General features: G+C 35.7%; 2 protein-coding genes and 1 long non-coding RNA gene across 4 annotated transcripts; 1 reads left to right on the top strand and 2 right to left on the bottom strand.

Moving 5' to 3' along the window:
* The first annotated feature begins 22,396 nt into the window (after positions 1-22,396).
* LOC128241100 (globin, polymeric component P2-like) lies at positions 22,397-31,126 on the top strand. Its single transcript, XM_052958079.1, has 4 exons — positions 22,397-22,674; positions 28,852-29,048; positions 30,361-30,410; positions 30,947-31,126. The coding sequence occupies exons 1-4, from the start codon at positions 22,523-22,525 to the stop codon at positions 31,124-31,126; spliced, it is 579 nt and encodes a 192-aa protein (XP_052814039.1). The 5' UTR covers positions 22,397-22,522.
* A 6,045-nt stretch (positions 31,127-37,171) lies between these two features.
* LOC128241565 (uncharacterized) lies at positions 37,172-41,503 on the bottom strand. The gene is made up of 2 exons (XR_008262400.1): positions 41,240-41,503; positions 37,172-37,531 (listed from the first exon to the last, which is right to left on the bottom strand). It is a non-coding gene; the product is annotated as an uncharacterized LOC128241565 (long non-coding RNA).
* A 2,683-nt stretch (positions 41,504-44,186) lies between these two features.
* LOC128240691 (lysosomal-trafficking regulator-like) lies at positions 44,187-119,020 on the bottom strand. 2 transcript variants are annotated; one of them, XM_052957418.1, is made up of 54 exons: positions 118,953-119,020; positions 117,051-117,190; positions 116,155-116,282; positions 113,805-113,881; positions 110,223-110,385; positions 108,966-109,062; positions 99,385-101,987; positions 98,920-99,084; positions 96,716-96,857; positions 94,577-94,773; positions 93,521-93,593; positions 92,985-93,091; positions 92,282-92,495; positions 91,639-91,818; positions 90,549-90,687; positions 89,941-90,076; positions 88,307-88,490; positions 87,325-87,518; positions 85,784-86,026; positions 85,162-85,356; positions 84,581-84,862; positions 83,614-83,932; positions 82,750-83,409; positions 82,402-82,557; positions 81,609-81,754; positions 80,932-81,101; positions 77,367-77,600; positions 76,640-76,729; positions 76,011-76,096; positions 75,112-75,279; positions 73,014-73,442; positions 71,975-72,108; positions 70,824-70,895; positions 70,356-70,487; positions 69,250-69,423; positions 68,518-68,597; positions 67,592-67,780; positions 67,204-67,349; positions 65,312-65,417; positions 64,798-64,918; positions 63,993-64,145; positions 63,257-63,568; positions 62,602-62,758; positions 61,302-61,442; positions 60,899-61,116; positions 60,401-60,583; positions 59,757-59,946; positions 59,209-59,342; positions 52,323-52,421; positions 50,618-50,760; positions 48,397-48,494; positions 47,914-48,067; positions 47,317-47,388; positions 44,187-47,063 (listed from the first exon to the last, which is right to left on the bottom strand). In XM_052957418.1, the coding sequence occupies exons 2-54, from the start codon at positions 117,145-117,147 to the stop codon at positions 46,934-46,936; spliced, it is 11,412 nt and encodes a 3,803-aa protein (XP_052813378.1). In that variant the 5' UTR covers positions 117,148-117,190; positions 118,953-119,020; the 3' UTR covers positions 44,187-46,933. The 2 variants fall into 2 exon arrangements, with proteins under 2 accessions (XP_052813378.1, XP_052813377.1); XM_052957417.1 differs by having other exon boundaries at positions 44,188-47,063; positions 59,209-59,345.
* Between the last annotated feature and the right edge of the window lie 8,191 nt (positions 119,021-127,211).

The following is a 127,211-nucleotide window of genomic DNA, read 5'->3' as shown; positions in this document are numbered from 1 at the left end:
TGAAAGCCAGTGACTAGTAGAGCATCTGGATATAAGCACATTAGGAATCAGATGATATACGAGTCCAGCAGTACGGGGCGAAAAGGGCCCCAGGAGCCAAAATGCGCGGTGAGTATGGTCAACTTTGAACGTGTGTCACAGCCTTTAACGAGTTTTCCCATAGCAGTATGATATACTGGGTGAAAGCCAGTGACTAGTAGAGCATCTGGATATAAGCACATTAGGAATCAGATGATATACGAGTCCAGCAGTACGGGGCGAAAAGGGCCCCAGGAGCCAAAATGCGCGGTGAGTATGGTCAACTTTGAACGTGTGTCACAGCCTTTAACGAGTTTTCCCATAGCAGTATGATATACTGGGTGAAAGCCAGTGACTAGTAGAGCATCTGGATATAAGCACATTAGGAATCAGATGATATACGAGTCCAGCAGTACGGGGCGAAAAGGGCCCCAGGAGCCAAAATGCGCGGTGAGTATGGTCAACTTTGAACGTGTGTCACAGCCTTTAACGAGTTTTCCCATAGCAGTATGATATACTGGGTGAAAGCCAGTGACTAGTAGAGCATCTGGATATAAGCACATTAGGAATCAGATGATATACGAGTCCAGCAGTACGGGGCGAAAAGGGCCCCAGGAGCCAAAATGCGCGGTGAGTATGGTCAACTTTGAACGTGTGTCACAGCCTTTAACGAGTTTTCCCATAGCAGTATGATATACTGGGTGAAAGCCAGTGACTAGTAGAGCATCTGGATATAAGCACATTAGGAATCAGATGATATACGAGTCCAGCAGTACGGGGCGAAAAGGGCCCCAGGAGCCAAAATGCGCGGTGAGTATGGTCAACTTTGAACGTGTGTCCCGAAAATTCGACTAAGAGGACCATAACGAGAAGTTACGAGAGTTTAACTAGGCCACAATGCCTACAATATGAGCTATTTAGATCGCTGGAGATTTTGACCTGAGGAGCCAAAATTGCCTCATTCACCGCAAAATGATCATAGTAATTGCAACAGTGCCCGAATAAAAGCCATTTGGAAACACGTCACCTAACATTTGCCATTCTTCTTGGAAAACTCTGGTTTTGGTACATAAAGAACGTAAACATTGCCCTATGCATCACTTATTACGCTATTATGTCTCATGTTCGAGGCATTGACGCGTGTACGTGAAACAATCATATGTATTGCCACTATGCCAGGTTGGTAGGCATTTTGAATCACTTCAAAGCCCAGAACTGTTTTGAAATAAAACTGCCAAATTTGAAGAAACAGTAGCAGAATAGTACCTGTTCAACAGAAACAATAGCATTATATAATTTTAAGAGACGGATAATGCTAAATAATTTCTCCAGTGCCTAATAGATATAAATTTGGGATCCCCAATTCGCATCGGCGGATTCAACGATGGCTAATTTGCTTTTAACGATGGCAAAAACTATTGACTGCTGCCGAAAGTCCGTATCAACGGAGGGTACACAGGGGTTACATTTGGGATGATTCAAGAGGTATCGGAGAGTAAACGATGGTATATTTGTGGGGAACAGAGGGTTTAAGTGTTTAGTTTAAGCGAGGTAACATTACCTTCATGTTTAGGACCATAAACTAATGTAACAGATATGTACAGTTTTTAATGAATTATGTTTACAAAATAGAATAACAACTTTGTGAAGTGATGAATGTGTCAGTATCTTTTCCTAAATGTGGCCATTTAGAGCGGTAATTTATCAAAGCCTCTGTCATTAACCATTATCAGTCATGCATTTACAGCGTCTAAATTACAAATCAACAATGTAATACAGGATATGACATCATGGATCGTTAAACATCATCATCGTTTTCAAGGATAGTTCAAAGCCTCTGTCATTTTAATGCATGCATCACGTTTCTCGTTATACCTGTATCTATATAGATATGTATCACAAATCAGCATTTTAATCCGGGCTACTACATCATGGAACGCTTCACATCAGTTCCGTATTCTGGGATAGTTCATAGCTTCTGTCATAAATATTCAAACATCATGTTTCTTAATGTACATAAATAAATAAGAAACGATAGTCTCATCTCAAAATATTTCACGAACCAAAGCAATTCCAGATATGTTACAAATATTTAGTTCGCCAACCAGAATTTTATTTTAATTCAAACGGTAATATTAAAAAACTGTATGAAGGAAAGCCACCACTATTTGATATTTGATATTCATAATTCATGAAAATCAGAAAAAACCCCAAGCACAGCAAAAACTTCCTTTTTGGAGGCATAAGAAAGTGTTATGTTGTGGGTTTCTTCCGAATCTTTAATTTAAAATTTAAAAAAAATCATTATTTAGTTCCCATGTCTTCCTACTGAGCTTTCAATCTAGAACAGTGTTGTATACCACGTAATAAACAACGTCATATATGCTACGTTGGAAGGCAACATTTTTCTTAAAATGAAGACTTATATAAAAGACAACTTTTCTTTAACAACAACAACATTTAACTGCTTCTGTTTAATGACCGGAGTTTGACAAGGTGATAAGTTTCATCAAACACCTCGACAAACCTGTTTCCAAAATACGGTTTTGACAGTGCTCCGCCAGACAGCCGTATTTTGAAAAGGTTTGTCGAAGTGTTTTAAGAAACTAAACTCTCAATCAAACTCTGGTAAAAGACCAAACGCGGGGCTCCGTAAGCGGCGTAGACTGCGCTGTTTCATTCAAAATGGTGAACAGTTTAAGTCTTTATTCGCAGCAAAATGTTATATTGGAGCGTGATTTGAAGTGATATCTATGCTATACTTGGTAAACATTTGGTAGTTTATACGATAAAAACCGTGAGGATTATCGCATGAAGTGTTTAAAATATGTAAGTGCTCCGGGTTACTGTCAGTGCGTCGCCATGGAAACAGTTATTTCGTGTGTCAGAAATCAATATATACTTATACATACAATTTCAGAGAAATAGAAGAAAATAATTGCATCTAACATTATATTTCCGCGAACCTCCCGGATTGTGTTTTATCTAAATATCTAGGCGCTCAACCCCTCCAAAAATGTTCGAAATCGACTTATGATAGACATAATTATCAAATATTACAAAAAAGCACTGTTTAAGTATACAATCAACCGAGAATTTAATCGAGGAGTACATATTCATGGAAGACTTCACATGACCAAAGTGGCGCCATAAAAGTGGATTTTCAGGTCTTCATGAATATGCAAATATCACACCAAAGTGCACAGTTCAAGACTGACATTTGACGAAAACTTCATTTCCCCTTGTTCATAGTATTCTGGGCTTCCAGGGGAAGATTGCTGACTCCGCCCCTGACTGCAATAGCAAATCTTATTGGAGTACCCTCAACCCCCTTTAATATGTTTAGCTTAAAATATCCATAGTACTCTTAATATATATAATGGCCCTTGATATGCTGAAAAAGTTCGGTTGATGTTTTTGGTAATCTTTGGGTTTTAACTCAAACCTTAAATACTGTTCATTCAGTGGCGTTCATACTTGACACAGTAGCCATCACACAATTAGGTTAGGTATCTCCATATTTTCCCTATATACAAATAATGGCCCTTGGTTGACATTTTTACTTTGTTATTGCTTTAAACAGGCACTTTTTATATTTTAACCAGTTTTTCACAAAGTGAACCCTGGTTATTAAAATACGTCGTTGTTCGAGCGGGCGGCGTAAAACGCAGCTATGGTATCGAATAAGCTCAGTTAGGTTTGACATAAAGTGACTAAACTTGGTTTATATGAAGAGTTTATGGACACAATGTCAATGATATGGACACAATGTCAATAAACAGCTTAAGTTAGGGTTGACATATTGACACAAAACTTTCACTGTTTTATTTAATTTCAAAAATATGACAGTTTCATATTGAATAGCTTTTGTTAAGTTTGATATATTGTGACCAAACTTAGTCAAAGGCGGTAATCACGTGGTACATTATTTTGATACCAAGCACATTTAAAATGGCAGCGCTCAGTGAGATGGTATGTATTTTTGTTTATTTTCTCTTCATAATTAAACAATTAAATTTCCTAACATCGACCCTGTTCCAGCGCCAAATTTTCTCTGTAGTTTGGTACCTTCATTTTGTCAGACAGTTCTGTAGGTTACTAGTAATGCGGGTCACAACATTACATGTACACATATCGATATGCTCTAAGAAATGTTTCCATAGCAACGTACGCATGTTGCAGAAATAATGCTACAACCTTTTTTTTTTTAACCAAGCATTTACGAAATAGTATTCGACCCAAGCACTACATATTTGTATACGCTTAGTGTATTTCGTTTTTAGGCTGATAAACAAGCCGTGCAACAGCTACAAACGCACACTATTCCTGTAAAAATAGTACTATAGGGGTTGTATATGTATTCTTAAAATGTATTATACCAAAATACCAATTAATTTCAAAAATAATTTTATATAACAGTCCGAGCATCGTTATTTTGATGGTAAATAAAACTTGTTTAAAATCAATATAACCCGATTTCTCCACTCAAAGTTATTTGAAAATCATGAACTATTGAGACACTCATCGAAAATATGGATTTGAAGTTCTATAAAATTCTATCAGGAAATGTTTCTGCAATAACTATACCATGTTGGCGGTATATTAATTTCGTCTTTACCTTAACTCGCATAATAGATTGGCCATTTCTTTGTATACGTCACAACAATTCATTTTCTAAGTACTATTTTGTGTGATCGTTTATTTTAACTCATAACTTAACACAAGTATTTGCAATTAACAGGTATCATGCACTTGATTCATCAGCACGGAAAGATTGCCAGGCTGGACATAAAATGCGACTGTCTCAACTGACAGGAGGGCAATCTGGGTGTGCGTAGGGAGAAAGCCTGTTAAAATGACTTGAACATGCTTACTACAAAACGACAGAAATAAATAACGATTTACCGTAGTATTAATTCAATGTGTTTCGCATATTATAACATTCAAAATAACCAAGAGCATATATGTTGCTATGCATTTTTGCTCTTAACATTGTATGCGTCTGTCGAATTGTCTCTTGTTGTTCTGCCTACTTTAGAATATTGTATTTTATAGCATCAAAACTACATCACTTAACAGTTAGCTTATACATTATTTATACTTTAAAAGTATTAATTTCGGGAACTGGCTGAGGAAAAAATAATCATTTCGAATAAATATTTATTATTTTTATGAGAAAAGCATGCAGTGTGAATACAACACACATAACTACCGTAACAGTATGGGTGTTTAAAATGGATGTGTATACACTTTATATAAAACATTGTTAAACATGAACATGCAATATTCATGTAATTAATATTGTAGAATTATTCTTTGACTTCTGCAAATATGTACAACCATGGACATATTACAACAAAAATCGAGAACTGTATTATCAACATATTAATTCCAAATGGCATAAACTGAATATTATCACAGATTAATATAAAAATCACTTGGATTAAAAACCGATCATCGCAAGCCGATGATAACACTAGTCTGTTTAAAAAATGTAAAAAAAAATGCACGCTCCCACGACATATAATACTAAAGGTTTCTTGTGAATATTTTGAACGACGACGATAAGGACTCCAGTGCTATTACAATTTCTCCGCTAGTACTGAAAAACATAGGCGAGCTGATAATCACAGATGTACTTACAAGATTAGCAATTTATTGCACATTTGGTGTTTAATTGAACACCTTATATAGATGAAGAACATCTTCATTTATTTGTAAACTTTATCAATTTGGCCCCCTAACTGACCAAAATCATAAATACTTTTTAATGATGTTTATTGGCTTTAATGTAGATAGTTTACAAAAGTAATCATTACTTTTAATTTGAAATAAAACTAAAGCAAATAATGACTCTCATTTTGCAACAATAAACCCTCTATCAATGCACAGAACATATAATAAATTGGAAAAATGCAGTTTGAGCCCAATATATATAAAATATGATACAACTACTAATAATCGTTCTTCTAGGTTACACAATTACAAAGAAAACGATAATAGCTGCTCCCGGCCTTAGCAAAACAAATATAATATAATAAAAGAGATCATTTAAATAATGAGAGTGTTAATTACATAATTTCACTTTCGGTGCCCAACAAGGTAACAAATTAAATATATAACAGGAAATAAACAAAAAAATCAATACAAAGTTCCAAACTTTATTCAAAGAACCTAGTTCATGATAACATGACAGCATGAGATTATGAGACGAAGAAATACATAATTAGAAACGAGGCTATTTTAAAAGATAAGAAAATCCAATAAAACATGCAATGTACACAAATACAAAGCAACATTTAATGGGAGAGACATATGTTTATCAATGCATTCAACAAACGTTTGTGATATCAATATGATTAAAGTAACTTTCATGCTGTTTGCATGTAAGTATATATGTATTGACAGCCCTAAAACGTATTTAATATTTCTTTTACAAATTGACATAACTTTCTATATTTGCTTAATTGATTGTTACCTTAAAGATTTATATTTGATTACATTGGGATTGACATAGTATTTCTTACCGTTAAATCGTTTTCTGCTATCGTTCAGTGCATTGCATTCAAGTAGATAGTGGTACTCAAATACTACTGGTAGTTTGACACAACGGACACTTTCTTGAAAATAAATCAAGTCCTGTCCAGCTACCGATTTCGATTGGAAGTCGATGGTTTCTAGTTCGAAACTTAACCATAAACTTTAACAATTTGTAAGGAGCAGCTATTAAATAACTCTCAAGTCCAAAAACGTTTTTAAACAATCTATAGTTACTACATTTGCTGGAAGTTTCAAAAGTGCTATACCAATTACCAATTATTCAAAAATAAGTTTGTGAGTTTTTATTTTACATTACAGGTCAGCCATTTGTGATTGGGAAACATATGTAAATCCCATATATTGTTAAGACCACATTTTATAAAAAATATGTTTGATATATGAAATCCAAAGAAAGGTATTTCTACGTAAGTTTACATCTGATACATAGTTACTGAACATAATAGTGCACACAGCTGATGCTTACTTCGGGTACAATGGTGACACAAGTTTCGCCAAATATAAAATAGGTCGGGACTCTATGTCTTTTGATAACGGTTTCACGCCTGTTTCATCGTAAACTATAAAAGAAGCAGTGCTTGATTTAACACGTACAATGTGTTTCAAAAAAATAAGTTGTACTCTTTCCAAAATTTTATTATTTTCGAATCCCCAACATTCGCAACCATACAAAAGTATAGGTTAAATCATTTTTATGAATATATCTATTTCCATATCAATCGGAAGAGCTAAATGCTTACATTTTTATAGCCTTTAGTGCTTGTTTTGATATTTCAACCTTGGCGATATAGAACTATTACTAAAAACTAATCCTAGATACTTAAAACTACCAAATGTTTCCAATTGATTGCCTTTATAGGAACATTGATAATTACATCTTCTGCCTTTTTGTATCACAAAGATTTTTGTTTTAGTAGTATTGACAGTGAGTTTCCATTGGTCACGATATTGTTCGTAATGATTAATTATAGCCTTGTGTAGGTCATCGGCTGTTTCAGATAGAATGACAGTGTCATCAGCATACAAAAATTTAAATAATTTCAAAGAGGCGACCAAATTATTATCTAACGGATGACTATTAAAACTAACGCCACGCAAAAAGTGCTATTTTGGAAATTGAAGTTTGAACTTGTTTATATATATAAAACTCGTCCAGCATGCAGCTCTACAATGATCGTCTCAGTATCATTTCCCCACTCGTCCAGCATTCAGCTCCACATTGGTTTTCTCGAAATCATTTGCCCACACGTCAAATATTCAGCTATCGCTTATCGTTGCAAAATGTATTTGTTGACTTCAGGATTCCGGAAAAAAGAATTATATGACCAAGTTTGTTAAATTTAAAGTAACGTTTTAAATATTTGCCTAAGCAAATTTGTACCATGTCAAAAGCGAGTACTGTAAATTGCGATTGAACTACGTTTTTTGTGATAAAAGTGTTTCATTTCAAGCCTAGCCTTTCTCAAATGTTTTAAGTAATTAAACAACACATTAATATGAAAATAACAGTTCACGCAATCACTTATTTGCGAGCTTCTGGGCCCTTCTATGATAGCTCAGAATGGAACGTGAAACGTATCCTCTACCACAGCTACATTTATACACTTTCTCTTCTCGATGGGATGACACATGAATCGCCAGATCTCGTCGAATGTGGTATTAAGCACCACAAATGTCACAATTGATCTGGGCTTCTGTATGTACCATTCTCAAATGGTTTAACAAATCCCCGTTAGTGGCGAACGCTTTATCACAGTCGGTGCACTTGCACTGAATTCCCTCAATATGGGCACATCCCCTGAAAAATGATTTAATAACTACTTGAAGAGTATTCTTATCACGTATTTGCAAATTGAAACATTTAAAATATTTCTTTACATTGAATTTACTATTTCGTATGCTTACATTATCATAAAATCAACGAGTTCGAAATACGGCAGTCTGAAACGGATAGTTTACCTGTGGCTTTTCAAGTGGCTTTGGCTAAAGAATATAAACCCGTAGCATCAGTATGGTGCTGAGCGTCTATGTTTTCTTTAAAGTGACACTCTTGTTCAAAATCAATACATACACATGTAAAGCAAACATAAATTTTGAGTGATACACCTTCAATTACTAACTCAATAATGCATTTATGGAACGTATAAATAACTATTAAAAGTATTACAACTGTTGATTTAATAGTTGAAAACGCAAAACTATTAAATGATTGGTGAATGCAACATGATTTACTGCGATTTACTATGGTCTCATAAGGTAGCATACCATGTTGTTTGCACATTTCTTTTAAATTAAACTCTGTATCCTTCAGAAGAACCATTGTTTTCGACATTTGTTCATCCGTTTTTGGTATTATATTAAAACAATTGAATTAATTGTGTTAAATCTTTTTTGGGAGTAATAGTGCATCTTTAATGTAAACCTCATGCGCCTTTGGTATTGTATGATTTGCCACAATGTCGGCGTAGCATATTCTGCAACAAAATAAAAATTATGTAGTGCTTGGTTCGAATAATATTTCGTAAGTGCTTGGTCTGAAAAACGGTTGAAGCATTATTTACGCAACATGCGTACGTTGATATGAAAACATAACTCAGAGCATATCAATAGGTGTACATGCATGTTTATAAATAGCTCTATTAACGAATTGTGTATATTAAGCACGAAATTAAGAAAAAAAGGACAGTTCGTGCTTGGTTCAAAGATTTCCGCCGCACATTTCACCTCGATTGAATACTTGTAACACGTATTCCAAGTAAACTACAGAACTGTTTGCAAAATGAAGGTACCAAATTACAGCGAAAACGGGGGTCGATTACTGCGAGGGTCGATGTTAGGAAATTTAATTGTTTAATTATGACGAGAAAATAAACAAAAATACATACCATCTCACTGGGCGCTGCCATTTTTAGTGCTTGGTATCAAAACAATGTACCACGTGATTCCCGCCTCTGTTAGTATGTCGGAAGAGTTTATTTGAGGACTTCCATGGAATTGCATTTCGGACCGAGGTCACTGAACATTATTAAAAATAGAAAGAAAATACAGTTGAAATTTTTCAATGAATGCTGAATTTCTTTTGTCAATCATTATAAATCCTGGTTTTGCCGCAGTGTGGCGTCTCTTCAGTTAACTTTTCAATTTGACAGGTTTATTACTTTGACAAGCACATATACATTATTATTGTATCACATCTAAGACAAAGCGGCGAATAGTCCAGCGCGTTGGCCTACGACATTTCTTGTTTTACAGGGGGAGTCAATATTTTATAGAAATTGTGTCACTTTTTTTTCTAAACAATAATGACCTTGTATCGTGATTCTATAGAGCTCAATGATTACTCTTTCATAATAAATGCATATTTTAATAGCATAATCTATTGACCTTTATGGCACTTCGGGGGTATTCATCAAATAAAGATATACGAGGATAAAGGGATTTTAAACATTTATCATACATATTAATAATGGTAATCTGTCAGACAAAATTGGAGGCATCATCATTTCGATACCATGAATATAGATTACTTTAGTCTGTATGGTCCCGTTGCCCCTTTTTGTACGATGAAAAAATTGGTCTTTCACATAAAAAGGTTTTGATTTGTTGATTGGTGGGCCGCTTAAAAAAACCCTGTTGAAATCTAAATTTTACCGAATTGGCTAAAACATTGAAACATCATTTTTTCTCATACTGATATATTTCTATACAACTGGAAACAACTTACAATCATAAACTATAGAAGTATCAAGTAAGTATAGATTATAACATTCATAGTAACATAATAGTAAAATAATGTAGCGGCTAGCAGCCACCAGCATAGCTGCGAGCTGCTGATGCTGCTAGTAGCTAGCCGCTATAAGACTTTGCTGCTAACTTCACTCACATATTAATAACAAAGCACATATCTTGCTTTTTCCTATGTTAAACTTTCTTTGCACTTACAATTTATTGCAAATGTATCTTAATATGTTGATTTTAAAAGTATACAAATAAGGATATAGCTTAATAACTTATAGGTAGTTATATTCGCATGTAAGTTACGAGAACAAACACTTGTGAACGGTTGTCAGATTTCTGTTTGTTGTCAAAATAATCTCGTGATAGTAAGTTATTATTTGCAATTAATGGGTTTATATGGAATTTTACCTTTTTCAGCTTAAAAGCCTAAAAGCTAGGTTTGAAATCTCTGCATGGTCTGCATCTTGATCCCATGAGCAAAATATTGTATTGTTTTATGTTTGTCTGTTAACACAACGTTATATTATTTATAACTACTAGTAAACTTCCAATTTATCTGTTATTGATAAAGGCGTAACGTTAATTTAAAAAAAATTGAAATTAACGTTATTTTAAGGTGTTCAAGATTTCATTATTGTTCTTATCATGTTGATAAATGTACTACATGTAACATCAGACTCTGCTGAACAAAGGTCATAAAGCTTATGTCATCTTCATTTGCATAGGCGGATCCAGGGGGGGGGGACCCGGCGCCCCCCCCCCTAAAATTTTCCAAGTATATGTATAAATTATTAATATCGTTCCATCATTGTAGATAGCTTTTAAGGTTATGATTTGCTCCACACAAAAAATAGATCTCGATTTACCGTGGTTGTATCGAACATCTATTTGCTCGTATGTTTCACTTTTCGGATCGTTCGTCATAATGACTAAATACAATGTACAGAATAGCACCCAGCAGACTACGTTCTGTGCAAACAATTTTTTTTTATTTGTCTTCACATTTCTATGACTTTGGAAGTATTTTAAAGTTTATTACTATAAGCGACTGTCTTATGCTAAACAAATCTGTTCGAAAGATTGATATGGCGGGAGTGTCAAACAGCTTTGAATCATATCAGACGCCGAGTAGCTTGTCATCTTATATGGATCCAAGCTGTTTCCATATTAATTATATCATCAGCCGGAAAGGAGTTAATATTTCACCTTCTCTGAATATATTCGCAGAAGTCAGTATAAAGCGACTTAAAACAATAAACTAGAAATGAATGGCAGTAAATGCTTAATGTGTTTTGCAAAACGCTTAATGCTTTATGCGAAATGCTTTTTGCGAATTGCTTAATGCGAAATTCTTTTTGCGAAATGCGAAAAGCTTCGATTCAATATTTTTTACCGTTGTTAGCATAAATTGAGCAGAATCATTTTGTATGAAATGAAAAAAGGAACACATTAATTTGAAAACTACTTTTATCTGCATGTAATAGAGGTGAAAATAATACGTTTGTTGTGTCTATTCATTAGAATAACATATATAAACACACCAATACAATATAATATTCAGAAACGATAAAGTAAAGAGGTGTCCTAGAGAAAATATGCCAGAAAGTCAGTTAGATTGGGAATAGCAAGATGTGCAACTCTGTATATTGCTGTAAACGCGTTAGGTTAGAAAGAGTATCGTTTCTTCCACCGTATAATAATATTTCTGTAGCAGTATCAGTAGCCTATGTCTAACATCCCCTTCACTGCCGGGAGCAGTACGGAACGTGCACAATATTTCGTCCGATTCAATTTGATTCTGTTATGCAATATGCGAAATGCTTTTTGGGAAATGATTTTTGTGCAAAATGCGAGATGCTAAATGCTTTTAAAATGCTTCATGCGAGATGCGAAGGAAATCCGTTATTCAGGAGGTGTTACTATATTTAGATTTCACATAGCACGAGCTTCCGTAATTCCGTACCCGGCCATTCGATTGGTCGAAAGTGAAACTACTGTTCTATTTATAGCATTTGCATAACGCATTTCGCAAGAAGCATTGAGCTCCGGCGTTCCATAGTAAACACATGCAATATTTTAAGAGCTTGAGGTCGTCGCGAAGGCCTCCGACCCCCTGAATTACCATGAAAACACATGGGGGCCTTAGAGGCCAACAGAAGTCAGTTTCAGAAGTTACGCCCCCCCCCCTAACTGAGAAACCTGGAACCGCCACTGATTTGTCCGTCATATGCGCATGCATGCCCCCGTCCGTCCGTCCGTCCGTCCGTCCGTTTACTTTTCATTAAAACGAACTCAAGGGCAGAAACATTGGCTAGTGATCCAAGATACAAGATACAAGAATATTTATTTAAAGTCGGGTATGTGTTAACAGGAAACATTAGCTCAATGAGATATTTTCCGACATGAATAACAACCATACATAACATATCAAATAACAGTAACAATTAATGAGCTTGTGACCTGGAAGTACATATGTTAAAATGAACACACATTGAAGCATGCATACAAATACAAATAGGAAAAAAAGGATTAGAGCTTACTGAACAGTGATTATACCAACAAGTTTACCCGGCTGCACGGCAAGTCCTCTATTAAATTTATTCAATGAGTGACCATGTAGCCAAAACAGACCCCACCCTAGTTGTTCAGTGACAACGGAATACATAGAAGCATTTTGTGATGAAGTTGAATATCGCTCAGCCATTTGCTATGATTCTGAACTTTACCAATTATGTATCGACGGAATGGTATTTAACAGTTAACATATCAGAGAACATGTACTGGGCAGTTGCCTAATTCCGGATTGGCCTAAATAATCGGAAATCGTTTAAAAAGCGTTTCGGCGACCGTGATCAATATAGAATGATCACAGTCTACGCAACTGACCTCCATAGCAACAGAAACAACACAAAAGTGCAGCTATTCGAGTATAACCCCAAAATAAATAACTCTAAACTTTCGCTTTCCTAAATGTCAATATTAAGTCACGTGGGGGATGACGTCACACAGCGCGAGCTTTTATATTGAGGTTCGACAGGGTTATCTTTAAACACTAGACCTACTATACGATGTTTATGACTTATCGTCAATCACGAAATACAATGCCAATTACGTAAAAAGTAAATAAATTGACGATGTCATTGTTTTGTGTTGTGCAGCATTTGATATGAAAATGAAGCAAAAATGAAGCAGATTCGTACTTTCAAAATTATGCAAATTCGGACAAATTAGTAGTTCGGATACGCCGAAAATACGCATACAAATACTTCAGAGAAGTATAAAATTTATATACAGGTTAAACATTTAATACATGATGTTCATTTAAGTAGCATTTAAATATTTGTATTGACTTAAATAATGTTTACTTTGTTCTTTGAAAAAATCCGAATATTTAGGCACTGAATGCAGGTTTTTGGACGTCGTTTATGCCCTTATTTCGTACTGAATATTATATTATAAATAATTGTTTTATTTTTATTCTTTTTCCATTTTGGTTGATATAGTACCCAACATTTCTCTATTAAAATTTTATGCACTTATGTTCAGTAATTATGACAATATTTTAAGAAAACTTCAAAATTGATCCGGAATTAGGCAACTGCCCAGTATATGTGAATGTGAATTGTTACATGAAAAGACAATACTAAACATTGTAAATTATTTTCACGATGCTTTAAGACGAACATGATATTGTTATAGCTCATGTGGCAAGTAGACTTATCATTTACTGTTATGAGCGAATTACCTGTTCTGTTTTTGAAAACTTTTCTTCAAACCTTGACAACATCAGCAAACAGGAATCAAGAAAAGATATGATGTTTCGCCTATTTTCTGATTGGTTGATAAAGTCGTGGCCACGATATAATTAAGTCGTGACAACGAGATATTAAGTCGCGGGAAAGAGTAAGTAACTCGTCGGAACGAGTCATTGCACACATGTCACCTCTATTTCACCGTAGTTTTCTTTGCATTTATTTTAGGCAAACAACAACGGAAATGTTTTATTTGACCAAAATAAAAGTTGAATGAAAACATTTTCCTCTAAATTTCCTTATACTAAGTCAAAAGAGTATTGCTTGTATGTAAAAAAAAAGATTTTATCTACTACTGACAAGGTTGATGTAGTCGGTAATTTATATTGAATATGAAATGCAGTATTTACATAAATCCTTTTCAAATGATACCAAAAAATAATGGGTCGGTAACCTCAATTTAAATATCAATAAAACGTTATATGTAGTTTAGTCAAAGGTCAAGCTATAGTAAGCTTTGGTAATGCGATTGAAAATCACCAAATTTAAAGAACGATAGTGGTCGTAAAACATAAAAACTTAACAAAGCAGCTTTAAAGTTGAACCTGATGCATCGCACTGTCGTCGTGCTGTACAAAAAGATCGTCTTAAGGTGGAACGCGATCCTGTGCGAATTTTTAACTTAATGTCTGAAAATTGGTATACAAATAAAACAGTTTATGCCCATTAAGGGTCTTTTTTACATTTTCAATATTTGAAATAATTTTCAAACTACGAGTCTTTTTGCGTTCAAGCAGCCTAATAGCTGATATTTTCACAATTCTTCGTTTACCGTTATGAAATTTCTCCATCAAGTGCGTCTTGTGACAACATTCAAGGCCATATATTTTCCTTTCTCTTGTTCACGTATTTTATTTTTAAAGCGCCTAAAACGTCAATTTTCGCGGGGAAAACGGCGTCGTATTGGCTGAAAAAGTGCGCCTTTCTCTATTTTTTTGATAAAAACTATTCATTTAATTTTGGATTTTTGTCTAATATATTTATTCGAATTTCCATTACAAATCGCCTGATATCAAGAAAATTGGACCATTCCGACTGCGTTTTTGGCGCAATATCAATTAATCTACCCCTTATATGTTTTTTCTTATTCAATACTTATTGTATTAAAACGTTTGTTTATGTTAATAAGATGGCCGGACTAGAAACTTAAGGAGTTTAGTTTCGTATAATTCGTAATTATTTATATTTTATAGCAAAAAATAATATTGTTTATTAAATATGTTCAAATAATAATTCAACATTCTTTTTTTGTTAAAGTCCGAATAGTATACATTATTCAATCAGATTTGGACTGATTATAAATTAACACATTCAGTAGTTTCTATGATTTCATTTGGTTAAGGGCTGTTATAGCTCACACACGCAAACGTACACACGTGTATGCAAACATAAAAACAGAATTATCATACACAATACGCAATGCTTAATGTTATCGCCGGTGTAACATTCATTTTTGACCCCGTTGAATATTATCTGTTAAACGGATGATGGTTCAATTTTAACGTTCAAAACCAACCCATTCCACCAGCTCAAACGTTAACTAATTACCCTTCATTGTGTGACAAATGACCCTCGTTGAAAGTTGATTAAGGGGTTATGTTCCATATCAAATTTAATCAATCGCATGGTCATACTTGCTTGAAATATTAATTGGATATGTTTTTCATTCAACCATTACCGATTGGCTACATCAAACTTAGATCCCAAAACTGACCCCTATAGTAGCATGCAAGGTACGTATCAGATGCGACTCAAATTCTTGATAAACATACCTATTTTTTATATATATAGTATGTATGCACTGTGCTGTTTGTGGAGTTTTGTACTGTTCTTCTATGTTTCTTGTTTGTGATTTTGAGTTCTATGTCTTTGGCGTTTACCCACTGCCACTAAACCGGGTCTATGTTTAAATTCTTTGCTACTGAGCTTGTTTCTGTAGCTTTTTGCATAAATATCAAAGAATTGACGTTAAAGGGCGTGTTACTTAATGGTATAACCTTTTGACATAAGCCCCTCCCTTAAACCCGAAACTGAAAAAATATATTTAAAAATGCTCTACATATGTTCTGCCTATACGCGAGTACACGGCTGAGACCACATGATTCTGAAAAAAAAAACTATTTGACTACTTGAAACTAAAACGGTCGATTTCAACTCCTGCAAACTCCTTTAGAGATACGGTCGCAGCTACCGAAGCCAGAACTTCAAATCGACGCTTATCAGCAGCTTATGTAGACCAGTTTTTGTAATAGTCAATAAAAACATTAATAAACAGTATAACTAATTCGTGTTGGGATTCTTTTTATGGTATGTATAACTGCCATTACCGGCATTTCTTGTAGTAAAACAATTCGTTTATTACAGACGAATTTTAAGTAGAATTAACGGATTTAAGGTTTGGATCTGCTGCACATGCCATGACGCCTTTTTTATGGCTCGGAGAATTTCCGGGAATTTTATTCCTAGGCAACCCTTTCCAACACGGAGTTACAAGATCCAACCCAGACGTGTTCTGTTGGCATTGGCAAACCAGTTCATATCCACGGTGAAATATCGCAGATTACGCTATAATACATAGCGTTCTCAAATGTATTTAATGCGAATGCATTTACTTGGAAAACGACATCACCCGAACCAGCCACTAAAACCATTTTCCATAACTAAATAAAAAAGCACCTCAGAATGCACCAGATTGCACCAGGGTTTTCAAAGTTTTCAGAGAGGGCATACCCCACACCCCCCTCCCCCGGGCCTACGATTTTGTTAGTGAAATGTATGCCACAAGCTTTATTCAATGCTTTTCTAAGCCTAGATCCTTATCTCTGCAGATCTCTGCTGATACTCTATGGACATAATTGTACAGTTTCATTTGTATACGAATTTTCAGAAATTAACGCGAATCATCGCTTACGGTCGCGTAGAATTTTGAAATGAAACTACACGTTCATACACGACATAACAGATAATTTATTAAAAGGGGGCAATAAAAAACAATGCTAGTTGGAAAACTTGATCAGGTTTTCACATCAAATCCAAAAATATTCGCAGTCAGGCATAAACTTATAATAACTGTTATATATCGACGCTGTATAGAAAAAACAACGTCTTAAGGACATTATTATCCAGTTAACTGAAAGTCTTTATCCAGTATCCGAGGATTGCTCCTTAATCAACTTGTAAGGTTAATAAAGTGTATTGTCATTACGTTCACGAACACACGGCGAAAGATATTTTTAAAAATGAAAATGAATATTTTGGCAATTGCAATTTGTACAGTGCAATTAAGACAGTGTAAAAATGACACTTTTTGTAAGGCCTAAAAAATCAATTGTGTGGTTCGGGTAACATGGCCCCTAAGAAAAGGTAGGGTAGGTAGGGATTTTTTTTTTTTTTTTTTTTTAGTTTGGTACAGGTTTGTTTGCTTTGTTTTTGTCCTTTTTCAACAGAATTTCAGTTATATAAGGACATTGCTGAGCATCGCTGCAGTTAAGTGGTGTGTCATTGCCAGTTTTGTTGTCATTCGTCACACACCTTCCGAAAGCAAAACATATTGATAATTAAATGTGACAATACTGACCTGCTTCAGCATCTCAAAAACATTTCTCTGCCATTCTCCAAGAAGTAAAGTTAGGATTAGTTTATATACTGTACAAATGGCAACAGTCCCAGGTTTCAGTCCCAGTTTCAAAGAAAGTCGCATGTTGTCAGGCACCAGCCTATGTCAAAACTCCCAGTATTTAATATTTCCTTTCTATACTAGTAGTATGTTTGCCCTGCTGCTATTTTATTTAAACTATTTTTTATGATTGCATCTGACAACATGACAAGTGAAAAGGGTTATGCCTTGTCCAGAAGTGGTGGGTGGGGTATATTGAATTTAGACGGCATTCAATCTTATGTTTGGGAAAACTTATACTATTATCCAGAGACATTTTGTTCCATTGTATATACCTTACCCGAAAAGAGCGGAAAGTCGGAGAATTTCCCCATAAATTGTACGACAGGAATATCGTACAGCTGTTCTCCATACAAACGGGTCCATGGCCCCTTGTCGGATGTTGACATGTCAATCTCGGATACAGATCCCGGCTCGAACAAAAACATTATCTCTACATCTTCGAAACTCATCTTGGGTTAATGAGCTTAAAATCCCGACGTTCTGGAGTGTATTTTTTCGCAAGTCGCACCCAAAAAACAGTAGGGTCGGCGATATTTTCCAGGTAGGGTCGGGTGACCCGAACCACACAATTTATTTTTTAGGCCTAAACAAAATAATTGTATTGGTTGAAATTCATCCGGTATACTGCGTGGCAAGGACTGATGTCCGTTTTGTATCATTATGTAGAGTGTTCTTATATAAGGCAGTTAAACACTATAATCAAGGGAAGTAATAAAACAAGGTTTAACCGTCTTTTTAATCTGTTTATGGGACAGAAAAATAATTTCATGTACAAGATAGATACATGAACTGCTTACGTTAATATATGTTTGGGACTAAAGAATTAGTTTTCATTTTGAGTTTTATATCAGAGTACACATTTCCACAGCGTAATATTTTCCCACTGCTGTACTGCCATACTGCTAGACTGCTAGCTTCACATCCATGTGCTAAAGATGCATTGTGTCGTAAGCGATGAGATACATGAGTAAGTAAGATCCAATGCGATGTCCAGAACAATACCAATTTTATGTAAGTTTTCGACCATTTTCTTTTTTTTTTTCTTGCAATGGTCACCTGGTGTCTAGCCCCTTTAAATCAAATAGTGTTAAGTATACTGAAGACAAAAATTACGTCAAGATAATAATTTAAAAAAAAATCCTGTACGACATATCAAAAACGTTTTATTAATAAAAGTTAACTTTAAACACATTAAAATGAATATTTTGTAAAACAATATGGTAATTCTTTATCATTTGTTGTAGATATTTTTTTAAAAAATAAAACGGTGTTTCTGACGAAGATACACCAGTTAACATGCATAAACATACATTTGGGGTGTGATTTTTTAACATGTGTACCTTCCAATAATAATAATGATAAAAAATGAATCCCAAACTACCGCAAATAACCAACTGGAAATGGTCAAGTAGCTAAATATAAACATAAACATCTAACTGCATTTTTAAATAGCACGACAAAGCGACATGGGGAAAAGAGAAATATCATTTCGTTTTTCAAGAGTTGATACTTAAACAAATAAAAATCGAATTCTACTGAGAAACAATATTACAATTTATGCACGAATCACATCTCTGTCACATAAATTGATGATAACAACAACAACAACAACTCAGTTGCAGTATCAGCAGCAACGCCAACACCTTCAACAGCAACATGGTGATGATGATGATGATGATGATGATGATGATGATGATGATGATGATGATGTATGATGATGATGGTGATTTTTTTCGATTGATATAAAAAACGATATTGAACGAAAAATGTTTGTTTCTCGTTTTTTTTTATATATGAATAATAATACCACGAGAATACGGGATATATACGAGGACCTGTTACATGTTAAGTGTAATTAGTAACTAACTCCGCTGATCACAACATGTTTGGGTTCATTAGAAATCAAATCATAAGTCTCTTACAACTCCGCGATTACCCGGTATGATGACTTGATTAAAATGTACTACACTGTCATGGGCGTACCTAACGTACAATCTGTTTTGGTTACCCAAAATAAGCAAGTGTGTAAATTCGAAGTCCTTAATAGAAATTTAAAGCTGCACTCTCACAGATTGAACGTTTTGACAACATTTTTTTATTTTTTTTTTGGAACGAGCCAATTTGCGAAAATCCATGGAAACCAGTTAATTAAGACTGCTGACAAAAAATTAGATCGTAGATTTTTATATTAAAATTCAAAAAATATGTTTTATACATTTTACTTAAACCGTTAGTAACGGTTAAGGCCATAAAACATAATTTTTGAACGGAAATATACAAAATCTACGATCTGATTTTTGTCAGCAATGTTTTATCATTGGTTTACAGATATTTACGCAAAAAAATTGCTCTTTCCAAGATTAAAACAATAAAAAAGTTGTATAAATGGTAAAAATGTGAGAGTGCAGGTTTAAAGCTACGGGAATATATATCTGAACAATTCAGCAAAACATCTTAAAAACGAGGCCGAAAACTATTCTTCTACTGATACACCCAAGTGACACTCTTATTCAAAATCAATGCATACACATGTATAACAAACATCAATTTTGACTGATAAACCTTTAACTACTTCCTCAATAATGTATTAATGGAAAATATTAATTACTGCTAACAAGATTGTAACCGTGTATTTAATAGCAGAAAGCGCAAAAAATATTAAATGATTGGGGAATGCTAAAAGATTTACTGTGATCTATTATAGTCTCATAAGGGAGAGATACCGTGTCTGATGCTCATTTTTGTCAAATTAAACTCGGTATCCTTCATAAGAACCATTGTTTTCGACATTTATTCATCTTTTTTGGAATATTAAAACAATATTATTATTTGTGGAAAATCTTATTTGGGAGTAAGCTTACATTCTAACAGATAATGAAATTCGTTTCCCTGTGCTATTATCATTACAGAATGGACACTTTCGACATTATCCCCACTTCCAGTTTCGCGTCTACCCCTCTGATTCATACAACATGTTGAGAATAAACCAATGAATACTTTCACGTGTCGACAGTTCATCTGGCTCAAGGTTTTCGAAAATTCTCGAGTTCTTTCTAACTGAGTACATTTATTAAATAAATCTGTTTTATATGTCCGTGATATTTTGAAAAGAAAGGACATCAATCTTGTCTTATCATATTAGGTTTCTTTTTTATTTCTTAAATACTGAATATTCTTGAACAAATTGTGTGCATCAACTTTATTTTTAAAGTCATTCAATATGCAAATACAAAAATTGAATTCACCCATCAATTTTGGGTACGTTATCAAGTAATGTTATATAGTCCTAACAAAATATAAACATTTAAATGTTTAACCACACTTGACTGGAAAAAGTGGAAAAAATGAAATGAGGAAGTAATTGTGAAATTACTTAAGTACTTTCGAGATAAATGTGCCAGATACGCCCCTGACTGCCTGTTAACGTAGATTGCGATTTTGCTTGCGGTGTTAATTGTCCATTAGCAGCCAAATCTGCTTCGCACTTACTGTTGTGGTATGCCATGATAATATAGATCATTATATCACGATGTTGTACTATTGTATTAGCATATTGACCGTCGGTTGACGGCTGTTCGTTTTGTTAGCTCATTAGATAATGTGTCACGTGTTTCTCTTAATGGTGTGAAATGGAATCCAACTATTGAACATCGGACAACGACTTCGGGAAATAATACTTAGCTTAGATAATGCATTCAATTATTCAGATTACAGCCAGTGTTGTCCATAGAATGTCGCAAAGGACGTGGATTGACGTCTATTGTTTCTCGAAACTAAGGTAGCCTTTGTTCATTCGGGAAATGTTTGTCAATGCAGAAACAAGCCACAAACCCACACGGATACTTAATTGATGTTCAGGGATTTATTTCCTATATTCATTAACGGTAAATTACACAAATAAAAATAATTTCTTATCGATATATTGTATTATTTAAACCATGTTGCAAGTAAGGTAAAAACTTTTCAAGTTTTTTTTTCAATTGAGATCATAACTGTATATTCACTTTTAAGAAACGAGGAAAATCTACAAAAATAAAGTTAATGCTCAAGAAATCAAAATTTATTTTTTGTCTTGGAAAGGGCAATTTTTTGCGTAAATTTCTGCAAACCAATGATTAAAGATTGCTGACAAAAAATCAGATCGTAGATTTTCATATATTTCCGTTCGAAAATTAATGTTTTATGGCTTAAACCGTTACTTACGGTTTAAGAGAAATGTATAAAACATAATTTTTGAACTTAAATATAAAAATCTGCGATCTACTTTTTGTCAGCAGTCTTATATAACTGGTTTCCATGGATTTTCGCAAAAATTGGCTCGTTTCAAGACAAAAAATAAAACTGTTGTCAAAACGTTCAATCTGTGAGAGTGCAGCTTTAAAGGGACTAGACACAGAAAAATAAGAATATAATGCCAAGTCTGCTAGAACATAAAATTTCAGATATTAGATGTAAAAGAACAAATAGAATTATTGGAACTCGTACATACGTATACATGGTACATATTATTCTGAGGAGCATGTGATGTAGGAAAATATCGATTGTTCTTCTATTACCACTTGCAGTGCAACATGAGAAGCGATAATGTGCCTCAAATAAGAAACGACTCTACTTAAGTACACTTGAAGAGCAAAACATTGGCACATCGCAAAAAGGATATATACAGTACACACATATAGTGAAAGAAACACATTTCCCGCGGCTTTCAGCGGTGGACATGGGTTGTACGTTGGCGACTCCTCCCCCTGGGCTCGTTGACAACAGGGAACTGGCCCAGATTTTGTCCCCTGAGGACATAAAAGTTGTTCAAGAAACCTGGCTTTACCTGCAAGACGACATGTCAAGGATGGGACTGGAGATATTTAAACGGTACGTGTTTAGTAACATTTAAACATGGTGTATATATATATATTCGTTTTGTATGCACGAAATTGTGATTACGCGTATGTACAACTTTGCGTCTATGTTACAAACGTTAAATTGTCATTTTCATTTATATCGGTATTTTCTGTAAATAAACTGTTTCTTTTATATATTTTTACTGGTCTATTTTAAGGTTATCATTAGATATATGTTAACAATATCGCACGAAGATGTGCAATGTAATATTAATGTATTTCTTAAATTGGTAAACTCTTGACATTTTGGTAAATTGAAAATGTAAGTAGACTGTTACTATAACGAAATAACTTAAATATACGTCTGGACGCCAGATACCCGTTTTGTTTCTTTGTAAGATTTTGAATATTTCTTTAGCAACATCAACATCGAACATTCTGTTTATCCATGTCAGACAAGGCCCCGATTTTGTTAACGCTAATAGTCGCTCATATTTAATAGCAAAATTTTCTTATCCCTGTTTTATCTTTACGCGTACAGCGAAGGCAGGGAACCAAATCGCTAACGTCAGCTATCGTGAGCGACTGTAAGCCTTTACTGAAATCGGTTATGTTTACTATATTCAGGGCAAATCTGTTTAATGAAAATCGGTTGTGGATCAAATGAATCCATGAGTGAAGTTGTTCACGGGACAAAATGTATTGCGAGCTAACACTAAAACAAACCTTTTTGTATTTTTATTGTATGCCTTTGAATGATACAAAATGACCGTTACTTGTAGTTTTCAGAAAAGCGCACCAACTTGTATCCTAATGTAACCAGTGTGTGTATACCACGTCATATATGCTACGCCAGAAGGCAACATTTTGCTTAAAATGAAGAATTAAATCAAAAGATAACTTTTATTTTACTTCACCATTTTAAATGAAACAAAGGGCAGTCTATGCCGCTTCAAAAGCTACGCCTTCGTTTTATTACCGGAGATTGATAAGGTGTTTAATTTCATCAAACACTTCGACTAAATTGTTTCCAAAGTATTGTTTTGACAGTGCTCCGTCAGACGGCCGTATTGTAAAGGTTTGTCGAAGTGTTTTAAGAAACTAAACTCTCAATCAAACTCTGGCAAAAGACCGAAAGAGGGGCTCCGTAAGCGGCGTAGACTGCGCTATGTTTCATTTAAAATAGTGAAGAAATAGGAAAGTTATCTTTGTTTAAAGTCTTCATTCGATGCAACATATTGCGTTCCGACGTAGCATTTATGACGTAATTTATCACTTAGTATACACACACTGGTAACGTCATTTCGGAAATGTCGTTATTGGACACGTGTCAAACACGCGATTAGGCTTGGTTTGGACGTAACAACGGGCTAAAATTTCAAAACAGTGAAAACAGGTGATATGTTGGAAACTGTGAAATAGCATTTTCAATTCACCGAATAATCTCAATAAAAAACATTAAATGTTCAAGTTTATATATAGATTCATATCTGACGACCTCTTTGTAAAATATATTTTAGCTATATTTCAAATCTATGTAGAATTAACTTGTTTTTAATTTGAAAAGCCTCGTTGTGCTGCTGCGTTAGCTGATCAATCTTGAATCTTTATTACATATAGTCAAGTCAAGTCAAATTTTATTTGTTAAGAAAGGCATCCGGCCCATTATATGTTTTCTTAATGACAGTCATTTTTTCCCTTTTCTTTTTGTTTCATTATTACAGTTACAAAGAATGCTATATTTTTTATTCGGTCATCGTTTAGACTTTGCATAGGATTTATGAAGTTTTGGAAGTCTTGCCTACCTGTGCACCATTGAAAGATATAAAAGTGCCTGTCTTGCCTGTATTTGTTACATACAAAGAATACATGAAATTCATCTTCTACACATCTGATATCAAAATTAATTAAGCAATATCTACACACTCGATTTTCCCTTTCGATACCCAAATGTCGACCAGTCTCAATAAACAATTTATGCCTTGAACATCGAATTATCGCTAACGATTTCCTCAAATAAAATGGTAGATTAATACATAAATATTTTCTTTGGTTTAACAAAGTTTTGAAATGCTTATATGCGTCACATCGTGTTGAGTCTCTCATATTTTCGAAACAGTTTTGTCTTTTACAATCAACTAATCTTTGCTTAAATTATATTAAAACATCACAAACATTTCCAAGTTCCTGATTTAGCCAGACAAAACCAAAACCATATTTGTATAATAAATTCTTTACAGAATTTGTGACAGAACTATCAACTGTCAAAGGTGCAAATACCTGCAAGTCAACATATATTGGTATTCTTAACGTCAGAACTATAGAGTGACTCGAAACAAAACACTTCGCTTCTGTAGTTTGTCCAATCTGCAAATGTGCTGTCAACAAACAAGGATTGTCGATGGTAAACACATCAGATCAGTAGGCAAACATGATATATACAACGACCACGCTTCATATAGATGAGAGGAAGTGAGTTAAAAGAGGTAAAAACAGCGCCTTCACTAGGCAACAGATCCGATTCGTTGAAGTCCAGTTGATTTAAAATACAATAAACATTATACAGAACATGTTCACCAACACATTTAACGACACTATGTTCTGTCTGATGCGGTTTTTAAGCTGTGTGCCGCTTGGCCTACAAACTTTTATACACACAACCGTAAATCGGAATCTACCATCGGCAGATCGACATAAACATTTTACACGGCCTGTAAACGCCAGCTCCACCACTTTAAGGTGGTGCAAAGAAAAAGAGCTGTCGACACTTCCGTGGTGGAGCTGTGCCCTATGTTTACATGAACAAACGTGAGTATGATTTATATTTTATTTGATAATTTCATTTAACGGACAAATTTCGAAAATTGGAGAATGTGGTACCGTGTAAGAACACTTCTATTGTAGGCTGGTTACTATGTCGTTTCAATGTTGTGCCAACTGTGGTGCCAGGAGCTTTTCTCCCGAATCAGACTTGTGCATATTTTGAGATCTGATTGCATAGCAAGTACATTTCGGTGCTTACACACCCCGTAAGAACATTCTCACGCATGAAACATAACTGTTATGTATAGTACCTATGCCGGAACACAACAAAACTAATAAGCACTTCTTAAAAAGGAAAAATGCACATATTTATAAAAGTGGTGGCGCTATCGAGTATGTTTTGCTCTTGAAGTATTATAAAAAGTTAACGCTTTTGGAATGAATACAAAAGTTGCTATGTTTATCATTCATTGAACATTATGCTGGTATGCATACTTCTTGCGGAAACAAAACTCTTCGCGAGCCACCTTAACCTTACTTAAAACTATTTCGAAACAAACGGCTAGGTGCTGTTAATTTTTACCATAGAACTATAAGTATCTATCATGTGTGTCCGGTTATGAGAGAGGTATTCTTGCATACCGGACGTGTGTTTCCGGTCATTTGTCCAGTGCTGGAAAAACGCATCTTACACTCCCCCCATGTAAGATGAGTTACGCGCAACAATGCGCTTCTTCTTATTTCTTTTATTGTATGGTTTATGAAAAGTACATTATTTCATTTCAATAAAGCGCAATCAAATAAATAAGTATGCAATTAATTAAAACAGATATTGAATAATCGTAAAATGCGATTTAAATAGTTACTATTTGACATCAATAGTGATTTAAAATTACTGCGCTTTATGACGTCAGTAAACAGGGTTTCACGCGCTTTTTGGTAAAATGTACAAAAGTGCGTTTTCTACGTCAATTCTTACACAAACTGATAATTTTAGAATTGCAAGAAAACATATCAATCATGTTTTTCCGGTCCGGACCGAAAAATCCGTCATTCGGTCACGCTGCGTGGCCTGTAACTCGGCAAGCCTCGTTACCGGCTTACGAGCGTGCACTCGGGTCGGATTTTTCCATCCGTACCGGATACACATGGTAGATACTTATAGTTCTATGGTAAAATTAACAGCACCTAGCCGTTTGTTTTCGAAATAGTTTTAAGTAAGGTTAAGATAAGTCGCGAATTGTTTTGTTTCCGCATGTAGTATGCATAACCAGCATAATGTTCATTGAATGATAAACATAGCAACTAAAGTATTTATTCTAAAAGCGTTAACTTTTTATATTACTTCATACGCAAAACATACTCGATAGCGCCACCACTACTCGACAGCGCCACCACTAGGTCAACAGCGCCACCACTTTTATAAATATGTGCATTTTTTTCCTTTTTAAGAAGTGCTTATTAGTTTTGTTGTGTTCCGGCTTAGGTACAATACATAACAGTTATGTTTGCATGCGTGAGAATGTTTTTACGGGGTGTGTAAGCACCGAAATGTACTTGCTATGCAATCAGATCGCAAAATATGCACATGTTCGATTCGGGAGAAAAGCTCCTGGCACCACAGTTTGCACAACATTGAAACGAAATAGCAACCAGCACACAGTAGAAGTGTTCTTACACGGTACAACATTCTCCGATTTCCGAAATATGTCCGTTAAATGAAATTATCAAATAAAATATAAATCATACTCACGTTTGTTCATGTTAACATAGGGCACAGCTCCACCACGGAAGTGTCGACAGCTCTTTTTCTTTGCACAACCGTAAAGTGGTGGAGCTGGCGTTTACAGGCCGTGTTTTAACATTTGACGAATTAATGCGCGCACGGGCGTTTCAACCCCAGCGTTATAAGAACTGCGGTGGTGAGCAACTTAATTTACATAACCAATGTGCTCTTATAGCTGCGGAGCTGCGTTATGCAAAAGTAGCTTGCTTTAGTAGCGCTGTTAAGAGTATTCATAACATGTTGTGCTGTTAAAATAGTGCGTAATAACACAATTAAAAATATAGAAAACGCAATTTTTTAAAAAACCTACGAGTTACAATATACATAATAAGAAGCAGAATACGTTACATGTTTCAAATGAACGCGTACTGAATCAAAACATATATCTGTGTTTATATTTTGGAATATTCGCGGCAGGGGATCTAACATAAAATCTGGGTCATCGGTTTCGAATAGGTTTCCGGGAAATTAGCATAGAAAACTCGGAAAAAACGGTAAAAAGATGGATTGTATTGAAAATGCAATTAAATGCTCATATTGCGTAAGATATAAAACCAAAACGTTTTAAATGAAATGATAATATTTCATTCATTAGTATAGTTTTTATGTTAAAATAACCTTAAATAGGCTAACGTTTGAATAAGATTGTAAATACGTACTTTCACAAAATAAATGGTTATGCGACAATCTTAATCCAGTATAAGATGCAAATAAAACTCTTTTACAATTAAAATCACATCGCTTGAAGAGTTGATAGGGTTTCATTTTGTCAATGAGTGGCAAAGTTTGAGGGCAACATTAAGATACGTCAATACATAAAGGGAATACATAGTTTGTGGATGATTCGGTCCAGAGGAATTGTTCGCGAGGATCCTGTCATTATGGACAGACCTTACACATAACATTATCAACATGTCCAATGCATTTTGTTGGATGCGTTTGGTTTAGCGGGCATACTCTGTTTGATGTGCATGGTAAATTTTACTAAAAATGCCCCAAATAAAATGCTTTATCCGTGGCAGTGCATTGTTCATTAAATCAAAGTTCCAGATAAGGTTTCATATGCAATTAACTATTGCTCCATACTTTTGTATTTATTTGAGTATTCCAAATATAAATTGAGTATTTCAAGTGACTGATACTTCACTGTTTTGATTTAATTGATTATCAGCGCAAAAACATCTAGTGATAATATTAAGATGTTTATGCTAATATGTATACAAATGAGATGAATTTGTAGAAGTCGTAGCAGGCCGAAAGCCTTTCAATGCTTAAGCGCTTAGATTGATATAAGTGCCCATTGGACAAGAACATTGACCAATAACTCTTCACAAGAGTGTATGCTTCTTTCATGTGACTCTCTGTTCTTCTATATTCAAAAGGCGTAGTTAATGCTTTTCTTATACATTAACATGCCATTTCTTGTTCAGTTTCTTGGCTGTGTCTCTATTTGGAAATAGTTTGTACGCACATTCGTAAATACAAATTTTCCTTGGGCTACCGGACCCAGATTTGAATATATCTGCCCCCCCCCCCCCCCCCCCCCCCTGCAATCCGATACACTGAGGTAGGGTGATGTTATGGCATGCCACTCCAATAACGTGCCTGGACCTGATACGACTCAATTCGCTCCTTACGTAAGAATATTATTTCTTTCAGGTTCTTTGCGCAAAATGGTGATCTCAAAAGGCTGTTCTACAAGAAACTCCATTGTTCAGGCGTGACGTTGGAAAACGTCGCTCACATTCCATTCGATGAACGAAAGCTTATGTCACATGGGCTTGTAGTCATGGAAGCGCTTGGTGCCGCAGTCGAATGTCTTCATGACAGTGATCAACTATCATTGCTTTTAATTGGTAAGACAAAGATACGTTGGATAGATAATTGCTGCTGATGAAATGTCGACCTTAATTTTGATAGACCCAACACCTGACAATTTTGACTATTTGGCTTCGATTGGAATACAAGCTCATGCCGTGTCCTTTTTTGGTCAAACTGGAGTGTTTGACTATAACTCATAAGTGATAAGAACGAGTTGTTAACTAGTTTTTATTTTGCAAGGATCCGGAAATTGACGTTAGTGAGGGTTCAACTTAGGGGCTTAACCTTTTGACATGCGCCCCTCCCTCAGAACCGAAATTTATGTTTAAGAATGTAGGCTGGGGGATAGAATTATTCAAGTCAAAAGAGATGGTGCATTTTAAACGTGTTTTATTACTTTTTTCTCTGAAGCTGACACAAAAAGTGAACTTAGACGATTTTAGGATGGGAGGTGAGGGCGCCGCCTACTCATTCCCTGAATCCTATATTGTTGTATACGGCATGACTGCTTAGACTCGTCTTTGTATGTTCTTTGCTTCGCTCTCACCCGATATGGTTTCCTTTGCCCCGTATATCCCATATCGGGTCAGCTACCAACCCCGTAACTTATAATACGTACAGCGTTTTTCAATTATACAGTTACTCATAACCCGCTTTATTCCATTAGATTAATTAATGTTACCGTCAGATCAATGTAATTATTATGTACGATTTTATGGCCATAACTGATGCAGATTACTGCATGACATTTATATATATATTATATATAGAGAGATTTATTTTGTAAAACCGTCTTAATAAACACTGTAACAGCATCCCGCCCCACCCCTCCCCGCGCAAAACATATATACTAAGGTGTATATGGACCGACGCGTTAGCCGAGGTTCGTTGATCTTCGGAGGCTGACTGTCATCTTATATTTCTTATATTATACATTTTTTTATCATTTAGTAATTTTAAAGCGTCTTTGATGTGTTTTATTGAACACATCTATTAATATTTACTTGGGAAAAAGGTCGTTGTGAAAATTGCAACAGCACTCACCAGTTTTACGACCTAGCGGACCGGCCAAAACATGATATGGACCGCTGACGTTTTAAAACTTGGAGTTTTATTCAAATACATTGATATACGGACCGATCGGTATAATACACTCAAAGAAGGGACACATTGATGTTTACGTTTTGCATGTTACGTTTAGACCATTATGACCGTCAAATTAGACGTAGGTAGAATCTTGATAGAGGTTTCATCTGGTTTCAATTAATAATGACATATGACTTTAAGGAAAAATAGTTTACACACAAGATGGATTATTTAAAATGTTTTTTTTTTGTATATTTGCAGGTGTTGGTGAGAGACATGTTCTGTATGGTGTACAACGAGAAATGATCCCGGTATGTTAGTTTGATTTAAGCTATGTAGTACAGTCCCTAGATGTACATGTATATGTGAATTTATTTGGTACATAGTATTTGTGTAAGGGTAGGGGGAGTTAGGGTCTTAAGTTCATTTTTTTAATTAGAGTGGACGTTTAGTATCAACTTGACACAAGTACCTCTAGGGACTAAAAGTATGCCCTATATGCGTATATGTTCTTTTAGATAATGTGTTTAGACTTCGAGCCTACTACTCTATCTGTATTCACCCTTACATGACAACCACTCAAACGATCATATAATCATGAATATTTTGATATTAAAATCTTTTAAAATTTTCAAGTTATTTGCATGGTCAACCCGCACGCCTTTTCATTTCATTTTATAGAAATAGCAATGCCCTCCATTATGACGAAGCCCATGTCTAGAACCATCCGTTCAATTTGAAACAAATATGAATACAAACTTTTACAAACGATATAACCACATGCACTTGGTTTCCAATATTTTCTTAATACCGATATTTTTTTAACATATCTACGTTTATTTTAAAGCGTCTGTGGCCAGCGATTGTGTCAGTGATCGAAGAATACTTGGGGGAGCATTTCAGCTCAAAGGCGGGGCGGTCCTGGGAGCGGGTGTTTCAGTATATCGGATCAAGAGTAATTGAAGGCATTGAAAGATGGCATAAGAACATGGACGTTGAAAAACAACTGGAACCCGATCAACACTGATAAAGTTTCTGGTCTTTCATTACAAAACATAAGCATTATAAATTGTGCAAGTACAATAGTTTGTTTCTGACATTTGAAGTGTAACTGTTGGCATTGTGAGATTGATTAAGAGTGTTTGAAAATACACAATATTGTGTCTCAACTCGAACGCTTTATTTACATATTTAACCGTGTGTTATGAAACTATAAACGAACGAGGATTTTATTATAACATACATTTAAGCGTTAGAGTGATTAAAACTTTACATAAATTGAAGCGATGGAGAAATTAAAACACTACAGGGATTAAAGCGTCGGAGTGGTAAAAAACCTTACATATCATGAAGTGCCTGCGTTATTTAAACACTACAGGGTTTGAAGCGTTCGATTGATCAAAACACTAAAGGGATTGAAGCGTTAGAGTTATTAAAACAATACAGGGATCGATGCGTTGGAGATATTAAAATACTAAAGGGATCGATGCGTTGGAGTTATTAAAACACTAAAGGGATCGATGCGTTGGAGTTATTAAAACACTACATGGATCGATGCGTTGGAGTTATTAAAACAATACAGGGATCGATGCGTTGGAGTTATTAAAACAATACAGGGATCGATGCGTTGGAGTTATTAAAACACTAAAGGGATCGATGCGTTGGAGTTATTAAAACACTAAAGGGATCGATGCGTTGGAGTTATTAAAACACTACATGGATCGATGCGTTGGAGTTATTAAAACACTACAGGGATCGATGCGTTGGAGTTATTAAAACAATACAGGGATTGATGCGTTGGAGTTATTAGAACACTATATGGATTGAAGCGTTGGAGTTATTAAAATACTACATGGATTGAAGCGTTGGAGTTATTATAACACTGCAAGTATTAGAGCTTTGGAATTATTTAAAACACTACAGGGATTGGAGAAAATGACATTCTAAAAGCAATGATTGAGAAGGAGAAGTTCGCAATGAAAGTGTGTTTGTGCAAGAGGTGAAATTTCTTGCAATCTTACACTCATATAAAATTGTTTTCTTTTCATCATATGCTTTAATTGATATACATGTAAGCTATATTGAGTTATAGTTTTTCAAAAGCGCGTCAAACTCTTTGCGAACTTTACGACACTTCGGTTATTGTATTTGTGTCCCAACCCTGTTCGCGCTTGTGTCCTATCCGAATGTGCAGAGCGAACTTAAATTTCATAAAGGTGATATTAAAAGTGATATTTTTTACTGTTGGAAACTGTGAAATATCATTTTTATTTCTCGGATAAATCTCTGTAAACCACTAGAAAGAATTTTTTTTTTAATTATGAAAAAGTAGTTAGAAATCAAGATTATTTATTTAAATGGTAAAGCTCAACTAAATCTAAAACATTCCTGTTAAAGTCGCATAAAATAATTCAAACTCGTTAATGTCAAATATTATCATGGTTTAAACATGCGTATAATTTACTTATACGTTTTTTAACAATTCTCACATTATATATGATTAATGTCTGATAATTTCATTGTTATTTACTTATGCCTTTTTTAACAACTCTTAGATTTTTTTAATAGTTTGCTTTAATTGTATGTCTTGTACAATAGAAGAAGAAACATTTAAGGTATTTTATGTACAAAAAAGCTTAAAAAAGCACTATTTATCAAAGGCAGGTACTTAGTAGCACTGTTTATCAAAGGCAGATACTTAGTAGCACGGTTTATCAAAGGCAGATACTTAGTAGCACTGTTTATCAAAAACAAATACTTAGTAGCACTGTTTGACAAAGGCAGGTACTTAGTAGCAGTGTTTATCAAAGACAGATACTTAGTAGCACTGTTTATCAAAAACAAATACTTAGTAGCACTGTTTGACAAAGGCAGGTACTTAGTAGCACTGTTTATCAAAGGCAGGTACTTAGTAGCACTGTTTATCAAAGACAGGTACTTAGTAGCACTGTTTATCAAAGGCAGATACTTAGTAGCACTGTTTATCAAAGGCAGATACTTAGTAGCACTGTTTATCAAAGGCAGATACTTAGTAGCACTGTTTATCAAAGGCAGATACTTAGTAGCACTGTTTATCAAAGGCAGATACTTAGTAGCACTGTTTATCAAAAACAAATACTTATTAGCACTGTTGGACAAAGGCAGGTACTTAGTAGCAATGTTTATCAAAAACAAATACTTATTAGCACTGTTGGACAAAGGCAGGTACTTATTAGCACTGTTGGACAAAGGCAGGTACTTAGTAGCACTGTTTATCAAAGACAGATACTTAGTAGCACTGTTTATCAAAGGCAGGTACTTAGTAGCACTGTTTATCAAAGGCAGATACTTAGTAGCACTGTTTATCAAAGACAGATACTTAGTAGCACTGTTTATCAAAGGCAGGTACTTTGTAGCACTGTTTATCAAAGGCAGGTACTTAGTAGCACTGTTTATCAAAGGCAGGTACTTAGTAGCACTGTTTATCAAAGGCAGATACTTAGTAGCACTGTTTCTCAAAGGCAGGTACTTAGTAGCACTGTTTATCAAAGACAGATTCTTAGTAGCACTGTTTATCAAAGACAGATACTTAGTAGCACTGTTTATCAAAGGCAGGTACTTAGTAGCACTGTTTATCAAAGGCAGGTACTTAGTAGCACTGTTTATCAAAGGCAGATACTTAGTAGCACTGTTTATCAAAGGCAGATACTTAGTAGCACTGTTTATCAAAAACAAATACTTATTAGCACTGTTGGACAAAGGCAGGTACTTAGTAGCACTGTTTATCAAAGGCAGGTACTTAGTAGCACTGTTTATCAAAGGCAGGTACTTAGTAGCACTGTTTATCAAAGGCAGGTACTTAGTAGCACTGTTTATCAAAGGCAGGTACTTAGTAGCACTGTTTATCAAAGGCAGATACTTAGTAGCACTTTTTATCAAAGGCAGATACTTAGTAGCACTGTTTATCAAAGGCAGATACTTAGTAGCACTGTTTATCAAAGGCAGGTACTTAGTAGCACTGTTTATCAAAGGCAGGTACTTAGTAGCACTGTTTATCAAAGGCAGTCACTTACTTTGTATAAACGCAATAATTCTCATCACGTGCTTGGTCGAGAACGATTATTTCGTATACCATGTATTCTCAGGTTTGTTTTCAAATGTACCAATATTTGGTCTTATTGAAATAAAACACTTACTTTTTCAGATATTCAGTGTGAATATAATCGAATGATTAACAGTGACAATTATACGTGGACATTGGTGGTAAATGCACAAACGAAAACTTATACTTTGTCTCGCTTCTGGCTTGTATATTTGGTATTTTTTGCAATATGTATGTAAAGAATTGTACTATTATTCTATATAATTTGTGAATGTTATACAAAGTATATGCGAAATTTTGTATTTACCATGTACATACAATTATCATACTCAAATGAATTATATGTGTTTCGACCATGTACTTTTGTATAAGTCTTAATAAATGTATTTTTGTTTTGTACATACTGAAATTAGTTGTCCGAAAAAGATAAAGCCATCAAAGACAGACAGAGAAACGGACCCGTATCAAAAATATGAAATTAACGATCGTACTTGAATGAAAGCCATGCAGGCTACACCTATTTTAAAAAAATCATCCCTCAAAATTCATTTTCAAAAAACGCCATCTTCTTTCGCTTTCTGTTTTCAGAAAAGTAGGTCTGCTATAAAATAGAAGCAAACCTTTAAGGTATATACAAACACGTTTACATAACTGATATAACGGACAATTTACTTTTTGCACAGTTCTAGTAATCCTCTCAAAAATTTGATGCCTTCGGAATCTTTTGCGATAGTTTATATACCAATAAAATGTAGAAAATGATTTTTCAATTCTTGTCATAACTACATTTAAGAAGGATCGTTTCAAGAGTCTTAAATCCGCATGTGATCCCTTCATTTTGACCCAATTTTGCGTATTAGGTATGTTTGGCAAGCGGGATTCCATGTATAGAGCAAACTTGGTTTGGATTCCCTAAGAAACCAATCAAACATGAATGAGTGCAAATATATTCTTGCATGTTAAAACATTCTGGCAACATTTTAAAAGAATACAACATACGGAAATTTTCTCGGGAAAGAACCCTCGCCCCCGGACAACAAATAAACCTTGAATGATTTGGCTCTTGGGAAGTTGCCGGTTTAGAGTTCTCAAACCTTCAAATCTAGTTATCGCCACTGGCCATGTCGATTTAATATTAAAAAGAAATATGATCACATTAATAAGCGAAAAAAATTAATTTAAAAGTTAATGGGTTCTTCAAGTTGGCACATCAATCAGCAATCGAAATTCATCTCGACATTAAAGTATCATTGTTATAACGGTCATCATTCATCTCGACATTCAAGTATCATTGTTATAACGGTCATCATTCATCTCGACATTCAAGTATCATTGTTATAACGGTCATCATTAATCTCGACATTCAAATATCATTGTTATAACGGTCATCATTCTTCTCGACATTCAAGTATCATTGTTATAACGGTCATCATTCAGATTGACGTTCAAGTATTATTGTTATAACGGTCATCATTCATCTCGACGTTCAAGTATTATTGTTATAACGGTCATCATTTAGATTGACGTTCAAGTATGATTGTTATAACGGTCATCAGTCATCTCGACATTCAAGTATCATTGTTATAACGGTCATCATTCAGATTGACGTTCAAGTATTATTGTTATAACGGTCATCATTCAGATTGACGTTCAAATATTATTGTTATAACGGTCATAATTCATTTCGACGTTCAAGTATCATTGTTATAACGGTCATCAGTCCTCTCGACATTCAAGTATTATTGTTATAACGGTCATCAGTCATCTCGACATTCAAGTATCATTGTTATAACGGTCATCAGTCATCTCGACATTCAAGTATCATTGTTATAAAGGTCATAATTCTTCTCGACATTCAAGTATCATTGTTATAACGGTCATCAGTCATCTCGACATTCAAGTATCATTGTTATAACGGTCATCATTCTTCTCGACATTTAAGCATCATTGTTATAACGGTCATCAGTCATCTCAACATTCAAGTATCATTGTAATAACGGTCATCAGTCATCTCGACATTCAAGTATCATTGTTATAACGATCATCACTCATTTCGACATTCAAGTATCATTGTTATAACGGTCATCAGTCCTCTCGACATTCAAGTATCATTGTTATACCGGTCATCAGTCCTCTCGACATTCAAGTATCATTGTTATACCGGTCATCAGTCCTCTCGACATTCACGTATCATTGTTATACCGGTCATCAGTCCTCTCGACATTCAAGTATCATTGTTATACCGGTCATCAGTTCTCTCGACATTCAAGTATCATTGTTATAACGGTCATCAGTCCTCTCGACATTCAAGTATTATTGTTATAACGGTCATCAGTCATCTCGACATTCAAGTATCATTGTACTAACGGTCATCATTATTCTCGACATTCAAGTATCATTGTTATAACGGTCAGCATTCATCTCGACATTCAAGTATTATTGTTATAACGATCATAATCCTTCTCGACATACAAGTATCATTGTTCTAACGGTCATCATTCATCTCGACATTCAAGTATTATTGTTATAACGGTCATCATTCAGACTGACGTTCAGCTCGACACTCGAAGCGACGAAATCCGAATGTCCAGCTGGCAAGTCAGTCAGCTCGACAAAAACAGAATGTCGAGCTAGCCCGACAGCAAGCTCAACCGTCGGTCTTTGGATTATTTGAAATCTTGTTAAAAAAATACCTTATAAAATGGAATGAAAATATGGATTTCACCAACATCGTTTGATATTTTTCAACACGGTTAACGTTTAAGTGTTAGTACCTTCAAGCTCTTCAAGGTGTCCATTTATGTTGTTTTGTTACTTGAAGGTTCATGCATCTAAGGCATGGGGTAAAAACAGACTGAAACAGCTACATACAGGTGCACATGATTTTTAACACTGTAAACGGGTTAAGATACCACCTATGATGTAATGGTTTAATGTCATGGACATAACGATGGTGAAATAATTAAAGAAGATTAAAATAACATATATCTGCTTGTTTGAACCTTTAATTATAAAATATAATAGCAAAACACGTCCACAAAAAACATGTTTCAGGTTCATCCAACATCGTCCATTTTGTTCACTTCCTACTCCTCAATCATGTAGGAGTTTGAACTGGGGCAACAGTGTGTGGTTGACGACACTTTAAATTTCCTCTATCGTCTGCTTTCTCCAAGCAAATAAAACAGAAGTGACGGTTACAGTTGACGCACCCCATGTTGTGGCAAGCATCAACGTGTTCGATAGCCTCTTTGCAATTCGGACAGGACCGGACTGAAGGCACATTTGAAACATTGCTGATCGTTTTCTTCTGACAGTTTTGCAGAATGGTGCTAAATTCACTCACGTCAGCTGAACAAATAAACCATACACAGTATAAACATAAAATGTTCTGATTTTAAACAAGATCCTATTTTCAAGATCCAATATTTTATATTTGTTATGTTTCTTTGCGAATATACTGGGTTTAACCGTAACATTTCTGCAGGAATTCCCAATCCGAAAATATCTGGCATGCAACCATTTCTGATTACGCAAATGATCCTTAATCCGATGCTAGATAACATTCTATTCATAACCTTAAATGTTTCTTTTCACCTCAACCTGTAGTTTGTGTTTTTTTACAAGGGACATAACTCTATCAGTTATAACGACAGAGCTATGGACCAAAAGTATTAAAAAATGTGCTTACCGACCCTATCTGGTTTTCACCTTAACCTAACCATGAATGCAGATACATACTTCCACATATTAAATTAAAAGTTGTACTGGGAAAATCATCATAATAACCGTTTCCTAGCTGACTTATAAAATCCCCTCTTAGTTTCGAAATAAAATTTGTAACTTCTCAACATTATCAATTCGAAAAACACTGTATGCGTATTGCTAAGATGGCTCCCATGCACGAATTGACATACGTAACACGAGCTCTAACTTTCAAGCGAATATCTTGAATATTTTCCTTAGACCAAGGTTAAAATTTCTGACAACATAACTTCGTCAGTTCCTCAATTTAAAAATGAAATAGTGATATAACTGAGTCGAAACAAATGCTCCAAAAAGCAATAAAACATTGAAAACAGAAATGATATTTACTGTACAAATACTCACTATTCATCGTTATGTCACAAGTAGTACGGTATTATATATTATTTAAATAACGGTGATGAACTTTTGCTTTAAATTTACGTTCGTTTAAAATAGTTTATAATCACTCTCCGAGCTGGTTTCCCAATATGTATTTGTATGACCAGCCACCAACGTAATAGAAATTCACTTTTTCATTTTCGTTTTACTTTACTATGCAGTTAAAATGTATTTTTTGAAAAAGGTCACCAGGAGATCTAATAAAAGTGCGATCCAATCAGCAACGAGTTAGACTGTCATTCTATATTTGATGAGTCAGTGTGTATTTTTGAGTGTATTTTGTAAAAATGGTGTTCTAATTGATTATGAGCGATAACGATTGTAATAATGATTCTGCAAAACGATAGTACGCATGTGTTTATTTAGATAGCTAAACCATTAAAGTTCCGTATTATTAAAAATACGAAACAAAAAGCCAACTAGATTATCTTAAACGGTTTTGTATTACTTCTTAATAAATATTTGACTTATTATATTTTCGTGAACACGAAAAGTAAAGATTTACTCACTCGTTGAATTTTGTTGCAAATTAAACACTTTAACAAACGATTATTCTCTATATGGTTTATTGGTGGACACGTGTTGACTGACTCCGAGTGTTTTGGCTGTGACTTAAATTTCTTCAAATATTTTACGTTTTCAAATCATTTGGAAGGAGAGAATAGCATATACTAGTCGCTTTTATTTTTAATAATGTTTTTTCTTTATTTGTTCCCAGTTTTAGTACAATGATGCTTTTTATTATGAAACTCTATGATCACACAGTTTTAAACCTTTTAAGGCAGACTGTGTGTGAAGCTTTTGGTTTCTAACGATGACTGCATCGTATCTTTGAAAAGTATTTGCACTAGGTGCTCTGAATTGTTTCCCTCCGTCTGCAGATAGAGTTGGGATCTCCAATCATTGAATCACTAGAGAGAGAGAGAGAGAGAGAGAGAGGGGGAGGGAGGGAGGGAGGGAGGGAGAGAGAGAGAGAGAGAGAGAGTATTTATGCACTGTGCTGTTTGTAGAGTTGTGTGCTGTTCTATGTTTCTTGTTTGTGAATTTGTGTTCTATGTCTTTGGCGTTGCCCATTGCCACTGAACCGGGTTTATGTTTAAACTTTTTGCTACTGAGCATGTTTCTGTAGCTTTTTGCATATATATTTATGTTAGTTGAATAACGTTAAGTGATATCGAGGATGTATCATCAACGTGTTTGGCCAATATATAAATTGTTGTAGGATTCGTTTTACATTCTGTTTCGACTCTTTATTGAGAAAATATTCAAACTATTTTGAGGTGTAATAATTTGATATGATGAAGAAGAAAGTATATTCAAAAGAAATATACCACACAATACATATTTCTAATAGGCCAACTTGACCCGTGATCAAATTAATGTAATACAATGGCTTATGTACATGTAAGGAGGAACACAGTTTTTTTTAAATATAATAGTATTATCATTTTTATCTATATAAGATAAGATATTATCATAATTAACATGGCCTATGTTCAAATTTATATCATAAATATGATCATCAGTAAAATTATCTTTGGCGAACAAATAAATGATTAAACATATATACACACCATACTACAATAACTTTATCTTCATTCAGTATACCAATCTGATAATAATAGTACATTTAAAACCATATTCACACACACACGCGCGCGCGCGCACGCACGCACGCACGCACACACACGTTAGAGTCCTGTAATAACTTAAAGGTGAACACACATGTTTATGTGGTCGACCAACATGAAAGCAATTTAACTCTCCCTTTAATTGGTCTCGATTTGGGAATGTGTCTTTCTTTTTTCTAAAGCATTAACGATGTATACAGCTATTTTCTTTCAGAAATTTGCATTATTAAATGCACAGTTTTGAACATACTTGGTATTTCGCTGTAATATTTCTTGATATATGTATATCTTAAATCATTGTACAATATGCACTCAAATAAATGGTAATCGCCTTCTTACTTATTACATGTTGTGCATAACCGTTCTTCTCTTTGTTCGTTTCTCCATCGAACAGTCTCAATATCGAGCCGATGTGAAGACAGACGAAACTTTGTTAGTGCGTTACTATATCTCTGAATGTTTACATGGTTAAGATTTGAATGCATTTCAAAACATGCTTTATAAAATGTTGAGTTTTCTAACCTGCTGTGAATTAAAGTATCCTAAACCCGACACTGAAATACGCTAATAAATAATTATTATATTTTAGTAACCAACACCCTGTGCTTTCCAAACGTCTTGAAAACCGAAATTGCATTAATTATTTCTCACAACAATCACCTAGGTGTTTCACAACAACAAAAAACAAGAAAGAAAAAAACCCAACACCAACTTCATATCAAAAACCATATTTATCAATTCAGACATTTTATAAAGGATTCTCCAGATGTAAATACAATTCCAAAATAAGAATATATATTTTAAAAGGGACATAACTCTATAAGTTATATCGACAGTGCTATGGACCAAAAGGCGTATTAAGAAATGCCTTCCGACCCTATCTGGTTTTAACCTTAACATAACCATGAATTGCAGATACATACTTCCACATATTAAATTAAAAGTTGTACTTGCAAAATCATATAACCGTTTCCTAGCTGACTAATAAAATCCCCTCTAAGTTTCGAAATAAAAAGTGTAACTACTCAACAATATCAATTCGAAAAAAACTGTATGCACATTGCTAAGATGGCTCCCATGCACGAATCGACATACGTTACACGAGCTTTAACTTTCAAGGGTAAAGTCTTGAATATTTTCCTCATACCAAGGTTAAAGTTTCTGACAAGATAACTTCGTCATTACCTCACTTAAAAATGAATAACCAATATAACAGGCAACAAAAGGCAATAAAACATTAAAAGCAGACACTATAATTATTAATTACTGTAAAAATACTCACCATTCATGGTTATGTCACAAGAGGTACAATATAATTTATAATTTATATAACTGTGATGTACTTTTGCTTTAAATTTAAGTTTGTTTAAAATGGTGAATAATCACTCTCCGAGCTGGTTTCCCAATATGTATTTGTATGATCCAGTCACCAACGTAATAGAAATTCCATTTTTTCATTTTGGTTTTACTTTACTATGCAGTTAAAATGTATTGTTTGAAAAAGGTCACCAGGAGATCTAATAAAAGTGCGATCCAATCAGCAACGAGTTAGAATGTAATTCTATATTTAGTGATGTGTCGTTTTGAGTGTATTTTCTAAAAATGGTGTTCTAATTGATTATGAGCGATAACGATTATAATAAGGATTATGCAAAACGAAAGTACATATTTGTTTATTTAGAGAGATAAACCTTTTAAATTCTTTATTTTTATAAATACGAAACAAAAAGCCAACTAGATTATCTTCACTTTTTTGAATTACTTCTTAATAAATATTTTACTTATCATATTTTCGTGAACGCTGAAAGTAAAGATTTGCTTTTGGTGCTTACTCGGTGAAATATGTTGCACTTAAACAAACAATTAAACTTCTATATGGTTTATGCATGTTGAAGAATGTTAAGTGATATCGAGAATGTAGCATCAATGTTTGACCAATATATAAATTGTTGTAGTATTCCAATCGGCTGGTAGTATTCGTTTTACATTTTGTTTCGACACTTTATTGAGAAAATATTTAAACTATTTTAAGGTGTAATAACTTCTTAGTTTCGAAATAAATAGTGTAAACTACTCAGTAGTATAAATTCGAAAATGCGATCATATGATACGTGCACTGCCCTATGATGGCTCCCATGTATGTATTGTCATTCGTAACATGATCTCTAACTCTTATTGGAATATCTTGAATATTTTCTTAGGACCGAGGAGAAAGTTTCTGACAACAAAACCATGTCAGTACCTCAACTTAAACATGAATTACGAATACAACAGGCGAAATAGTGATATAACTAAATTCAAACATATGTTTCAAAAAAAGCAATAAACATTAAACAGCAGAAACAATATTAACTGTAAAACTGCTCACTACTCATTGTTGTGTCACAAGTGATACGCTATAGTTTTTTATTCAAACAACTGTGATGGACTTTTGCTTTAAATTTACGTTCGTTTAAAGTGGTGAATAATCACTATCCGAGCTGGTTTCCCAATATGTAAAAATGATACGAATTCGTATGATCCCTTCACAAACGTATCAGAAATTCTTTTCTTTCCATTTCGCTTAACTTTACTGTGCAGTTAACTGTATGTGTATTTTCTAAAAAAGGGTGGTCTATTTCATCATCAGCGAATAAAATGCTTAATACTTATGATTCGATCCGGTTTCCCATTAGCAATGGAAATATATTTTACTCACTAAAAAGGAAGCATTTTTTCTACACTTGATGAGACACTGGAGTGTATTTTTTAAAAATGGTGTTCTAATTCATTATCACCGATAACGATTGTTATTAGGATTCTGAAAACCGAATGTATATACATGTAAACGTGTTTATTTAGATACGTAACATACACATTTTGTACTATTATAAATACGAAACAAAATGCCAACTACATTTCCTAAAACGGTCAAACAAATTGATGCTACATCCTCGTTATCGCTTGATGTTATTCAATATAAATCAGCCATATAGAGAGAGTTTTAGAGTGAGATCGCATCATATTTCACCGATTGTTCACGGGGTGAAATTTATGGACACCTTACACTGAAAATTATGTGTTCCTGTTATTGTATTCCTAAAAGGGATATACAATGACAGTTAAATGTAAAAAACAACAACAAAAAAACACCTATTAAATCTGTCGTTTACATCAGCTCCCAGTCATGTTAGCGCTGACGTCTGATTTAAAAAACACCAAAATGATATTCTCAGTCATTGAAACAGAAAATATCACTCGTATTTCTTGCTCCCTCATATTCAGTATGCGTATACCACGTGATAAATTACGTCATAAATGTAACATCGGTAGGAAACGTTTTGCTTCGAATGATGACTTTAAACAAAGTTGACATTTCTTTTTCTTCACCAAAGCTATGTTTGATATACGCATCCTAACTTTACTTAAATTATGAAATAAAAACAACAAAAAAACAAAAGTTAAGAACAGTAAAAAAATTGAAAAAAAAATCTTGAACGCACATAAATGTACATTTGGAGTTAGATGCGACAATTATTTCGCGATGTGACGTGATGGGACATGGCGAAGGCAACTCTTATTCAACTAGTTCGATCTGTCTTGCTATGGATTACAAGTTATTTGTCTTGATAACAACGTACGCCAGCATATCTCACACTGGTAGTTGAATGAAAATTGTGATGATATAAATGGTGCCCATACGTGTTTGAGAAAATGGCTTGAATATATGCACTTTAAGTCAAAAATGCGTTCTAAAATACAGCTTAAATGTATAAGCCCGCACTTGTTTTACGGTACAGCTTGAATCTTTGAACTTTAATTTTGGTGGCCACACGTTAAAACAGTTTGAACGAATGCACTAAAGTCTTCATAAATGGCACCCACACAAGTTTGTTTCAGAGGTAAGTTTCTTTTGAACTTAAATATTAGTGGCCACACTCGAGTACATTTTGAATGAATGCACTTCAACTTTGGCGCTCACACATGTTTTAGAGTACAACAAGTACTTTGGAACTTGAATATACGTGGTCACACATGAGTACAGTTTGAACGAACGCGCATCAACATTTGCGCCCAAATGTGTTTCAATGTACGGCTTGGACGTATGCACTTAACAGTAGGCACCCAAAGATGTTTCAGAGTACACATTGAAATGTACTTCAACGTACATTAGTGGCCACACGTAAGAACAGTTTGAACGTACGCTTTTTTCAACATATCACCGTTTTTATTAAAACATTTCAAAGTGATAACTTATGAATAATTTATATCTGCAAACATTTAAAAAAAAAATCATAACAAGACTTGAATATTGTTAATTTTAAATCCTTAAACAGTTCACATATAAATAGAACATAAAAACAACAATAAATCCACACTCATTTAGCCAGGTTTAGCCAGTAGTACATGTTTTTCCATGTTGATAAGGTATAAGTTTTCAGTAGGCTTTTGTACCGGCGATTGCGCCATTTTAAAGAGCACTAGAGCTTGCGATCTAGTCAACATTGGCAAAGACAAAATAGTGATTGTTTCGAATATGAAAAAGACATGCAGACACTTGATTTACAACAGCCCCCAACACACCCTCAGAAAAGAAGTACCTGATCTACCAACCTTATCATTATTGCAGTTGTTATGCCTAATGACCACCATAAAACTGATAAAAGTGAGAAAGGACAAAATTATTAGTCAAACAATGTTGTTTTCATGTTGAAAATTGTGACTACATAAATGTTATTTACAACAGTTACAAAAATGAAAACAGAAACGTTATTGACAACAGAAACATGATAAAATGGCACAGTTGAGGAACATTGCATAACATAGTGTACAGGTATATCACAAGTGAATGTAGGCTAGGGTTAGTGCATAACAGAAATAATTCTCAACATAGGAGTCATCAAACATAATTCTTATATATGATAAGTATAAGTAAAAGTATCAAAATTACAACATGACTTTGACATGTTTTTTTTTTTTACATTTTGTCAATGCCAGGATTTTGGATTTTTCGGATTCTGAATATTATCAATTACATACAGACTGAGAAAAAAAATAAAGAAGACCAAAAAACATAATTTTACATATAAAAACACAGGCAGTTATGTTATAATAATCAACAAATTTCCAGTGCAATCAAAATGACAGTATATTCAGATACAATATGGTTTTTAATATATCCCAATGAAGCATTTAGGATTAGGTGATACACAGTGAAGAGTATTGCAAACAGACAAAACAAACAACACTGAAGGTTTTAATAACAATTTGACACTTAAAATATTAGGGTATAAATACATATAAATATAAACAACACATAAAAAAATAAATAAAACTATACCATGGTATTTTATATTAACAATTAACAAAAAATAACTGGCAAGAGGTTTTTATGCATTCTTTTTTGCAAACACATTTTCAGAGGGATATAACTATGTAAATGATAATCAATTGCACTCTGATATCTGTGTGTTCACTTTAAATTGTAGGTTTGCAAATATCGGAACTAATGCAAAATGAATATAAAAATAAATTACACTTTGAAAATGACATTTCCTCCCTAAAGACAATGAAAAATCCTTTGTTTCCGGTAAAACAGCATTTGGAAACACTTTGAAAATGACATTTCCTCCCTAAAGACAATGAAAAATCCTTTGTTTCCGGTAAAACAGCATTTGGAAATCTGGATTCAGTCTTCATCAGCTCCAGGAATAGGTTAGGTATTACCCGGTTATAGACCTGGTAGTCAGAAAGGGATTACGGATATGGTCTAAATCCTTTCTAGACCTTGTTGTCCAGGAAGATGTATGGTCTACAGCAAGTCCAATATATAATTGCCCAGGAGGAAATATGGCCTTAATCGGCTCCTAGACATAGTTGTCAAGAAAGAAATATGTTCTAACTCTGCTCCTAGACCAAGTTGTCCAAGTAGAAATATGTTCTAACTCTGCTCCTAGACCAAGTTGTCCAAGTAGAAATATGTTCTAACTCTGCTCCTAGACCAAGTTGTCCATGTAGAGATATGGTCTAAATCAGGTTCTAGAACAAGTTATCTGAGAAGACGTATGGCCTTAATCTGCTTTTTGATGTAGGTGTTCAGGAAGAGATGAAAACTGTTTCCTAAATCTAGTTGTCATGGAAAAGGGAAGGTTTAATCGGTGCCCAGATAAAAATGTCAGGTAAGAGGTTCTGACTTAATCAGTTCCTAAACCTAGTTGTCAGGACAGATACATGTACATACTAGAACTGTAAGCCATAGGCTAACGAATACCCCCCACCCCTCCATGTCTAGGTTGTTTGCCCTGGAGTTAGGCCGGACAAAGCTAATTTTGCCTACAAGGGGAGATAACTCCAGTCAGGGTCATGTTACCTGTACCAAATTCACAGAGGCGAAAGTTTACAACATGGCCATTAATTTCTGAAAGTTTGATAAAGATTTGTTGAATAATAACAAAGATGAATCCCGGACAGGGCTTATTTTGCCTACTTTAACACATCAAGGGGAGATAACTCCAGTCAGGGTCATGTGACCTGTACCAAATTCACAGAGGCGAAAGTTTACAACATGGCCATTAATTTCTGAAAGTTTGATAAAGATTTGTTGAATAATAACAAAGATGAATCCCGGACAGGGCTTATTTTGCCTACTTTAACACATCAAGGGGAGATAACTCTGGTCAGGGTCATGTGACCCGTACCAATTTCACAGAGGCCCAAGTTTACATCATGGCCATTAATATCTGAAAGTTTGAAAAAGATTTGTTCAATAACGACAAAGATGAATCCCGGACAAAAAAAAAAACGGACGGACAGACAGACGGACAACCCGATTCCAGTATACCCCCCCAAACTTTGTTTTGGGGGGTATAAAAAACTATTATCAAGGAAGAGCAAGGGTTTGCATTGTTTCTAGATATAGCTGACAAGAAGAAAAAACTTAATTGGTTCCTAGATCTGGTTTTCAGGAGTGTGATATATCTGAAATTGATTTCTATATCTAGGTGTCAGGGAAGAGGTATGGTCTAAACCGATTTCTAGGTCTTGACTGGCCAGTATTTTCCCATAGCATGACACGGCCATCGGTACTGGAGGCATACAGCTTCTGCGAGTCTGTTGTGAATGTCAGACTGAAAACATTTAAAATGATAAATTTAACCATCAATAAATTACTTCAATTTCAGTACTTCTTGTTGATAAATAATAATGCGTTGAAACTTGAAAGAACTTAAAAAACATTCAACTCGATGCTAGGCCAAAAAAATACCAAAACATGTAAGATATAAATGACTTTTCATTTATCTTAACCATGAATTAGTGAACAGACAAGTGACAATGTAAGATTTCAAGTACATTTCTTAGTCACACATGAAACTGCCCTACCTTATAATTTCCCCACTGAGCTGCTTGTGACAAAGGTCACGTACAGGGGTTAGATCCCAGCTGCTCCACAACCTTCAAACACCAAAAATCATTTATAATCAGAATTAGACATTGCAGACAATAATTAAGTTTAATAGTGTTTTACTCAATCTTAATTTAGTCTTAATCTTAAGACTATTTATACACTAGTCCAACACAAATATGAAAGATAACTTACATGCCAAGAGATAAGTCCAAAACCTGCCATCCAAGGATTTGTCTCATTTAATGTCTGTCTCTTGGTCAATACACAGCACACCATATATTATAAAACTTACCTGATAAGACCCGAGCTCAGTCCCCAAGCCAGTACATCCCTTCAGGGGCCAAGATTTAAACCCATCCTGTACCCATTACCACAAGAGTTTAATAAAAATAATGTCTGCTTTAAATAACACTTACCTGATAAGCCCAGTACTAACAACTTACTTAACAATGACAGAGGTCTATTCAGTGGCACCAGGTAGGCTGAACCGTTGGTGGTACCCTAATAATACTCATCCCTTGACCATGCATGCAAATGGAAAATACACATCACAACCATGTTATGACAATTACCTGATAAGCCCAGAGCTCAGCCCCCCAGCTACAACATTGATAGAAGTCCCTTCAGGAGCACCAGAGTAAGCCAAACAATTGATGGTGTCTTCACAGGTAACCATGGCAACCTCTTCTGCATTGATGGTGTGAAGAAACAGCTGGCTGCCCATACCTGTATAATTTATTTTCTAACATAATTTTTAAACTTTCGACGATTTCTAAGACTTACTTAGGCTTAGTGTCCCTAGTGTTTCTTTGACAAAAGAACGATTAATAATAATATATTATTAATATTTTCAACTTGAATAACAGAAATAACTAATATATAATTTAAACGTGACCAAAGTCTATAAATTATAAACTACACAACTGGTTGTATTATTGCTTCACCTAAGCAATGATATAGTCAGAAATGTGTGTGTGTGTGTGTGTGCTTGTGTGTGGAAAAAATGGGATCATTGCGTTCTTTCAGAAAGCATTTCAACTGTGGATCAGTGTTACCTTGGGAACTGACACTGGCAATATCTCCTAATGTATTACTGATAGCAAGAGCCTTCACAGCTGACTTATGGCTTCTGATGGATCGGACATATGACAACCTGCAAGCAGAAGACAGATGATAAAAATGAAGAGCAAAGGGAACTCACTCTGGTTAACCAACATAGAGCTAACACGATTTATCTTTCAAAGAATATAATGTAAAGAATGAGAGTCCTGTTTTTTTAGTTGTTACAGAACAAAGTAAACAAAATGAGGAAATAATTTCAATTGTCATTCATTGGCTTCATAAAATGAGGGAACATGACAAACCAGCATAGGGTAAATAAACCAGTAACAGTCAATTTTAACAACATTGAAATGTTTTTGTTCTCATTTTATCAACGGGCATTGATCTTAAACACTTGTATGCAAAAGTCACAGCATGTAAGCCAGTGTTTGGCAAACACTTATCAATGGCTTCATCATATTAGGGAACATGACATAAACTGACATTCACATATCATTGGCTACATGCTTCGAGGGAACATCACATAAACTGGCATTCACATATCATTGGCTACATGCTTCGAGGGAACATCACATAAACTGGCATTCACATATCATTGGCTACATACTTTGAGGGAACATCACATAAACTTGCATTCACATATCATTGGCTACATACTTTGAGGGAACATCACATAAACTGGCATTCACATATCATTGGCTACATGCTTCGAGGGAACATCACATAAACTTGCATTCATATATCATTGGCTACATACTTTGAGGGAACATCACATAAACTGACATTCACATATCATTGGCTACATACTTTGAGGGAACATCACATAAACTTGCATTCACATATCATTGGCTACATGCTTCGAGGGAACATCACATAAACTTGCATTCACATATCATTGGCTACATACTTTGAGGGAACATCACATAAACTGGCATTCACATATCATTGGCTACATACTTTGAGGGAACATCACATAAACTTGCATTCACATATCATTGGCTACATGCTTCGAGGGAACATCACATTAACTGGCATTCACATATCATTGGCTACATACTTTGAGGGAACATCACATAAACTTGCATTCACGTATCATTGGCTACATACTTGAGGGAACATCACATAAACTGGCATTCACGTATCATTGGCTATATGCTTCGAGGGAACATCACATAAACTGGCATTCACATATCATTGGCTACATACTTTGAGGGAACATCACATAAACTGGCATTCACATATCATTGGCTACATACTTTGAGGGAACATCACATAAACTGGCATTCACATATCATTGGCTACATGCTTCGAGGGAACATCACATAAACTTGCATTCACATATCACTGGCTACATGATATGAGGAAACATCAAATAAACTGCAATTCACATATCATTGCATACATGATATAAGAGAACATCACATAAACTGGCATTCACATATCGTTGCTATCATGATATGAGGTAACATGACATAAACTGGCATTCACATATTGTTGGATACATGATATGAAGGAACACGACATAAACTGGCATTCACATATTGTTGGATACATGAGATGAAGGAACATGACATAAACTGGCATTTACATATCGTTGGATACCTGATATGAAGGAACATGACATAAACTGGCATTCACATATCATTGGTTATGTAATATGAAGGAACTGGAGATAAACTGGCATACACATATCGTTGGCTACATAATATGAAGGAACTGGAGATAAACTGGCATATACATATCATTGGCTACATAATATGAAGGAACTGGAGATAAACTGGCATATATACATATTGTTGGCTACATAATATGAAGGAACTGGAGATAAACTGTCATACACATATCGTTGGCTACATGCTATGAGAAACATGACACCAACTGAAAATAGCAACTCTAAGTTAATACATTGTGGGAATTATGAGTCAAGTACTCCAGTCTAGATGTATATTTCTCTGAATAATGTCTGACAATTATACTGATGAAGGACCGTACATAATTATATAAACTACGTCTTCTAACAGACTCAAACAGCTACAGCCTGATAGGTGTAAAGCCATACATATTGAGGTGCCAGGTTATATAGCAAAGCTGATAGATCCAGCATGACCTAAAGACTTTAGCCAGGTTTACTTGTTGAAGTAGAAGATGTAATGTTGTGGACTATGGATACACTATGGTCCTAATTGCTTCAGCCAAGTAAATACAAGGTTATACCTGTTGAGGTCCCAGATGATACAGGTCCCATCCTGGCTACAGCTGACCAGTACACTGTAAGGTCTACACACAACCAAACTGGTCACCCTGTCCGTGTGTCCATACAAGCATCGTGGGTGGCCAAACACCTGAAGTTCACTCTCCTAAAAATATAAAATACATAGAATAATATTCTTATATATATATATTGAGTTATTCCAATAAACTTAAAGACAAGCAAGAGTGGTGAAAAAACCCATGAAACACTGCAATGCGACAAAACAAGTTTTTTTTTATATGGGCAATTAGTAATTATAGCCAATTAATTTCTTGTTATGCACCAGTCAATTGTAACCACGGCCCCCAGGTCCGGGGAATAGCGGGGACTTTGACTTTCGGTCCAGCCAACCCCTGATAAAATCCCTGCCCTGCGGAGACGAACTGATGGTCAAATCTCCGCCAAATGCCCCCGCACCCAAGGGACCCTAGATAAGGCCCATTCCCCACTATATTTAACGTGAAGACAAAACCACCACATTCACCCGACACTGCGGGGCCACCTGAAAGGTTAAAACACAGCCCTTTTCCCCCTGCTATCCCCGGTATACCCCCGGACATGGGGGGGCCGTGGTTACAATTGACTGGTGCATTATGAGTTAGTAGCATTTCTCTTAACTTTTATGTCAAAGAGACATAACTGTTTCTTGTGAATATATATTTTGACTGTCTTTGCATATTACAATGGCTTAGCGGTTTGTAAGTTGACAGCACCGAATACCAATTAAACAGTTTTCATTACAAGGTAGAAATTTAATCTAATTATTAACACTTTTATATAATGCATTCATTGCTAAAGTTATCTACACTATCAAAATATATCAGGGCCCATGTTAAGGCACCAACATCTTCAGTCAGAGTTTGAGAATCATCACTCAAATTTGCAAATTTAAAGCAACCCCTGGCCACATTTGCACATATTAAGCTACCTATACACTTACTTTCCCCATTATCCATCCTTTCTCATCCAGTTTCATCACAATCAATCAATCCTAAATTATTGGGATGAAACCATTTTTCTATTTTAAGAAACCTTGACTTTGACCCAATCCATCAACAATTATCCCAAGCTATCTTTTCAAATAGGCTACCAACACATTAAGTTTATTCACTGTCCATCAATCCTAACTAACATTATTGGTCGGAAAGCATTTTTCTATTTTAAGTAACCTTGACCTTGACCCCTAATCCTCAAAAGCAATCCCAAGTTAGCTCTTCACATAGGCTGCCTACACAACAATTTAACTTACTGTCCATCAATCCTTAAACTTAAGTTATTGGTCAGAAACCATTATTCTATTTTATGTAACCCTGACCCCACCCCCATCAAAAGCAATCCCAAGGTAGCTTCTCACAAAAGCTTCCTACACACCAAGTTTCATCACTATCCATCACTGCTTACTTAAGTTATTAGGCGGAAAACAATGTTTGACAAAAACGACATCGTCATTCTTATAACCTGATTTTAGTTGAAAATCCTGGTCAATAGTGTTTTAAACATTTTTTAAACATTTTGTCAAAAACAAATAGTTATATTAGTTCATCAGTTTAGTTTCTAAGAAGAAAACATTTGCTGTCTTTACAAAGAGCACGACTACTTATCATCGTGTAAATGTGATATTTGCGATCATGAATAACCAACAAATCAATGCTAAATTATGCTCCTTACCCTGGCCTTGTTATGTCTGGTCCTGTATGCTGAGATTACACCAGACGACCCTCCGATAAACAAGTGCCGACAGTCAGCCACCGACACGCAGCAACTTATCTGGAAAAGATTAATCAAATTTTGTGTTGTGTTTTAAACTATAAACCAAACTCACATGCCCCCAAACCGGGAATCGAACCTGGGTTGCCTAGGTAAAAAGCGAGTGCGCTAACCACTGCACTAACCGGACAACCACTTAACATGTCATATAGATTATGATTAATTATCCTATCATATTTGTATCAACATAATGTTTGCATTCTTTTATGACCATTACATTGAAACTTAATGGACTGGTCCCAATTTCTCAAAACTACTTAAGTCTCTTATAACAGGATTAAGCTAATCTCACTTTTTTTGTTTCCCTATATTCTGTGTAAAATTATCTTTTTTAAAGATTTTAGACTTTAAAAGAAATTATGTTATAGACAATTTTTCATTAACTGAAATGAAATTTAAGTATGTATTTTGGCTAAGTAAAACAAGCTACTTAAGCCTGTCAAGCTTAAATGTTTCGAGAAATTGGGGCCTTTACCATTACTGTTTATGAGTTTTCCTTACAATGAAGTTTAATATAAGAGTAGGGACTGACATCATACCCAGACTTGGTAAAACCTCTACAATCAAACTTTTCATTGAAAACTCAAAATTTGTAAACAATCTTGCCAGTCTCGTAAACATTTTATTTTAATGCTATTTGCATTTTAAAGCAAAGAAAGCCACACATCACAAGATTATCCAAGCAAGAAATAAGCTTTAAATCTGATCTAGACATTTAACTTGTGCTTTGAGGTTTCATATTTCAATATTATCTAATGGAATCAAATCCAAATGTTTACAAATGTACATGCCAACAAGTCAACAATGATGTTAACTTAATTACTAGAACTCCGCGAGTCGGATGTGTCACCTGACGAATTATTTACTGTCGACATTATTTGGAGTGGTAGTTTCAGAGGAGATGTGTTTTTTTAAGCAAAACAGGAAGTCAGCCATTTTGTGGTTGTTGCTGTTGTTGTTGATCAATCATGACCCCTTGTTGTATTTTTGTAGAGGGTCACCCAAGGAAGCTTCCTGTAAAGTTTCATTGAATTTGGACTGATAGTTTCAGAGAAGATGTTTTTTAAAGCAAAACAGGAAGTCGGCCATTTTGTTGTTGTTGTTGTTAATCAATTGTAACCCCTTGTTGTATTTTTTTAGAGGGACACCCAAGGAAGCTTCCTGTCAAGTTTCATTGAATTTGGCCAGGTAGTTTCAGAGGAGATGTTCTTTAAGCAATTGTTGACGGACGGACGACGGACAAAGACCGATCACAATAGCTCACCTTGAGCACTTCGTGCTCTGCACTGCGATCCCCTTCAATAAGATCTATCTATCTATAAAGTTTCAAGTTGATAACTCTTATAGTTTTCGAGAAATGCCCCGGACAAAATTTAAGCTTGAAAATTAACAAAGGGCAATAACTCTAAACATATAGATGCAAGAGTTACGGTTTTGTGCACTGCACTTTCTCTCAATCAGATATACCTACAGAATAAGTTTCAGGTTGATACCTCCTATAGTTTACGAGATATGCCACGGACAAAACCTAAGCAAGAAAATTAACAAAGGGCAATAACTCTAAAAATATGGCAGCAAGAGTTACGGTTCTTGTGCACTGCACTTTCCCTCAATGAGATCTATCTAGCTATGAAGTTTCAAGTTGATACCTCTTATATTCTTCAAGATATGCCCCGGACAAAACTTTAAGCATGAAAATTAACAAAGGGCAATAACTTTAAAACTAAGAAAGCAAGAGTTACTGTTATTGTGCACTGCACTTGCCCTCAATGAGATCTATCTAGCTATGAAGTTTCAAGTTGATACCTCTTATATTCTACAAGATATGCCACGGACAAAACTTTAAGCATGAAAAATAACAAAGGGCAATAACTTTAAAACTAAGAAAGCAAGAGTTACTGTTATTGTGCACTGCACTTGCCCTCAATGAGATCTATCTACATATGAAGTTTCAAGTTGATAACTCTTATATTCTACAAGAGATTTCAATATTGATATAAAAAATTTTTGTATCTGATTTGAATAAGTAGTTTATCATTTCAAAATCTGATATCCAATCCATTTGAATAAGTGAGTATTTATATCTGTATTGACTTTCCCAGGTGGTATTATAATTCTGGATCTTAAAGCTTACTAAAATTTAATTGAAAATGATGACGATGATGATCAAATGTGGGGATGAAACGAGGTGCACAATTTAGACAAAGATGAAATTGATAATTTTACATTTACATCATAGCATATAAAGTATCAACCTGATTGTAAAGCTATAAATTACCAAACTTTAAACCCTTAGACAAATTTGAATCCATGAACATTAAGTTAAAGATATACGGATTGAGTGTTAGGTATTCACACATACCTGAAGATTATCTAAAACCTCATTTAAGCTATTGATATCTGATTTCGAAAGTAGAATTAAGTAGGAAAACCCCCTACACCTTTGAGATTATCTGTTACATGTTCTTATTGACAGACTGTTATTTACGAAAAAGCAAGCCATGGATAGTGATAGCGAGAGTGAGAGCCTGTTTTCCCTGCGACTGTCCCGGGTGATGGAGGATATCGGGGTCAACAGCTGGATGATTGCCAGGAGGAGGAGAACATACCTGAGGATAGAAACTATTGGCAATATTAATAGCTTGTTGAGAGATGGGAATTTTCCTTCTTACATAGTTGGCAGTCAGAGTGAGGCCACAACAACACCCGGGATGGATTCTGATACTGACTGCTTGTGATGTGATGAAAAAGTTCATGTGGCTCTTAATTGGGAAAACTGGCATTATGGAAAGCCAAATCTTCTGGTGTTAAAGAATGATCTCACTCCTCCTCAGCATTGCTACTTACAGAGACTGAGAGGTGACTGCCCACTACCAGCAGCAGAAACAAAGGGTCCTGATGATGTGCTGTGTGTGAATGGGAGAGTTTTATTGGCTAATACAAGAATTAAATTTCAAGATATTGTACAAACATACAATGAATATGGAGAAATAATTCGACATGGGCCATCTATGACTCATGATAATTGTTTGGACAATGTCCGGGGATACCATTGCGACCAGCTGCCAGAGGAATGCAAGTTCATGTTTAATAGACCACGCCCTGGACATTGGCCTAGACCTGACACAATGGCCAGGGCCAGGGAGTCTGGAATCTTTCTAGTACCACAGGGCTACGCTGAGAGCCCAGCTAGACAAACAGGATGCAAATCAACAGCATTTATGGTTTCTTCAAAGTTACCTAGTTACCCTTATTCAAAATTGCAGTGGAGGTTTTCAACTTCGTTAATGGAGCGATTTTTAATGTTTAATTTTAACACTGTTCAAGTGAAAGTATATACCCTTGCCAAAATAATGAGAAAAACACTTCTTAAAACTTTGTTTGGAGACAGATTTTGCACATTTCACATCAAAACTGCAATGATGTTTACAATAGAAAATTATCCTCTTGACATATGGAGGGAAGACAACATTGTGCAATGTGTGAGTCTACTTCTGACAACACTAAAGAGATGGTTAATACAAAGGTACTGTCCCCATTTTACAATATCTGGCATTAATCTTTTTGTGGGAAAGTTGCACAATTGGGAACTTCCAAAACTGTGTAGCATCATATCCTATCTCATCAACACAAAACTGCAGTGTTTGTTTTACATTCACATGGACAATTTTGACTTGAGACTGCTACAATGCTCTGGACACAACCTTACACCACGTCAAAATATATGTGCACTAGCCCAAACATCTGGAAATATTCTCCAGAACTTAATACATGAAGAATCTCAATCTCTGATGTTTCGTTTGGATCATTTGACTTCAGATAATGATATTGAACGCCACTTACTTTTTTCACACATTATTTCTGATTCCCAAAGTGACCTAGAACAGGAAATAGTTTCTCGGCTGACCCCATTCCTGTGCAGCACCCTTGCCTCCATCCTGGCTTCAAGATGCATCTACATGGGACAACCAATCACATGGGGTATCTTAAACTGGTACCAGCTGTCACTTGACTCTGACTGTATGTCAAGTAGGTTGAAGTTTGCCTCTATGTTGTACTGCAGAGGGCAGTATGAAGAAGCTGCAGAAGTACTGACTTACTGTGAAGGACTGCTGGGACCAGAAGTGTGGCAGTGTTGTACACATTATGGAAGGAAATGTCTGATATCAAGTTCTGAGTTTAGAAAGAAGTTGATAATCTGCCCAATCACAGAGGTCCTATAAAAATACACTATGTTTTGTATTACATTTACAAAAGATGAAATAAACTGCATCCCACGACATCTTATACATGAAATGCTCAGGGGAATAAATGATGAAAACAGACGACTTGATCTGAAGTGGAAGAACAATGTTGTCACTGACTGTATCCCATTCCTGTACTATCTACAACACCTTACCTACAGGGAACTAAACCAGCCAAGAAGAGCACAAACAGCACTAGATAGCCTATTTGAGTACACAGCGGGACCACCACATGGCCACATTGACACAGCCTTCAACATGCTGGGACACTGCTTTGAACTACAGAACAGGCTTGACTTGGCTTGGATGTGCTACAAAAGATCAATTGGAATCTACAAAGGAGACAATGTTTCTATCTGGCATGCAGCCAGGATGCTACATCAGTCACTACGTAGCTGATATCCACATTGACACAGTCTTCAACATGCTGGACCACTGCTACACATCAGAACTGGCTGGACCTCAGGCCTATATGAGCTACAGCAAATCGTTCTAAATCTTTGACAGACAATATTTACATCTGGCATGCAGCAAGGGTATTCCTTCAGATTTTATGTCACACATATCCATTATCTCATCAGTTGTCATGAAAAAGACATCTTAAATAGTATGAAGTTGCTTCATATATATTGCTGTCAAAAATGGAATGCACTGTCCCTTGATGCATATTTTGACTAATTTGGTACCGTATGTCAAACGGTTAGAAAATTACTGACTTTTAAGTGTTTTGTAAAAACCAATACCAAAGAGTGTACCGGTATATGAGTATGTACTAATGAGGTAACTAATAAGAAATATCCACATTGAGCAATTAAATAACTTTGGATTATAATCACATATTTTAATTTTAATGCAGTATCAGTCCTTGCAACATAATGGATTTCAACTAATTTATCCCTGTTAATACTGACATACATTTAAAAAAAAAAACATTTTAGGTTTATTTGATGCCTTAAAAACCCTAAACTAAAATTATTGTTTCATGACCATGTTTAATGGCCATTCAACACAAGTGTCCTCGTTGTTCTTTTTAATTACTATCAAAAAAGTTCATTTAATTAATTTTATGTTTTTCTTTTCCTCATTTATTAAAATAAAACATAAAACATTTTGAATTTATTTGATGCCTTGATTAGCAAAACTAAACTCAAGTGTCATTTTATGACCATTCGTACAGATCATCTTAGGCTTTTCTTGTGGGCAAAATTTAAACATGCTATGGAAAATGAAGTGATTGAAATTCATTCAAAACCTTGCAGAAATACAAGAGTTGACAGCATGACCTGATTTTTCAGTCTACATGACCCATACTTGTACTTGATACAAGGCTTCAATACAGCAACCTGGTTCAGATTAAGTTTGAAAAAGATTGGGCAGCAAAATTACTCTTTAGAAAATATTTTCTTAAATAAAACATTGGCCTGATTGTTCAGAACTTTGTTAATGTTACAAATGTTGTTAATGTCAGCATTGTGAACGTTTAAAGGTGAAATATATTCTCTTTTGTGCTGTTATACTTAATTAAAATAAGAAAAGCTGAATTTGCTCATTATTTGTGACAAGTACTGCAGATCACATGTGTGTCCGTGATTTTTTGTTAGTATTAAAGATTTGAAAATTAACATTCCATTTAACAACGTTGTTAACTATAATTATGTTGTAATTAACCGGCCCATTGTGACCTTTATTAACTAAAGATGACCTAAAACTGAACTTGACCTAAATTCCAGAAACACATTCTGTCTTTGTGTCATGAATATTGGGTTGAAATTGTGGCTACTAGAGTGTTAACAAGCAATTTTTGATGACAACCAATGAAGCAGTGGGTGACAATGACCTATGAACAACTTTTGCTCACATGAGCTTTAAATTGAATTATATTTAAGGGCACATAACTCAAAAAATAAGAGCTGTAATGAATTCCCCATGACAAAGTTAAGGCTGAAAAGAACCAACTGTACTGTATATAAGCGCTAGCCACATTCCATAATGATAAACCTGTAAGTGTGACCTTGACCTTTGAAGTAAGGACATGGGTCTTGCACTGAACATGTTGCTGTCATGTACTGAATATATGTGCCAAGTAATTTTAAAATCACCATCATGACAAAGTTACAGCCTGGACACAACCAACTTATATTCTATGTGCATATATATGAAGCATTCTATAATGATTAAACATCATATGTGACCTTTATCTTTGAGGTAGGATCGTGGGTCTTGCACGTAACACATCCTCTTTGTATACCAAACACATGTTGTTGTTTTTTTTTAAATACTTCTGAGCATGACAAAGTAACAGACGGTAAACTATACTGGATGTTTTATAAGCAGCATTTCATAATGATAAACCTGTTAGTGCAACCTTGACCTTTTAGGTAGGGATGTGGGTCATTCACTCGACAAATCACCTCCTTTGGAGGCATAAAAAGCTAGGAAGAATATCTAATATTGATCACCTGTAAATCGCTCTTTCAAAGGCCCATGTCTTCTAGTAAGTTTTAGTCAAGCGTTCATTTGTATTTAAATCAACATTTTCTTACCTCATCAGACTGGTTGTACATAATACAGTTGATGGCTGCCCTGCTGGAGTCTTTGATGATTCGAACCAGTCCATCTTGCCGACTCCAAGTTAATATGGCTGCCCAAGTCACATCAGTTTTGGTTTCTGATACCACTACTGTCAATATACATGTAAACTATGTAAACTGTATACTGGTGCTGACCAAGTGATCTTTAAAAATAATTACTGGAAAGAACTAATGTGTTTGTATCACAAGACGGGTGATTGTTGCATATACATGTACTTATGAAAATGTACAATGACAAAAGAGCCAGGCAAATACTGAAGATACCTTTGTTAATAGCAAAATTACAATCCCAAATTAAACAATTATTCATTAATGATAATTATAAAACAATTTCCAATCTCATTTAAATCAATCGTGACATTCGCTTCATTTCACAACGCTGTGCACCTCGCTTTACATCGTGAAGAAATCTGGGAATCTGTTTAAATGAGATTGAAAAGTTTCTAATTCATGGTAATTATAACATTAAATGAAGATAACCATTTGAAATTTATAATTACCTCCATTCTTATCCTGGCTCTGCTGAACGAGGAGACAACTCTGAGGGCTGATCCCAAATACAACATCCCCGGGGGTCCCAGGCAGGGCAATTAGACTCCCAACGGGGGAATCATATATTTGATCCCAGGTCGATACAGGTTCAGGACAGTCCGGAGAGCCCAGGTAGGTGCCCCACTTTAGCCCTGCCACCTGGAATGAGCCACACAATGTCTAAGGGGGTCAAAGGTATTAGTATTGACAGAGGAAATATTTCTGTTTGTTTTTCAGATATTGACAGGAAACTGTGGGAATGATTGGATGGACAGAGTATTGGATATAACTAAATGCCACCCTTTGGGCATGAAACTCACAGGTGCTGTAATACTAATGGTTTAATGAGTTTAGTTATGAGTAAAGTGTGACACAAGCTTTGATTGAATAAGGGAAATTCTATACTCTTCTAGCTTATAAGTGGTTTGAGGGAGGTTTACCAGTCCATTGGATAATGCAACCATGTGCTTATATTTATTTTCAAAATAAAATCCTATTATTGGTCAACTTAATGTTTGATTGACAACTGGCGACTGGTTAGTAATCTGCTAGAATAATATTAAGTCTACAAAACTAATTCATTAACAAGCCCAATTAAAACTGTACCACATACCTGGACAGTTTTCATCTTGAAGCCCTCCTTTTGCCTCTCAAGTCTGTTCAAGTCGACCTTTGGTCTGGGGTGTGGCAGTTTAAACAGCTGTTTGGGCGTCTGTCCGTATGTTCGAACCATAGTCTGTATGGCCTTACGGTCCAGTGTGTTTTTAACACTGCTCACGTCCAGGCCAAAGTAGGTCTAAAATATCGACAAGTAATGATCTGACATTTACCTGCTCAAAATTTGTAGGCCAAATAATCATAATTTTTTTAAGTTAATTTTCTAAAATATTATATAACATCAAGCTAAAGTGAGTGGTGAGTGTTCTATAAGGGTGTCAACCTTTCAGCTGTGAGTTCGATATCAGCCTATATGTAGTTTTAATCACATTTGAGCAAAATATTAAAAAGTAAACACTATGCTCAACCAATTATCGATCCTAACATAGTATTCATTACACATCTATCTTATTGTGCACTTATCATCCAACCAAATTTCGTAACTCCAACTTACTGCCGGATGGAAGACGTTCACAGCCCTGACAGCTGCATCTCCAGTCTGCTTGTACCCAAGCACAAGGTCGATCCAGCCACAGATGTGCTCCATGACGTGCTCCGACTCCAGGGCTTGTCGGTGTATAAGGGTGAATAGTCGGGCGTTGTTTCCGCACCACGGGGGCAGTACCACATTGTTCACTGCTTCCCCATTCTGACGACTCCCAAAGTCAAACTCTGTATTGAAAACCAAACACTTTAGTGTTTCAGTATTATGTAAACCACAACATTCAGAAACCTGTCTGAATATGGAACTATGGCGATAACTATCTTCACATTAAGGCAAACACATTATTACAATACCTCAACTTTCCTTTCTTCAGTAAAAAACAACAAATTAATAATTATTTAAGCATGATTACCTTCCGAGTTTATAAGGAATTCATGAAAGAAGAAGAATTCAGGTATCAACTCCTTGACGTCGGTGTTGGATTCAGCGCTGGATAGACGCCATGATGTGTGCATGTTATGAAATGTGCGATCCGGAATGTCAAAACTCTGGTCTGAAAGGGCAGGAGCAAAATTTACACATATATCAAGTATTGCAGCAAGAAAAATCTCTGTCAGGGAAGTTTGTCTTCTCACTGTTTTAGCAGACATGAACATCTCTGTCAGGGAAGTTTGTCTTCTCACTGTTTTAGCAGACATGAACATCTCTGTCAGGGAAGTTTGTCTTCTAACTATTTTAGCAGACATGAACATCTCTGTCAGGGAAGTTTGTCTTCTCACTGTTTTAGCAGACATGAACATCTCTGTCAGGGGAAGTTTGTCTTCTCACTGTTTTAGCAGACATGAACATCTCTGTCAGGGAAGTTTGTCTTCTCACTGTTTTAGCAGACATGAACATCTCTGTCAGGGGAAGTTTGTCTTCTCACTGTTTTAGCAGCAAGAAAAATCTCTGTCAGGGAAGTTTGTCTTCTCACTGTTTAAGCAGACATGAACATCTCTGTCAGGGGAAGTTTGTCTTCTCACTGTTTTAGCAGACATGAACATCTCTGTCAGGGAAGTTTGTCTTCTCACTGTTTTAGCAGACATGAACATCTCTGTCAGGGGAAGTTTGTCTTCTCACTGTTTTAGCAGCAAGAAAAATCTCTGTCAGGGAAGTTTGTCTTCTCACTGTTTTAGCAGACATGAACATCTCTGTCAGGGGAAGTTTGTCTTCTCACTGTTTTAGCAGCAAGAAATCTCTGTCAGGGAAGTTTGTCTTCTCACTGTTTTAGCAGACATGAACATCTCTGTCAGGGGAAGTTTGTCTTCTCACTGTTTTAGCAGACATGAACATCTCTGTCAGGGAAGTTTGTCTTCTCACTGTTTTAGCAGACATGAACATCTCTGTCAGGGGAAGTTTGTCTTCTCACTGTTGTAGCAGACATGGACATCTCTGTCAGGGGAAGTTTGTCTTCTCACTGTTTTAGCAGACATGAACATCTCTGTTTGTTTTAATTATGCAGACAAAAAGGAGGACAAGATTTATTTAGTGAAAGAAGCACAGCTGAAACAAATTAATTTTAAGTTAAGAGAAGAACATTGATGAATTGAAAAGTAATAAGTAGAACTGTCAAGAATTTATATCTAATGATCCTCAGAATTATAAGGTTAAGCACATTAATAAACCTACTATTGGCACCTTAGAATTATTAGTTAAATCATGTTTATAAATACCCTGGAATCCGAGAAACATTTTGGTGAATGGTGGCAGCCTGACAAGGAAATGAAGCACGCTGCCGCTGTTGGAGTAATGGCTGCCGTAGTGGTATGGGGCCACACGCAGACCTGTCATTCCCTCCTGACCAAAACGATCAAACTCTCCTTTCAAGATCTGGAAAAATAGGTTTATCATTAATATTTAAAACCATCTTAAACACATTATTTTCTATGACTGAATATTAGTTGTGGTATCATTTTCCAATGATTTGTTTTTCAGTAAATTTCAATTTGGGATTTAAAGTGTTTTTTCAGTGTAAGGAATAATGTAAGATTATTTATATCATACTTACGCTGGATTACTTAATTCCATTAGTATTGATACATAGTCTTGAGTTTTTAGCTTAGCTTTGTTATATTAATTTCTAAGAGCTCCACTTTAAAGAAAGATGATAACTAATATAACCACTCTCTAGTCAGCTTCCTGGGCCAAATCCAGGACTGGTGTACATTTTAAGAGGCCATAATAAGGAGGGCTCAAACCCACTATATCATTGGTGAGAGGCATACACCTACACCACTAGACCACTGTCACCACTTTGTGAGTTTCGACCACATTTCATACTACTCTTGATAAACACTCTGCAATAAACATGTTTTTATTTTACCCTACCTCATAATTCATCTTGAACTTCTGTTCGTTCTTGGGATCTTGTACAGAGACAGGCTTGGAAAGGTCCCTGTACACGGAAATGTCCCTCAGATCTATACTTGGACTCGTGTAATCCTTCAAAATAAACGGCATTATGGGATACTGCATGAGATCATTGAAGGATCGTCCAGCAAGCTTGTTCAACTCAGTAAGATACTCAAAGTTTGTGCTGGATCGATTTTCCCAGCTGTCCAAGGCATCCATAATGTTCATGGGGCTGCGTCTGTTTGGTAGCTCCAGCATAAGAAGACGCTGGAACAATTCATCCCTCTCCTGAAAAATATTAACATAGAATTGTTACATAGGTCAAACTTCTCCAATGCATTTTAAAGTCTGTATTTGTAAGCACAAATTGATGCCTGTATTTAAGAGCACAATTAAAAGCCAGTTTCTGTAAGAATACTTAATTTTATGCTTATGTAAGAACATTTTAATACCTGTATCTATTTGCTTAAATAATAAGAAATAATGCTTGAATTTGTAAGCAAACTTTATGGTATGTATCTGTATGCTTTTAAGTTCACTTTGTAGAACATTAACTGTGCTAGAGATATAACAACCGTAACCTACTTGACTGATAAGTCAGAAGGTAGGGTTTCCCATTGTGAAGATGGTTTCAATGCCAATAAGGCAATCTCTTTAAGCATGTACCATTACTTGTATTACTGAGTCTGACAGAATATTGCATTATACATACTCTGCTTGACCGAAGAGCGAGCAGGCATGTCTTCCCATTGGTGAGGAAAATCTCAATGCCAGTGTCTGTGAGCTCGTACCAGCGCTTCTGGACTTCCAGGATGTCCTCAAATGGCCAAGTCATGGACAACTGGTCCTTGTTACCTAGCAACACCTGAGGAAAATAGTAAAAAAGAAGGATGACTAAAGATTCCATTTGAATGAATTAACATGGAATTGAAGCTGTTATCTCAACAGTGTTAGTCAATCGATGGTAGTTGTGATAACCTAAGTCCACTGAAAGCATTGTATGTATCTCCAAATGCCAAGTCAATTTTTTGTTGCTCAAGGCTTAATACTCTAGTTATATTTTAGCTAGAATAATGACCCTCAATATCCAAACTGACAATATAAACTTGCATGCCAAGTTTCTTATTAATATTTTCAACAGTTTTTGAAAGATTTTGAGGACAACAACCAGGGGTTGTATTCATAAAGCATCATAGTGAAAATGTTCAACTTTCCATTTTTTCTAAGTTGAATTTAATGAAAACTAACAATATTTATTAACCCAAAATATGAAAATAGCAAGAAATAATTATCCAAATTATGAAGTCATATGAATAAATATGTTGAAAGATAGAGGCTAATCAAAATATTTGTTACTAAATTTTATAAAAATTGAAATTGTTCATTAAGAAGTTTTTTTAATAAAGCCCTAGGGTTATGATAATACCTCATCTTTAGCAACTTCAGACAATTTGGAAACTGATGCATATTTTGCAACTTACTAAAACCATTTTTTATCAATGAACAAAACTACTAACCTGTGTGTAGTTAGCGTCTGAGATGGCCTCATCTGCCACAAAGAACACGCTGTCCTCCCCAATAAGGAGTTCCCCCTTGCTCTCCCCTACCGGAGACACTGCTCTACAGGTGGACGTGAACCTGGAAAACATCTCATTGTTGTTAAGAATTTGTTTTAATTATTATTATGCTTAGCCTGGGGAAGGTCCTTTATAGCACCTGTTGGGAGTGCCCATCATTTTCTAGTACAGGTCACCATGATCTTGACCTTTGACCCCAAAATCAACTACTGACCATGACCAATGCAAATACCAAGTTTGCAGCATGGAAAGAGTGATCAAATTATTGATTGAAAAAAGAATTGAGACCTGGGCGCTGAGGCAGGCCAATGACATACCCATGTGTCTTCAAGGCTCCGTAAGATGGCCTAAAGCCATTCATTAAACCTTCTACTGACAGACATCGTGAAAGACTTCTAGCTTTTAATTTAACCATAATGGGACTTGTCAAACCCCTGTATTGCCACACCCATACCTGATTTTCTTGTTCCTGTGTATTTGGTAGATGAGTGCTGCTGAGTCGGACACCTGGTGGTCATCTTCAAACAGGTATATCAGGGGAGGGTCCACAGTCTCAGAGGCTAAAGAGAAATGACGGCTTTATAGCAAAATGTCTGTGAATGAACGATGTTTTGAAAGTTTATCCTTTATGATAGGTACATACTTCATTTTCCTCTAAATGAAACCAAAATAGAACTGATATTTATAACAGGTATTACTTTTTATGTTAAAGGGACTTAACATCAGATGGTCCCTAAATCGGCAAATACAGTCAAACCTGGTTGAACGGTCACCTGCTTTAAATGGCCACCTGCCTTAACGGGCCACTCCAAATTCCCCCCGTACGTTTTTACTATATAATGTACGTGTATTAAGCGGCCAATTGTCTAACGCGGCCACGGCCACTAATTTTTGTCCCCATGAAGCCATATAAACACTAATTAGCGGCCACTAATCCCTTGTCACTGACACTTCTGCTATAAATTTTTCCAATACACAGCTTTATTTGCCCATAGAATTTTACGGAAAAGAACGACGGCCTCGGGTATCTCCGTCATCCAATGAAAATGAATATTGTATCACACGATTGCCATGCGTGTTTACTCATCGAGAAATCATATTTATTTCACGTTGGCGAATGTTTTGATCAGAATTGACACAATTAATGACACAATTAATAAGATAATTAAATAATTACGAAGTTAATTATTAAATACCTACAAAAACACCCGTTATTATGAATTCACAGCTTGCATTGTCATTCGAAGGCGTGAAACTAGTTACGATTTTTATTCACTTCAATATTATTTTTCGAAGGGCACGGATTTAAATTACTATGAACGGATATTTACACAATGCAATTGATATTTTTTTAACTTTGATTATGGCTGAAAATAAGACTAATCGAATGTGTTTGACTCTAAAAAAACGTGTCAAGTGTATAAAGTTATAAGAAAACGGCCGTAGTGCAAGAAGTGTTGCCAAGGATTTTAACTGTGGAAGGACTCAAATAAATTTCTTACTTTTCTTAATTGTGGAGGAATATGAAAGCAATAGAAATCCAAACGCAAAAAGACAGAGGAAAATGAGGAACTGAATTAACTAAAATGTGTATGTACATGTAGTTGTGTAAATATGTAGACTGATATGTGGTGTGTTTTGTTTATGCTATGCATCAACATTTATCTAATGTACGGACTTCTTTAAAAAGTGAACTCAAAAATGTGAATGTACATGTAGTTGTGTAAATGTGTAGACTGATATGTGGTGTGTTTTGTTTATGCCTTGTATCAACATTTATCTAATGTATTTCATTTATAAATTTAAAATAAAGTTATTTTATCTATACAAATGTATTTGTTTTCAACCTTCTTCAATAATATTGATACAGAGGTTACTGATTGTGGTGTGAGGTGGTGGTTAAGAAACATACTCCATCTCTGAATAAAGCTAAAGAGGCGGAAATGTCAAACCCGGATTAAGTGGCCACCTGTCTTAAGCAGCCACTTTGATCATTTCCCAAGGGTGGCCACTTAATACAGGTTTGACTGTATAGTTTTTTCTCAAAAAATGCCTAAAATTGTCAATAAGACCTTAGTAGTATGAGGCCCATTATATATCACTTAACATGATTAAAAGAATATTTTGTCATTGTCTTAGCTGTAATTATATGTATAAAAAAGTGAATAATGGTTTCCCAGTTTATAGTGTGATGTGTACAAATACACATACCAATGCTTTTTTTTAAATATTAGTAAGTAAGATTCAATGCAATGTACACAACGATATCAATTTTATGTATGCTTCGAAATTTTTATTTTTTTCTTGCAATTGTATGATCTGATGTCAAGTTCCCTTTAAGCCTACCTAATTTATATTGGAACTGTTTCTTGATGAATTTCGGAAGAATGCCAAGATGTCCCCTCTGGAGCCTCTTTCTGACCCTGCAGGGGCCCTCAGTTGGGTCAAGCTGCCAGGACTTGGGGTAAGACTTCGCATCATACCACAGAGCCCTAGAAGAAATATTCATTGTTATCATTATTATGCCCAAGTTTATCATCTCTAAAGTAGTTATCACATTGTCAGATCACCATGATGGTTATCATTTTTATAAGTAGCATTGCAATAATCAGCACAATTATGAAGTAGCAACAACAGCTGCATCATTATCAGCAGCACCACCATATCAATAATCATAATAATTCCCATCATTACATCATCCCCCACCCACCCGCAATACATCTCTCTAAATTACCTTTCATGTGTGAGGTTCTGTACAATCTCCTGCCACTGTTTCTTCACCTGGATGCTGGCTGTCTTGTTCTGTTTGATGTGGGTTATGAACCCGTTCCGCAGGCTTGTCTGTAACTGAGTCACTGTCTGGGTCATCTCCATGGCACCGTCTCTTAGGTGACTCGCAAGGTCATCAAACTTTTTGTATATCCTAGATAATTGGTATTAAATATCAAGTTTATGAAAAATACATGTATAAATTTCCAGGTCCTTGTTTTAATTAGACATCATAGACATAAACTTTACGGCGTTTAAGAGTGCTCAGGTACACCAGTAAAGTTAGGGTCAGATTCTATGCAATAAATGTCCTTTTGATATTTTAATTGAAATGCAGCTCTGTCAATAACAATCTTAAGCCTCATGATCTTTCTTAAAACAGGGCCCGTACTTATAGATGTTCTTCTGTTATTCCATTTCTTCAGTCTCTTATTTTTCACATTAAACCATTGTATTATTGAATGTATACAGGTTTTACTCAATGTTATAATTTCAATGGTGATTTGATTTGGCTAGATATTCTTCATACTAATTTGTGTTGTCAAGAACCAACTCCATGTTAGTGTGGATTTATTTTTCTATAATAAAGGGCTCTGTGGCATCAAAGATTGCTTGATATAACAGTTTTAGGAATTAGCACAATTCAGCAAGCCACGGCTTGGGTGAATATGGTCTTGTGGTGTAGGTGTCCACCTCTCACCCAAGAGGTTATGGTTCAATCCCACCAGGGTTATCTTCTCATGACCTCTCCAAAATGACACCAGTACTGATCACTGCCCAGGAAAAGGGCTCGATGTGTGATTCTATAAGATGTAGGCTTTTGTCACAATCAAGCAAAAGAAATAATTATAAACCAAAGTGTCATATTCAGCTGTATGATCTTCAACTCACCTTTTCTCGAGTGCCATTTTCTTTCTCTCAGTCCAGGTTTTTCTCTGGTTTTCCAGTCTCTCCTCTATTTGCCTCTTCCTCTGCAATGGCAATGTCATAGTTTATCTAATACACCTCTACAACAGCAGTGGTGGTTAAATGTAGAGATGGAAGTGGTGGTGATGATGATGACAATAACGATGATGCTGTGAAAGTGGTGGTGGATATATTAAAAAAAGGTATGGTTGTGGGGATAGTGGCAAAGGTGATGGTGACAAAGAGATGATGTTGCTGCTGCTGCTGCTGCTGCTGCTGCTGATGATGATGACGTTGAGAAGTATTGTATAGTGTTAAATCTGTATAGTGAAAAAATATTTGAATCCATTGTACAGTTACAAATTATCATTCAGACGCTGCTTTAAGACAAGTCCAAGGGGACATTAAAAATGGGTAGTTTGTTGATTGGACACTGTATTTTCAGCAAGTTCTACCTTAAAAAGGAAACATAACTCTATTATAGACTTGCAGTTTGTTATAAAATCTGAACAAGACCTGGATTTTAAGGTGTTTTCAATGTGTACCAAAAATATTTAAAATAAAATCAAATCTGTCTCTCCTTTCATGAGTTGTCATCCGGACAAATCCAACAAACTGACAAACCAAATGACTGACAAGCTCCCTCCTACATGTATATACTCCCCTCCCACACACACACACCTTTGTTTTGTGAGATATAACAAACATATTTTTCACCTCCTGTATTCTTTCTCTTTCCACAGATGTGAGTTCAGCCCTTGGAGAGATGACCTCACACCTGGCACTGGTCAGATGGTTGATAAGGCGTGAGCCATCCTCGATCTGCTGGCTGGACAGGTTGGCTCGGCAGTTACGGATCAGGTCATGGATGTGGTACCCTAGGTCATTACCCTAAGAAAATGTAGAATACACATTGAGGATTTATTTGAAAAATAAAGAAGAGTGATTTTTTAATTTTTTGAAATGAATAAATCTTACATATAATAATCACATTTCGAGTCCTTGTAATTTTGAAGTAATTCATATCAAAAGGCACTTTAAACCTGCCATAGTATGTTTGTAAGCATCTAAGCATTTAACATTTCTTCAAGTTAAATGACTGAATCAAAACCATGAAAAATAAACCTCAAAAGCTCAACGCATATTTCTAAAACGAAAGTTTTTTTGTTTTATTTAGACATAATTTATATTCATATATTACTAAGCATTTGCAACAACTGTGTTGTATAATGATGTTTGATTTTCTCAAAAAATAACGGTAAACACACTGTCTGGCCTCTCTCAAAAGTTAACAAACATGTTTGGCCTTTCAAAAGTAGACAAACATGCCTCACCCTATCAAAAGTAAACAAACATGTCTGACCCCTCACAAAAATTCACAAACATGTCTTGCCCCTCGCAAAAGATAACAAACATGTTTGGCCTCTTAAAAGTTAAGAAACATGTTTTGCCCCTCTCCAAAGTTAACAAACATGTCTGGCCCTCACAAAAAGTAACACACATGTCTGGCCCATCTTAAAAGTTAACAAACTTGCATGCTCATCTCAAAAGTTAACAATCTTGCCTGCCCCTCTCAAAAATTAACAAACATGTCTGACTATTCTCGAAAGATAACAAACATCTCAAAAGTTAACAAGCAAGTCTGGCCAACATTGAACAAGCATGTCAGACTCCTTTCATAAGTTAACAAACATAGCAGGCACCACTTAAAAGTTAACAACCATGTCTGGTCCCTCTAAAAAATTAACAAACATGTCAGGCCCCTTTAAGTTAATAAACTTATCAGGCCACTCCCAAAGTAATCAATCATATCTGGCCCCTACCAGATCCTGGTACTGGATGATGAGGTTGAGTATTTCCATGCCTCGTTGCTCCCCGGTCAGGAAGGACAGGGTAAACACACGCTGGTCTAGCCCCACACGGTTGGACAGCATCAGACTTACCAGTCTTCCCAGCTGGATAGTGACAATAGTTACATAATAATTAAAAAAATAAGTAAAAATATTTTTGGTAAGTGTTCAGATGTTATCTTTAACAAAATGGCTGATAAAAGCCACAAATATGCAAGAAAATGAACTATTTTTTATACAACAACACTTAATAACTTAAATCATAGACATAACGTATATGCATATAATGATTAAAAGTTTAGTACTGTGCATGAATAAAACTACAATTCAGGTTTTATTAGTGTTTTAAAACAACGATTGTACTATTGATAATCAGTTACTTGAGTGGAACCGATTATCAATAGTAAAATTGGAACCGATTCCCAACACTAGCCCCATTACCTGAACTCTGAGTACATCCTTGGCTCCCCACATGATTAAGTTCTTGGCTTTCTTCCCACCAAAACTCTTCTCCTGTAAAATATTAAGGTACGCTGCAATCTTCATATTTTTTTCAACTCTGAGGTAATAACTCTTGGTACAAATATAAAATATGCTTGTTAACCTGTGTACCAAGTTTCATGACTTCAGAATAATTTAACAGTAAGTCTATGGCAAAGCTAAATAGGCAAAGTTAATTTTAAATCACAACCACTCTGCTGCCACAACAAGCAACCACTTTAAGGCTTTGATAATTTCTAAACTATCTTAATTGAAGGACAGATCAGCTGAAAATGACAACTAATATTTTCCCAGAAACTGATAGTAGCTGTGTTACACCTTGAATGAATTAAGCAGCTACCAAACCTGTGTATGAGTGGTCTTTAGAGCCCTGTATGTAAATGATGTAAATGACTGCTTGCCTATTGTTTGAAAAACAGGCATAACTCAACAACTGTTTAAGTCTTATCTGTTTAACATGTTTGTTTTGTCCCTGGAAACATTGGTACCAAGGTTCACTTAAATATCTTGATCCATTTTCGAGTTATGGCAAAGGTCACAGTGTTTGAACTACGATGACACCTACAAAACCGAAGCTATAGCAGTTATATAATATGCGACTATTTTCTTGGAAAAACAGATGAGACTAAACATCCGGACTCAAACGACCAAAAATCAAGGGTGCTAGTGTTCTTGTGGTATAGGTCATTGCATCACAATCAACAACTTGTGAGTTTGAACCCCACCAGGCGGCCTCATGGTTATCAGTACTGTATTCGACTAAGAAAACAGACTCAAGCACTATTGTATAAGCTATAATCTTTCTTCACAATCAAGCTTAAAGTAATTAAAATAATCAAAGGGCAATAACTCTAAAATACCATTCACAAAAGTTACAATAGTAATGTTTTTTTTGCACAGCACTTATCAACACAGTCAATAGGTTTATAAACTTTGAAGTCAATATCTAAAAAAACATGTGGAGTAATAGAGAAAAATATACTTGTCCCTATGTCAACCAATGGATGATTAGAAGAGACAAGATGATTCCTATATAGTACATACCACTAAGTGATGTGGGAATAATCAGTATAAACTCAGCATTGACAAACCTGTGTCAGTGTTGCCTCCAGTGCCCTGTAGGTGAAGGTTATCAGTCTCCTCATGAAGTTCCACTCGGCACTCTCCGCGGGTGACATAGGCTCCAGTAGATGGATAATGTGGCGCATCTCTTTCACCTTCCGTTCTGTGGAGGAAATTTTGCGAGCTATAAACACAAGAGGGCCTATAGGGCCTTGGATGGCAAACCTGATATATTGAACTCTGTCCATGGCATTTGGTAAAGATTTTATGGTCATTATTTTTATTTCAGATATTGGTGAAGAACTGAAGGTACTCGAGTGGGAACAAGATTAAGTATGTCATTTTTTATAAATGAAGAAATGTTGGAGCTTTAAGAGTACTGGAAACAAAGTTAAAAATGACTTTGTGGTTGGATGAGCTAAACAATTGTACTCTTTTGTAATCCTGCAAGTTTTAATCAAGTGTGTAACTGACAATACATAGTCTGAATGTTCAAGATACAGATATGGGTAAGCATGAAATTCATTTTAGCTAAATATCACTGTATTTTCAAATAAATAATTTAGTCAGGCGCTTTTAAAAGATGTAAATACATACACAATTTTTAATAACTTTTGATGTTGTGTCGTAAAATTAGTTGAGTCTGAAATTGAGATTGTATTTTTGTGATATTGGACCAGACCTATATCTTTAGAAAAAGTTAAAATAGATAAACCAAATGTGGTCATATCAGACATAACCCTGACTTTTTAAGTATATATATATATATATTTTATTTTTTCAAAATTACTGTTCAACTTAGTCATGCCAGCACAATCATTGATCAATAATACATGTAATATCATAAAATAAGTCACTAGCATGAACAAATATTTTATACATTTGACAATTGTGCAACCTGAGTGTTATCACTTTAGACGTGATGTCTTAAATGAATGATAGTGTTGAATATGTACACTAAGCCACTTGTGAAATAATATAGCTTTTGGTGCTCACTTGGTGAAATATATTACGATCTTACACTGAAACAATAGTAATCCTCTGTATAGCATCATTAACAACACTCACCAGTATACACTGCCGTTTCCACAGTGAGAGCTATTATCCTCTTCAGTCTCTCTATCAGCTCATTCTGATTCAGCGGTTTCAGCTCATGCTTCTTCCTCTTTATATGACTAAACATGGTTTGTAGAAGGGAACTACTTTTTGGCGACTTTCCGAGGCTCATCTCCAGGGACAATGTTCTTCCATATCCATGTTTCCGTACAGGTACGTTCACTTTGTGTACACTCCCAGAGTGTAGAGAGTCCTGGGAACTATCGCTTTCCGCCCCAGATCCACTAGTGCCCAAGTTCTCCATCCCAAATGGGGCATCTGTTTTAACATAGTAACCACTGGAACGCTTTCTAAACGGGAATTTCCCAAAACTGCCGCTAACGGAGAAGTTGTGTGGAGATGAGGTAAGTGTGCGATGGGGTGGAACAATGGGTCGTGAACCTGGCGAGTGCGAAATGTTGGGATATGTGTTAGATATAGAAAAACAGTGATACGTGGCTTAAGCGGCAAATGCACGTCATTTTTAAGGCAACTGAATAGGTTGAAATTTGATTTCCATGATCTAACTTCTGTTAATCATTATCAAATTATGAGGTTTGCAGGTGGTCTAAAAAGCAGACTAAAGAGCAGAAAGTTTTACAAAATCTTAATGTTTAGTGCATTTTATATTTGTTTAAGATACAAGTTATAGATGAGCATATCAAAATTATAATTCTTGACAAAGACATAATAATACAAAAAATTAAAACTTGTTTTTACATAACATACAGTCAAAAACCATTGGCTCGATATAGCTTGGCTTGATTTCCTTGTTGGCTAAAACTGGATATAAAGGATCAATTTTGTTTTACTCTGTGTAAACATTCCCACTAGGCTCGATATTCGTAGGGCTCGAAGTGATAAGACAGGTCCCTAGGATATCAAGCCTACAGGTTCGACTGTACTCACTTTAAACTATTGCAGGTATAACAAGAGCTGTCACAGAGACAGCGCACTCGACTATTCCGCCGCTTTTCAATGTAAGGATTGAAAAGTTTTGGCAAAACATGCATGGATCACAGTTAGATTAGATTTCAATGCAATACATGGTGTGCTGAGATATTAACATAAATGTGGTTCCATGCAAAATTTTAACGAAAATTTCTAAGTCTAATAATAAAGGGCCATTATTTGCAAAATACAGTTATCTAACTTGGTTATTCAATTAAGTTGGGTGGTTGAATACCATTGTATAAAGTCTCAACGCAATACATCAAATAGTTGCTGAGATATTATCCTATGTGTGCTAACATGCAAGACCTTAACCAAAATTTCTTAGTCGCGTAATAAAGGGGCAAAAATTATATATTATAAAAGATAGTTATCTTACTTGATTAAATAAGAAGGTTAAATAGATGGGAGCCTGTGTGTAAAGTTTCAATGCAATTATACATGATGTATTCGCTGAGGTATTGACTAAAAAGTGGTTACATGCAAAACCTTAACCAGAATTTCTATGTCAAATAAAAAAGGGGCCATTATTTTAATTTAATGCAAACTGGAGTTATCTTACTTGGTTATCTAAGTAGATTGGATGGTTGAGTACCATTGTATAAAGTCTCAATGCAATCCATCAAGTAATTGCTGAGATATTAACGCCCACACCAGGGTGAGTAGTATAGCTCTCCTTATTCTTTGAAAAGTCGAGCTAAAAACCTATATGAGATCATTCATACAAGGGAAACTACAGGGACAAGGGCAGTAGTCAAATCTTCAAAGATAACACCTTGTTTAGAGGCACACTGGGCTTGAGCCCAAGAGACACTGAATGAGAGAAACACAACATACAAACAACACAGACACCACACTCCAAGTTCTCGGAACTTCTGACTGGTAAATTCCGTCTTGGAACCAACATTTAAACAAAAGCTCACTGGGGGTTGAACTTATTGTGTACAGAATCTCACACTTGTCCCAACGTCCCCCAGCCCCTGATATACTGCTATTATGTACTAAGAGTAACCCCCCCCCCATATACTGCTATTATGAACTATGAGTACCCCCCCCCCCCCATATACTGCTATTATGAACTATGAGTACCACAAAAAACACTGATATACTACATTTATACCATAGTTTGTGCTTATACTGGAGGTAAGCCTAGGGGCGCTGGTCGACTTGGTGAAGATACTGAACGTCTGTGAGGCCTCCTCACTGGCACGCTCCACTAGCTCCAGAATGGCGACCAGTATCACATACTGGACATGCCGGACCATGCGAGTGCCTCTTGATTCTACACCTGGGGGCAGGGTGAAGAATGTAAATCATCATATTGACTTCATAGTAGTAATACAGTTTCAACATATTAAATAAGCACACCTAGCGAGCCGAGATTTACTATAATATTAATAGCAAAGTGGAACACACTTATTTCAATCATATGTCTATCTATACATATTTTGTTTAAGCACCTTGTACTTTATGTTTTTCTGTGGTTTATTAAAAAGGAACATAGGATTATATCCTGATAAACTCATAACTTGAAAAAATGAGTTTATCAAACTTTAATTTTACTGTTTCACTTATTTTAGCCTGTTTCACTATAAAGTAACAATGTAATTGCCCTCAGTGCTGGGATAAAAATAAATGATAACATCATTTCCTGTATTTGGCTTATATTTCCAACATCAAATTGCTGATTTTGATTAATATAAGCATGAAATAAAAAAAAGTTTTTTCAGTATAAGATTGCATTTTTTTCCACCTAATGAACAGTGAAAATATATAATTATATAATTTTTGGTGCTGACACATCATGGAATATATAGCTATCATACACTGGAACAAACAATTATCCTCCATATGACAAATGAAGTCAGAGTAAATCATGTTTTCCAGTGCTAAACCTCACTCTTGTCTCAACATTTATAAACAAATGCAAATCTAAACTATTTATATACCTCAAGCTATAGCCAAGACAAAATCTTGACAAGAACAAATGAGCTAATAAACCATCCAAGTAAATCTTACCATTTAACAAAGCTTCAGTGTTTTCAATGTCTTGGAGGAGATATATGATGTCTTCAAACTGGCGATAGTGCTCATCCCCACTTGCACTAAAAACAACAGTATCAAAGCAATATTAATGTAGAGAATACATACAGAATGGGATCAAAATATGCGTTCAATGATTCAAAATGGGGCTTAAATAAATATGCAAGGGTATGTCTATTAAGCTATGGGTGTTGGCCAATGTGAAAGTATCAGTCTGGTAAGGATGTTGGGCATTGGCTTAATGTTACCCTGGTAAGAGCTAGCTACCTTCATGTTTAATGTGTAACAGTGTACAGCAGACAGTTTGTCTTTACAGTGGTGAGGCGGGTAATCGAACCCTGGACCCTTTGGTAAACAGTATTTTACCACTAAACCATGGATCCTCCTTCCATAGCCTGTTCCAGACTGTACAGCACTGTCTCACAGGACCCACAATTAGTCCCTCCGTGAAGACAGTTCATCTTTTTTCAGTGTTGAGGTGGAGAATTTAACCTGGGGCCCCTTGGTTGACAGTGTCTTATCACAATACCATAGATCCACAACAGGAAAATTTACTCTTTCTTATTGTCTTAAATAACTATGGGCAAATTGAGATGTTTTCATACCTGAACTCCCTTAATGCTAGAATCCTAAAGAATATCTGCAGGTCTTCAAAGAGAATGTCACTCTCATCTGCACCCTCTACATCTGTACACCTGCAAACAACAGTGGGGTTTAAAAATAGGGAAACAAACATTTTGTGTGTTAACAAATGAACAGTATAAAATTGTACCTGTGACATTATATTACCTTATCATTGAAATACCAATTAAAAGATAATAATATCTTAATCATATAAAAAAATTCCTAATAATTTCATTCATTACATTGACAGTTTAAGCAAATACAATATTTTGAAGTTTTATAGAGCAGGGCCAGTATTCAAGTAGTCAAAGATCTATCCTTATCCTTAGACATGCCTTATTTATTCCATTTAGCCTATTGGTCAGCTAAATATACAGGCCAATCAAAACACTCAAATTCTAAGCTTAAATTTAAGTTCAATTTAAGTTGATTATTTACTACGGCCCCAGAACCTGTTTTACTTTAACACTTGAACAAGAGACATAATTTTACAATAATTGAACCCAGAGTTGTGGGTCATGCTGTGCATGTGCATAAATATTTTCTCTGGCAAAATATGTACCAAGTTTCATTTTAATATTTTAGAACTATGGTTATAGAGTTATGGCCAGGGTTTTCATGATGACAATGACCCCAAGGGTTTAATGATACCAGTTTTTTTTCATTGAAGTGCAGACCAGTTAAGAATCAATGATTTTTTCTCCATACCTGGATCCAGATTTTAGTAACTTGACAAGCATTGAACACAGCACTTCTATGAGGCCTTGTTCCATCATCACCAAGGCAACAACCTCTGACCTCTCGAACAGAGCACAGCAGCACTGTAGGGAGTTGTGGCAGAGGGCAAGGTCACCTGTGCTGTTGCCTAGCAATGCAAGGACCAGTGGGATGGCAGCTTGCTGAACTCTGCTAAGGTCATCAAGGGTTTCTTCTGGATGAAGTCTGGATATAAAATGTTTGTTTTTTCAGGATTACAAAATTCACTGCCAAACAAGAGTGCCTTGGAGTAAACACAAATATTTGTCTGTCGTTTTCCAGTCGCAAAAAGGGCATAATGTAATAATTATAAAGATTTGAGTTATGAGCCTAGCTTTACAAGCAATATGTGTAAAAAAGTTTCATTTAAATATCTTGAATGTTTAATGACCATGGTTAAAGTATTTCTTAAACAAGAGGCCCAAAAGCGCCTATGCTCTACTGGCATGGCTTTTGTGGTCATATCAATCCAGAGCATGTATGTATGGGTAAAAGGCAACAGACATATAGTTTATGTTTTGTGTTTGGGTTACCTGAAAACGTAGCACGTTCAACATCTGAGCCCAGAAAGTATTGTAAGCAGATTAGTTGCATGAACTACTTTAATATGTGCCAAGTAAAAGTCATCTGACAAAAAAAAAATGCTTTCAAAACTGTACTCATAGTAAAATTTTCTGTAGTTTTAAAAGTTAAAAAAAGTTGGTCAAAAGGTCAAAGTCAAGGGCATCCTAGGACAACATTGATCAATTTGAACAAACATTCACAATCAATTGTGCTGAGATGGATGCACAAACACACAATTTTTTTTTCAAACCTTTCCAGATTTATGTTTACCAAACCTGTGAATCCTGGGTGTGGCCAGTAATGACACCAGGTGCATAACTTAAACATTCACAACCAATTTTGTTAAGATGAATGTGCAAACTACAGAACTTAAAGCTAAAAAATGGCGTTTGGGCTTTCAACAAGAACAAGGCAGAGTAATTCACAAAATCAACTGCAGAAGCAAAAAGCAAATTGTCTCTCAAAATCCTAGACTTGCAAATTGTCTCCCTTAACTCTAGACTTGAATTAACATATACATGTAAACTTCGCTAAAAATAGAGTTCGCTCATGCAGACCTGGCTAAAAATAGAAAGCATTTCTTTAAAACTTTCATGGCCCATAATCTAGGCATTCATGGGCGGATCTTGCTGGTTTTCGAAAGGAACCAAGCTCTAATGGATATCTAGATACTGTACAAGTTTCATCGAGATATAACCAAAACTGAAGACTGTATCGTGTTCACAACCAATTGTTTACACAATAGCATTTTTTTATACTATCAAGGGCCATAATCTAGGCATGCATGGGCGGATCTGGCTGGTTTTCGAAAGGAACTTAGCTCTAATAGATATCTAGATACTGTACAAATCTCATCGAGATACAATCAAAACTGAAGACTGTATCGTGTTCACAAGCAATTGTTTACAGACGCACGACCGCACGGACGCACGGATGCACATACTATGTACACATTACCATCGCATAAGCTCTTCTGGCCTTTGGCCAGTAGAGCTAATAAAAACAATAAAAGATAAGCGTAAAATAGTTCATTTAGAAGCTACCGTATATTTAATAATAACTTTTGCCACGAGATTTCATGTATTTGCATAGCTTGGAAATTCCCATTTCCCAATGAACATTTCAAGATACCTCAAAAAGTTCCATTAAGATCTTACTTATTATGACATCTATTGACAAATTCAAGGAGAACTCCCAAGAAAGGCATAGGACAATAATTAAATACAATGCCTATCAAAATGATGAAACTTAAAAAAGATGAAGGCCTCTTCATTTTTTTCTTCTTTCGTACACATTTTGGGATATTCAAATACTTCTGCTATATGAAATAGCTTTATCAAAATACTTCAAATTAAATGTCCTTAATTGCCTTGTGTTGTTAATTATTTGTATTATCTAAAACAATACACATAAAAAATACTTAACAAAACAAGATGAAACTTTGCAAGTGTGAACAAGGCAAGCCTCTGTATTGATCTAGATCATCGAATAATCGATCACGGTAAACGAATGCGTGTTTTAGATGGTGTTCGGGATTTGTGTCCTGTTCGGAATTGTACCATCAACCAGTATGATGATTTAAACCCTTCCTAATTAGTTTGAGGTATAATCATTCCAACAATAGTTAATGAAATTAAAACTTATTCTTAAATAAGATTACAATAATTATCTTAACTGATGCAAGGGAAATGATTTAAAATAAATTCATGCTTCTAATCAGTTATCAATTAATATAAAATACTGCCTGAGTTAAAGTAGAACAAAGGGGATGCTTTTAATGGCACACATTGTGACTTTAGAAGTTAGATATTGCAATAGCAATTAAATGTAAAATAACTTTCTGACAAATTAAAAGATATCAACTTGGACACAAAAAGTCATTTAAGTGGCTGCCAAGTTGTTTCTCCGTGCTTTTTTTCTCTCACTAGAACAACCTGTGCTTGGGACAGTGGGCTACTATGAACATGGACACTGGAGACGTTAAAATGTTACTGCCCGATTCCTTGTATATATATTGAATGCTTGTTTTATTCCTAACTAGCACTAGCCTGTGCTTGGGACAAGGAGCCACTATCAACATGGACAATAGAAGACACTGTAAAGTGGCCGCCTGGTTCCTGGTACATAATATCAGTGCTAGTTTATCTCTCAACTAGCACTAGCCTGTGCTTGGGACAAGGAGCTACTATCAACATTGATATTGGAAGACATTAAAAAGTGGCTGTCTAATTCATGGTACATACGAAGTGCAAGTTTATCTCCAACTAGCACTAACCTGCTTGCACTAGCTTGGGACAAGAAGCTACCGGTAGTATCAACATGGACACTGGAAGACATTAAAAAGTGGCTGCCTAATTCCTGGTACATACTAAGTGCTTCTTTTATCTCTCAACTAGCACTAGCCTGTAACTGGGACAAGGATTTCTATCAACATGGACATGGAAATACTTAATAGTAATTTTGTGCTGGTATTTTATCGTCAGTTCAAACATTTATTAAACTTTGGTTTTCTAAGGCTTTCAAAAAATGTGTGCCCTGAGGAGCAAACTTTAAATCTCATATTTCTGTAAGTATAAAAAGGGGAGTTATGGGCCTTGCTCGTCATGTGCTGATTGTCACTGGCCTTATATGTACAAAGCTTAATTCAATTCTTTTGAATGTTTTTTTGAGTAATGACTAAGGGTAAAGTGTCTGCATACCACCGCCCACAGTGACACCAAGGCACCGCCCACAGTGACACCAAGGCACCGCCCACAGTGACACCAAGGCACCGCCCACAGTGACACCAAGGCACCGCCCACAGTGACACCAAGGCAATGAAGATTTTATGTCTTCGAAAAACAGACAAGCTCATAAAATTAGAAATTCTAAACATTGTGGGTATTTTAGTTATTGTTAGTATTGTAGTGCTTTTTAAAAGCAGCTAAGCAGACAACAAACTGCCTCTACATACCCATCATCAATGTTGAATATCCTGTGAAGAACAACAGACATGGCCGCCTCCAGCTGTGCAGTGTGTGTGGGGTACTGGTACATCTGGGCGGACAGAAGATGGAAACCCTCATGCTTCATAAAAGACTCCTGCTCTGCAGGGGAACAGCGGTGCAAATAGGCTGCTATCACCTGTAGGTTATTGAATAATGAATATTGATATGAAAAACTACAGAAACAAGCAGAGTAGTCGAAAGTTTAAACATAAACCCTGTTTAATGGCACAGGGTCAATGCCAAAGACATAGAACTACCGAAACAATCACAAACCAGAAACATGGAACAACAGCACAAAACTCCACAAACAACACAGCACATATCTAATTTAAAGAACTAGGGGTGTTCACCAAGTCATATAGATTTTCATAGTGCTATATTTCCCTTGTTTTACTTTAAAACAAAAGTCTATATTATCAAAAGTGTAAACCATACATGTTTTTTGGTGCTATTTCCCTTGTTTTACTTAAAACAAATGTCTACATTTTAACTTGTTTAACATCAAAACAAAATTCTACATTTTTACAAGTGTTTCAACTGACTTACAAATTCAGAACTAATTGTGAATGTAAATGAATGATGCACTGTAGAAGAAACTTTCCTTCAAACATTTTCTTGCATAAAACACAGGTTATATGCTGACCTGTATGACAGATTGCCTGATTTCCGCCGAGCTGTTCTGGGCAAGGACAATGAAGACTGGGCCATTGATGAGAGACCTGTGGAAGGTTTTCTCTACCAGAACATCAGGCATAATCTGAATGAGGCTGCCCAAGTGACGTAACAACTCTAGGAAAAATTATTCACATTGAAAATTCAGTAAATCATAAAACAAATATATATTTTTTAAATGAACATCAATAGGGGATAAATGCTTTACTGTTTTATGTATATCCACTGTAACCACATTTGGAAGTAGTAACATTTGTTTTTATAAAATGTCCATACAGACAAAAAATATGGCATGGCTTTTATGCCATTAGTAACACTTTTATGAAGTGATGTTAGTATTTTCAATATCAGTGATTATCCCACCTGCATGGGTCCACGGCCTTTCTGATTCTATTTTTTTTCATTAGGAAATCTAATTCTGGCTTGATAAGTACAATTAAAGAAAGCTTAAAAAAATAGGCAAAAAATATAAAATAATGTGATGAAATTTGTTTCTTCAAGAGTTATTCCATACCAAAATGGTATGGGGTCCAAGTTTTTGATAAAACAAATTTGAAAAAACAAATATATTATTTAGAATTATTAAGTATTAAGAATTTTATTTTCACTCATGAGATTTTTTTTGATGTTTTAGCATGGAAATGGTGCAAACCTTTGGCCCAAAATTGGTAAAAAAGAAACAACAACAATAAATATTTATGCATGGTGCATAACAAGCAATTTGTATAAATATGCTCCATGCTCATATATTCTAAACTACTTACCAACACAGAGAGCTATGAGGCCCTCCTCCTGTCTGACAATCTCTGTATTCTCTTCATCAAAGTTTAGGGACAGGTTGTCCCTAGAGGCTGTATCTTCAGAGTATCCTGATTCTTCTGGGCTGTCATCACCCTGGTCTGCCAGGGCCTCATTCACATCTGGTTTGCATAAAAACCATACCCTAACATTTACCCAACACACATTTGGCAACAAATTTCATAATAATAGTGTTATATGCTATGGTAGAACTAAAAAGTAAGTACACATCTAAAAAGCAAAGTTCTTAATAATATTCGAATACCAACCAAAAATGTTTTATAAAACATTGTTTCATTGACTAAAGAGCTTACCCTCCTCTCCATCGTCATCGCCCTCCTCCAGAACTATGGAGACATTATTTTCATCCTCACCAGACTCATTCCTTTTATAGAGGCTTTCAAAATTCTCCGGAATCAACGGAGACAGTTTGAGGCTCTCTGCCGATGCAACATTATGTATTTCCAGTTTATCAGTTTCGAGCTTTAGCTTTTTACTGTCTAATCTAAGTTTTTCACTATCTAGCTTAGTATTTTCACTGTCTTCTTCTTCAGTATCATCTTTCTCTATATCAGGATCAACTGTTAATGCAGCATTGTTTGTTTTGTCTTGGTCAAATGTCTGCTGGATATTTTCAGCTTTAATAATACTGGTTTTATTTTCGGTAGCACCTAATTTGTCCATTTCCAAAACAGCTACACTGCTGTTGTCATTTTGAGTTTCCTTTTCATCACCTTGATCAGCCTTATCAGATCCTTCAGTAGTTTCTTTGCCTGGTTTGCTATCTTTCATTTGTATTCCTGAAGTCAGTGGGTCCATTATAGATGTAGAATCAGACTTCTTTGGGTTTTTAATTTTGGGAGATGCAGCTCTGTAAGATATTTCAAGATCTGGATACCTCAGGCCACTGCCCTGAACCTCTTGTATAAAGTTGTCCGACAAGTTTTTCTTGATTACTTGTTCTTTCTGCATCTCTGTAAAGGGATTTTGCGATGAAAAGCACACAGATGCCATGGGTGTCTAAGAAACTAATGCCCAATTCTTTATTTAAATAGTAAGAACTAATAAAGTGAAATGCTTTGTTTGAAAGATGTTGTATTAAAAAAAAAGCATTTTTTTTTTTTTTTTTGACAATGAAAATTATTAGCATGATATAATTAGTGTCAGATATAGCCTACCATTATCACCAGAAGCCAAAGAAATTTTCACAGGAGAACTAAAAGCCCCAGGGCTACCCTGAAATGGCCCAAAACTACCAGGGCCCATCCTCAACTTTGTCAGCGGTGATACGGCCTGTGCCCAGGGCAAGCACATGTAAAAGGCGGATCTTGAATGGCTGATATAGGTGTTAGCTGCTGGATGAACAAGCAACAGAAAGTGGCAGATCTCCTGAATGAGATGGAAATCGGGAGGGGAGCCAGAGAGGTTTTGCACGATGGTGATCACACTCTGGCTCACTGCGATTGGCAGGGCTGGGAAACCCTCCTGGATCCTCTCCTGTTGATAGCAAGATGATATATGTGTTAGATAAATGCATTAAATATACAAGTTGAGATTCAGATTTGATATACACAGAAAATAAACTCAATAAGATCAATAAACATCCCTTTAGTATATATTTCAAAGTAATTTCTTATTAAAACAATAGAAACTACCACTTTAGCCCAGTTGCCTATTTTTACCCAAGATAAGCTTTAAAGCACATTAGGATCAAAGCCAATCAAATAAATAAAACAATGATAATTTCAGGGTCAAGCCCATTTTCACCCAAGATCGGTTAAAGCACATTAGGATCAAAGCCAATCAAATAAAAGATACAGTGAAAACTACAGGTCAAGCCCAGTAGCACATTTTTACCCAAGATACGCATTAAAGCACAAGGATCAAGGCCAATCAAATTAATGGTAGAATAAAAACTAGAGGGACAAGCCCAGAATTTGAATATTCAAAAATAAATCTTGTTGAGGCAGAAGGCAAGGGCTTAAATTAAGCCATAAATCATGTAAACATCAAATGTTGATAATTTTTTTTGAAAATAACATGTTTGATGCCCCAATTTCTACAAGATAGCAAACATTTTGCTGTTAAATGCTTTTCTATTCATTATTTTTAAAACATACATCACACAATCAATAGCAAACAAACCTGGTAAATCTTAAATATCTTTCCCACAATATTGATAGCATGGTACTGTTTGATGTTATAGGCATGGTAGGGGTGTTCCTCTACCACCAGCATTGCTATGCCAGCAAACAGCAGCTCAATCACGCCTGGTAGACACCTCTCCCAGATGTGCCAGTCCAGCACAAGGTGCTCAATGATTGAGATGTCACGTATTACAGTGTCTGTTTTGTGCTTCAGGGCAAGTTGCGTGGAGTTTGGTTGACACTTGAAGATAGACTCAGTGGTCGCTGCATCCATCAGGACCTGAATGGTCAAAATCTTTCATGTCTCAAAAGTATTAATTTAATTTTTGCTGTGAGTTTTCTCATGGTTCATGTGGTAAAATGACAAAAAAGTCGGGACATTTTACCTAACCCAAAACAGATCAGTCAATATATCTACCTTGAAATTTCTTCATACGGATAAACTACATTTATTTCTCAAATATTCCTAACTGCAGTGAGATATGGTTAAAGATAATAACCCCCCATTTGCAATGTGCCAAATACCCCTTCTTTTTCATCAGGCATAACTGAACGCAGTATCAAAGACCATTAACAAACCTTCAGTGTTTGGACGCCAGGCACACTGCGAGAGCTGGTGAGAATCTTCACCAACAGTTCATGCCCCCCGATACTGGTATACCGGCCCTGGAGCCTGGATGAGTGGTGGACAGTGGTCAGTAAGACCTTCAGGGCCAATGACTGCACCTGTTGTGCTTCATCAAATGGCATGGACTCTGGGCATCTCTCAAACACCTGAATTCAAGACAAAACAAAGTTGTGAACATGAACATCTGCATTTCAAGCTTGTTGTTACATTGGAAAACATTACAGTGTAAAAGACAAATATCATTTGAATTTGGCAATGCTCAAATTTCCAATAGCCAAACTATTCGATGAACTGTAATTTTTTACATGTACTTTCACACAAATGGAAACTTTAATGTATGCAAGAAAAGAAATCAATCATATGTTTCCAGTTAGGATAACAAATGTCCAACCCTCAGGCATGCTGGGCATGACTGATACATGGCAAAGTCTCAAAATTGCTTCATCACAACCTGGGGTAGGACTTATTTCCGAATCCAGAAACGCATAATATATATTATTAATCAGATATCATACGTCTCATGAAAAGTCAACCCTTCTTTTCAAAATTTGACCACTGTAGCACAATAATTACCTTTGCTACAAGGAATAAGATGGCTGCCATGCCACCAGATCCCTCTATTGCCTTTTCAAGGTCAGTGCAGCTGTTGTTACTGAGATGACCTTGACACACTGGGGTTATGACCTTGGCCTGCTGGGTCAAGAGGTCATCTGGTGCATAGAGACTGTTGCTAGGCAACTGTGTGGGTTTCTGCATCACCTGGTATTCCGCCATTCCTGTACTTTTTCTTGGGTCATATGAGTACAGAAGCGCTTGCTGGAAACATTAACAATATGGACATGCATATAGTACTGCCTACCATTAATGAAGCAAGACACAAGATGGTCCCAAAGTCTGCCAATACATATTACCACAAAACAAGCATAGAATTGTCATTCAAACTAGTATGAGGCGGCTAAATATACATCATTTTATAGATTAAAAGAATATTTTGTCGCTGTTTCAGCTGAGTTAACCCATTTAAAACAAGCATTTTCAGTGAAAAGATATCCCCCGCCAACGATGGCTTGTTTGTGCTTGATGGCTTGTTTGTGCTTACAGGCATCATCGCAGTATGTTGGTTCATATTTATTTCAAGTTTCAAGAATTTCTACCAACTAGTTACTGAGAAATGGCTGTAAATGAGAGTTTTTAAAAAATCAAGGGCAATAACTCCAAGTGCAATTGACCAATCCAAAAAAAAAATGAACAGGCATCATCCCAGTATAGTAATTCATATTTATTTTAAGTTTCATGAAATTCTGCCAGCTAGTGACTGAGAAATGGCTGTGAATGTGCATTTTTCAAAAAATCAAGGACAATAACTCAAAGGACAATTGACCAATCAAATTTTTTTTTGGACGGGCATCATTCCAGTATAGTGGTTCATATTTATTTTAAGTTTCATGAAATTCTACCGGCTACCGGCTAGTTACTGAGAAAACGCAGGTGACGGACGGACGGACGGAAGGAAGGAAGGACGGATGGATGGAAGGACGGACGGACAACGCCATTTCAATATCCCCCTCCCTATTTCATAGGCGGGGGATAATTAGCACTGGTTTTCTAGTTTATAATGGGTATATTTAGCATGTGAATGTCAACTAATTGATTAGTACAGATACATGAACGGACGCTATTTTTAAATTGACTCTGATTTACGTGGTAGACAACCCCAGTAAATTTCAAATGGAAAAATATGTAAAAACTTCAAAAGATACATGTATGGTAAGGGAAGTGATACATCAGTTAGTAATATTAAAGGCATTGAACACAACGATATCAATATTATGTAAGTTTTTGACAATTTTCTTTAATTCTTGCAATGATATCTGGTGTCTAGTCCCCTAATAACAAACACAGAAAAACCATTTAAAGCCTTTACATATCTATGATAACTATAAGTTTACGAAAAACAATCACTGTTACATGTACATGGAAACCAATTAAATATTATATTTCAAAGCCAGGAAAACATTGGGAATAAATGTAAACTAAATAGATCTCTTCCTTACCCACAATTCCATTTAAGAGAAAATGAGAGATAAACACCAAGAATATCACTGAGGCCTTACCCTGAGTTTATTAAGACTGTGTGACCTGTGTCCCACCAAGGTGTCCACCTGTATACCGGAGTGGACAACCACGTTCTTGGTGAGGTATGGGGAGAACAAGGCATCGTCCTGGTTCATATCACACTTTAGAATAGACTGGATATTGGGGCCCAGTGTGTACAGGTGGAAACATAGCTCCTTGCTCACATCAGATCCTGTAACACAGAAGTGTTCTTGTAATTGGTTGGTAAGAATTGTGTGGCCTAAAACAGAGGTGTTTGGGTAGCACACTGCGTCTCACAAAGGCATCCAGGTTTAACTTCCTCGCCTGGGCCTATACGAGTATGGTTTGTGGTCACCATGCTGTACAGGTTGGTTTCCTCCAGGTTCTCCGGTTTCCCCCACAACTAAAACACTCCAATAAAATTGTGCCAACAAGAGAGATTAATATAATGTTGTAATAACTTGTTAAAAATAGTGGTAAAAGATAAATTCTAACTAGTAAAACAAAGAGAGACATGTTCACATACTTATGTAACTTCCCTCGAAATAGTACCTACCTTTGTTCAGTTTAGAATTAAAAACTAGAAGTCAGAAACTCTATGGCCCATTTAATGTAATGGAGACAACAGACCCATTTAATGGAGTGAAGATAACAGGTGCATGAAAAGGAGTGAAGATAACAGGCACATGTAAAGTAGTGGAGATAACAGACGCATGTAAAGGAGTGGAGATAACAGGTGCATGAAAAGTAGTGAAGATAACAGGCACATGTAAAGAAGTGGAGATAACAGATGCATGAAAAGGAGTGAAGATAACAGGTGCATAAAAAGGAGTGGAGATAACAGGCACATGTAAAGTAGTGGAGATAACAGATGCATGTAAAGGAGTGGAGATAACAGACGCATGTAAAGGAGTGGAGATAACAGACACATTTAAAGGAGTGAAGATAACAGACCCATTTAAAGGATTGGATCTTCTGCATAAATCCATCATAACCTACCTTTGAAGAGCAGGAGTTGTCCAAGATTCCAGTTGCCCAGCCCGGCAGTAAGAGGGTCAGGAACTGTGTGGCCCAGCAGCAGGAAGGGGGGTAACTGTCTTGACTTGTGCCGGGATCGGATAGCAGCAAATGGGTGATCTAGGATGAAACTGTGGCTCTGCCATCCATCTAGCACCATATTCACCTTAAATGTATATCAATCACATTTGTGTGTCACACATAGTGTAGAACCAAGGTATATCTATATTTTTCTTTACTATTCAATATTTTCAATGAAATTTGGAGCGAAAATTCAATTACAGATCTTGAACTGGAAACTATATGAAATGATGTATTTTTGAAATTTAGTTTTTAAGCAGAAAAATGCTTTTAAAATGCCATTGCAAAACCGAAATTTTAAGAGAAAAAACAGCAACAACTTAACAATAAATTTTCATTAATATATGTCAAATGTTTGAACTAAGATATAGTAAATGTTTCAAAACATCTGGTCAGTCTTTGGATTTTCATTAGTAAAAGAGAGGGCTGGATTTGCAATATGAGGCAAGATAAGAAACTCATTTTCTTCTGCAAAAAGAAATGTCTATAAAGAAAAGCCTTTCTCCCACCTCAGATTAGTAGATCCAATAATTTAACCATGCTAGAAATTCTTTTCTCCTACCTCAGATAAGTAGATCCAATAATTTAACCATGCTAGAAATTCTTATCTTGTCCACGGGCGAAGATAAAATGCCCGTATGGAACTCCTTTTTTATGGTCATCACATTGAAGTTACCTCCCTTGTTGAAGACAGTCGTCTGTAGCACCATAGAAACCTTGTCTTGTGGCAATATTTAGAATGCTTATTAACTATTTCTCGCTTCAAATGTCACCATCAAAAAGTTTGCACGCACCTTTCATGAAATAAAGCTCCACCCTCATCAGTACTATTTAAAGACTGCTTTGACTATTAACATAATCTGAATCAATGCGCGCATATCCATGACAACCACGAGTTATCAAATATCCATACGCATTATTTTCACTACGCACAAAAGAGTTCCACCAAAAATATACATTTTTACTTTATTTTGTTTAACTGACGTGGGGGAAAAAACATCTACCATAGCCACTCTTGTAAGATAGGTTCATCCTGACCCTCACGCAGGGTGTTAATTCTTCACTCTCCTTAGAACTATTTAAAGACCGATTTGACTATTAACATAATCTGAATCACTGCATGCATATCCATGACAACCATGAATTATCGCATATCCATATGCAATTATTTTCACTAAGCACAAAAGAGTTCCAGCAGAAAATACATTTTTACTTAATTTTGTTTAACTGAGGTGGGAGAAAAAATATCTACCATAGCCGCTCGTGTAAGATAGGTTCATCCCAACCCTACCGCAGGGTGTTTTGCGAAAACATGGTTAAACTCGTTTCCGCATAATACCCTACGCTCGAGTCGGGATGAACTTATCTTACACTCTCAGCCATGGAAGATACTTATTTTCTCATATTCAAAGGGAACTCACTAACCTTATCACACAATTATATCATTCCATTCAACTACTATTTGTAACTGATGACCAGAATGGGAAATGGACTCTTCATTTTTCATGTGTGGATCATGTTACCACCCATCTTACCTTTCCAGTGAGAGTGGACCCATCCAACTCTTCTATGTAGCTGATGACCACGTGCTGCCATTTTCCAGGGGAGATCACTCCAGACAACTTGGATTCTTTCACAACTAGCCCCATATCGCTGCACTCACTTGTTAGTCTAAAAAATTAACGAAACATTTTAAATTTGTCATCAACTTTCTTCAAGACAAGCAGTATTATTCTGAAAGCTTTTTTTGGAAAATTTCAATAACCATTACTAAGCAATTCCTTTTGTTTAAAACAGTGAAAATATAAACCTGATACATTTTTTGCTGTTTTGAAATTTTTGTTTCGCGTCCAAAATCAAATCTCAATATGTACAGAGCTTGGGTAAAATTTCCAACGATGTCAATTCAAAAATACCTAATATTCGCTTTTTAAAAAATCAATCAACTGTCATTTAATGTAATTTTGAGGCATAAAAAACAAAGTTGTTTCTAAGATTGCAATGAATTTCACCTCTTGAACACCAAAGGTAAATATTTTGCTATCAGCAAAACTGTTGGGACGCCTCTAGTGAAATATAACTTTAATGCTCACACTGAAACAAACAATTATCCTCTATGGCCCATTATCAACTTAAAACAAACCTGAATATGAGAGAGCCTGAGAATGTTTCTGTCCAAATCTCAAGCAGTTTTTCTCTGGTTCCCATGGAGATGACATGTACACACCCACTCATGTGCTCTGAACTCACCTTCACCTCAGAACCACACATCTTCAGGCCTCCTATAAAATTAATTTAATTATTAATTTCTGTTCCTAAATGATAACGCTCTTGAGCATAGGAATTGAACTTACTAGAGCTATCACATAAGTGATGAATACCCCCCTGAGTGAAATATCACACCAACAGCAGGTGTACAAGTTCCTATGCCGACCAACATTTCGATGAAGTTTCATGAATAAAGGTGCAATACTTTATTAATAAATCAAGGACCAGACAAAGTTAAATGTAATGAAATAGCATGTGCACAACTCCCCATGCTGAGAAACATTTTCGAGGACATGATGGAACATGATCAATAGACTCCTCTCCTTCATTGCCCCAAGATATATTTTTCTGACAAAAACAAAATAATGGTATTTTTTCTACTTCATACTGATGTAAATAGTTTTTTATTCAGCAATGGGTAGTATTTTACAAACATAAACATGACCGGCTCCAAGACCAGTTGATTAAAACCTGTTTAATTTAAATATTCAGAATTCAAGGTTCATTCACTTATTGAAAATCAAACAAAATGTCTCAATGATCAGCCAAACTTCGAACGTGATATTGAACTGAAATTAAAACTCTAAAATGTGTATCTCTAAAAAATCATAATTAAATATAAAAATAACATATGCAAACAATTTTTCAAAATCCTTCAATTGAGTACCCTAGGATGGACAGAAAAACTAACATGCTAGCTCTTCAATGAGCCATATAAACGCATTTGCCAATGTCAAGGTGATATGGAAAGAACCTTGACCCTTGGTTAAACAGTGTATGTAGCCCTTATTGGCCACACAGCCACAGGGCCAGAGTGAAGGGGCCACAATATGAACAACAAAACTCCCTTACAAAAGTCAAGGTCATACAGAGGGACCCTGAGCCCACAGTGAGTGTAGCCCTTATTGTCCACACACAGCCACATGGCCAGAGTGTAGGGGCCACAATATGCAAGCATCACTCACCAATGTCAAGGTCATACAGAGGGACCCTGGGTCCACAGTGAGTGTAGCCCTTATTGTCCATACACAGCCACAGGGCCAGAGTGAAGCCTGTCTGAAATGGTGGCCAGGACAGGGACTCATGCAGGTTACACTTGATCGCACATTGTGACCACACCTCCTGCTCCAAACTGCTTACTTCCCCTGAAAATATTGTTAAACAAATACATTCAAAATGTTCATGGTATTTTATAATAATGTTCATGGTATTATATTCCTTATAGGGAATGTAATTTACAGGCGTTCTAACAGACAATAATTGTCAATCCTGGAAAATAGTCGGAGGTCTGTTTGAGTATGAGGGATTGATGCCCAGAACAGGGTTATTTTGAAATTGTTTTCAAAGTCATTTCTATTCGTTTCAAGGTACTTCCTACCGTGTTAATGCATACATCCGTGCAAATATACAATTTTTTCAACTATACAATGGTATGAAGTTAAAGCTTTCAGTCCTATTTTTTTTATCCCAATAATGCTTTTCTTTCGTTTAATTAACATCGGTAAAAGAATCTTTCTGTCAAATAGTGTTTTATATACTGGAATGACATGCTTTTATATTTAATAACACAATAATTAAAGTTGGTATCATAGTGACCTCGATACATACCTGCACCATCAGCATGAGGAGTGGCAATCAGAAAGACATTTTTCATGGTTTTAATGAGCGGGCTGAGCATGATGGCTTCCTGCGCACCACTCTCCAACAAGTCCTCATGTGGGTCTTTCTTGGTGGCTTGTGCACGTGCAGGAAAGGTGACGGAGTGCTGGGACTTTACTTCAGCCTTCTGGACAATTGTCAGGAATATTGGGAGAAGCTTCTCCTGAAATGTGTTGAATTCTAAGGCTGTAAGTAGATTGTGGATTTAATACAAACATTGGTTAGTATGATACACTTGTGTATAAGATCAAACTTGACACCCTTGTCCATTCTAGTGCACTATTAGTTCACTAGAAGTGCACTATGGATAGACTAATGTGGTCTATTAGATAAGTCAGTATTGATTTTTCTGGTCCACACAAACTGGCCTTACTGTATTGATTTAATATCTAATAATACAAGTTCAATGTTTAAAATTCTCATCATTGGTAAGTCTAAATGTTAAGAGTCGTAGATTCCTCTACAGATCATGCGACTTTTGGTTATAGCTGTTCAATTAAGGAAACTATAACTTCAGATTCTAAATATTTCTCACCATGGGTAAGTTTGAATGCTGAAAGTGCTATAGAATCCTCTTACGGTTGTTTGACTCTAGATTATATTGACCTAATAACGGCCAATATGACTTTAAAAAGTTCTAAACATTTCTCACCATGGGTAAGTCTGAATGTTGGAAAAGCTGCAGGATCCTCTGAAGGTCATGTGACTCAAGGTTATGTTGACCTAGCTGTTCAATAAGAGCCAATAGAACTTCTTGCACTGCAAACAGAGAATATATCAGTTGAGTTAATGGACCACCATGGGCCTATAATGTGTCATGGAAGACAGACAAAATATCCCCCCCTCCCCCCATTAATTGTAGCATAGGCAGACAACTAAAATCTGTCTTGTATGACATCACACTTTTCTTTCCATTAACAATGGTACATACACTTCATAAGTTATATAAAATTCATTTTTTTTATCATTTCAAAATTAATGTTTTCTATATGCAAAAACCGCTGTTTTTATTAATTTCATTAAGATTTGTCTGTCTGCAGAGTGGGGTGGGTGGGAAAAGCAGATTTGTCTGTCTTTTAAAAAATGGGGGGGGGGGGCTGTTTTTGCAAAAACTGTGTTGCAGAGGAGAGAGATTTCATCTAATATTAACGTTAAACACAAATAGAAAGTTTAACTTAAAATTCTTACATGAGGCTTCAGTATCTGAGCTCAGCAGACAGTTCCAAAACCCGTCCGGAGCAAGAATGGCTGACAAAACATTCTGCAATGAAGTAAACACAAATCTGCAATGAAGTAAACACAAATCTGCAATGAAGTAAACACAAATCTGCAATGAAGTAAACACAAATCTGCAATGAAGTAAACACAAATCTGCAATAAGTAAACACAAATCTGCAATGAAGTAAACACAAAATTTCATATGTCAAAATTTTTAGAAACACAGTCACATTATTGTACATGAAATGTTTGCCAATATGCAACATGTCCAGCAGTAAGAACTAGTAAAGCATCAGAACTCTTACACAACTTAGAGAAGTCTTATGCAGTCAACATGTGACACTGACTGCCATTGTAATAAAATAGGTACAATTTTACAGATATACTTTACAAATTAACTGTTTTTCCTATCCCAAGTCCCTGTCTCACATTGTAGAAGGCAGTGTAGCATTGAGGTGACTTCACTCTCCCTACCTGTCGATACACTGCCTTTACCAGCTGTGAATTTATCTATGCAAACCCTAGAAGCCTGTGTTTACTGAGGTGAACGCACGGTCCTAATCAAACCCTGTGAGTGACCAAACTCCATCGCCTGCTGCCCTACCTGTTGACAATGTGTCTTTGCCAGCTGTGCATGATTCCATCTGTATACACTGCAGAAGCCTGTGTTTTACTGAGGTAACCACACCCTCCCAGTCACATCCCCTGTGTAGCCACCTACCCTGATGTGTCGAACCTCAATCCCCTATCCCCTACCTGTTTGCCAGCTGTGAATCTATCAAACCACACTGTAGAAACATGTGATTAACTTAGGTGACCTCAACCTCCTAGCCCCACCCCAGTGAGACCAAACTGCATCCCCTTCATCCTACCTGTTGTCACTGTGTCTTTGCCAGGTGTGGTTCCAACTGTTGAGGATGTAGGAACCTTTTTAACACTAAGGAAGACTTAGTCTCTTCAATGTTAAAAAGGTCTATACATCCTTGTACAGATCGTTGTTATGTTTCTCAATGTCATGCCGCCTACCTGTTGACACAGTGTCTTTGCCAGCTGTGAGTCCATCTGAACACACTGTAGGAGCCTGTTCAACACTGAGGAGACCACGCCCTCCCAGTCACACCCCCTGTGTAGCAGCAATAGGCAGTCTGTCAGCATGCTCATGTTGCCCGGGAAATACATTCGCTGTTGGCCTCCACATCTTGCCAGGCACTGTAAGCGCCGCTCTGAAGGCAAGGAGTGAAAAAATAACCAAAACTGAATTAAAGTAAACTGATTTACTCACTCTGCTCAAAACAACATTTTACTAATACAGTCGAAACTCGTTGGCTCGATATCTCATGGCTCGATATCATTGTTGGCTCGAACCAGATTAAAAGGACCAATTTTTATTTACTCTTTGTTCATATAAAATTCAATCGGATGGCTCAATATCTTGAGGGTCGATATTTCTCCATGCTCGAAGTCGTTTTCGCAGTTCCAAACAAGAATTTCACACTTTGTTTTGTTTGCTTTGGTCAATGTCATTTTTTGCGGGTTCAGTTAAGAATCTCACATGTTGATTTGTTTGCTTGGCTTCATTTAGCATAAAGCGCCAATCGATTAAAATTGCTTGACTGGTATTATAATTATTATCAAATTAAAATGGTTTAACAGTTTGAATAAACATGCCATCACTTTAAGTTCTGTCTCTAATTGTTATCCATCTATAAATTTCTATGCATTTTGATATAACTTATAAGCTATGTTTGTGTTACCCACTGTTTACAATTGATTGTTAGTTGTTTTCGCATAAATGTATTTTTTATAATAAATAAAAAAATCAACTAATATTTTCTAAGTTTGGAATAAGTCATGTTACGAACTATACGATGTGTAACTATGTCCAATAAATACTCCTCTCTTCTCTTGCGGAAATAGCGTAGCCAATAACAAACGAGGTAAATAAGACTTTATGTAACAAATAAAAAAAAACAAACATTCTGTAAGCAATTCGCTTGGCTCGATATTCTCGAGACTCAAAGTATTTTGGCCGGTCCCTAGAATATCGAGCCATCAAGTTTTGACTGTATATTATATATTGGCCCATATGTCTCAGGCAAACCTAAGAGGACAAGAGAACAGGGATAAATATTTTAATTAGATGGGACTTTTGAAATTCAAATCTGAAAAAAATAAATATTAACCCTATCCTTCATAGAATTGCATTTTACTCCTCTATCCATAGCAAAAAGATATGCCTTTTTACACTAAAGTTAAATAAGTGGGTATTAACAAGGGCTAGCTGATCATCATGTGGACACTTCTCTAGGAAGTAAATATATATAACTGGAATTCAGCAATTTTAATATGATGGGAACTACTTACAGGGCTGTATTGTCGTATCAATAACCATAACTCCATCATTATTAATGCTATCTTGTTTCCGATCCAACAGAGTCAATATAACCTGCCCATTTACATTGTTCACAAGTTTGTTAAAGATTGAATAGTAACCATGTTTGTTAAAGATTAAATACAAAATGCGTAATAAAGAGAAGTGAATGTAGTCAAATTTTGACAGTTCGAGGGCCATAACTCTGGAGTAAATATGCCAACAAACATTGTAACTAAGTTTGGTGAAGATTGGATAGCAAATGCTTAAGTAAGAGAGAAGACATTAAAATTTGATGCCACAGATGATGCCCGGACGATGCGGCCATGAACACATACATGCCATATTTCTGAGAGGCTTCCCAGGGGATTTTGGTCTGAATTCCAGGGGATTTTGATATTACACCAGGGGATTTTTACGTGACGAAAATTTGCGCAATATCTGCATTTATAATATAAGAATAAATACAAAAATACACTCAAATTACAATAATTTTTGGACTTAGTCATCATGGTCCTTCATGGAATTTCACACTCATAATATTATTGATGCTTTCCATTGTCAACCTTAAGCAAGTTTTGAAAAAAAAAAAATCCTACAAAATTTTACATTCCAGAGGATATGAATCCCTCGGCGGGGAACCAGGGGATGGGTCGAAATTCCAGGGGATTCCCCCCCCCCCCCCCCCCCGCCAGGGATATGGCATTTATGTGAACGATGAGGCACAACAACACTAGGCAGCATTATCCCTATATTTCTGCCATTTGATACAGGCAAAATAAAACTACACCAACCTTTTTCACTGTCACCCACATGTGTATCCTCACTGTCAGCGTCATATCCAAGATCTGTCTGTACACTGGCGTCTTCATCACTGCCGGACTGAAGCAGGTGTCGAACCTCGTCTTCATCATAGATGTCGTCATCACCGGTATACTGGGAATAAAGAAATTGTATATCACCAGCAATTTCTGTGCAAATTCCAACATGTCTTTTGGGGATGTATGTTGTCCTCACACCATTTTTTATCCACACACAAACATTGCTTTAAACAACATACATATGAGTACCCCTAAACTGAAATCTAACCATGCTAATAAGTAAATCACTAACACTTGATGCTAATAAGTAAATCACTAACACTTGTAAGAACTGCATACACTCAGTTAACTAGTCCCATTCAGACCAAAATTCATGGACTGGTCTGTATTTCAATGCATGCGTGTGCTCCAGATAACCTACCATTTTTTCAAACCACATTTAAATCAAAGGGGTAAAACGAACGTTTTTTCATAAATACTAGTATATGAATGAAAAACAGAAAGCAAGGAAGTAAAATAAAAAGAACTGGTGCATTTATAGCACACAATAATTGTTCATTGTTCAGAGTTTCAAAAGATGATAATTGTCAATCTGAAATTTAGCTCGGTGTCTGTTTGGGTATGAAGAATTCATGCCTATAGCAGGGTAAAGGGGCTGAGACCCCTGTTGCGATCAGAGCAAAAAAAAAATCATAACAACTGTACACTAGCCTGGAGTTAAAAGCTCTCAATCCTGATTTCAGGATTAACCCTGAACTTTAAAAACATGAATTGTCTTTGAAAATATATATCTTTTACATTACAAACAGCTAGTGGGGTTGAATAAGGTTCTCTTAAAGGGACTGTGTCACAGATTGGCACCAAAAAAATTGGCACCAAAAAAAGTTTTTTTCTGTACAGAATCTCAGGACAATTATCTCATAGAATGTGTTATGCTTTGATATCAAAATTGTAAATAAGTACCAAAATGTAAAAAAAAAATTGTGTCGTAGACCGGGTTCGAACCCGTGTCGCCAAAATTGTAGTCCAGCGTCCCACTCACTGCGCTACAAAGGCTTATTCCAAAAGGGTGATATAATGAAGCTATACATCTACCTCGCTAATATCACATGATAACACCGACTAGCCAATCACGTGCAAGGAATGAATTCTACCTGGTAGACATACCCAGTAAGCTTTTTTAATGGAAAAATACGAAATAACTGCTAAACTTAAATAATTTGTAAACTATGTGGTACTTCAGTTAGTAAGTTTCAATGCATTGTACACATCGATGCCAAGTTTATGTCAGTTTTCGACAATTTTCTTTTTTTTCGCTATTTTATCATACGTGAGACAGCCCCTTTAACAACCTCTAAACATAAGTATAAGCATTCTCTGGTTGTCTGATTAGCACAGTGGTTAGAGCATTCACTTGTCACCTATGGAACCCTGAGGTTCGATTCCCTGCATGGGTTTATGTGAGTTTGGTTACTGGTCACCAAGCCGGATAAATGGGTTTCCTCAGGGTACTCCGGTTTCCCCCACAACACATGACCACACTCTCGCATAAATTTGTGACAACAAGACCACATGCTCACGTAAAATCATGTGAGTGAGAGTGATAAATATAATGTTGTAATATCTTGTTTCACAATCATAAATTAAGTGTGTTTAAACTAGACATTTTACCTCTTAAAGACAAATGTTGTTACACGAAATTATGAACTCAGAATGGATTAGCTGCAATTTTTTAATAATTGACTTTCTTATCTGCACCCCATTTCAATAAGATATCTAAGTCGTAAATCTTACATTGCTAAATAAGAGTGCTGGGGTTCAACTGTAAAGTTACAGGCTGAATTTATGTAATAAATGTCCTCATGATATTTTTATTAAAATGCAAGTAATGCCAAAAAGACCAGATTTTTTTTTAATTTGTCAATAGGTAAATGTAATCAATAGTGAATTTAAAACAGGTTTATCAATAAAGATATCTCATTGAGGACTAAACAAAGTGTGCAACAATAATGATCATGAAACTTAAGCATCTTAAAGTGGAAATTATGTATACAGTAATTTCATAGATATAGAAGAAAAAAATTCAGAGCCGTATGTTTTCAATAAACATTCTGTCATATGGACATAATTTTTTTTCCCACAAAGATATTTATTTTTTATGGCAATAAAATCCATACCACAAGAGCAATGTTCTTGCTGAAGGAATATTCCAGTAGAGGCTTGTACTGTGGCATGGCGGCAGTCAAAAAGGCATCTAAAATGGTCTTCAATTTAGTGGACTGTAACCTCAGTGGTTGGCTGAATCGTTCTTTAACCTTGTGCCAAACCATCATGTATGGATACTGGAGGTCGGAAAACATAACATTTTATTAAAATATGAATAAAACTTCAATGAATGGCTGTTATAAATGTCCTATAAAATATGAAAGTAACTTTATAGAAACTGCATGGACAAAAATAATTATGAACTATCAGAATTCTTTACCTAAAAACGATATGATTTTTTAACCATATGTTTTATACAATTTAAATGTATAATTCTGATATATCAGATAAAGTTATTAATATCACTTTCAATTCAAACTACATGTCAATGTACATGAACATCAAACTTGTGATAAACTTATACTTCCCCCACTTACATCAACTTCCCTTGTCCTTGCCACAGCCCCAATGACTGCCATCAGAGATTCAAGGAGGGCAACTCTCATGGAGAAATTAGCCTGCTGGTCTTTCTCAACATCTCCAGTTGTGTCCCCTTCCATCCCAGAATCCTCTGCTTCAATGCTACCATGTGACTTCAGCTGACCAATCAGATCCGGGCTCATGATGATGTCTAGTGTTTCTATTAATAGACCTTCTGTTTTGGAAGGACTTTGGGACTTTTTAAACTGTGCCACAAACACATTGCTATGGAGGCACAGTTTTGCACAAGTACTCCATAAATCGACTAAAACGACCAATGAAAATTTGGACAGCACCACACTATCTCTCCTAATTCTGCTTTTGAGAGGAGTTTCACTGTCATCAACATACATTTCAGCGTCACTGAAGGACAGTTTGGAAAGTTCAGAAATGAAGGCATCAATAACTCTGCCACCCTTGTATGGACAAGGGCAGTCACTCTGAAGAGCCAACTGTGAATCTCTAAACTGGTATTCATCAATAATGACCAATGCTTCAAATATTCTCAGCACAGGCGCTCTAAGAACATCATCTTCCAGCAATTCACACAGTTTCCTTACTCCTTTCTTTGACAAGAACACTTTTGTCACACAGTTGGCTTGCAGCAGAAAAGGCAAGGCAGATAGGCAATGAATCTGAACTGACCTAGATAGTACATGACCTACTGAGTCTCCTGAAGGGGTTGTCTCCCTTTTTGCTGAAGCCTCCATTGCAAAAATATACAGGCCAAAAAACAACTCGGCTTTCAAAAATGGATTTCCTTTAATTGCAAGCACTAAAAGATGTTTTGCAACAGATGTGGCTAAAGCTTCATTGTCTGAGAAAAGTAGAGACTTCAGGTTAGAAATGGGTCTCCATTTTGAGATCTTGTACAGAGCTGACAACTTTATGTCACTGTTTATATCACTGCTATCTATCCCACTGTCAAGAGCTCTATCTAAACAAGCAGCTGTCTCCCTGTACAAGTACTTAGACCTATGTTTGTCCAAGTGTTCTTGGTAAGAGCAATCTTCACAAAATGAACAGATTACCTGATGGCCTTCACAAGACATCAGCATGGCTTTGCCTGAGAATTGCTCCAGGATGATTCTATTCATTGTATCTGCACAGTATGTCCTCACAGCAGGAGAAAACTTCTCAAGCCCTTTAACAAACACTGATATGACTGACTCAAGGCTCATACAACAACAGATACCTGAAGAATAAACAGTTCTCAAAATGTCAAGCTGCGAGACCTTGGCATTGACCTTTATGAGAAGGTCAAGAAGATACTGTGTACAACTTGAGACTAGACAGATGACTTGGTGACTTGACTGTGACTGAAAGCTGGTTTGGGATGACAGTGAAGGTTTTCTAGAGGTCAAGGTCAAGTGTTCAAGGTCACTGACCTGAGAGCCTGTTGCTGCTCCAAGTATATCATGGTGATGGTCAAAGTACTTGGAATAGGAACATTTCTGATGCTTCCTTTTCACACATTTCATGGAATGTACATAATTTACCCTAACTACCTTCAGTGTGCTCAAAAACATGCCAAGAACTTTAATTGGATCCTCTTCTAACCAATTGTCTTTCAGTGATATGTCATGTGACTGGGAATTCAACCAATCCTTGTAAAGAACACATTTCTCAAGCATCTGGAATCCTTTCTGATCATCATATTCTTCCACCAGATACAATGCGGTCTTAGTAAAACTTGGGTTAAATGGCAAGTTATTGAAAATGAGAGTCATGCAAAGTAATAATCCTTGTGAACAGTCGGACATTAGTTTCATTTCATTGCTGTGATTCTTTAGAACATTTTCTAATGCTGCATTGTCTCTTAGGCATTCAATACTCAGTGCAGAGTTGAAAACTTGCTCAATTACTCTGTGACCTTTCAGAATGTTCAAGCCATTTTGATGACTAGACACAATTCCACAACACAACAGGACAACCCTGACCAAGTGCATTTTCAACACACATTTTGCCTCTTTCTCCCATTCAGCATGTCCTTCTGTTTCATCCATATCATCCACTATATTTAGACACTGAAGCAATTCAGGCAAAGAACTAGGGGAGATAAACTTTCCATTTTCATTTTCGGTCAAATCACAAACACAAAGCTCACGTAAAATACTAAGGATTAGCAAGCAGAGATGAAATCCCGTTGTTACATTTTCCTCATCGATATTCATTATCTTTAACAAATTTCCAATGTCATCATCATCTGAGTCTGAATCAACCTGATTTTGTGCCTGTCTGTCAGCGCAACCCGAAACAGGACAATATCTAAACTTTTTTCTCAATTTTCTGACTTTCTCTTCCTTTTCTTCTGAAATTTCCTCCTCAGTTTCATAATCTGCATCCTTACTATCTTGTTCTTGCAATTTCCTTTTTGACATTCTTTTCTTTCCACTAGATATTTCCATTGAGTTCCTATCTGTGCTTTGGCTTGAATGGCTGGACTTCCTGTCAGCTGGAACAGACTGGTTTTCTGTTTGACTGTTTTTGGAGCTGTTATTACTGAGAACATTTTGAAAGCAGGCAGAAATGGGGGGTAGACTTGTGTGCTCAGAAAGATCTGTAATAACAAACAATAAATTTTATATTCCTAACACTGTATATCTTTACAAAATAGGCTGAATATACAGTTATGTGAACCAAGAATGATTTTATCATTTCAAAGTACTTGAAGTTTGGGCCCAAAACAATTTTTTACCCAAAACAGGAATGGTAGATTTTTTATACAAGGCTTGTAGTAAGAAAATCATTGTCATCGACGGGTATGCCGTTAAAGTAGTCAATATAACAGTATTTATCCATTTAACGACTTTTAAACTACATTTAAAAACCCACACAAACAAAATCTTAATAAAACAAAATAACCAACAAATAAACTATAAAAACATTAGGGTCAGCGCCTATTTTGTAGGTAGGGTTAGGGTTAGGAAACCCGAAACAGATGTTGTTGTTTTTTAGGCCCAATATAAATATGAACAATATTTAGCTTCCAAATTAATTTTGATAAAATTAGAATTTCACTTCGTATCTTTTTATTTTAAGGTCAAGTTCATTACAGTTTAACTGAACTCATGAACTTGACCTTATCATTGGTAAATAAATCATGGCTATTCAGTTAAAAACTTATACACATTTATTTGGTTTGGCAACAATAAAGTTCTTTTGACTATGATAAATTTAAAGAGTGTTTCCATTGTTTTCATCTAAACATTAACTCCCATATCAGAACGGTAACACATGCAGAGGGTAACCATTCAATAACCAGCATGCAGATAATTACAAGCTATTCACTTACACCAAACGCTACCCAGTAGTTGTCCTAGCTGAGAAATAATCAATGATGGACGTGTAATTTGTATTTTTGGATTGGAGACAAACCACCAGGGACCTTAAAGTTTGGCTTATTCACCAGCATTAAATAGTGAACATCTTATCTCGAAATCAATCAGGGTCATATACTAGTCATGGCCAACTGGAAAATTAAGTATGAAGTTCCTGGGTGCATTGGCGTTCTGAAGTTATTGAGCAGTAACCATATTTTCACCGCAAGGTTATCGCAACCTTAACCTTTAATGTACTGATCTCAAAATCCACTGGGGTCATCTACTAGTCATGAACAACTGGCAAACCACGCAAGTAAGAATTTCCTGGGTGCAAGCATTCTGAGTTATTGAGCAGAAAATGTTTTTTCACCTCAAGGTCACTGCGACCTTAACCTTCAATCTCCTTATCTCAAAAGCAATATGGGTCATCTGCTACTCATGACCAAATGGCATACCAAGTATGATATTCTTGAGTGGAAGCATTTTCAAATTATAGAGCAAAAAAACACTTTTTCACCTCAAGGTCACCATGACCTTGACCTTTTACCTACTGATCTAGAAAATCAATAGGGGTCATCCATTGGTCATGAACAACCTGCTAATTAAGTATGAAGTTTCTGGGTCTTAACGTTCTCAAGTTATTGAGCGGAAATAAAGTCTAACATAAAGTCGGACTGACTGTCGGACGGACTACTGGACAGGGCAAAAACAATATGTCTCCCCATAAATTCAAGAGACATAATAAAGGCACTCGAACTGAAGCACTCCTGTATCAATTCAATAATCAGATTGTGGTTGCAGTACCTAAGTAACAATTGCTAACAATTGCTATTAGTGCTAAGGCTCTTCCATTTAAGCACACACCCCAGCCCAGGCAGACAAAAAGAGATTTTTTTAGGGGAAGGTTCCAGTCCATTTTTTGCAACAACTTGAAGTTGAAATATTGTAAGGGGGAATGGTGCAGTTTGAAATTGCGTTCATGGGGTGGGGTTTAAGTTTAAATTGAATAGCCCTAAGGGATTTTGATTATTTGTACAATCATGTCATTGTAAAAATTACAAAACACAATTTTTATTTAAACTTCGAAAAAAAATAGTGTGAAATCAAAGATCAACTCATTTCACAACAGTAAAATTCAACCTTTTTGATATACATATACATGTGAAATATTATATAAGTGATATGTGTTTAAATTATATTTGTTTTTAAAATTGATAACCTGTTTAGGGGTGAACTTTAAGATACAAAATGGTACAATCAGTACCAAGTTTATCTTGTACATTTCAAGTTTATCTTAGATAACGTATTGCAACTTCTCACTAAACCGATTAAAGATATATTATGTACATAATGTATATGTTTGTTAGGCCACACCAAATTACATTTCATTGAAAGATTGCTGCACATAGTTTTCAGAAAATTAATCAATTCTTACTCTGCTCTGTAAATGAGGCTAAACGAAAGATTGTTTGGGAAGCATCCTTACTTTCTGATATAAGTCAAACACTGTTTTTTTACAAATTTTAAACATTTATAGCAAAGAACAGTGTCAGTTCATTTAAAAATTTCTTCTGACAACAACAGTAGAAGTCTTCATTATTTGAACCTGGCAATGTCACTGTGCAGATTACTTTGTTAACCTTGTGAGGATATTGTACTTATAAGCCTGGGCTTATAGGTCTCTGTTTTCAAACTCCATCAATCTAAACAATTCATTGGTGAGGCCTTACAATGATAAATACTTACTTAAGTCTTTTAGGTTAAACCTGTGACAATGAGCACATTAATATCATAAACAAATAATGCACTGTAGGTCATGGTTGCAACCTTTTATTTCGGTCACTGATTAGAAGTGTCCATTAACCTAATGACCAATAAATTCAATGGTTTATAATACAATTAAACGCCAGACCGGGCATGGAATCTGGAACACTTTGGCTCATTATACAAGCATCAAGCATACGCCAGACAAACCGGGTATGGAATCCTGAACACTTTGGTTCATTATACAAGCATACGCCAGACAGACCGGGCATGGAATCTGGAACACTTTGGTTCATTATACAAGCATACGCCAGACAGACCGGGTATGGGATCCTGGACACTTTGGTTCATTATACAAGCATACGCCAGACAGACCGGGCAAGGAATCCTGGACACTTTGGTTCATTATAAAAGCATACGCCAGACAGACCGGGCATGGAATCCTGGACACTTTGGTTCATTATACAAGCATAAGCCAGACAGACCGGGCATGGCATCCTGAACACTTTGGTTCATTATACAAGCATACGCCAGACAGACCGGGCATGGAATCCTGGACACTTTGGTTCATTATACAAGCATACGCCAGACAGACCGGGTATGGAATCCTGAACACTTTGGTTCATTATACAAGCATACGCCAGACAGACCGGGCATGGAATCCTGGACACTTTGGTTCATTATACAAGCATACGCCAGACAGACCGGGCAAGGAATCCTGGACACTTTGGTTCATTATACAAGCATACGCCAGACAGACCAGGCAAGGAATCCTGGACAGTTTGGTTCATTATACAAGCATACGCCAGACAGACCGGGCAAGGAATCCTGGACAGTTTGGTTCATTATACAAGCATACACCAGACAGACCGGGCATGGAATCCTGGACACTTTGGTTCATTATACAAGCATATGCCAGACAGACCGGGCAAGGAATGCGGGACACTTTTGTTCATTATACAAGCATACGCCAGACAGACCGGGCAAGGAATCCGGGACACTTTGGTTCATTATACAAGCATACGCCAGACAGACCGCGCATGGAATCCTGGACACTTTGGTTCAATATACAAGAATACGCCAGACAGACCGGGCATGGAATCCTGGACACTTTCGTTCATTATACAAGCATACGCCAGACAGACCGGGCAAGGAATCCTGGACACTTTGGTTCATTATAAAAGCATAAGCCAGACAGACCGGGCATGGAATCCGGGACACTTTGGTTCATTATACAAGCATACGCCAGACAGACCGGGCATGGAATCCTGGACACTTTGGTTCATTATACAAGCATACGCCAGACAGACCGGGCATAGAATCCGGGACACTTTGGTTCATTATACAAGCATACGCCAGACAGACCGGGCATGGAATCCGGGACACTTTGGTTCATTATACAAGCATACGCCAGACAGACCGGGAAGACCGGGCAGACCGGGCATGGAATCCTGGACACTTTGGTTCACTATACAAGCATACGCCAGACAGACCGGGCATGGAATCCTGGACACTTTGGTTCATTATACAAGCATACGCCAGACAGACCGGGCATGGAATCCTGGACACTTTGGTTCATTATACAAGCATACGCCAGACAGACCGGGCAAGGAATCCTGGACACTTTGGTTCATTATACAAGCATACGCCAGACAGACCGGGCATGGAATCCTGGACACTTTGGTTCATTATACAAGCATACGCCAGACAGACCGGGCAAGGAATCCGGGACAGTTTGGTTCATTATACAAGCATACGCCAGACAGACCGGGCAAGGAATCCTGGACAGTTTGGTTCATTATACAAGCATACACCAGACAGACCGGGCAAGGAATCCTGGACAGTTTGGTTCATTATGCAAGCATACACCAGACAGACCGGGCAAGGAATCCTGGACACTTTGGTTCATTATACAAGCATACGCCAGACAGACCGGGCATGGAATCCGGGACACTTTGGTTCATTATACAAGCATACGCCAGTCAGACCGGGCATGGAATCCGGGACACTTTGGTTAATTATACAAGCATACGCCAGACAGACCGGGCATGGAATCCGGAAGACTTTGGTTCATTATACAAGCATACGCCAGACAGACCGGGCATGGAATCCGGGAGACTTTGGTTCATTATACAAGCATACGCCAGACAGACCGGGCATGGAATCCTGGACACTTTGGTTCATTATACAAGCATACGCCAGACAGACCGGGCATGGAATCCTGGACACTTTGGTTCATTATACAAGCATACGCCAGACAGACCGGGCATGGAATCCTGGACACTTTGGTTCATTATACAAGCATACGCCAGACAGACCGGGCATGGAATCCGGGACACTTTGGTTCATTATACAAGCATACGCCAGACAGACCGGGCATGGAATCCGGGAGACTTTGGTTCATTATACAAGCATACGCCAGACAGACCGGGTATGGAATCCTGGACACTTTGGTTCATTATACAAGCATACACCAGACCGACCGGGCATGGAATCCTGGACAGTTTGGTTTATTATACAATCTTTACTTTTTTATTTATTTTAATACAGTTATTAATTGAAAATGTTTGAAATAAAATAAAAGATCTTTTATTCAAAAGCTTACTAAACCAATCATCTATAAATTATTATTTCGCTTATTTCGCTAATGACCTCAGCATTATACAGTTCTTCTTCCATTTTTAAGGGAATAATTGGAGGCACTCTGATACGGGGGAAAAAACTGTGACCTTATCCTTTGACCTGATGACCCCTAAAAACAATAGGAGTCATCTACTGATCAGGCCCAACCTTCATGTCAAGTTTGATGACCATTGGTCCAGGAATTGTCAAATTTGTGTTCAGGGTCACTGTGACCTTGACCCCTTAAATCATTAGGGGTCATCTAGTGGTCTGGTCCAACCATCAAGTCAAGTTTGAGGACCATGGGTGCAGGCATTGTTGAGTTATGACTCAGACAATCTTTTAGCATTCAAGGTTACTGTGACCTTGACCTTTGACCCCTTAAATAACACAGTCATCACAGGAACAGGACAAATGTCCCCAATTTGACCTTGTTAGAGCTTGATTAATACTTGTGTCATACCCTCCATAATGCTTCTGTACATTTAAGCAAAGTTTGATTGAAATTGAGTGAAATTGAGCAAGTTAAGATGGTAACCAACATTTACTATTTATGAGCCTTTTCCTTCTTTAAAGAAAACCTCATAAGCATGTGTTTTTATGAGCTAAACATGAATGTGGAAACTATACATAATTAATTATAATATCAAAAATCCTATAATCATTAGATGTTAGCCCGGACCAAGTGACTGACAGAGAGACAATCAATGAGACTTCTCTATGCCTTAATTCAGGAGCATAACAATAGGCCAAATCTAGTTTGTTGGTTCAACCACCTCATGCACCTTAATTTTATTCAACTATCCTAGTTTCATAATTTATCAGACAAAATCTATTGGGTAATGTCAGATTATATTTCTACGGACAATGACCCAGCTACAAATAATGAACATTAGCAACGAAAACGTTCAAGAAGATGAACTATTAAAATATTACTCTTTTGTCCGCTCAGTGACTTTTTATATGGCCTAACAAAAAATACATATTGTTTTCGGGGTTCTTGAGCCTACCTATGAAACAGGTGCCGAGCATGTGACTGTTATTTATAGTCCGTTGGTAAAAAAGAAAAAAATTAAAATGGTGTGTTTTATATGAAGAGTAAAACCATTTAAGCATTACTATACAGAAGATAACTTCAATACCACACACCAATGATGACAATTACTTTCTTACATAAAGCCTGTAATAAAAATAGTAATATAAACCATGCTACCTGTTTTGTAAAGGATGTAACTATAACCAAACAGTTTTATGTTGGCCTTATCTTGAGATCTTTCAAAAAAATAAATATTTTTTTTTATTATTCAAAAAGAAAAACAGTCATTTTCTGTTTTGGGGACATGTATTATACTTGTTGCCTTCTTTAAAGGGACTAGACACTAGATGGTCCAAAAATTGGCAAATACACTATTTCCCTCAAAACAAGCCTAGATTTGTCTTTGCAAGCTAGTAAGAAGCTGATAATATATCATTTGACATGACTAAAAAAAATAAACAAAACAATCATGTTGCTGTCTCATCTGAGTTCTCTCGTTTAAAAATAGTGCATAATGGCTACCAACATTAAACCATATCTGTTTATGAGTACAGATTATACCGCCACTATTTACTTACAACCCCAGTATTTCAAATTGGAAAAATGCCCAAAAACTGCAAAAAATTGCATGGGTCGCAAGTGATGCGATACATCAGTAAGTAAGATTCAATAGGTTGTATACAGTGAAGTCTATGTTATTTAAGTTATTGAAAAAATAATCTTGCAATTGTATTATCTGGTGTCTAGTCCCTTTAACAATTTTTCACAATCTGGTATTTTTTTCATACATTACCTATTTCTTGTTCTTGAGAGTTCCTTAGCGGGAATTTAAGACACCATGGCAACAGTGACACCAACAGATTGGCCAGATCTCGACTTCCAGACAGGTGCTGAAACAACAATGATTTATAAGCTGGACTGTTGAGGTATTGTCATTGCCTTTGTGTCGTTGACAAAGTTGTACTTACGCAAAAACTTTAACATTGACATTACTCTCAATCTTTTACAATGTTGAATTGAAACTTGATAGATATGTTGCCAAAGAAAAAATATGCATTAACACCAAGGCCCATAACTGTAAGTCCTTAAAGCTGCACTCTCACAGATATACCGTTTTTACAACTTTTTTATTTTTTGTCTTGGAAAAAGAAATTTTTGCGTAAATATCAGCAAACCAATGATAAAAGATTGCTGACAAAAGATCAGACCACAGATTTGCAGATTTCCATTTGAAAATCAATGTTTTATGGCATAAACCGTTACTAGCGGTTTAAAAAAAATGCATAAAACATTAATTTTTGAACTTAAATATAAAAATCTGCGATCTAATTTTTTGTCAGCAGTGTTATATAACTGTTTCAATGGAATTTCGCAAAAATTGGCTCGTTCCAAGACAAAAAATAAAAAAGTTGTAAAAACGTGCTATCTGTGAGAGTGCAGATTTAACTATTGTGATTCATGCCCCTTTTATTCAGTGAAAAACTTTACTCCAGTTTGAAGTATAGAATAACTGATTAAGTTTTTAAATATCAATTTCTTATGCTATTAAACACTGACTACCTTGCACTGTAACATTGATGTCATCAAATACAATATGCAGGTCTATTTGGTGCATTGTATAAATGTCTAATAAAAGTTTTTTGGTGTGCATGCATGATTCATATGTGTGTCTAGCGGATCTATAATCAGACCTTTGGGAATACTGTGTCATGGTCGGTATAACTCAGCAAGCCTTTTAACTGGCTTTAACATGTCCCTTAGATCAGAACAATTTCAATACCCCTCACACACACACACACACATATCAAATATGTTTACTTTAACAGGTTTACTTTCGAACCAAGTTAGAACTGGTGTGTAAAAGATATCCGAAAATCATTTGGTGAAATGCACATAATACCAAGGGACTAATTTAAAGTCACAGTACCAAAAATCCCTTAAATTTTTACGATATTCTAAATGCATATCAACTGGTTATGATTCTACATATAAAATGAAAATCAATTTAATATTCTAATAAAGCGTATACATATCGCATGTAATTTCTCACCTGTGCTCCTTTCCTGTGTAAAACCTGCAGCAATAGCCAGCCGCGGTCGTTAAGGAGGTAATTCTGTAATTGGGTCGTGTCATCTGTCTCACATCGACTCGTAATGTGCAGAATGTCTGTCATGAACTCTCTACACAGCTGGTTACACACGCTCTGCATCTCGCTGGAAAAATGTCATCTGTGTAAACTTGCTTATATTGGGCATGAACATCATTTTTAAAGGGGCTGTACTCCGTATGATAAAACAGCGGAAAAAAAAGAGAAAATTGTCGAAAACTGACATAAACTTGGCATCGATGTGTACAATGCATTGAAACTTACTAACTGAAGTACCACATAGTTTACAATTTATTTAAGTTTAGCAGTTATTTCGTATTTTTCCATTAAAAAAGATAACTGGGTATGTCCACCAGGTAGAATTCATTCCTTATGCGTGATTGGCTAGTCGGTGTTATCACGTGATATTACCGTGGTAGGTGTATAGCTTAATTATGTCACCCGATTAGAGTAAGCCGTCATAGCTCGGTGGACACAAGGCTGGACTGCAATTTTGGCGACACTGGTTTGAACCCGGTCTCCAACACAATTTTTTTTTTTTACATTTTGGTACTTTTTTTTACAATTATGATATCAAAGCATAACACATTCTATTAGATAATTGTCCTGAGATTTGTTACAGAAAAAAACTTTTTTGGTGCCAATCTGGTGTACAGTCCCTTTAATAAACATATTCCCTTTTTTCTACATTTGTTACTATTTTCTAAAAGTACTTAACTGTAGTTTTCCGATGTTAATTTTTTTTTTAAACTTTCAAACCACTTCATGTCTCACTTTTAAACTTTATCATAATAATTCTGAATCATTCATCAAACAGACTGTGAGTGATACTTCATACAGTTAAGACCTGTTGGCTTGATATCCCAGGGACAGGCTGAAGCACTTTGAGCCTCGCAAATATCAAGCCAAGAGGGAAAGCTTACACAGAGTAAAACAGCTTTGGTCCATTACATCCAGCAAACAAGGAATCGAGCCAATTTGCATATTGCTTTTAAATATTCTTCAATAAAATTGTAGAGTTGGTATCCTCCATGGCTAAAAGGTCTTGACTGCTGACAAATAAAACTGTACTTAAAAAATTGGACCCAGTTCAATTTCGGCTTCACTAGAATATTTTTAGCGGGAAAGCATCTGGTTCCTTGCAGAACCTAGTAAACAGCCTCATTAATTTTCCATTATAACAAGAGTTTCCAAGCCAAACCACCCATGGTACATAACGAAGCATTGCGTACTAGTGTACTGTGGTTTCCAAAGTTGTGTTATTCAATTATTTGTGGGATTGTATCAACTCTTAATGATACATCACATTCAAACCTTTGGTCTTATACTATATGGACACTATGCAAGCAACTCAAAGTGATACAACCTTGTATGTATGTATTTCTTTAGACCTTGCGGTCAAGGATAACCCGTGAAAGTGCAAGCACTTATTTCCAACGGGGTCCTTTGTTTTTGCTGGAGGGACAGCACGTGGAAGAGACAGTGGTGGGATACAAAAAAGTCCCCTTGATTCTTTTACCTGCTCGGTTTAAAGCACCGATACACTGGGTAGAACTTTCCTGGGTTAAACCAGTACTGAGTACACCACTTTTCCAAGCACTACCCTTTAAATGCTGAATGCCAGGCAAGGGAGCTACTTGTACCAACTTTAAATGTCTTTTGGTATGACACGGCCGGGGATCGAACCCACCACCTCCCGCTCCGTAGGCGGAAACTTAACCACTAGGCCACAGAGACCTGACAGATCAACTAGCCAACATCATATTCCCTACATATCAAATATAAATAACTATATTGCCTATTCTGTAAATCCAACTACCTGACATAAGCATTTGTAAAAAAGAATAAAGCATAATTAAATTACATTTAAATTCTGTTCCACTACACACAAATTGTTTGAATAACACTCCTTATACATAGTAACATTAACAGTATCCATTTGCGCTTGCATGCTCAATTAATTTCAGAACAGAAATCAATCTGCTTATTAATATGCAACCCTGACCCATATGTATCGCAAGTTTTCAGATAATCGGACTCGATGTCATTAACATGTACTTAATAACAGCAGGACAGTCAACAAACTCTCATTATCAATTATCTGATAAGTTATCTCAATGATAACTATCATTTATAACATGAAGTCAAAATAAATATACATGAATACATGTAATAAAAATGAAATTTCAGCCGAGTTGACACCAATTATGTTTTTTTTCAGTTGAAAATTGGGAATAATTATAGTTGGCAATTATAACATTCAGAATTATGACCTTTGCATACTAACATGTGTGTATTTTCTCTATTACATGTAGTTACTTATTGAAGTGAATATCTTCCAACCGTTATTGAGTGGCAGCCAAGCTCAAAGCGAGTTGCTCATGTTTTTGGAGCAAAAATTATTTTTCCTGGAAATGCATTTGAAAACTCTGACTTTATTATTTTTAAGTTACTTTTTGATATCGAAATTGCAGTAAAAAAATATTCAGCTTGTAGTAAGGAGCAAAACCAAGCCGGTACAGTCAAGAAAAAATAGAGAAAACTGATGCCTTCACCACTCAGTCGCAATGACTTATACAATCCCGATGTATATTTTAACCTTTATCAAATACATTTGAACATCACATGACAATATCCATCCACCAATTCGACTATGATCATTTCCTGAATTGTGTTTACTAATAGTATTCAAAATTGTGGTCCACAAAGACAATTTTTAAGTGAAATAAATTAACATTTATTGAAGGGTTCTTAAAGTTTTAGGGTAAGTATCTTAGTTTTGACACTCCTAATGGTTTCTCACACTTTGTTTTGCAATATTTTTTGTAATAAGAGCATTTTACAAAATATGAGCAATTCTCTTAAAAGGTTTAGTATACTGACTTATTTATATAAAACAGACAAGGTAACTTTGGGGTGCATGGTCAGACTATAAGCACAAATTGTTTAAAGCTGTGTTGGAAGTTTGTATTTTACAATTAACATGCAGCTGACTGACCTGAATTGAATTTTCTTAAATTTTAAACCAATAAGAAAATGTGACAGGTCAACCCTGGACAAACAAATGCATATGGATTTAAATTCAATAGGTTCTTTTATTAGATGCTATTCAAAGGATTCTTTTATTATATGCTTTCTAGTGATTTAAAGGGATTTATCAGTAAAATATAATAGATATTTTACAGTTAAAAAATAAGTGAATTATCATCTTGATAATTTTCATTGATTTGAAATTAAAGCCTGCTCTCAATTCCAAATCAAAACTCAGCACTCACAGGGCTGGGACTGAATTTCACCAACATAATTTACGAAATGAGGTCAATTTGGCGACTTTTCTAAAAAAAAAAGTTGCCATTTTGTATCCTTTCTTATATGATATAATAAAATGAAAAATTGTTCGTTTCAGTGTATGAGGCCTGTGAACTACAAAAATGGAATTGGGGGGGGGGGGGGGGGGGGTAAAAGGCCCTGATGTAGGAACAATTCTTGTTTGAAATATGACCATGCAGTAGTCCTTGTACCTACCCAAAGTTGGTTAGAGTGCCATGCTTCATTTCATGGGCACACAGCCGCAACAGTATGTTTAAAAGGGCAGCTTGTTTCTGGAAAAGAATAAAATGAACTTTTCAATTTTCATACAGTACTGCACTGTTTCATGTCTTTCCAAGGGTTCCAATGATTTAACAGCCTTGAGGTCTTTTTAAACTTTGAAAATCATTTAAAATTAAGACTAGAAGCGCCGCAATGCGACGAAACCAGGTTTTTGTTATGGGCAATCAGAAATTATAGCCAATTAATTTGTTGTATGAGCAAGTTCAATCTGCAGCTTCATATAAGCTATATTCACACTAAGATTCATCACTCTCCATCAATTCTAACTAAGTTGTTGCCATTTTGTATCCTTTCAGAATATGTTGGTCAGACTCAACAAAAATGTAGTCAGAGAATGAACAGTCATAAGTTTGATATAAAGCATTTTCCAGATTCATATACAAATGTGTCTGAACATTTTAATGCTCCTGACCACAGTATCAATGATTTTTCTTTTATGCCAATTGATAAAATTGAGAACAATTGGAAACGATTATTAAAGGAGAGTAAATGGATGCACATTCTTGGCACAGTCATTCCTAATGGTATGAATTCAAAAATATTATTTTAATTCTTCTTGCAGAATTGAAAAAATCACAAAATTAATCTGGTTTATAACTGTTTTTAACCTATTTAATGTTGCATAGTTTATACTGGTTTATTGACGTTTGTTTATGCATTTATATTGCATTTGACCAGCATAATTGTATCTCTATAGATCCTATAAGACATTATTTTGCGCAAAAATGTATGCTATATTTTGACGTTATCAACGTTGACGTCATTTGATGCAACCGGATGAAGGCCGAATGGCCGAAACGTTGTTTCATAAATAAATAATTTGTGTTGAAGTTGGACTTCTTTAATTATCACCATAACTAAGTTGTTGGGCAGAAAAACATGTTTCTATTTTTAGGAACAGTGACCTTGACCCCACCTCCCAAGCTAGCTCTTCACATAAGCTACCTTCGCTCTAAGTTTCATCAATATCTATCAATGCTAACTAAAGTTATTGGGCAGAAACCATTTTTCTATTTTTAGCAACAGTGACCTTGACCCCACCCCCCTCAAAAGAAATTCCAAGCTTGCTCTTCACATAAGCTACTAGTACCTACACACAAAATTTCATCAATATCTATCAATCCTAACTAAAGTTATTGGGCAGAAACCATTTTTCTATTTTTAGTAACAGTGACCTTGACCTTAGCTCCACCCCCCCCCCTCAAAAGCAATCCCAAGCTAGCTCTGTACATAAGCTACGTACACACCAAGTTTTATCAATATCTATCAATGCTAACTAAAGTTATTGAACAGAAACCAATGTTTGACGCCCACCCGCCCGCCCAATGACATCGCAACCTCATTCTTATAACACGGTTTTCGTTGAAAACCTGGTTAAAAAACAAACAAGAAAAAACCTATATAAACAGTCATCAAAATTAGACTTTTGGATGAATAAGCCCAAATTCATATACTATTGCTTGGCATCAAATTTTCAAACAAGCCCTGCTATATAAAATCCAGAATTTGAGCAAGCCTGAAAGACATTTTACCAGTGCCGGGCTTGAGGGCTTGTGTTAATTTCAACCACTGTATAAAAGGTTGATCACATGCCAATGCCAACATCAGCGAGGGCTGTTGTTATGAAACATTTAAGAGCAAATTCATGGATACTTTTTGGTCTGCTGAAGTTGGAAATGCCCTGAGACCAGTCATATATTCAGAATATTAAAGTGATATTCATATTTAAAATCAATACATACACATGTATTACAAACATAATTTTTGAGTGATGAACCTTTCACTACTTAATTACTACAATCATTGAAATTAGACTTTTGGATGAACAAGCCCGAATTCAAATACTACAGCTTGGCATTAAAATTTTGAACAAGCCCTGCTATATAAAATTCAGAATTTGAGCAAGCCCGCAAGACATTTTACCAGTGCAGGGCTTGCGGGCTTGTGTTAATTTCGACCACTGTTACTAAATAAAGAATTTATGGAAAATTAATAACTGATAACACAATTGTCACCGTGTATTTAATAGCTGAAAATGCGCAAATATTAAATGACTGAGGGGTCCTAAAAGATTTACAGTGATCAACTACCATCTCATATGGTAGAAATACTGTGTTTTCTCCAACTATCTTTCAAATTAAACAACATATCCTTCATTCTTTTTTTGGTAAATTAAAACAATCGTATCAATTGTGGTACATCTTATTTAGGAGTGAGAAAGAGTACATCTTTAATTTTTGAAAGAAACCTAAGATTCACTGACCTCAACATTGCTGGCTGACTTGTCCTGACTTTTCACAGCCTGTATGTACACCTCCCAAACTTCTTTAAGTCTTGGTGTCTTGGCTGGCATAGCTCCCTCAATACTGCTCGCTGGGGTCAACTGGCTTCCTGAATTATAGAACGGAGGCGAGAAATTAATAAGGCTTGCAGTCTTAGGGTCCTGAGGGCAATTTTTTTTATCAATATTCCTACAGTAGAGCTGCACTGCTCAAATATGTGCAAAATCAGTCCTTGGATTATTGACGAAATGTCCCCTGGTCATACTTGTCTGCAGTGGTTTTTATTACCCTTTTGGGAATGGGGCCAGGGTATTTTGGATTGGGTCAAGGCACCATTTTGACTCTGATAAAGGATGTAAATTTTGCATTGAAATGAACAACTAATGGTACCAACAGTTCGGCCCATTCTCAATGCTGAAACTTATACTATTAACCAAATGTGAATAATTTCCAATTTTTGTTTTGAAAAAAAAAAAAACTCCTTATAAAAAATGGTCCCAGTCTGATTAAAAAAATGGTGACAAAACACTGTTTAACTTAACACATTCAGGCAGTGACTGCTTAGGACCTACATGTACTTGTCTCAATCAAGTAGACATTCCATTTTTTAACAGAAGTACATGTATAATAGTGCATAAATCAAGTTTACCATGTTAATAAATTTTAGGTTTACACACTCCTACAACAAAGCCATTGAAGACAAAACATTGTAATAAAATATGAGTACATAAAGTTTGCGAACTTCTATTTAGTTTCTTCCACTTATGAATGAAAATGCATTTTATTTAACCTGTAAAAAGCCATATAAATAATGCAACATCACACTATCATTTCATTTTGCAACGTTGTGAAACATGTAATGAATGCAGGAGCATACCTGAGGACAGGTCAGGTGATGGCTCAGATTCTTTCATCGAGGAAACAGACACAGAGTCTGTCCTATGTTCATGGGGCACAACTCTGCATTCCTCCATTGTAAATAGGGTTACCTGATTTATCTACCTTTGCTAAATCATTCTGGAAATAAAAAAGTAGGGTATGCATTCGTAAACTTTAATCTTTTGCAAAAGCATATCTTTTTTAGTAATTACCCTGTGCATTTTTTAAAATAAGTGGTGTAAAAATAGCTTTTTATTTAATGTTTGTTAAAACTTTATCTAAACATAAACCTTTACATATTTAAACAATTTGAAGTTACTGTATGGGCTTTATTTTACCATTTTGCTACATTAATTTGAATCTGCAGCTTTTCGGTTTTAATGAAAAATCAAATTTTGAGCCACAAACTTTCTGAAGTTTGCAGGGATGCTGAACTGACTTATCATGAGGTCCAAGCAGATATATACTGGATTAATTTCTCATGGCATGCACATGCAAGCTATGGCGATTACTCATCAGCTGTTTATGTAAAAGCCTTACTGGTTGAGAAGCAGTTTCCAACAGTTTTTACAAGTGTTTATTGATTTATTCATACAAGTTAAAATTCCTACTAAAATTGTTCACATTTTAGATAACTACAGCTCAAGCTGCTATTGTTGATATATTTTTCACATGTGTGACGTCACATATAGTGTATCTAATGGGGGCGCCAAGAGGGTACTTACACTGTTCTGATTAGCTGTTGACGAGAAGCAGTTTCCGACAAATCAAATATGCGGCAGATTTCAGGTGCCTATTGTGTGTTTTTTTATCCATTTATTCAATATACTAAATAGAAGACTATAATACGAGAACTATTATTTAATTTTTCAGCATTTACCAAAAATTAAACCTAAAAACTTACGCCAGTCAATCATTATTCTGGAAATCAGGCAGACACTAAATATCAATGATATTTTGTTTCATTTCTAATAAGATCTTGTGTTTGTAATCATTTTAGTGAATGTGGGTGTGAAACTAGCATGACAACAGTGTTCGCAAATATGTACACAATGATCATCGTTTGTATAAGTCAATTAAGGACAACCTTGTAGCTATTCATAGATATGCAAATTAGGTTTACACGCATGCGGAATGCGCTGCGTGTGACGATCCCCCACGTGCAAGTTTGTGTACAAATTGAAAAATAAACATTAAACATTAAATAATAATAAAAGTTATTTACGTGTCTCGGTAATAACTTCAACTTTTGATTGCCTAGTAACCTATAATTGAATTGCAATACCTTCTTTATGAAGATCAAAAGAAAGTACGTGAAAAAGCGATTTGTCGGAAACTGCTTTCCATCGGAAACTGCTTCTCAACCAGTATGCCACTTTTCCTCACAGTTTATTTATTATTGTTTTAAACACACACCAAAAGAACAGATACTGGCAGAATTTAGTTAATCCAACTATTAAAATATAGGATTTCCTGTCACATCTTATAATAATTATTTACAATAAAAGTATAATTTAAACTTCTTATTTTGTTTTATCATTGACATCGAAACAACATTTTGTTCACATTTTTATCAAACAATTTAAATGAAAACAAGTCCCTTTAAATAAAGATTCTGATATGGAATTTTAAAGAAAATAACAACAAAAGAAATGTTTTGGAGTTTGAAAATGACATATATACATACTCAATTTAAAACCGTATTTATTAACATTATGTAATAGTCCCGTGACAGTGCTGCCAAACAGCAGACGAATTTCACGAAGACGGAAGACACAAATACAATCGGATGTTTTGCTCCCTAATCCATTATGTCATCATGTTTCACACAAGGTGACATAAATGCAAACAATCTGTAAACTTCCTCTGAATTTTTAATCATGAGAAAGCGAATACTTACATAGTAATTTGCATAAATCGATTATTTTGACAGAAAATTTATTTGACAGCCATTAAAATGAAGAGTACTCAAGAGCGTTAATTCCGTCTATATTAGTTATATCGTCTTTCCTTAATACGGTTAAAGGCAAAATACACGCAGACGTGTGTCTCTGGAGGAGCGTTAGGGTTCTATCAACAGTTAGAAGGCCTGTAATATATATGCAGGATACCCATGACCAAATCAAGCTCAGAATTATAAATTGTTTGCAAAAATCATCACAATACCTGTTTCACTGATGCAATGGAAATACATCTTCATGCTGGTACAAATATTCTAATCAAAGAAATTGGATGCAAAACAATGCATATGTCAATGTTAAAGCACAGGACTTTGACTCAGTGTTTGGTTAAAAAATGATATATTTAGTCATTATATGACCAAAAACTGACAAAAAACAACAATTTCGGACAAAGACCTGGTTTTTGTCCGATATTGTTGTTGTTGTTTTTTTTGTCAGTTTTTGGTCATATAATAACTTAATATTACATTTTTGACCAAACACTGAGTCAAATTCCTGTGTGTTAAAGCTGCACCCTCACAGATTAACAGTTTTAACAACTTTTTTTTGTCTTGGAAAGAGCAATTTTTTTGCGTAAATATCTGCATACCAATGGTGAAAGATTGCTGAACGAAAAGATCAGATCGCAGATGTTCATATTTCCGTTCGAAAATTAATGTTTTATGACTTAAAACGTTACTAGCGGTCATCACAGATCCCAGCGCTAAGTATATACAGCAGAAAGATAACGGGCACCTGCTAGATAGTTAAAAAAGGCGATTCATTGTTGACAGATCGATCTGAATTTGAGTTTCATGAAACACTTAAGTGTATCTATGAGAAAGGTATTGGCTAAAAATAATTTGTATTGGCTAAAGATAATTTATGTGAACCGTTTCTGCGATCTATTTTTTGTAAGCAGTCTTATATACATGTATAATTGGTTTCCATGGATTTTCGCAAAAATGGCTCGTTCCAAAAACAAAAAAAGTAGTCAAAACGTTCAATCTGTGAGAGTGCAGCTTTAACTGCTAGCAGTTCAACTGTTTACTGAAAGTGCCAGCGCTTGTGGAAATTGGAGATTCGCCACATATTACAGTTTCAAGACTGGGAATTATTGAAATTCACTTTTTGTCAGTGGTTATGCATTTACAGTTCTGCCCCATCTGTCAAGGTTCATAGATTCTGATTTTAGGATTTTCCAGGAGTAAAATTAAGAATCTAAGTGCCTAAATGAGTCAATTGACCGAGCCGTCATGAAGTCTTAAGTGAAGCTGCTATAATGACGGACTATGGAACTGCGTACCGCAGAAATGGATGCAAAATAATTTTATGTTTTTATTATGGTCATATTTGAGGCTGGGATGTATCGATGGCTTCTCGGTTCCTCACCAAGATTAATTAAAGATTCTGGCTTGCTTTCACATTATTTTAACCCTGGCGCATTAATTCTTTTAATATTTCATGTCTATGAGCTGATCTGACGATATCTGATTTCGATTTACGTTTACGTACTAAAGCAAACAGGCACTGTCTTTGAAGAAGATCAATGTCTTACTGCCATCGATATATTCGAGTACATTTATGTGTTATAAAGGTTGTATATGTTGGCCATTCCATTTACTACTATGAATAAATAACTTAAATTAATCAGTTTGTAATCACTGTGTGTTTACAGTATGTAAAACACACACTTTAATTGCAGCTGTTGTATAATTGTTTTCCCTTTTTCTTCAGGTATTCAACTTGACGCATTTTCACTGTGTAACGGTATTTGCATATTTAAACTTCCGTAATGGCATAACCAAACAAGAGTACCTGTAAAATATATCAGTAAACTTGTGAAATCTAACCTTGTAGACCAATTTCAGCAAAACTGTTTTGAACAATTTAATCTTTCGTCTAAGGGTAAAATGTATTCTCTGTTTAAGTCTGATATTAAATTTGAGGAGTACCTTAATATTTTACCCAAATCTCTACGTTTTACATTCTTGCATTTCCGCACTAGTAATCATAAATTCCCTATCGAAGTCGGTAGATGGAGACAGAATGCTGTACCACATGTCAATAGAAAGTGTACGTTTTGTAATCTAAACGATATCGGTGACGAACTGCACTATTTACTTACATGTCCATTTTTTAATCCTACCAGAAAACAATACATAAGTAGTCGTTTTTACTCAAGACCTAGTGTCTTACACTTTAGTGAAGTTTTAAATTGTATGAACCCGGATACCTTAAGGAAAACAGCAATTTTTGTTAAAATCTTAGTTAATCACTTTAAACGAATCTGATCATGTACTTTATAGTTTTTCATTTGATATCTCATAACTATATCGATTATATTGTATCCTAATTCAAATAAATGAATTTGTTTTGTTATAAAAAATAAATAATAATAATATTTAAACTAACCACATTCCCCTTACTTACTAATTATATTTGTTTTGTATAATGATAAACTCTAAACCTGTTGTGTAGCCGCCATTAACCCACATATTTATACCTGTGTTAACATATATATATTGCGTTTTCACATGCTTTTACTTAAATGTAAACTGTGATATAATAAAAGAATATTGAGTTGAGTTGAGTTGGGTAAGATTCTTGCGGAAAGTATCAATTACTCCCATCAGGACCCAAATGAACACATTTTGTCTTAATTAGGTTTGGCTTCTTAACGGATTAATAAAGATAGCCTTAAGTCAGTAACGTTTCTTGATCAATCCAATCTCAAAACTAGTTCTTTTTTAATCTCGGGTTAAAATTCACAACTATATTGCAGATCTGAACACTTGGCTGTTGTAATTGTATTGACCAATGTGGCATTTTGAACATTTTCAGTCTCTATTTGTGACATAAAATCAACATACTTAGACGTAATCGAGTTGTTATTATGTATTAACCTATGTCATATTTATGATTTGGTTCTCAATAATACAATAAAATCTTTTTTATTTGTTATTGGTCACCGGTCAAAGACAACAAACTGTTCATAGTATTGACGTCGTCCGTGAAAGAGTTTTGTTTCAGGTATTCGCGTTCACAACAAAAAAGTGTTTAAAAGAAATAACCAAGAAATAATATGAGCAGAAACGTTATTAAATGTGTTATATTAAATCAAAGAACCTTTTTGAAAACACGTAGTAAAAATACAGTCAAACCCCGTTGGCCAAGCGGGAATTTTAACAATCAGTATTAAGAAATCGGTCCTTTAGATCCAGTTCATATCTTAAATCTAAATGTTTGCGCAATGCAATTCTTTTGTTATACATGATGGTAAGACATTATATTGCAATTGTCGTATGTTCATGCAGTAAAGCAAAAAGTAGAAATATTTACCAACCTATCATAAAAAGTTTGACGCATGCAATAGGGTTTCTATATTGCATTGTAAATATACATACATGTTATTTTCCTAACAAATGTAACTATTATAATAATTGACATGTTTTCATTTTGGAGCATAGTTCAACTACCTTAATAAAGAAAAAAATAACTGAAAATTACGATGTGGCAGTATTGAGATAAAAGTTAGCGTTGAACGACCGCAATTGATATACTTAAAGATGCACTCTTACTTCCAAATAAGATTTACCACAATTAAAAATATTGATTATTCATTGTACTCCAAAAAGGATGAATACATGTCAAAAGCAATGGTTCTAATGAAGGATACCGAGTTTAATTTGAAAGAAATGATCATAAAACACGGTATTCCTACCTTATGAGACTGTAGTAGACCACAGTAAATCTTTTAGTATTTAGTATTCACCAATCATTTAATATTTTTGCGCTTTCTGCTATTAAATACACGGTTACAATCTTGTCATTAGTAATTAATATTTTCCATAAATGAATTATTTAGAGAGTAGTTGAAGGTTTATCAGTCAAAATTGATGTTTGGTTTACATGTGTATGTATTGATTTTAAATAAGAGTGTCACTTTAATTAATTACTATTATGGAATAACTTAGCGATACAATCTGTTTAAAGTGCCTTAAATCCGTCGTTGCCCATCGGTCATATACAAAAGATGATTGTCTAAATATGAATCTAATTACAATTTAATTGGTTTTCTAATGGATTTGAGTTCTTGTTATAAAGATGTACGAATACATCTTGGGAAACTTCATCAAGTGATTCAACTTCACGGCATCCAAGGAACTCCTTGCTGCCGCCTTGTTCCTTTAAAATGCACCAGTCAATTGTAACCACGGCCCCCAGGTCCGGAGAATAGCAGGGACATTCGGTCCAGCCAAGCCCAGATAAAATCCCCGACCTGCGGGGACGAACTTCTGGTAAAATCCCCGCCAAATGCCTCCGCACCCCAGGGACCCTAGGTAAGGCCCATCTCCGCTCTTTTTGCCGCGAAGACAAAACCACCGCATTCACCCGGTGATTATAAGAAATATATGCAACCTTTTCTTAAAAGACTCGCTCATGTTTTGTAAAATGCACTTTTTTGTATGACAAAATAAAGTATGGCAAATCATTAGGAGTGGGAGTATTTGTAATGAGAAGTTGAAACTGTTAAAATGTAAAAGATAGGGATTCCTTTTGGTGTGGTCTGCAACCTTTAAGCAAGGAAACAGATGCATACACTTATGTTCTATGTATTAAAATAAATCATCGTAATTATGTTACCAGTGACCATACGAACTAGTCAAGAAACTCGTTGAAATTTTGTACAAATCAAAGAGCATAATTACAAGAGCTCGTCGAAGGCAGGTTGTGCCTTGTTTCATATAAGGCCTTCAAAATAACAAATGTGTATCAAAATCATGGGTTTTAGCTAATTATGTACACTGTTACAGACGGCTTTTACTAATATTTGATTAATAACACATTTCTTTCAATGAACGATTTAAATGACAAATATGCTATATAATTCTAAGAATGAAATATCCTGGATTAGAAATGTCACTGACTGAACATTATAAAGTTAAAAATAGTTTTGAAAATCTTAACCTACTGGATTTTTCTAGAACTTGTCATATTTTTACGAGCTCCGTTAGCTAGGGTCACGGACACTACGGACCATGGACATTACGGACCAGACATTACGGACCAGATTTAGGGACATTACGGACCAGATTTAGGGACATTACGGACCATCTTCAGAAACTTACGGACCATGATTTATAATGTTTTTAAACATTTTTTTTTAATTTATTCACTCATTGGTCTTAAATTTGTTAATAAAAACTTGAATATAAGTGCTCAATATGACAATTATCTTTAATGTAACTGAAAAATCCCTTGAAATTCCATTGTTAAACATCAATGTATTTTTAATAAAATATTATATTAATGTGAATAATACTGTACGCAATATGTGTTTATCTTATACTTGTAAATGTGAATATTAATGTTTTCATATGTGATCGATTGCTTTCTGAAATAATTTTTGGATCATCATATTTGTTTGTTTTCCGTTTCGTCTGTTTTAATTGAAAGTGCGCCGTTACAATGGGTTTTCACTCTTATATGATTGCTAATTAAAGGTTGTCATTATAATATTTGTTTCTTTTGTAATATACCGCCGATAATTACGGGTACAATTATAACTAATAAACACTAATTAAGGCAACAGAAATTGCCAGTTTAAACATCAGTTTATAAGAATTGGAACAAACACACATCGTTTATTTAATATAAAGCAAGAGTTGAGGTTTACATCCTCACAATTTCCTATGCCACATAACTGAAAAGATCCTGTATCCACTGATTAACCAATATCTTGTCTTTAAAACATATCATTTTAGCATCATAGGACGAGACGATCCTCGTCTTCGGCCATTCTATCCGTACCAACAACGATATCGAGGGTTGGCACGCGAGGCTCAATCGACGGGCAAAAAGCGAAACTTGCCTTTCTATCTGCTTCTACCAATCTTTCAAATTTCGTTCATTATTTTTCACATGATTGTTATAAATACATAGGTCTTTAACACCTTTTGGAATTTCACAAGATTTTATATTGAACTTCACGGGATTTTTCACAGTTTAATTGGAAGATATAACGTCATACTGAGCACTCATATTCAAGTATTTATTAACGAATTTAAAACTAATGAGTGAATGATTTAAAAAAACAAAAACGTTTAAATCATGGTCCGTAAGTTTCCGAAGATGGTCCGTAATGTCCCTAAATCTGGTCCGTAGTGTCCCTAAATCTGGTCCGTAATGTCCATGGTCCGTAATTCGTTAGCCACCCAAAGCCAAATCAATGTCTGCACATCTTTTAAATGGATGTAGAAGGCTTATCCCGTTTAAACATTGATTTCCAGCAAATAATAATGTATCTAGATTTGTTGGTCTCTTCCAGTTAAAAAATGAGTACAGGTATTTTGTTCTTGTTTCTAATGTGAAAGAATAGCACAATTGCATTAATTAATAAACTTACCATACATACGCAGTTTACAACCACTGACCACATTGTGACATGGCAACATTTGCCATACTAAGTAGCCAAGCTAATCATTGTTGTTGTAGTTAAAAAGGTAGTGCTGATCACTGTCACAGTAGTAGAACTGGTGATCTAGAAGTTGTTATCAGTGTGGTTATAGTAGCCAAGCTAATCATTGTTGTTGTAGTTAAAAAGGTAGTACTGATCACTGTCACAGTAGTAGAACTGGTGATCTAGAAGTTGTTATCAGTGTGGTTTTAGTAGTAAAGCCAATCATTGTTGTTGTAGTTAAGGAACTGACCACTGTCACAGTAGAACTGGTTCATAATCTAGAAGTTGTTTTCAGTGCCGTAGTAGGAAAGCCAGTCATTATTGTTGTAGTTTCCATGCGTTTTCGCAAAAATCGTCTTGTTCCAAGACAAACAAGAGCACCGCGAAACGGAGCATTATACGCCCGAAGAAGATTCGGCTTGAGGTCTTTAATAAACATTTAGGTTATGCTAGTATACTGCTTACTAGGTGTGAAGTGTTTACAACAAAGGCTTACAAACTTCCTTAGAAAATCTGAGAATACAAGTTTAAAAGTAGCAGGACTTGGAAAGTGCTCACAACACATCCTTTTAATGTAGCAATAATTTGTATAAAGTTATCTAAAAATTGCTTTATTAGTTACAAAGTTGTGGCTAGGACACGTTTTCTAAAAATTCCTTTATTAGTAGTAACACAAAGTTGTGGCCTGGACACGGAATTGCTAACGGAATTGCTAACGCCCCCCAGTGAAATTTGCTTTTGAGGTACGGACCTGGAAAGCATGCTTGACAAATCCTTTTAATGTAGAGATGATTTGTATAAAGTTATTTGAAAATTGCTTTAGTAGTAACCCAGTTATGGCTTGGACATGGAATTGCTAACGTTCCCCCCATGGTGATTCTAGTGTTTGAGGTATGGACCTGGAAATTGCGCGCGACACATCCTTTTAATGTAATGATGCTTTGTATAAAGTTATTTGAAAATGACTTTATTAGTGACTAAGTTGTGGCCCGGACAAGGATTTGCTAACGCACCCCCATGGTGGTTCTAGTCTTTGAGGTATGGACCTGGAAATTGCGCGCGACACATCCTTTTAATGTAGTGATGATTTGTATAAAGTTATTTGAAAATTGCTTTATTAGTTACCAAGTTATGGCCCGGACAGGGAATTGCTAATGGGCGGACAGACGGACAGACAGACGGACAGACGATGGAGGCCATAACATAATACGACCCTTCGGGCGTATAAAAATGAATAAATCAAAAAGTTGGAGTGAGTGCAGCTTTAAAGGGGTAGTGCCAATCATTGTCATAGTAGTTAAAGGGGTACAGGTAGTGCCAATCATCATCTTAGTAGTTAAAGGGGAACAGGTTGTGCCAATCATTGTCGTAGTAGTTAAAGGGATAGTGCTAATCATTGATGTAGTAGGTTAACAGGTAGTGCCAATAATTGTCGTGGTAGATAATTGGGTATTGCTGATCAATGTCGTAGTAATTAAAGGGGAAGTGTCATCATTGTGGTAGTATTAAGGGGGTAGTTCCAATCATTGTTGCTGTAGCTAAAGGGGTAGTGCCAATTTGTGCCACATTAGTTAAAAACTGCAGTTGTTAAGTGTTGTTGATGTAAATTAAGGTAGTATGATGCTGTTGCAGTAGTAAAAAAGGAGATGGTAATTATGATTGCTGTCACACTTTTTGCCATTTTGAATTTATGTATTTTTAGAGCTCTTAGGCATATTTACTTATGTGATTTCAAATACAAAGTTATTTTGCGGCT

The sequence above is a fragment of the Mya arenaria genome, chromosome 7 (assembly GCF_026914265.1).
Source record: "Mya arenaria isolate MELC-2E11 chromosome 7, ASM2691426v1".
NCBI lineage: Eukaryota > Metazoa > Mollusca > Bivalvia > Myida > Myidae > Mya > Mya arenaria.
This window is presented reverse-complemented; position numbering and strand designations above follow the sequence as displayed.

What these genes read in the sequence shown, in the direction of transcription:
- LOC128241100 (XM_052958079.1), top strand. Translation starts at nt 22,523, where the DNA reads ATGGGTTGTACGTTGGCGACTCCTCCCCCTGGGCTCGTTGACAACAGG. An exon ending in ACTATCATTGCTTTTAATTG is followed by an intron (nt 29,049 to 30,360) that starts GTAAGACAAAGA and finishes GTATATTTGCAG; the next exon opens with GTGTTGGTGAGAGACATGTT. An exon ending in TACAACGAGAAATGATCCCG is followed by an intron (nt 30,411 to 30,946) that starts GTATGTTAGTTT and finishes TTTATTTTAAAG; the next exon opens with CGTCTGTGGCCAGCGATTGT.
- LOC128240691 (XM_052957417.1), bottom strand. Translation starts at nt 117,147, where the DNA reads ATGGAGGAATGCAGAGTTGTGCCCCATGAACATAGGACAGACTCTGTG. An exon ending in TACACAGGAAAGGAGCACAG is followed by an intron (nt 109,063 to 110,222) that starts GTGAGAAATTAC and finishes TTGTTGTTTCAG; the next exon opens with CACCTGTCTGGAAGTCGAGA. An exon ending in TGGAGGCAACACTGACACAG is followed by an intron (nt 70,896 to 71,974) that starts GTTTGTCAATGC and finishes AATATTTTACAG; the next exon opens with GAGAAGAGTTTTGGTGGGAA.